Source organism: Ovis canadensis, chromosome 2 (genome assembly GCF_042477335.2).
Source record: "Ovis canadensis isolate MfBH-ARS-UI-01 breed Bighorn chromosome 2, ARS-UI_OviCan_v2, whole genome shotgun sequence".
NCBI classification, from domain to species: Eukaryota; Metazoa; Chordata; class Mammalia; order Artiodactyla; family Bovidae; genus Ovis; species Ovis canadensis.
Window position 1 is genome coordinate 52,406,391 of NC_091246.1, and position 121,896 is coordinate 52,528,286.

General features: G+C 40.3%; 1 protein-coding gene and 1 pseudogene across 1 annotated transcript; one reads left to right on the forward strand and one right to left on the reverse strand.

Moving 5' to 3' along the window:
* Window positions 1-46,896: 46,896 nt before the first annotated feature.
* MELK (maternal embryonic leucine zipper kinase) lies at window positions 46,897-118,407 on the reverse strand. The gene is made up of 18 exons (XM_069576160.1): window positions 118,248-118,407; window positions 113,434-113,529; window positions 111,788-111,873; window positions 109,946-110,062; window positions 108,921-109,064; window positions 107,949-108,017; window positions 106,136-106,228; window positions 100,642-100,740; window positions 85,542-85,610; window positions 83,918-84,016; window positions 78,291-78,377; window positions 71,237-71,365; window positions 66,796-66,918; window positions 59,027-59,258; window positions 55,730-55,826; window positions 53,436-53,604; window positions 50,154-50,257; window positions 46,897-47,412 (listed from the first exon to the last, which is right to left on the reverse strand). Exons 2-18 carry the CDS (start codon window positions 113,489-113,491, stop codon window positions 47,235-47,237), a joined length of 1,953 nt encoding a protein of 650 aa, XP_069432261.1. The 5' UTR covers window positions 113,492-113,529; window positions 118,248-118,407; the 3' UTR covers window positions 46,897-47,234.
* Window positions 118,408-120,030: 1,623 nt separating this feature from the next.
* On the forward strand, window positions 120,031-120,662 carry LOC138432350 (large ribosomal subunit protein uL30-like; annotated as a pseudogene).
* Window positions 120,663-121,896: the final 1,234 nt, after the last annotated feature.

The window sequence follows — 121,896 nt, forward strand, 5'->3', positions numbered from 1 at the left end:
TTCAATCCCTGGTCAGAGAACTAGATCCCACATGCTGCAACTAAAGATCCTGCCATGCTGCAATGCTCTCACTAAGATCTGATGCAGCCAAATAAATAAATATTGGGGGAGGGAAGAAGGGGGAAATGTTTAAAATAAAAGGATTGGGATGGATGTTTTATTTGTCAGTCATTTTTTTTTTCTACCCCAAAGGATATTAAAAACTCCCTGGACTTCAAGAGAAGAAGATCAAAGATTAGATACTGGAGGGGTCGTTGGGAAGGGCCCAGAAGTCTGCCTCTCCCCTGGCTGAGCCCATGGTTACAGGGATAACAGAACTCTCAGGTGAGTTTGGAGAGATCTGAAAGTTGGAGAGATCTGAAAGTTGGGGAGACCTGGCCTTCTTCCCCAGGGAAGACCAGGTAGGCACAAACCTGGGAGAGAACCCATGTTCATGTGTGGGCAGAAGGGACAGAGAGAGAAAGCTGTGGGTGGTGTGCCTGAGCAAAGAGGGCCTTGGGGAGCGTCAACGAGCTTCCTATTGCGGGAGAGAACAGTGGGATTTTCCCATGTCCCTTAGCATTCTCTCATGTAGCTGAGATTGCAACACTTCTGGAAAGGTCTGCCTTGGGAGGGAAGGATGGTGGAACCAAAGGCTGAGGGCATCAGCCACAAGGACCAGCAGCGCTGATTGTCTCAAGGGTTGACAGCTAGAGTGGGTGTCTCCCAGAGCACAGACAGCACTCAGATCACTTTGCAAAGACCCTAAGTGAACTCCCACCCAAAATTTAGACAGTTCAGCAGCTGAAGAGTATGGAGAGAAACCCCAAAGTAATAAGATCACTTGGAATTCACTGAGACTACCTTCTTGCTTTGCAGCTCAATGACAGCTCAAAAGAGAAAGCATGCCCTGTGAAGAAAGACAAAGTCTCCTTTCTTGAAAACCCAAGGCTGTGGCCTGAGACTGGTGAGAGGATAATAAGGTCCCACTGAGCACCATGTCCTATGGATCTGCACTTTCTCAGGAGTTCAGGTGGCCAGCAGAAAAGGCCAGGTGGACAGGAATGGAGAGATGGAGAGAACAGGCTAACCAAGACTCAGAAAAGCCATTGGCTGGAGAGGGACAAAGTGAAGCAAAGGGGTGCTGAAGGCACCACATAAGCTCGTGGCAGAGCCAGGTTTGGGACTCAGCTCTTTCTAACCCCAGGCTTTGCAAGTGGCTGCAAGACGAACAGAGCAGAATGGAGGGGATAGATGGGAACTGTAGAGCCATCCTGGGGGACATGGCTGGATGGGCAGACAGTCTCCCAGTCCAGGCAACTCTCAGAAGACAGCCCGTGACTGGAGTTTCCAGGAGCTCAGGTGCATGCTGAGCCAGCTGCCTCCAGCCATGGTGTCCTGTTAATAACTGTGCTAACTGTCCCCACACACGTCAGCGCTAATATCCCACACAGCCTTCCAGGACCTGATTTATCAGGATGGAGGGCACGCTCTTAAAGGGTCATAGCCCACTGCGGATCTCCACTCCTTTAGCGGTAAGTGGCGGAACATATTTTCTCTGCTAACATGACTATATGTTAGAGGATAGATTATTTTAAGAATCAAGACTAAATTGAAACAAGGCAGGCTTGATTTTCTTCCCCTAGAACCATAGGAGAGGGTCATCTATCAGCGTGACGTAGTGGGCACAGTACTAAAGAGTGACTGCAAAGCTCAGGGTGGAGGACTCCGCTCCAGCACTGATTTGCCAAAGTGACCTTGGGCAAGTCACTTACCCTCACTGAACCTCAGCTTCCTCATCATCAAAGTGGGGAACACTGTTCCCCATCCTGGTGCATAAAATGGTCTTACAAATATATCAGGGAGACACAAACTGGACATTTTACCAGGAAGTACATGTACACATATACGTGGCTGGTAAACATCAAAGAAATGTTCAAAATTTCTAATCAACTTAGAAATATAGATTAAACCAGCTAGAGGACATTTTTTATTATCAAATTTACAAATATTAAAATGTGATAAAACCAGCATCAGTGACTGGAGAGATACAGGCACTTTCAAACACTGTTGCTGAGAATATAAATCAGAACAACCTTTGTGGAAGGCAAACTTGGCTGTTAAAATGAGCTTACCCTCTGACGCTGTAACTTCAAACCCAGGCATTTCTCTGGAGGAAATAATAACTGTGTGAACAAAGATGTAAGAACTTTAGTGCCAGGGGCCAGCGTGAGGAACTCCGCCCATGGCAAAGGTCATGAGGAAGGAGCCTTGGCATACGCAAAGGCGTGATCAAGCCTCAGGAAACCCCCTGTTCCCGAGCATCTACCACAAAACCAGAGCGTTTTATGCTCTCACCTACACCTCTGACTTTACGGGGGGCTCTCCCCCATAAACATTTCTCTCGGAGAAGGAGTTAACATGCAGCTCCAAGGCAATAAAAATTCCTGGGCGTGACAAGAGTGTTTCAGCTTATGGACTCCTCTGAAGGTTATCTAGCCCACCTGTATAGGTTCGTCTGGCCACATGTGATTGTTTACAGCCTCCCAATCTGAGAGGCACGAGATGTTTTAGACTTACTAAAGGCAAATTCTTTTGGGGAGTTAGAAATTATTAGTATAGTGGGTTGGTTAGGAATTATATTGGTGAAGGGTTTTTCATTTGTTGTGTCAATAATTGCTGCTAATTCCCTGCTCTGGGTGGGACAAGGATGTCTCAGGTCAAACCTCTCTGCTGACAGACTAGCTTGTGTGACAGGATTATCCATACTCCTGCCACTACCACATGATTGTTTACTACCTCTCAACCATAAACAGCACAGAGTTTTAGAGTATTTTGAGAGTCTTAATTAGCATAGGGCTTTTTCTTCTTGTTGAGTCAATGATTGCCGCCAGGCCTCCATATCCTTAGGCACCTGGGAATATATTAATCAATGTATTTGGACTATAGAAAAGGAAATATAGTAGTTTTAAGGTTAGCAATACTAGACTTTTTGAGTTAATGGATTTTCTCTTTTGTAATAGATCACTGTACTTTGTTATAAATCACTGTGTCCTTGCTATGTAAAAATGTAACTTTATCACTATCTTAAGACTAAATAGATCTTAAGGGGAGCATTGGTGAAAGGATTTTCGTTTGTTGGGCTGATGTTTGCTGCTAAATCTCCATGTTCCCTACCCTTATAATGAATATAACTAACATATAGGAGAAATAAGTATTAACCTTTAAGCATATAGGAGAAATAAGCATTAACCTTTAAGAGTAATCATGTTAACCTTGGGTTAAATAAATTCCTTTCTTGATTGTAACTCACTACACCCTCACCCTATAGGAATGTAACTTTATTTGGAGGGTGGTGCCTGGTTTAAGAAAAAACACCTTTGGAAGAAATACGTTTTTTGGTTATCAGAAAGAAAGGATCATAAAATCCCTAAGACCTTTTTTATGTAAAGCACCTGATTTTGATAAAGGTCAGGACTACTGACCCCCACGTGACTCTGTATTCATCCCTATATGTAACAAAAGGTATATAAGCAAACCCAAAAATAAAGAAATCGGATTAGTTTCCAGAAAGACTGATTCCCCCATGTCGTTTCTTTCTTGCTCCTCGTTTTTCTGGCTGAATTCCCATCTGGAGCATGGATGCTATTCCACATAATCCAAGTTATTCAGCCTCTTTTTTCTACACTATCTCCTACTACACTATCCGTTTCTAATCTCTCTCTATATCTGTAATTAAATATTTTTTTTCCAAAGACACCGACGCAGTCCCCCCACCTTCGAATCACCCTGGATCCACCGGGGCTGGACCCCGGCACTTTAGGAATTTTATACCCATAATTTTATCCCAGTTATAGAAATCTGCTTATAATAGTGGGAGTTAGGGGACAAATTATCTAAATATCTTATCTTTAAGGATTGGGTTGGAGAAGGCAATGGCACCCCACTCCAGTACTCTTGCCTGGAGAATCCCATGGACAGAGGAGCCTGGGAGGCTGCAGTCCATGGGGTCACTAAGAGTCGGACATGACCGAGCAACTTCACTTTCACTTTTCACTTTCATTGTAAAAGGAAATGGCAACCCACTCCAGTGTTCTTGCCTGGAGAATCCCATGGACGGAGGAGCCTGGTGGGCTGCCATCTATGGGGTCTCACAGAGTCGGACATGAAGCGACTTAGCAGCAGCAGCAGCAGGGATTTGGGTAAAGGATGTTCCAACCATCTGATGGAACATTATGTATCCAATTTAGCTGTCAAAACAATCAGTGACACAAAATTATTCCTTGTTAAGGTGTTTTGTTTTTTTTTTTAAGCAGGCTATAAGACAGAATCTAGAGTGAAATCTATGGAGGTAAAAAATACTAGAAGAAAATACACCAAAATATGGGCAATGGCAAGTCACTGGCAATGGGCTTCTGCGATTTTTATTTTCTTCTCTTTGTTAATTTGCATTGCCTACATGTTCTACAGTGGCCTTTACACTCTTAATTTTATAGCAATAGAAGTTATTTAGTAACTATCCTTACTCTGTCTCCCAAGGGATGGAATGAGGATCAAGCTGGCTATACTAAGGAACTAGGACCACATAGAGGATCATGATTCCTCTGCTCTTCATGAAACCCTTGCACTGGGTCAGAGTTGGTCATGCCTTTCTCAGGCCTCTATTCACTTATTTGTGTTCTTCTCTTGGTACTGACCACATGCTGTCTTCTCTTAGACTATGTACACACCCATTTCTCCTTGTGACCTGAGAGGTCACTGGTGCAGAAGCCACTGTGTTTTGAGTTTGTCACCTGGTCAGGGCTTGTCCTAGAATTACTATCCAGTGAATGTCTGTTGAGTTAAATAAAATGGCCATCAGCTAGAGCTAGGTCACCTTGGATGCACATCCTGCTTGCTGCCTTCCAGAGGGTTTCAATTGCCCTTGTCTGTGCCAGCCCCAGTAAAGCCCATATGCAGCACCTTCTATCTCACCAATCTTCTTCCTGGAAGACTGTTCACAGCTTGCTGATCCAGTGAAACCTTACCCATAGCACCTCCTCTGTGGGCAGCAGGGGTACCAGGCCATCCCAGACACGATTTCCTTGGGACCTCATAACAACTCAGGAGGGAGATCAAGGGCTCTCAATCCCATTTTACAGATAAAGAAGCACAGGCTGTGAGAATTAGAATGAGTTGCTCATATAACTGTTTAGAAGAGGAGCCTATGCTTCCAGACTTGAATTCAGTGCTGCAGCCCTGTGCTCAGGGTAACAAAAACCCAGACCCAAATGGGTACTCTAAAGTCTTCACATAGTAACAGATTCAGATCCAACCCTACCCTTCACTATCTATGTAGCTTTAGGCAAGGCCCTTTCCCTCTCAGGGGCTTTTTTCTCATTTGTAAAGTGGTGCTAATAATTTCTGTCTCAGAGGGTTATTGAGGAGTTTACATCAGAGAGGGAAGCTCCTCCCACAGGATCTAGCTCAGTGTATACAAGTTGCCTCCCTGGTCAGGTGAGCTTTTGACAGAGGGCTGCCTTCAGATATGGCTGCCGAGGTGGGCTTTCTTTTGTGCTTCTCCATGGGAATGACTTTGTTCTTCATGCGCCCTGAGATCAGGAGGCACTACCCAGGAGACTGATGGCAATCTCTCCTCCTCTACCTCTCACCCAAAACAGGGCTCCACATTCCTTCTACATCTTCCTTACTGGGCGGAGGTAGGGGTGGCAATAATAAGAAAAAGAGAGTGGGAGACTGAAAGAATACATTTCTGCCACTGACTCACCATGAACACATCACTTCTGGAGTGGAATGAGTCATATCCCTCCGAAAATATCAGATCCTAATGCCAGGTGTAAATCTTACCTTACATGGCAAAGGAGACTTTGTAGACATGATTAAATTACAGACCTTGAGATGGAGAGATTACCCTCAATAATCTGTGTGGGTCCTAAATGCAGTCACAAAGATCCTTTTATGAGGGAGGCAGAGGAAACTTGACACAGATGATAAGGTAATGTGAACACGGAGGCAGAGATTGGAATCATGCGGCCACGAGCCGAGGAGTGCTAGCAGCCACCAGGAGCTGAAAGAGGCAAACGATGGATTCTCCCTTTAGAGTAGGAAGTGTGGCCTTGTGGCCGCCTTGATTTTGGCCCCATGAAACTGATTTTGGACTTCTAGTCTCAAGAACTGTGAGAGAATATATTTTTGTTTGAGGCCATCAAGTTTGTGGTTAATTTGTTACAACAAATTAACATGAAAAAACAAATGTACTTACCCTCTCTGAGCTCATGGAAAAGTTCTGTGATGACATGCTTGTATAAATAAACTCTCAGGGTTTATTTCTCAGTTCAGTTCAGTCGCTCAGTCATGTCCAACTCTTTTCGACCCCATGAATCGCAGGACGCCAGGCCTCCCTGTCTATCACCAGCTCCCGGAGTTCACTCAGACTCGCGTCCATCAATTCAGTGATGCCATCCAGCCATCTCATCCACTGTCGTCCCCTTCTCCTCCTGCCCCCAATCCCTCCCAGCATCAGAGTCTTTTCCAATGAGTCAACTCTTCTCATGAGGTGGCCAAAGTACTGGAGTTTCAGCTTCAGCATCATTCCCTCCAAAGAAATCCCAGGGCTGATCTCCTTCAGAATGGATTGGTTGGATCTCCTTGCAGTCCAAGGGACTCTCAAGAGTCTTCTCCAACACCACAGTTCAAAAGCATCAATTCTTCGGCGCTCGGCCTTCTTCACAGTCCAACTCTCACATTCATACATGACTACTGGAAAAACCATAGCCTTGACTAGACCGACCTTTGTTGGCAAAGTAATGTCTCTGCTTTCGAATATGCTCTATAGGTGGTCATAACTTTCCTTCCAAGGAGTAAGCGCCTTTTAATTTCATGGTTGCACTCACCATCTGCAGTGATTTTGGAGCCCCTCAAAATAAAGTCTGACACTGTTTCCACTGTTTCCCCATCTATTTGCCGTGAAGTGATGGGACCAGATGCCGTGATCTTTGTTTTCTGAATGTTGAGCTTTAAGCCAACTTTTTCACTCTCCTCTTTCACTTTCATCAAGAGGCTTTTTAGTTCCTCTTCACTTTCTGCCATAAGGGTGGTGTCATCTGCATATCCGAGGTTATTGATATTTCTCCCAGCAATCTTGATTCCAGCTTGTGCTTCTTCCAGCCCAGCGTTTCTCATGATGTACTCTGCATAGAAGTTAAATAAGCAGGGTGACAATATACAGCCTTGACGTACTCCTTTTCCTATTTGGAACCAGTCTGTTGTTCCATGTCCAGTTCTAACTGTTGCTTCCTGACCTGCATACAGATTTCTCAAGAGGCAGGTCAGGTGGTCTGGTATTCTCATCTCTTTCAGAATTTTCCACAGTTTATTGTGATCCACACAGTCAAAGGCTTTGACATAGTCAATAAAGCAAAAATAGATGTTTTTCTGGAACTCTCTTGCTTTTTCCGTGATCCAGCGGATGTTGGCAATTGGATCTCTGGTTCCTCTGCTTTCTCTAAAACCAGCTTGAACATCAGGAAGTTCATGGTTCACGTATTGCTGAAGCCTGGCTTGGAGAATTTTGAGCATTACTCTACTAGCATGTGAGATGAGTGCAATTGTGTGGTAGTTTGAGCATTCTTTGGCATTGCCTTTCTTTGGGATTGGAGTGAAAACTGACCTTTTCCAGTCCTGTGGCCACTGCTGAGTTTTCCAAATTTGCTGGCATATTGAGTGCAGCACTTTTAGAGCATCATCTTTCAGGATTTGAAATAGCTCAGCTGAAATTCCATCACCTCCCCTAGCTTTGTTCGTAGTGATGCTTCCTAAGGCCCACTTGACTTCACATTCCAGGATGTCTGGCTCTAGGTGAGTGACCACACCATCGTGATTATCTGGGTCGTGAAGATCTTTTTTGTACAGTTCTTCTGTGTATTCTTGCCACCTCTTCTTAATATCTTCTGCTTCTGTTAGGTCCATACCATTTCTGTCCTTTATCGAGCCCATGTTCCCTTGGTATCTCTAATTTTCTTGAAGAGATCTCTAGTCTTTCCCATTCTGTTGTTTTCCTCTATTTCTTTGCATTGATCACTGAGGAAGGCTTTCTTATCTCCTCTTGCTGTTCTTTGGAACTCTGCATTCAGATGCTTGTATCTTTCCTTTTCTCCTTTGCTTTTCACTTCTCTTCTTAGGTCAGGTCAAACAAAGCTTTCAGTTAAATAATGAAGAAAGTGACTCACTTCTGGGTGTGGTCTGCAATCATCTGATGTCAAATGTCACCCTTTTCAATGCCAGAGGCCAGTGCAGGATTGAGCACAACCTGACACTCTAGAGTGGGTCAGGAGTTCTCAGAAGTGCTCCACTCAGCCCCAAGATCCTGCAACCGGCCCAGTTATAAACTGTGTACTCTTCTATGTAAAGGGCATTATGGTTACTTTTGTTTGCGAGAAAGAGTTCTGTTTCTCAAAGAAAGAAAAAAATAAAAGAAAAAAATCTTGGCATAGTCTCTAAGAATGTAGTTTTAGGAAGTGAAACAGCAGAAGAATGAATTATTAAAACCACCAGTCTAGTCCAATCCTTCCTATACAGACCAAGAAACCCAATGCCCAGAGAGGAGACAGGGTCTCACCCAGGGTCATGCCAGCAAGCTAGGAGAGGTGGAGAAGTGGCTGTTGTTTCATTTCTAGAATTACATTGTTTAGTCTGTGCCTCCACACAGTCAGCAGCTGGACTAGGGGGACAGCTCAGCCCTTCCGGCTTCCCACACTTACACACACTCGTAACACTCACACACTACTAGATTCCTAGCACTCCACGGTGTGCCAACTTTCGTCCTCAGGAAGTCACCATTGTGCTAGTTTCCTGGGGTTGCTATAACACATCACCACAAACTGGGAGGCCTAAAACAACAGAATGCATTCTCTCGTGGTTCCGGAGGCCCAAAGCCCAGAACCAAGGTGCCGGCAGGGTCACGCTCTCTCTGAAGGCTCTAGGCTTCCAGCTTCTTCTGACGATCCCTGGCACTCCTCGGCTTGTGGCTGCATCTCCCCATCTCTGCCTTTTGTCATCACAGGGCCCTCTCCCCTCTACATCTCTGTGTCTGTTTTCTTTTCTTGTGAGGACATCAGTCATTGGATTAGGGTCCACCAGTGTGATGCCATTTTGACCTTGCCATCCCCAAGGGCCCTGTATCACATGACAGGTCTAGGCAGACATGAATCTTAGAGAGACACTACTCAACCCAGCCCAGCCATTTGGGCTCTTTATCCAAACAAATGAATAGCAGAGGCTTGACAGCCTAGCCTTAGCCAAATTCTTAAACATCTGAAGGATTTTCTCTGTACCTCTCTTTCTGCTCTGTATGGTAGTAAAAGGAGGCCCATTCTACTCTTTCTAGATTGTGCATTCAAGGGTGAAAAACAAGTTCCCAGTCCCCTCACATAGCCCTGGCACAAAGGAGGAAGCTGGGAACATTTGTTGTGCAAATGAATAAGAAATCGAGGACACAGCCTGAAGAATGCCATTCCTGGAGATGGAGCAGCAGCCACATCTCCTAGCTTGCTGGTGTCACAGCAGGCAGCTGAGTTGCTGAGAGTCCCCAAGATTCAGGGGTTCTGCCTGAAGGAGGCAGGAACAAGACTGGCATCTGGCAACAAGCCAGCAGGGGTCAGAGTGGTCTTATGGCTGCAGCCTCTGAGGATTGAGTTTGGCTCCCCTCATCCAGCAGTCTCCCAGAATCAGAACCGTTCTGATTGCAAGAGCTGAGGAAATATCTAGTCCAACTCTTCTTTGTGTAGATGGAGAAACTAGCACCCAGATAGGAAGGGCCTTGCCCAAGCTCACACACAGTTGGGATCCAGGTCTCCAGACTCCACTCCTTGGGTCAGTCTAGTGCTGCCTGCCTTATTGGTCTGCCTGGAATCAATCCTTAACAAGTTAAGTCAACAAGAAACTTTTAAAGGGATCCCTCCTTCATTGAATTTGATGTAAACAATGTACATCCTCTTTGACCTAATGATAGCTCTTCCAGAAATGGACCTCAGATATGTATAAGGATGTTCACTGTGGTGTTGTTTATAAGAGGGAAAAATTGGAAACAACATACATTTCAACAGTATAGGTCTCAGAGGAGCCTGGTGGGCTACAGTCCAAAGAGTTGCAAAGAGTCAGACACGACTGAGTGACTAAGCACACTCAGTTTAATCACTGATGGCATATTTGGTTTTGGAATATTCTGCAATCATTAAAAATAAATTTTAAGAAGACACAAAGAAAATGTTTATGATATATAAAACTGGGGAAATAATACCTATAGTTTGTTCCTGCTGCTGCTGCTGCTAAGTCGCTTCAGTTGTGTCTGACTCTGTGCAACCCCATAGGCGGCAGCGCACCAGGCTCCCCTGTCCCTGGGATTCTCCAGGCAAGAACACTGGAGTGGGTTGCCATTTCCTTCTCCAATGCGTGAAAGTGAAAAGTGAAAGTGAAGTCGTTCAGTTGTGTCCGACTCTTAGTGACCCCATGGACTGCAGCCCACCAGGCTCCTCCATCCCTGGGATTTTCCAGGCAAGAGTACTGGAGTGGGGTGCCATTGCCCTCTCCGAGTTTGTTCCTAATATCCCAAAATTATCCTGATACCTAAGCAAAGATGGTCCCTGTTTGGGGTCACAATTTAGGGCATTCTACACCCTACATTTCATAGACACACTCACACATGAATAGTTATTCCAGAAAACACGGGCATTTCTGTTGCCTGGAATCTGGTGCTTGGTGCTACAAAGCATAATCTTAAACACCAACTTGCAATTAACATCATTTATGCCCTAAGAACTACATCTCCATCTCCTGCCCTCCATTTTTAAAACAAAAACAGACTAAATCCCAGTGCCACAATACTGTGTGGGGTGAGTTGCTCCTGGCATCAGAGACGGACACTGCCTCAGAGTAGAGGCAAGATTTGAGCAGTGGATGTGCTTAAAGAAGAGACAAATTAATCTGTCAAATACTTCCTCTCAGATAGCATGAGATGCAATCTTTTCTTGCATAACAAAGTATCATCTCCCAGTAGTGCCAAGTGTCCATTTCCTTGCTCTTCTTCTTGTAATTCGTGGTTCCAGGAGTACTCACTAATTAACACATTTGCAACAGCTGCACATAACAGCTGAGGAATGTTCTACAATAGCAAATAATTCATTTTACTCTTAAATTTGTATGCATGTAAGTCTAGATATAATATGCCTGAAGCATGATGCCAATTCTTTATATTGACAACTAGATGGACCTTGGCCATTAAAAATAGCATCAAGTTTTACTATTTTGAATATTTAGTTTAATTTACTCAAACATCTGAAAATTAATGAAAGTTTTCAGCTTTATTGGAATAATTTTATCTAAATTTTCAATATTTACTAATTATAATTTGAAGTTCACCTTCTCATCTTAATAATTTTGAATATTTTAGAAGAAAAACAACTTCTTTAGGAAAATGATTTAAACATGTGGTATATGGGACTCCAATAGTATGCTTGCCCTTGTCCCTCAAGTGTACAGATTATGCCTGTGTTTAGAAAAAGATCCTGAGAAAAAAATATTTCAGAATTTTAAAGGAGGTTGAATATAGATTGCAAGACTGCCATGATTTTTATTTTATTCTTTTGTCTTTTATTTGTATTTTCCCAAATTTTCCACAATGAAAAAAATATTACTTGTCAAGTCGGAAAAGGGGCTTCCCTGGTGGCTCAACAGCCACCTGACAGTGCACGAGATGTGGGTTCGATCCCTGGGTTGGGAAGATCCCCTGGAAAACAAAATGGCAGCCTATTCCAGTATTCTTGCCTGTGAAATCCCACAGACAGAGGAGCTTGGCATGCTACAGTTCATGGGAGTCACAAAAGTGTTGAACATGACTTAGCAACTAAACAACAAAGTCGGGAAAAACGCAGTATATTTTCAAGTGATGCGTATTTACCAGACCAGCTCTCCAACCCCACCTCAACATGGAATTTCTACCCTCAACCAGGATCCTGAGAAAGGTTTCTAATTGTAACCCTCTACTCCCACGACCACCCCAGACTTCCAGCAGGAGGGACCCCAGGGTAGCTCTACCTCAGACCACTCAGCGTTTTCCCCCTCAGCCAACACCGGAGTCAGGTAATGAAATACATAAAGGAGCTCCCGAACGCCCCATGGGCCACACTCCTGGCACAGCATTCTCAGCCCAAGGTTTCTCCAGAGCAGTTAACTCAGTGCTACTTCTGGGCCCTAAGTAGAAACCAGCACCCTCCCCAGAGTTTGCAGTGACCACACCTCCCCCACAACAGGGCTAAAACCCTCACACCTGACCTTACAGAATTCTCCTCTGACCTTACAGGATTCTCCTCTGGAAGATGATCAAATGATCAAGCATACTGGGGGCGAGGGGAGATGCTATGATGGTTCTATTCTCAATTCCCCAACAGATGGAATTTCCCCATATAGGGAATTAACAGTAACGGGGGAAACATGTTTCTTCAGAGAAAACAACAGTGGGATGTTCTCCCTGGTTCCCATCCAGTCCCAGTCTCTGGCACCTGCAATTTCCCTTGCCCACTCCCAGGCACCTTCACCACCACCCCACCGCACCCCACCCCCACTCCCAGTGAACTTAAGTGAGGCTATGTTCCCTTGTCAGGCCATCTAACTTAGAGGAAATGCTTCCCAGAATTGGGAGAGGAAGTGTTTACACCTTCAGGGTCCCCAAAGGGCAAAGCTGGGAGGACCTCAGAGCTGAATCAACCCCTCTTTGCATACATGAGGCTCAGATTTCCACCAAACACTGGCCCTAGGTCACAAAGCAATCATGTCCCAGGGGGAACCCACAAATTTTCTCTTCTGGCACACTGGATGGCCTAAAACTTCCCTTCACATTGTGATGTTTGAACCCTGGGGACTTCCCTGGCTACCCAGTGGTTTAAGACTCTGTGCTCCAATGCAGAGGACATGAGTTCAATCCCTGATTGGGGAATTAAGACCTCGCATGCCACACAGCATGGCCAAGTAAATAAATAAATAAATAGAATCCCCGCCACATTCTTCAAGATGTGTTTACACTTAAGGGTTTTTTGGAAAATTATCTCGGGATGCTTGCCCTGAGCTACAAATTGAGCAAAGGCAGAGACCACAGTGCCTAATTCACCACAGTAGCCTCAGGGGTTTCCAGCGTGCTACCCGGTTCGCTGAATCTAGATGGACCTTTTCTCATATTTTCACATCTCTGAAAGAGGGTTACAATTGCAATCAACCAACCACAGGTCAAAAGTTTAATTGGCAGCACTTTTTTTTTCCTTCATAGATCCATCATTGTTCACCAGACAACTGATGCATCTTAGATTCAAAGAAATATGGTAAATACGACAATCATGGCCAAAACATATTTGTCAAATGTATAAATGTACCAAGCGCTATGCTAAGGGTCTACACATATTTCATTTACTTCTCCTCAAAACTCCTCCTATGAAGGAAGCAATATTATTCTCAGTTGACAGGTCAGAAAACTAAAACCTAGCGCAGTTAAGACACTTGCAGTGTTAAGATCTCAGTTCAGATCACACAGTAATGGTGGACCTGCAGTCACCCCAGAAGAATGCTGTTCCCTTGTCAACAAGTAGGGTAAGCAGCTGGGTTGGCCCTGGTCTGAGGGTTTGCCTGGAACATGAGAATTTCAGAGCTAAAACTAGCAAAGTCTTTGACAAACCAGGATGCTTGATCATCTTGCCACCGAGTCCAAGAGTCCTCCACCCCTCTGCCTCCATCTCCTCCAGGGCCTGACCCTAAATAGGTCCCTAGAGCCAGCAGGATTCCCACAGCTGAGTCCCCTCTGAATGAGTGGCCCCTCCACTCTTTGGTACTAGGGAAGCCACCTATGTCCCCCCTTCCCTTAGTGTCTGCTGTCAACAGGCAGAAGATCCAGATGTTCACTGGACTGGCTGGGCTGTTCCCACAGCTGATGACGGCACATCTGACTGGGTTCTTGAAGCTTCACTGAAATCAGTACCAGGCTATGTCTCCTTAATTCCCACTTCATGTTGTTATATGAATTTTGACAAGAAGCTCAATGTTTTCAGGTTCTGAGAAGGTAATAATATTAGCACATTCAGACCCAAGAAAAACAGTCCATTCCTTTGAAAAGCCTCCTAGCCTTGCTGATCAAGGTTTCTGGAATCCATGTAAGGCCCAAGTTTGTTTAGAAGGTCAAGTTGACCATGGGCAGAACTTCTCATTGGTGGGGGGGGACCCCAATCTGAGGCGCTTATTATTGAATTGGCCAAAGAGTTTGTTCGGGGTTTTCCATACACTCCTACAGAAAAACCAAAATGAACTTTTGGGCCAACCCAATAAAATGCAGACTCCAGACCTTGGCCCAGACTTGATCAATCAGCCTCCAGGGATGGAGGCCAGATATCCGCATCTGAAATAACCCCCCACCCCCTCGGTGGTTCTGATGTATGCCAAAGTTTATGAACCACACTAGAAGACAGTCTTGGAAAATCTTGTGGCCTCATGTCACCTTACTCAGATTCTCATGCAGTTGGGCCCCCATTCAGGTGGGTCCAGACACTGGTGCCCCAACCATGGGGACCCTTGACCCAACCCTTGACCCTAGATCCTACCTTCTGGGTCTGTCACTGCTATCCCCACAGCTGGACGGGAGGTATTAAACAGCTCTGTTCCCCCTCAGGGGGTGATGGCTGCAGGACCTGGGAAGACTGCAGTCACAGATCAAGTACTCATGGGCACTGCTGCGCAGAGCCGAGTGCTTCTTTGGCATCTAAGGTGCCTTCTCCCAACCAGCTTCACAGGGAACCGGGCTCCCCCTCCTCTCTGCCCCAGCCACCCCTGCTTCTGCTCACCACTTTCTCCCCTCTCCTAACCTGCTGACTCCCAGGGCTCCCCAGTGCACTTCGGGGACTCTGTTGTGGTACTGGCGGATTTTACATGAGAAATGAATATATCAATCTAGGTCATCCCACCCTGACCACAGTTCCATCCATGGGGCTACTGGGTCTGGGCTTTGCCCTTGGCTCAGCCTGGCATGTTGTAGGAACCAGTAAATAACTGGATAAATGGACTATGAATAAATCCCCACATGGCCCTATGAAGCAAGAACTATTTTTATCCCCACTTTCACAACTAAGGAACTGAGGCAGAAGTAAATGATACTGCCCAATGACTATCTGGCAGGACAGAGCTGAAACCCATTATTTGGGTCTCAGATCCCCAAGTTCTACCTCCACTTCTGAGACTGTTCAGGAGGAGACAGACCTGGGCTAGTCTGGCAACGGGTTTGCTGTCTGTCCTGAAACCTGGCAATGTCATTTAAAAATCTCCCCCCTTCTTTCTCCTAGATTTCAGTTCCTGCTTCTCTTTCTCCCCTCTCTCCCTTCTCAGACCTCACCTGCCCACGGTGTCCACAGCCTCGTAGAATCACAGACTCAGTGATCTCTTAATGAGGGCCTTCTCTTTTTTTTTTTTTTTTCATATTTCTTTATTTCTTTGGCTACATTGGGTCTTAGCTGTGACATTTGGGATCTTTTTTAGTTGTGGCACATGGGACCCCTGACCAGGGATTGAACCCAGGCCCCCTGCATTGGGAGCGCAAAGTCTGAGCCACTGGACCACCGGGGAAGTCCCTCTTAATGGGAACTTCTCAAAATGAAGTCAGAGTCATGCTGAATACTGAGAAAGCCCATCATCAGGCTCAGGTGATTCACTAGCCACAGTGAGTTGGAGAAACAGAGGTAAGTAAATATTGAAAAGAACTAGTGCTTTTTTGTTTTAAAGTCTGTCCTCAATATGAAAGAAAAAATAAATTTTAAAAAAACAGCTCCTGAAGATGAAGAAAAAGAGTGTTTGGAAAACTTAGAGAAACAGATATAATAATGATAATTGGAAACTGGCTTCCATCCTTTAAAACGAATCCTGATGAGATGCATCCTGAAGTGTAAACAGATTTGAACAATAAACTTATTGAACCATATACAATTATTTCTGGAGAGAAATGGATGAGCGGTTGGTTAGACAAATGGAAGAGGTGTGAATGATTCTTAACACTCTGATCTGGCAAAATGGTCCTTGGAAATTAATGGAACAAAAAATTATACCAGGGAAGAGAAGCATCATCAGGAGAAGGCACTAAGCATAGGAACCATGAAATGAAAATGCGTTCTTATGAATAAGAGAATTAATGAAATGAATTTAAGAAAAGGTCAAGTTGGGGAGAATATCGGATGGGCTGCAGTTCCACAAAACCCTCAAATTTACTGTGGCATTTGAAGCACAGGACTTTGGAAGTTCAAAGTCCCAGAGAAAATCATCCATTCCATGCTTTTTCTTTACATGAGGACCTCAGGTCCAGAGAGGTGAATGACTTGTCCAGAGCCACACAGCAATGAGGGCTCCAGTCCTTTATGCTACACTGACGCTACATGGATCAAGCAGTCATGCTTCTACTTACTCTAAACTGCAATTTAGCAACTGAAACTACACTTCAGGCGGTGCTGACAGGCATGAGACAGGCCTAGATGAGCCAGCTCAAGAGTCTCCATGCAGAGAACACGCTCTCTGGAGTCAGAGAAACCTGGGTTCAAATCCTGACTTTACCACCCAACAATTATGACCTTGCAAGTCACTCTACCTTTCCGAACCTCATTCTTCTCATCAGTAAAATGGGGCCAACACTGCTTACTTTGCAGAATGAAATGAAACATCCCAGGAAAAGCACCTAGTACTTGGTAGGAACTCAAGAAACAGTGCTGATGTTATAGACATGACCAGAATCCATTGTCTTAAGATTCAAAAGTTCACCAAAAAGTGTGTGTATGGGGGGTACCTTTTAATGGCAATAGAAGGAAAGTAAAGCATCATGACAGATTGTCTGATTCTGCCCCCTTCCCCAAAAAATGAGAAATGGAGTGTGTCTCAAAAGCTTGCTAACTTTCCTCAGGGAAACCAAAGGGCTCAGGATTGCAGAAAAAATACACTCAGTCAGTGTGCGCCACTTGGGGAAATGCTAGCATCTCTTTATAGTTTGGTTCTTGAGATACTCTTGAGGATTTGGACTGCCCTATCCCAGCTCACACCCTGAGGGTCCCTCTGCAGAACAGTGCCCCTATAACTAGTGGTGCCCACTCTGCAGGAAAGTAGGGTCATTTGTCAGGCCCTCTACCCCCATCACTGGGTGTGGCTCAGGGAAAAAGGCCAAGATTGGCCCTGATGAAGAGACTCCACTTACTATCACAGGAGAACACCAGGGAGTCACTATCCTCCCAGAGCTGTCTCAGGAGCAGTCAGATAGCAGGAAGGGGCTATCTGGTTAGGGCACAGGATTTCGCAGAGGTCAACTTTGAAAAATACCCACAGAGCTCCTGAGGTCTGCAGAGCCTATATGGGACTCCACTCAGCAGCCCTATTTGCAAGGGAAATGTGTGCCTGGCTAAGAACTAACTCCTGATCTATTCCCATGAGAAACCAAGGTGTATTTAGCTAGAATTATTTTCACAAAATGCTGCTATAATGAGTTTAACAGCGTATTGCCCAGTAAACTATCATGCTTTAGCTCTGTACAGATGTGAACTAAGAACTTGCAATCTGCAGGACAGACAGACTGAGGCACTCCAAGCTAAGACCATATGCCCATAGTTCTCTAGATCCTTCAGAGTAAGTTGCCTGTTGTGACTGAATTAACTCAACAGCAATGACATCCAGTTCAAATTCCGCCATATTCATAAAGCGTCCCAGATCCCCCATCAGAATCAGCTTCTTCCTCTAGATCCTGGGGCTCTGTTTTGACCACTGTCTTTCTGGAACTTAAGAAGACATGTCAAATGACAGCAACTGAGATCAGGACCATCTTTTCCTTCATCCCCAATGCCTTTAGCAGCATCTAGGTGGGTACCTGGCACATGGTCAGGCCTAAAGAAGCATTCTAAGAATTAAATTAAATTAAATAATTGTGGAAGATGTAAGGCTGGGCCAAAAGGACTCAGAAGCCAAATTTTCCAACGGTGACTTTATTGTTTTTATTTCCCTTATTCTTGGTAGGGAAATTCAGGGTACTTTATACCAAGGGACTTATAGTAAAAGGTAATGGACTCTGCATTCAGTTATGGCTGGAGAGTTGACATCCTAGCTCAGTGAGCTGCCTAAGGGAGGGCATATAAGACTGTTCTTTGGTGATGGATAGACCCAGGGTCAAATTCTGACTCTACTGCTTACTAGCTTGGGCTTCATTTTCCTCATCTGTAACTAATAGATAACAGTGTTTGCCTTGTAGGATGTAGTGAGACTTAAATGTGATAATGTGCAAAGCACTTAGCTCACAGGAGGCCATAAGCACCATAGTCCCCTTCTCTGTTCATGTTTTAAAGAGACATGGTGGGATAGAAAAGGGTGCAGTCTCAGAGCTTCACTGCCCTGGATTAGGTTTGAAACTTCCCTTCCCCACATGTACTTGTGTGACTTTGAGCAAGTTATTTACCTTATGCAAGCCTCTGTTTTCTCATATGAGAAACACAGTATGTATTTTACGGGTTTGAGGGTAGGTTAAATGAGATTACTTAAATGCTGAGACTAGTGCCTGGAACTTATTCAGTCCTAAACAAGTGGGTGCTATTATGTTCTTAGGCTGGTTCAAGGCATTTATCAGGCCCACAGTCGGAGCTGGACTTCGTGGTGGGCTCTGTGGATTTGGTGGTCCTGGCTGAGAGGGCCTCCGGAAAGGCAAAGGATCTAGTGAATGGCAGAAAGCCGCCAATCTGGTCAGGACCACGGACAGCTCCAGGCACTGCAGGCTGGACAGTGGCGGTGCCCCAGAGGTTCACAGTTCCTGACGGTATGTCTTTCCAGGGGATAACTTTAAGGGAATCTATTTCCTTGTCCTCAGCTTCCACAGGAAACATTTCCTAAAACTGGTCTGCCTGTGGTGGAAGCATCATGCCAGTTTTCGTTTTCCATCTTCCCTTTTCCGTAAAACCCCTTCTACTGTATAGACTCATGCATCTTTTCACCCTGAATCTTATTATGATGCACTGTCCACTGAGTCCCAGCTTCTGGGACATCAAATAAAGGGATAAGCCAACAAATGGTGTTCTCAATGTCACCTTTAATCAAGGCTCTACAAATATCCCTCACCGGGGCCGCCATATAGAGTTGTGCAGGTTGTCCACTGCATAATTTCTGGGGTTGCCATCTACAGCATAGTCTATGTAAATGGCTCTCCCTGGAGACACAGATTGAGTGGCTGTATGAGGTGGTCTTCCCCTCATTAAGAGAAACATTTCCAGTAAAATTTACCTGTTTAATAATTATCAAAATTTGCAGTATATTCACATTATTTTTATCATTTGTGTTACTAATACTTGAAGTGATAGTTCAGAAGAATTTTTAATTCTTAGAAGCTTATGGTCACAAAAAATAAAAGAATTCAATTTATATACATCTTTTTGTTGCAGAGAAGTATGATAGGAAAATCAATAAAAGACTTTCAAGCATAAAAATACATTACATTAGAATAAAATTCTGTGGAGGAAGTGGATTGGAAATATAATTTCCTACTGTTAAATAAGAGCTCATTCGTGTATTTTTTAAAAGGATGGTTGTGGGTCTCAAATTGCTATGATATTTGTGTTTTATTGGATACATTCAAAATTGCAATGTGAGAGTTTTATCTTACAATGTCTATATTTAAAGTATACCACACATTATATCCTTTGTAATTATTTTTAATTGTTTATTTTAAAGTATTTAAAATTGTTTCAGATATTCTAGATGTCAACTTTTAAATGTTCAAGAAGGGATATAGATTTTTAAAATTATTTTAGGGAGTATTGAGGAAAAAATGGCTAATTCCATTGATGTTAACCCTATTTTAGACACTGGCCTGTCCCAGCAAGTGGGTGCCTCCTCCGCACAGCAGAACAGGTATCCCACTTTGGAAGCACTAGCTCTTTGCTTTTCTTCAGGCCAAGCTCTGGTTCAGGGGCTGGGACACTACTATGTGAAAAGGATGGTCTTTGGCTACCAGACCAAGTTTGCCTGGATGTCTGCTATCATTTCTTTCCTCACCACAGAACTTGGGTTTTCTTCTGTGATTCCGGGCAAGTGTTCACCTTCCTTTGGGTTCCAGCAATCTGGTTGTCAGGAAGGGGTCGATCAGACTCTCAAGACTCATTTGGTTTGGGACTCTGGGTTCTCTTCCACTAACACTCCCTCACTGAGTGCCTGATACCATACCTGGTACATTGTAGGCTTACAGTTAATATGTCTACTCCTGTGACAGCCTCAAATATGGAGAGATCTGCCTTTTCCCAGTAGAAAGTTCTAAAACAAAGCTTTTATTAAAAACTTAAAAAAAAAAGTATTGGGGTATAGCCAGTTAACAATATTGTGATAGTTTCAGGTGAACAGCAGAGGGACTTCAGCCATATTTATACATATATATGAATCCATTCACCCCTAAACTCCCCTCCCATTCAAGGCTGCCGCATAGCATTGAGCAGAGTTCTATGTGCTATACAGTAGGTCCTTGCGCTTATCCATTTTAAATATAACAGTGTGTACATGTCCATCCCAAACTCCCTTACTATCCCTTCCCTGCATCCATCCCCTTACCCCAACCCACACCAACACCCCCACCACAACCATAAGTTCATTCTCTAAGTCTGTAAGTCTGTGAGTCTCTTTCTGCCAAAACAAAGCTTTTGACCTATTTGTATGTATAAACTTTTAGGAATATAGATGAGCTAGAGTGCTACTTCTTTAGTAAATTTTAAAATTTAATTTCACAAACATGTGAAGTAACTTACACAAGACATATTACTATACCAATGTATTAATTATAAATTAATATGTTAATTGAAAATTAGCACATTAATATAAAGTCTTACAAGTTACAAATATATTTAGAAATATTGTTTTTCCATGTTTACATTTAATTCATGAAACAATTATATTCATTCTCTTCACATACATCTTTGACATTGGTATCTTGGTCACCACTAGAACTACTTCCCAAATCATCTGACACAGCTTTCCAGAGAACATCATCTTCACTTCCATTCAAGTCATTTAGGATACAGGCCAGTTTGCATCTTAGGATGATGCTGTCACTGGAAATTATACTCCTAACCCCAAGTACCCATTCTCTATTCATGAGCTCTGCAAAGTAACCACTTAGAGTCTATTGTCTTTTAAAGCAATCTTTAAAAGGCTTGTTTACAACATTCAACACTTGCAATTATAAGGAAAAATGACTAAATCTACAGTTAGTGTTTTTGTCTCCATTTCTGCACAAGTGACCTTCCTAAGGTCACTGGAAGCACAGCATTGGTTGAAGTTATCAGAAGCTAATATGTCATCCCCAAATAGTGCTTTGTGGGTTAAAATTAAGTGTTTGAGAGTGAGCCCTGTAACAAAAGAGACTTACTAAGGACTTGAATAGAAGGTAAATCTCTCTTTTCTGAGAGGTAATAGGTGAGTGACTGAGTGGTGGGTGAATAACTGGGTGTTGGAGTCTTTGGCTAAGTTCAGTACCCTCTCTCCCAGGTTTGGGCTTCACAGGGGCCCAAGGTCCCTAGAGTCCCTAGAGTCCTTAATTGGAATCTTGCCCAAGACTGACCCACCAGTACAATGGTTCCAGTTTAGGCAGAGAAGCTGACAACAGCCTCATTTTAATCCAGACCCAAGCCCAAGAAAGGAAGCTATGTTTATCACATGATTCCTTGGCATAAACCTCGGCTTGGAGCCTTCTTCTCTGCTACCCTGTTAAGTCTCCCAGCCAGGGTGAGAGGTGGCTGTTTAGCCATGAGGACACTGAAGCTCTAGCCTTTTTAAATTACATGTATAGACACATGAAAACTTGGCCAATAATTAATCTCCCAAGTGGTTACAAACTTAGCCCAGTGGCTCAGAGTTAGACATCCCAGATTTAAATCCTGTTCTTCCACTGAAGAGACATATGACCAGTAATAAAACATTTAATCCTTCAAGGCTTTGCTTTTCTTACCTATAAAATGGGGATAATAATGTCTGCCTCAAAGGACTGTCATGAGGATTAAAATAATGGTACCTAGTCCAGAACCTTGTACATCTGTAAGAACCTCAAGCTTCAAGACTCAAGTTCTTAGGGCAGAGAACATAATATAAATAGAACCAGATGCTCCTTGGGACAACAGAAGTTTTCCCTGGGCAACAAGTGGCCACACTGCTTACCTTTGCATGTATGAAATGCAAAAAAGAAGATAGCAAACTGGCCACCCACCCAGACACACAGTGATTCTAGCAGGGGACTTGGTGTGTGACAACTATGTTAAAAATCATGTTTGCCACTTGATTTTCTTATGACAAAAATGATACAGTTCATTATACAATTATACAGAGGAACAAAAAGAAAATTACAATCACCTCTAATTCCCAGAGATAACATTAGGTATTATTTTGGTATCCTTACAATTCTTTCTTGTTTGTTGGTGGTTTTTTGTTTGCTTGCTTGCTTTTCCTCTCTTAATTGCAAACAGTGCATCCTACCCTCCATATTATTTTGTGACTTACTTTTCTCACTCAACACCCTGTGAACAGCTTCCTATAGGTGGCGCTAGTGGTAAAGAGCTTGCCTGCCAATGCAGGGGACACTAGAGACACAAGTTGGATCTCTGGTTTGGGAAGATTCCCTGAAGGAGGGCATGATATCCCACTTCAGATCCTTCTCTGGAGAATCCCATGGACAGAAGAGCCTGGTGGACTACCGTCCATAGGGTCACACAGAGTCGGATGCGACTTAACAGGCATGCACATCATTTTAATGTTAGAAATGGCAACCCACTCCAGTGTTCTTGCCTGGAGAATCCCAGGGACGGTGGAGCCTGGTGGGCTGCCGTCTATGGGGTCGCACAGAGTCGGACACAACTGAAGCGACTTAGCAGCAGCAGCAGCAACCCACTAACTGACATGCTTTAAAAAAGAACAAAAATTTTTTGGAGGCTTTTGAGTTGTTTGTAATTTTTCCCATCACCAAGAAGTCCTCTTAGAATTTTACAGTGCATAAAGCACTTACTCCCATCACTTTAAATCTTCTCAATAACTCGAAAAGAAAACAATGTGATCATAATTCTCTCCACTTGACAGGTGAGAAAACTGAAGCTCACAAAGAAAAAAAAAATGGCTTGCCCAAGGTCACTCAATAACTGGTAAAGCAGCGGCCAGCCTGGTTCTTCTGGATCTCCAGCCTGGCCAACCTCCTGACCCTCCTTCCTTGCCTCGCCTCCCTGTGCAGAGTAATGAATCCTCCAAAAGATGCTATGCATCTTCAGCCTCCTCCTCTCCAGGAGCAGCGGGTTTAAAGGCACCACTTCACCCAGACCAGAAACCTTGACCCCTTAATCCAAAGGAGCTCCTCAAAATACTCTCCAGCCTCTCACCCAGCTTTTTTTTTTTTTTTAATATTTATTCATTTGTCTGTCCTGAGCCTTAGTTGCAGCATGTGGCTCTACTTCCCTGACGACAAACCAAAGCCAGGTTCCCTGCACTGGGAGCGTGGAGTCTTAGGCGCTGGACCACCAGGGAAATGCTTTACCCAGTTTTATTTTGATCGTTGTATTTATCACTACTCATTATTTTCTTGTTTATTTACTTGCCTTTTATAGAGTTCAGCGATTTTCACCAGAGCAGAGCTAACCCTCAGTGTGTGCGAAACAAGACATGGGTTGTCTCACACCGTGATAGCGTCTGAACTTTAACCAGACATCCGTGTGAGTCAAAAATCACTCAGAATTATATAAATCTAGACTCAGGCTCCCTCTTACACACAAAGGCTCCTTTGTTTGGTTTAACTGATACTGACTTTCCCCATGGAAAGCAAGAGATTACCCAACTTTCTTCAACTTGGACTTTCCTCAGTTCAGAAAATCGTGTCATCAGCGGCATTCGTGGTATTTGAGTCACTGTTACTATACATGTATCAGTTTGCGTTTGTAGCTGTCACATTCAAAGCAATTCTAAGTATATTTACCAGTATCTTTTTTTAGTCCTTGTTTCAAATTGTCAAAAAGAAAATGTCAACACTCAGTTAGACATTATCCCTTTTTTTTATTCTTAAATTCAAACATTCATTATAAGTAAGTGAGCTTCATGGTGCTTTCTGGTATATCCTTATGATCAAACATTTAAATATTGAAATACATGTTAGTTTGCTTCCCTAGTGGCTCAGATGGTAAAGAATCTGCCTGCACTTCGGGAGACCTGGTTTTGATCCCTGGGTCAAGAAGATCCCCGGAGAAGGAAATGGCAATCCATTCCAGTATTCTTGCCTAGAGAATCCCATGGACAGAGGAGCCTGGCGGGCTACAGTCCATGGGGTCACAAAGAGTCGGACATGACTGAGCGACTAACACTTTCACGTTAGTTTGATTAAAATTCCTTCCCTTTTATTTTTCTATTACATTACAGTGAAGTGCTATATTGATTTTTTAAATTATGTGAATAAGTAGAATGTGTTATCTGTGAATTTAATTTCAGGATGATAAAGGAGTCCTTCAAGAGATTTGAGTTCCAAAGAAGTCTTTAGGTCTGATTGTGTTGAGAACCACTGGTGTGGTCTGTCTCCCCTACTAGAAAATCAGCTGCATGAAGGCAGGACCTGGTCTGACTGAATAGCCACACTGATTCCCGGCATTCAGAAGAGAAGTGTAGTCAATAAAGACCAGCTGAATGAACAATGGAAACATTCCAGGCATTATAAAAATTTGGGGTGGGGAAGATATTTATGGGCACAGGTCAGCCTGTGACAAGTTGATTTGGTAACATTTCTGAAATTCTTTTTCTCCAAGAATCAATCAGGGTAGGAACCCTAATCTGCCTGGATGTTGAGAAGATTCAAAGAGATCATGGATTTGCAGCCTCCTGGCAGAGGGGAGGACTGAGTAATTGATTACTGGTGTTGTTTTTGTTGTTAGATTTCCCAAACAGTAAACCGTAATTCTTTATTCTCAGCTACCTGGCATCCCTCTCTGTTCCAAATCCGGTAGTTGTTATTAATATATTTTCCTAAGAACCTCCTCTTCCTATTCATTCCCTCCCACCTCCCCCACCGCAGGCCTGCACTACCTTCAATAATCTCACTCTAATTGGAAATTGGGGCTGTCAGGATGCCCTTCCTCTCCCCTCCCCAGTTCCCACCTTGCTCACAGATGCAAAGGTCCCTATGGCTCCAAGCAGAAGCCACAGACCAGGAGGACGAGGAGAGAGCCAGACTCCCCGTGGGCGCCATGGCGGGACAGACCCGGCGCCCCAGACTTCAGCTGCCATGCCGGGCCTGGACCTGCTCCCTCTGCCGACTCTCGGTGATGAAATGCCGCCGCCCCCCGGGAGCCGTCTCCAGCCTTCCACAGTGGCTCGGCGGCAGGTTTATCACACTCGCTGAGAGAAGACATAATCAATTCCCCAGCTGGCACTTTGCGCTGAATACCCACTTTTTCAGCTTGATAGCAGGACTAAATTAGTTATTTAGCAACTAGGCCCTAATTTAGAGCGAGCGAGAGCCTTGACAAGGATCATTGTTCAAGGCCATCCCCCCTTTCCCTTCAGATAGGAGGCCCACAAATCCCCAGAAGGTGATAAATAGACAATTAGAAAATAGATATATTTGGTTAGATCTACAAGGCTCCCCGGTGCTGTCAGACTCACAATGAAGGGGGCCGGGGTAAATTGGTGGCCAGTGAACGCCAGCTGCACGGCCATCCGTCCTGCAGACACTCAGCCATATGTGGCCATTTACAGGCCGTCCTGAAGAATAGATCGGACCAATAAGACCAGAGGGAACTAAAAATACTTGACAAAGTTGGCTGCTCTTCATTTAACAAGAATAAAATATCTAATGGGGTGTAATGGAGGCCATCAATCACCTACTGCCAGACCCTGCTGTAATACCACACTTTTAACTATTAATGCTACTTTTTTTTTTTCTCTAATAAGTGGGACAGGCACAACCACTTTGTATACAGGGTGGATGTTTGGGGAGTGGAGATGAATGGAAGATGCTGGAGAGCTGTGGCAGAGGATGAATTTTGGCTGAAAAACAGAAAGAATGGTGGGACTGGAAAGTGGCGCAGCCATCGCTGAAAACAGGATGGCGGTTCCTCAGAAACGTAAACATAGAATTACCACATGACCCAGCAATTCCACTCCTAGGTTTATACCCCAAAGAAGTGAAAGCAGGGACTCTACCGTATACTTGCACACCAATGCCCACAGCACCATATTTACAATAGCCAAAAGGTGAAAGCAACCAAGGGTCCAACGACGGATGGATGGATAAATAAAATGTAGTGTATACATACAATGGAATATTATTCAGCCTTCAAAAGAATGGAAATCCTAACACCTGCTCCAACTTGGATAAACCTTGAAGACATAATAAATGAAGAAACCCAGACATGAAAGGGCAAATATTGTATGATTTCTTTTATATCAAGTACCTAGAACAAGCAAATTCACAGAGGCAGAAGGCAAACTGGTGGTCGCCAGGGGCCAGAGAGAGCAGGGAATGGGGCGTTGTTGATTGAGGTACAGAGTTTCAGTGAGCAATGACCAAAAAGCTTCTGAACTAGATAGAGGTGATCATTGTATTACTACAACATTGAATGTACTTAATATCATGAATTGTACGCCAAAATGGTTAAAATAATAAATTTTATGTTATATATATTTTACCACAATTTTTTCTAATTTCAAATAGGAAAGGCAGAGCAGGAGAAACATTCTAATTTGCTTTAAGAACAGAAAAATCATGTGAATTCAATTAACCTAGGAGTATCTTTTAAAGTCACCCTAAAAGATTGGTCTTCTCCTAGCAAATTGTGTTTTCTTGGCGGTGGGGGGGGGGGGTCTTAGTTTCCTTGTCAATAGATAATAGATAACAACCCTTGACACCTCTACTTCCCAGAGCTATTGTGACATCCAAATGAGATAAATGAGACATGAGCATTCTTTGTAAACTGTTGAGTGCTGTTGTCTAATTTGTCACCAGTAGAGCTAAGAAACACTTCAGGAAACCTACTAAGGGTACTTCATCCACAAGGACTGACCCATCAGTCTGAAAAATCCCATGGATGAGAAAGTCAGATCCCCACAGATAGAGATCAAACCCTGTCTTCAACCCACCATCCACTTGGGGAGGCTCCCCCTTGCCCACTGCTGGTTTCATGCATTATTCAGTCACCAGCGTCACCCTACAGTGGCCCTGATGGTGTCCTTCACAAAGCCTGAGAGTGTCTCCAGGCAGGGCAGACAAGTAACAAAAAGCAGAATGACTTTGAACACACCTGCAGAGAGCAGACGAGCCAGGTGCTGTGGCAGCGTGGGGCTGAGTGCTCTTTGCAGGGAAGCAGGAGAGGTCTGGGCATTAGAGGGGATGGTGACGGCTGCAGAACGGTGGCCATCAGGTATCATGGAGACGCTTGTGGTTTGGGGTTTCCATTGTCTCTTTGTCACCCTCTACCACCAGAGTGCATATTTTGGTTTTACTGAAAAGGTTCCTTCTATGTCACTTTTAAAGCACCTTTACACCTTTTAACTCATTTCATCCTTGAAACCACTGTGTGCATAAATAGACTGAATATTTATTTCTCCTGAATCTGAGCATGCTCTGCTTGTGTCCTAGTTCACCAAGTCTGAATTCAACTCAGTCTCTCTGCTCACTGTTTTATATACACTCATGAACTCAGAAGCCCTATATCCCCTTTCTTTTTACATCTGATCCATGTTCAATAATTATTAATAATTCATTTAGCAAAATACTATTAATATTTAAGATTCACAAGAAGCAGAAAATCAACTCAAACGAACTTAAACAAGGAAGAGGAAGTTAGTGTGAGGATTAAAGAGATTCTCATGAAGCCTAGGAACAGGAATGTGCCTAGGACCCAGGAAAAAAACCCAGAAGCTCATTCTTGGTCATCACACTTCTCATCTCCCTTCTCTGGTTGGTTATCTATGATTTTCTCTGTCTCTCTCTCTCAATTTCCATATCAGTTTTCTAGAATTCTCAGGTTCAAAGAGAAGGAAATATGGTTGCCAACACTTCCTGACCTTCACCTCTTCTGTGTTTAATTACTAGAAGGAAAAAATCTGGCCTTTCTTCCATCTCAAAGTGTAAAAGCCCCAGGAGGAGGCTTACTGGCTTAGGCACCCACTCCTGGACCAACTGTCAGCAGGAACCACTGTATGAATAGAATAGGGGCAGGGAGCAATCCTAGAAGAAAAGGTTGGGGGATTAGTGCTAGGAAACAAAACACAAGGTTTCCATTACCAAAGATTTCTATGGTCCACCATGTGGGAAGAATTCGTTCATCCAAAAGTAAGTACCAAGTGTCTGCTATGTGCTAGCCACTGTGGTAGGCACTGGAGACAGAGCGCTGAAAAAGAAACTACCCCTGTTCTCAGGGGTTGATCATACATAATCATACCTGGTAATTTATTGCAACTAGGGGCTTCCCTGGTGGCTCAGAGGTTAAAGCGTCTGCCTGCAATGCGGGAGACCTGGGTTCGATCCCTGGGTCTGGAAGATCCCCTGGAGAAGGAAATGGCAACTCACTCCAGTATTGTTGCCTGGAGAATCCCATGGAATGAGGAGCCTAGGGGGCTACAGTCCGCGGGGTTGCAAAGAGTTGGACAGGACTGAGCGACTTCATTTTCACTTTCACTTTCACGGGGTATAAAGGAGGAGGACAGGATATATTCCTATATATAGGACATATACCAAAATAGATTAGGAAATATAGATAGATAAAATTTTATATCTGTATACTGCTAAGTCACTTTAGTTGTGTCTGACTCTGTGCGACCCCATAGATGGCAGCCTACCAGGCTCCCCCGTCCCTGGGATTCTCCAGGCAAGAACACTGGAGTGGGTTGCCATTTCCTTCTCCAATGCATGAAAGTAAAAAGTCAAAGTGAAGTTGCTCAGTCCTGTCCGACCCTCAGTGACCCCATAGACTGCAGCCTACCAGGCTCCTCCATCCATGGGATTTTCCAGGCAAGAGTACTGGAGTGGGGTGCCATTGCCTTCTCCATTATATTATATCTGTATATTTATATACATATATCTTCCAACCTAGTTTGATGGATGAGACATCTTCCCTGAGGAAGTGAGACTGAAGCTACGAAGAATGAATGTCAGTTGTCTGGACAGTCTACTAAATACTCTGGGAAATTTAAAGATGAAGATCCTATCTTCAAGAAACTTCAGTCTAGCAGGGCAATGTTTCCTGAAGAGCCCCACAGAATACTGGCTGCATATTAACAACTATCTGATTTATAAGAAAAGGTGCTATAGTCAAACATATTTTGGAACTGCTGGGTTGGACAGTTAAACTGTTGTCTTTAGTGCAGAACTTGTTAGAGATTTTTATATGCCAAGGTACCCTGAGAGTCTCCAAAGAGATGCTCTTTTCCAATTAAGACAAACCTTTATAAGTAACATCTTCAAATTCAAGCAAAAGTGCTCTGTCAGAAAACTGCCAATTTATGGAGGGTAAGAGACCTGCCCAAGGACACACAGCTCATTAATGATAGAATGTGGATTCTACTGACCTTCCCACTGGGCCTTCTTCTCCCCTGCATGATAGAGGCTGCAAACGCAAGATAACCACTTCCTCAGCCTTCTTTTCAGCTGTGGATGGCCACATAACCCATTTCTGCTAATAAGATTATAGAAGAATTCTGCTTGAAGTCTTGTGAGAAAGATTTTGCTCCTGATGTAAGAGAAACTTAATAGGATGAGTCCTCTCACTGGCTTCCCTTCCTAATTTTGTATTCTGTTGATAGAAGACATGGTGCTCTGGGCTGCTGCAGCCATCTTGTGACGTTGAGGGGAGCTATCACCAATACCATGAGCGTAGAAAAGCATAAAGCAGGTGGGAATAGCCATAGCCTTTGACCACAATGAGTTGCTATGACCATCAACCACTCCACTTCTTGCCATGAATACCTACTTTAATGAGGGAGAATGTTATGTTACTTGCTGCCAAAAAAAAATTCTTATCAATTCAATTCTCATCCCTGCTCATCCAACTTGGACTTTTAAAATATATAATGTCTCATTGTCTAACATTATTCTGGTAGAATGCCTCTTAGAATAAAAATACCCAAATTTCATAAAACATTCATATCTTTCAATATCTTTCAGTCGGCATTCAAAAAGGAAAAAATTTAATTAAAAATTAATCACAAAAATTCATCATGACATTATTAACAAAAGGATAAATGAGAAATCTCCAGTTGTTGTTTTTTTAAATATAATTGGTAGATCATCAGAATCCCATATAAAATTTTAAAAAGCAGACCAGTAGACAACAAAAAGGAGGTGTGTCTCAGATGGAGTGGCCCTAATAGAAGCCTTGTCATTCTGCACAACTATTAACAACCTGATTTATCATATAATGTTGTAAGCATTTTTACATCCTAATACAATCATTTGTAACTTAAATTTAAACAGGCAGTTGACTGTGTTTTACTTATGTTTTAGTAAAATGTAGTTGAGAGGTTTGGGTTGCATATGGCACATTGAATTTTTTTCCCATTTAAAATGATGGAAAATTAAATCCCAGTTGGTGTTTGTGTGTAAAATGTCTGATTTTCAGGAATGAATTCCTGAAAGCACAGATGTGGTAAGAAAACTGAATTTGAATTGCTTTATAAATGCTTTCACTGAATTACAAATCAATACCCCTCTTGTATTAAAAATCAATATGATAATTGGTTGTATTAAGTGTTTCTGCATCTTCTGTCGAACAGTGATTACTCATTTGTTCTCCTTAAGTTTCTGCACCACAGAGCTCCAGCCTAGCTGTGCCTTAGATGCACCTGGGGATCTTCTAAAAAATATAGGTGCACATGTCCCACCCCAGTTAGATTAAACAGAATCTTTAGAGGCAGGGTTCATGCATCACTATTTTTTTTTAACATCCCAGATCATTATTAAGTATACTCAGTTTGAGAACCACTGCTCTAAATAACAAATTCTTCCAAGAACTTAGGAATAGGAAAACACTGATATAACAAGACTTATAAAACCTACTAGGGTCCTTTTTATCCTGGCTACCAGGAAGCTCAAACAATTATAGTAACTCTCTTGTCCCTGGTTATTACTTCAGTTAATTATCTCCTTCCTCCAGATGTTCAGAGGCTGATTCTTTTAAGTCACTTGTATTACAATAAAATCCAAAATCTTCTGTGCTCTATCATCAGAATCCACCCACTGTAACCAATCATTCTAGCATATGACCACACATGAACACACACACACAGAGCAGGGCTTAGCCTACTCCAGGAAGCCACACCTCTTGCTTTTGACTTAATCTTTTTTCCCTCTCTTGAAGTTAGATTGCCTTAAACATGTTCTACAGTGGTTAAAACCTTGACTAATCCAATTTTCTATGAATCAGGGTTATCAAATATTAATATCAACCTACTTTCTGTGGCTTAAAAAATATTTTACTTTGGGAACAAAATATATGGCCTCATTTATGCCTGAGTTCATCAACCAGTTAAAATTTTTTGTGTTGTTCTTTTCATCAGCTCTGACAAAATGATATGGAATTAGACACCCTGTGAACTGTTTCTTTGCTCTAATGTGTGAGCTGCGCTTCACTAGAGGGAATAAAATAATCCACTGTCATTTCTGTTTTTATCATATTCATTTTTTTGGCAGAGAATTTATTCACTCTTCACTATATAGTTATTTATGTGCTACAATCTCGCATTTTTGCATTCCCCAGAGAATGCACCATTAAAACTCTTAATGTGACACCTCATATTTTTAGTAGACTAGAAAATAGTTACAATTTTAATTTAAATTGAAATGACTATGTAATAGCTGGACAAATCAGTTTGAGATCCCCAGAGCTCTTAATTGTAATTCTCCATTGTTTTCTATGCATAAATTTCTTTTCCAAAGTGTTCATTTTGAAATACTCACTCATTTTTTTTTTCAGCTGTTTCATGCTCATTCCAAACTCACTTATTTAATAATTTTCTATGGTTAACAACTTCACGATTAAACTTTAATGTTAAATATAAATGGTTGAAATAATAAGCTTATTAGAGTGTTTAGAAAAGAGAGAGGATTGGACATTTAAGGAATGATGAATTTAAGTATAAAGTATAAGAATAGGAGAGAAATTCAGTCTGGCCAAGAACAAAGCAGAGACATAGATTTGTTTTTTTGGGGGGGTGTATGTATACATATATACATCATACAAATATATATGCTGCTGCTGCTAAGTCGCTTCAGTCATGTCCGACTCAGTGACCCCATGGACTGCAGCCCATCAGCCTCCTCCATCCATGGGATTTTCCAGGCAAGAGTACTGGAGTGGGGTGCCATTGCCTTCTCTGACAAATATATATACATCTTATATATATATATATATATATATATATATATATATATATATATATATATATATATATGACTCTTGCAACCCAATGGACTATAGCCTGCCCGGCTCCTCTGTCCATGTGATTCTCCAGGCAAGAATACTGGAGTGGGTTGCCATTCCCTTCTCTAGAGGATCCTCTCGACCCAGGGATTGAACCTGGGTCTCCTGCATTGCAGGCAGATTCTTTACCATCTGAGCCACTAGGGAAGGATATATATATATATGCATATATATATATGCATCTCATATATATATATGATATGAATGTCCAAGTCTGCTCCAAGGATTGAACAGAGGAGCCTTCTCTGATGGAATTCAGGGCTAGAAGCAGCTATGAGAGTATATAGCCTAACCTACCCATTTTACAAAAGAGGAACACAAAGTTGTAGAAAAGGGAATGATTTTTTTTTCGAAATCAAATGATGTCTTAGCAAGACCAGGGTAAGAGAAGAATCACAAGTGAACTAAAAAAGGGGGTAAGAATTCTACTAAAGGCAGTCAGATAACCTCTTTTCTAGAATCCCCACATCTACCAACACAAGAGTCAGAGCAATAAAGGATATCACAGCCTCCCACTTGCTGTGCTGAGGATATTTCACAGCATCTGATTCTCAGTTTAAAAACACGAACAAAAGACACCACCTGTGCTCCTGTCAGATCAGATTTTATTTTCACTTGGTCTGGCAATGTTAAGAAGGTAAAAATGTCTCCAATAGAAAACTGGTGTAATGCCTCTCAAATCAGCCTTGACAGGTCTGCTCCTTATTGGAAGTTAGAACATCTACACTTGTCCCTCCATGTGTGCATGCGTGCTTAGTCGTTTCAGTCGTGTCCGACTCTTTGCAACCCCGTGGGCTGTATGTTGCCCGCCAGGCTCCTCTGTCCACAGGATTCCCCAGAATACTAGAGTGGGTTACCATGCCCTCCTCCAGGGCATCTTCCCCACTCAGGAATCAAGCCCATGCCTCCTGCATCTCCTACACTGCAGGCAGATTTTTTGCCACTGAGCCACCAGAAAAGCCCTTGCCCCTCCATGCCACACCCCAAATCCCTAGGACATACACAGAGGACCTAATGAAGGTTGATTGCTAAGTTGTCCCTTTATTTAATGAAGAAAAATTAAACCACCTAGACAAGAGCCTTAGATAAATTCTGACAGATATGGAATCTAACACTGACCCTGTTACTAATTGGCCATGTGACTTTGGTCAAGTTCATTGACCACACTGGGCCTCAGTTTACTTATATAAAATGAGAAGACAAGTCTAAAGGCCTATCCGTTCAGGTCTAATATTCTACGGTTCCATCTGTGTTTAGTCACTCAGTCGTGTCTAACTCTCTGTGACTCCGTGGACTGTATGTAACCTGTCAGGCTCCTATGCCCCCGGAATTTTCCAGGCAAGAATACTGGAGAAGGTTGCCATTTCCTACCTACTCCAGGGGATCTTCCCAACCCAGGGGTCAAACCCAAGTCTCCTGCACCTCCTGCATTGGCAGGCAGATTCTTTACCAGTAGCAGCACCAGCTGGGAAGCCCTCATGGTCTTTACTTGACATTTATTGAGTGTGTTCTATAGGCTAGACTCTTGTTTGACACTGGGAATATCAAAGTGAAAAAGACACCATCTCTGTTCTCCAGAGTCTCAGTCTACTGGAGTGAGATGAACAATAAATAATGTGGAAATTATTACTATCTAATAATTAATATTATTAACTATTATTAATATGCTGGGACAACAGATTTAAACTGAGACTGTCCCAGGCAACCTGGGATGTATGGTCACTCTGAAGATGGGGATTATAGGAGAAAATACAGTTTGTGGAGATAATAAGTTTAGGTCCAGAAATGTTTCCTTTTAAGTGCCTATGGGACATCCAAATGGAGAACAATGGAAAGCTGGGCATGGGCTGAGGGCTGAGGGCTGAGGAAAGAGGACTGGGCCAGAGATTTAGATGTGGGAAGCATCATGAGCCACAGGACAGATGAGAACATCTAGAAAAGTGTGAAAAGCAGAAAGAGAAATGGCCAAGCCAGAAGCCTAGGATTAACATCTAAGGGACAGACAGAGGAAGAGGCTGGAAAGAAGATTGAGAAGTGGTAGGAAAACCAGAAAAGAATATAATCAAAAGCAGAAGGGGGTTCCAGATGGAGGAAGTGGGAATAAGGTAGTCATTGAATTCAGCAGTAGTGTTCAGGGGTAGTGTCCTTGGGGACTCTACCTCTGGGCAGTTTCCTCCATAGCCACACTCTAATAGCCCCTTCTGACTATAGGATTTCTCTTTAAACCTCATCCCATCTGCTTGGAGTCTATTTGTGGGTATGAAAAAATGGAGACGATATCCAAAGACTGTAGAATACTATTACTTAAAAGATCGAATTGCATCAAGAATTGCTATTTGTAAGGCACTTTGCAAACCAGAAATATCATACTGAAATTCTCTTTTTCTCCTACTCAACATCCTTTCTGCCTCCAAGATTCATTACGTGTCCTCATCTTCATTCCCCTTCCCTTGTGCCTTCAGTCTTCATCTTCATAGGTCTTACCTGTCTAGGCTCCACCCAGTTGTTCTCGCCATCAAATCCATGAGCACATAGTCTGAATTTCTTGCCTCTATTTCTCATCAGTGTTCCTGTGGCCCTGAGGTCAAGCCTCTGCTCCACCAAACTCTTGAAGCTACCCTGGTTCCTCCTTGACAAATCTAACGCCCTCTTCTCATTCCTTAGCGTCCTTGTCCTCTCTGTAGCATCAAGCACCACTGTTCTTCTCATTCCTTAGCGTCCTTGTCTTCTCTGTATCATCAAGCACCACTGTTTATCCCTCTTTCAAAGGTCTTCTCTCTTGACTTGAATGGCTTATTGTTTCTTCTCCCATCTCTTTTCAATTCCATTACCTGTTTTTCAGAGAAGTAGTTGACAGCAGCTAGATCCAGCTGCAGTTTGCCTGGGGTGAAACAATATCCCCCTGAGGTCTGGGGATATGCTGGGCCATTGAAAGGGCCATTTCTTCCTTTCTAAAGCCAGATCCCAGACTTGAACTCTCTACCAAGAAAGCCCTGGGGCTCCCATTCTGCAGCATAAATATCAGATCCTAGATTCTCCAGTCAAGAACCACATAGAATTACTGCTTCTCAGGGTTACAAGGGATTCTCAAATGATTTAGTTCAAAAGTCACCAAATGTTTATAATCCTTCCTCCATAGTCCTAGCTGAGGGCTCAGTGAATAAAGAACTTGCCTGCAATGCAGGAGATGCTGGAGAGATATGGGTTTGATTCCTGGGTTGGGAAGATCCTCTGGAGGAGGGCACAACCCACTCCGGTATTCTTGTCTGCAAAGAGTCAGACACAACTGAAGCAATTGAACACAGCACATAGTTCCAGCTGAGGGACTGTCTTGTTTCTACTGGAGCACTCCAGGGATAGGGAACTGGCCATTTCTAGGCAAGCATCTTTCCTTCCCAAATAGCTAAGGAGAAAGGCCTCCCTCATAGTAAACCTACAAGGATTCCCCTGTAGTTCAGTTGGTAAGGAATCTGCCTGCAATGCAGAAGACCCAGGTTCGATTCCTGGATCAGGAAGATACCCCTGGAGAAGGAAATGGCAGCCCACTCTAGTATTCTTGCCTGGGAAATCTCATGGATGGAGAAGCCTGGTGGTCTACAGTCCATGGAGTTGCAAAGAGTTGGATATGCCTGAGCAACTAAGCACAGCACATAGCAACTCAAGACCAGCTTCTTATTAAACCTGTGCATTTGGTAGTATTCTTCTTTATACCCAATGGGTCCATCCATAAAAGTTCAAATCTCTCTTCCATAAATCTTCAGATTTCTGAAGATGCCTGTTACATCTCATTCTTGTCTCCATGAAGCCTGGCCATTCCTTCCCCCGTTCCTCACATCACATAGCTTCAATTCCCCTCATGACCCTGACCCACTTATCTGAAAGTAACCATTTCCAATAGTAAAGTGTGTGTGTGTGTGTGTGTGTGTGTGAGTGAATAAAAGGAATTTTTTTTAGTTTTCCTTTAAGTAGTTCATTTTTGCAAACATCAGGGAACAATTTCCGAGAGGCAGCATGACATATGATGACATAGGAACAAGGTTACCCAGAGCCCAGCACATCAGACAGTCTGGAAAACCCTTAAGTGAAGAACGCTTGTCTCCATGAAACCTTGATAATTTAAAAGGGACAATGACTATCTGAAGCAGTCAAGGTCTCCATTAAATTCTGCAAAGCTAGACGACTGGAGGGGGGTGCTTCTCACGCAAGGGGACCCTTTGGTCTTTAGCGACATCATTATCTGTGGGTTATTACCATTACTACAAATACTAATACACTTTTATTAAGCACTGGCAATGACCCAGGGCAAGTGAGTTTAAGTTCATATTATATCCATTTTCATTATCGAGAGAAAAGAGGAGAATGAACAAAGGACTGTAATGTGAAATTCTAAAGTAGGAAAAATGAAAAAAGGTTAATTAAAAAAAAAACCCACAGAGTAAAGAGAAAGGCTCCAACTGTTCGTGGTCAGGAGTCATGATGGATGGTGGATCTTGTCACCCTGGACTTGTCCCCTATGATTTCTTTCCATCTCTCTCTCTCTAAAAAGAGCCTTCTCTCAGCTAAGGGCATGGCAGGGACAGGGCAAGGGTGGGGAGAAGGCAGTAGACTTATCTCAAGGATCCCTGAAATTCTACAAATCAGTGTTTCCTAATTCTAATGTCTAGCCCAAAACAGAATCAAATTTAACATTTAAAATACAGTAAAATATAAAAATAAAATGAAAAGATTAAATCCTGAGGGATACTCCCTTGCCTTTTTTTTTTTGCACCCTTGACTCAAAGTATTCCACTCTCACCTCTGAGTATTCCACTCTCTGTATGGTTTACATTTCTTAGGAAACATATCAGAAATTTCCCACTGGACTTCCCTGGTGGTCCAGCGGTTAAGACTCCAGGCTTCCACTGCAGGGGGTTCCCTGGTCAGGGAACTAAGATCCCAAATGCTGTGTGACACAGCCAAAAAAAAAAAAAAAGGAAATTTCCCATTAACCACCAAACTTTTCTCAGTCTCCTTTCTGTTCTATAACTCTATGTTTAGTAATTCAAAATACTTTCTGTGGAAGATATTTCTCTCCATCAAGCAAATGCCTGAGGCTTTTTAGAGTGTATAAGCCAGAATGGGAATTCAGAAAAATAAGCAGATCAGCAGAATGGACATCTAAATACAGAGTCAACATGTTGTCTGGGTCGGAGTATCCTTATGTTTACATCACATGTTGAGGTGTTTGTAGCCACTCTGTCAGAGCTACTTTTCCTGGCTAAATTTTAATCCATCATTCCAAATTACACATCAAACCTTGGTGTCAGCTAAGAGGGACCCTGAAAGAAGTCTGTACATCTTTGGAGTCTGTGTTTCCAGGTACATGTCATGTTTATAGAATCAAACCTGGAGACAGACAGTGACTTATCCAAGGTGACACCACTGTGTCAGGTCTGCTGAGTTCTCCCAGGGCCTGAGTCCTAGCATCCAGCGCTCCTCCTGCTAAAGCGCACAGTCTCATAGACAGTGGTACAAACGCCACAGCTGGGCTCAGAGAAGTCTTCACAATGCCTCAGATTTCAAATACTTGGTCATAGCCAGGCCCTTCTAACATGCCAAGAGAAACAGGTGCCTCCTGTAACGCTGACTTAGATGAGGACTGGGCAGGAAGGAGATACCAAAAAGCCGTTGTGAACTTCTATGCATCTGGGTGCTGCCCAGTGTATTTTTCACTGAGACCCTTAGCACCTTGATGGCAGGATAATACATGTATTCTTTCCCACATCCCACCTAGTACCAAGTTCAAATTCAATAAATGTTGACTGAGTAGCTGAACCAAATGAAGTTAAAAGTGAGTCAATATAGGGGGACCCACGTATACCTATGGCAGATTCATGCTGATGTATGACAAAAACCATCACAATATTATAAAGCAATTATCCTCCAAGTTAATTCAGTTCAGTTCAGTTCTGTTGCTCAGTCGTGTCTGACTCTTTGTGACCCAATGGACCACAGCACGCCAGGCCTCCCTGTCCATCACCAGCTCCTGGAGTTTACCCAAACTCATGTCCATTGAGTTGGTGATGCCATCCAACCATCTCATTCTCTGTCATCCCCTACTCCTCCTGCCCTCAATCTTTCCCAGCATCAGGGTCTTTTCGAATGAGTCAGCTCTTTGCACCAGGTGGCCAAAGTATTGGGGTTTCAGCTTCAACATCAGTCCTTCCAATGAACACCCAGGGCTGATGAAAAATTTCTTAGTCAAAAACGAATATTCAACAAATGGCATGAGGTTAACTGGCTAATCATTTGGGGGTGTTAAATTTGGTAGAGGAAGTACTAAGGCTCGGTGTGTGTATCAGATCTGTTTTGGCAAGGCCACTCCACAGATTCCAGTGAGGAGGACATCGTGAAGCGTGTCTGTGGACCTTTTCGGGGGACCCTGTGCTGAGTTGTACACATATTGCAATCCCTCTTCATGGAGGGCATTGTTTCTTCCGTTTTACAATTGAGTACCAGAATCTCTCAGAGGCCAAGCAGTCGCTCAGTCTCCCAGCTAGGCCATAAACATAGCTTTTATAATGGCCATTTTAAACATCTTAAATATTTTAACATTGCCAACAACTCCAATGCTTCCACTTAATGACACACCCTTATCAGTGTGGGTGTTACTGTTGGCGTTAGCACCTTCCCGCTTTCTGGCAGTAAGAGATGATCCAGACTCATCTTCCATATTTCCAGCCCCAGTCCTAGAATCGGCCAGTCCTCCAAGGAGCCCTGGTTCTTTTTATTGGAGAATAATATTAGGAGCTAAGATCTGAGCCTTAAGTCTGCTTGCTGCTACCAGGTGTCTTTGAAACTTTCTCAGCTGACAGAAGAAATACACAAACAAATATGAACTTGTGTGTTTATATATAGGTTTATATATTTCTATATGTAACCATCTGTATCTATATTAAGGTAAACACTGCATAGATCATTCTAGTTTCCTTCCCTTGTTTATCTGTAAATTCTTACTCCAGTGGTGAGAAATCTGGCTTCCACCACCCAAAATCCATTTACTTCAGTTCCAATATCAGAAGTATCAGAATATCAGAAGGATAAAAAGTGTTAACCTGTTCCCATGAGAAACAACTTTACCATTGAGAGTAGAATGCCTATGTTTGGTTCCTTTTGCACTGAATCTTACACACTTCCCTCATTTCCAAAGTTACTTAGGTCAGCACCTTTTCCTCCACTCCCTTTAAAGAGGTTGTTTCATACATCTGTAATACAGTTAGACCCTCTTGTCACAGTGTACATTTCTTCCTGGGTTATCCCAGCTTCTAAACGATTTTTTAAAAATTCATATTACAGTCATGCTATAGAATGAAGGCTTGTGTCTGTCCCTTACTCCCCAATTCATATGTTGAAACCTAATCCCCAATGCGATGCTATGTGGGGGGTGGGACCTTTAGAAGCTGATTATGTCATGAGGATGGGGCCCTTGTGAATGGAGTTAGTGCCTTTACAAAAGACCCCAGAGAATTCACTCTCTCCTTCCTTCATGTGAGGTCACAATGGGAAGACATTCGTCTCTGAACCAGGAAGCAAGCATCCACCAGCACCTTAATCCAGAACTGTGAAAAATAAATGTTTAAGCCAGCCAGTCTATGGTTCATGGCTACAGCAGCCTGAATAGATTACAACAAATATTTACTCACTGTGCTGAAAGTTCGATAGATTTTGACAAATGCATATTATGTACCCACCAGTAGCTTTACCACCCTAAAAACTCCCTGTGCTTCGCCTATTCAACACTCCTTCCCATCACATTGATCTTTTTAATGTCTCCAGTTTAGCCTTTTCCAGAACAACTGCAACCACACGTAGTCTCTTCATATTGATTTCTTTCACATAGCAATCTATGTTTAATGTTCTTCCATGTCTTTTCATGACTTGATAGTCATTTCTTTTTATTGCTGAATAATTTTCCACTGTATGGGTGTACCACAGTTTGTTTATCCAGTCAAATATTGAAGGATATTTTTGTGGTTTCCAATTTGGGGAAATTATGAATAAAGCTATTATAAACATTCACATGCAAATCTTTTTGAGAACATAAGTTTTCAAGTCAATTGGGTAAAGACTTAAGAGCACAATTACTGGGTTATATAATGAGATTGTTTAGCTTTGTAAGAAACTATCAAAACATCTTCCTGAGTGGATGTACCATTTTGCATTTTTACCAGCAATGAATAAGAGTTACTGCTGCTCCACATCTTTGTCAATATTTGATATTATCAGTTTCTGGATTTCAGCCATGCCAATAGTATCTCACTTTAATTAGAAATTCTCCAGCGATAAATGATGTTAAGCACCTTATCATGTATTTGCCATTTATCTTTGATGAAGCATCTATTCAGATATTTCATTCATTTTTTAAATTGTGTTATTTTCTTACGGTTGACTTATAAGAATTCTTTTATTTTTATTCTTTTATTTTTTCAGCTTCAGCATCATTCCCTCCAAAGAAATCCCAGGGTTGATCTCCTTGCAATCCAAGGGACTCTCAAGAGTCTTCTCCAACACCACAGTTCAAAAGCATCAATTCTTCGGCGCTCAGCCTTCTTCACAGTCCCTCTCTCACATCCATACATGACTACTGGAAAAACCATAGCCTTGACTAGACGGACCTTAGTCGGCAAAGTAATGTCCCTGCTTTTGAATATGCTATCTAGGTTGGTCATAACTTTTCTTCCAAGGAGTAAGCGTCTTTTAACTTCATGGCTGCAGTCACTATCTGCAGTGATTTTGGAGCCCCCCAAAATAAAGTCTGACAGTGTTTCCACTGTTTCCCCATCTATTTCCCATGAAGTGAGATAGTTAGATATTAATAGCATCCCCGGCTCAATGGACATGAACTGGAACAAACTCCGGGAGACGGTGGAGGACAGAGGAGCCTGGCACACTATAGTCCATGGGGTCGCAGAGAGACGGACACGACAGAACTGAACAACAACAAAACAAATCCAAGGTCATATTTAATCCTGTATTTTTAAAGCATTTTTATCATTTTAGCTTTCACATTTAAGTCACTGATACACTTTATTTCTTATATGGTGTGAGGTAGGATCCAACTTCATCTTTACATGCGAGTATCAAGTTATCTGAGCACTGTTTGTCAAAAATGCTGTCCTTTCCTCATCAAATTGTCTTGACTTCGTCAAAAATCAGTTGACCATTGTGATAGGCAGAAGAATGCCCTCCAGTCAAAGACATTGCAATCTAATTTCTAGAATATATGAAGATGATATATTACATGTCAAAGGAGAATAAAGCTTTCAGATAAAGTTGCCAAACAGCTGGCCCTATAATAGGAAAATAATCCTGCATTGTCTGGGTAGGCCCAATGTAATCATCTTTGTTTGAAGACGGAGGATGATGGCCATGAACTGAGAATTGCAAGCAGCCGCTAGAAACTGGAAAAGGAAAGGAAGTGGATTCTACTTTTAAGAAAGGCTTTTAAATATACAATTCTACAAGCCTGTATTACACAATAGTCATAATTATAAAAATAAACTCTTTAAAAATACATGAAATCACTGTGGAATCCAGAAGCTGAAAGTCATTCAATTCTTATTCCCTTAGTAGACTGCATTCTCCTTACTCGGGAAGACTTTGCACTCGTTACTTTTACTAAAGAGAATCACGTAACACACTCAACTGTAATACACTTACTACACTGTAATGAAGTCTGAAATAGTGTTTTCCTATGTCTTAACCATTTTGTGTAAAACTGCTGCTATAAGAAAGCAATATTTTAATACATAGCCTATATAATATATGCTTTTATTATATATATGTTATATATATATTTATAATATAATCATGCTTTCCTACATGGTACAATTTCAGGAGAGAGGTATTACCTCTATACTTTGGAGCCTATCATGCCTGGTTCAAATCCAACGCACTTTTAAGCTTTATACAACCTGAAAAGAGTTACTAATTTGCCTTTCTAAGCCTCAGTGTTCCCCTCTGTGAAAAGGGATACCACCTCCCTTGCAGAGTGAGTGTAAAGCTAAACGAGTTAATGTGTGTAATACATGTTACAATGATTTGAAAACACTGATCTAAATCAGGGGTCAGCAAACTTTTTCTGTAAATACTTTATGATAGTAAATACTTTCTGTTTTCTTGGCCATACATCATAAAAACCAATCAACCTGCCACTGAGAAACAAAAATAGACAATATGAGCTATTTTATATTGGCCATGCTCCCATAAAACTTTGCCAAAAAAGACTGCAGGGTAGCCCACAGCCTGTTTGCTGACCCCTGGTACAAATCATCCAGCATAGCATCTGGCACACAGTGGGCACTCAATACCTGACAGCTCTATCATCTTCACTTTGTTTCTCCCTATCAGTCAACAATCTTTTATTGCTCTTGAGATTCAGTCACCATTCTAACTTCCTAACTTCCAAAATATTCAAAGCTACCTATAATGATGCTGCAAAAGCTTCTGGGGGTCTCTCTCTGCTACCAACATCCAAACAACTGACTGATTTTCTTCCATGATGTTACTGGACCACAGATGCTAAGGTAGACAGGAACTTCAAGACTATTGGTTCAGCTCATACTTAAATCCCTTCTATGACCCATCTCACAAATAGCTGTCCAACATGTCTGAATACTTCCAATGAAAGGGCAATAGTCTAAGTGTTTTTCTCTTGTCTGGTAGCTTGGAGTTTTTCTGAAAGCTCTTGACTGTGAGTTTAAGTTCAATATGGTTCAGGGACTTCCCTGGTGGTCCAGCAGTGAAGACTCTACACTTCCACTGCACAGAGAATGGGTTCAATCTTTGGTCCAGGAACTAAGATCCCACATGCCATGCAGTGTGGCCAAAAAAAGGAGTTCAATACCGTTAAACTTGATAAGCATATATTGAGTCCCTACTATATTCCAGAGACTACCACATGCTGGAGACACAAAGATGAATAAGATATAACCTCTACCTCCAACTCTTCACTGGACTTTCTTTGCCTGTTATTCTCACTAAAACAAGACACATATTCTCTCCCCTTGTGAGTCCTCCAGTTTTCAAACTCCCAATTCCTTCAACAATCCTTTACAAATTCCCTCATTCTCCTTTACACTGCCTTCCTCTGGACATAAAATCACACAGGCCCTACAAAGAAGCCCAGCTATGGCTGGACGATGGAGAATAAAGCCAACTTACAACTACATAGATTTAGTTTCGTGTCAACAATCTAAACCATATTTGCCTCTTGAGAACTAACCCAGCCTTATTTACTTAACTATACCTATATCCCTTTAATTCTCCAAATGGCTCTACAGAATTAGAGCTAAGTGACAGATTTTTAGATGATATGGCAACTATTAACATTTTTTCTTAAAGAAAAGGAAGATTTTAGCCTAAATAGCAAACAGGGAACCTATTTTAACTTGATCTAGTCTGACGGGTAGCAGAACTAATAACAGCATTTCTAGACTGAATTGATCCCCCAAAAAAGATTTTAAATTTTTAAAAAATTTCAAAGGTAAACATACTAAAAATTCCAATTTAAGGATTGTAATTGTTAGACCAGATGTTTAAAAAAAGAAAATATAAAATATTATTTCTTATATTAAGGTTAAGCAGTGTTTTTAAAATGTGTTTATGTGCTGGATCCTAAAGCAAAATGTGCTTCTTACTATGGTTCATGGTCAGAAGTTTTTGAGAATCACTGTTCTAGACCATGCCATCTGCTATAGAAACAGAAGAGTAATCCTTCTCTTATGTCTTATAAAAATATATAAATTGGGCTTTAGAAAATTAAAACTTCTGTTCTTCAAAAGACACCATCAAGAAGCACAAAGACAACCTATACAAAAATTAAAAAATTACAAATCATGTATTTGAAAAGGGACTTCTATCTAGAACTACAGAATTCTGACAACAGTAAAAACAGCCCAATTAAAAATGGGCAAAGGATCTAAATAGATATTTCTCAAAAAAAAAAGATGTATAACTGGCCAACAGGCACATGAAAAAAATGCTCAATATCACTAGTCATTAGGGAAAAGCAAACGAAAACCACAGTGAGATACCACTTCATATTACTTTGCAGGCTAAAATAAAAAAGACAATAAGAAAGGCTAGAATATAAATGTGAAAAAATTAGAGCCCTCATACATTGCTGGTGGGATCATAAAATGATTAGCAATTTGTCAGTTTCACAAAACGCTAGATGACTCAGCAATTCCAATCCTAGGTATACACACAAGAGAACTGAACACCTATGTCCACACAAAAACTTGTACACAAATATCCAGAGCAGCATTATTTATAATAGTTATGAAGCAGAAACAACCAAAATATCCATCAACTGATAAAGGGGTAAATATAATGTGATATATCCATACAATGGAATATTTTTCAGCAGTAAAACAGAAAGAAGTCCTAAAATATGCTACAACATGATGAATCTTAAAAATACTATGCTAAGCTGAAGGAAGCTAGACCCCAAAGCCCACATATAAGATTTCATTTATATCAAATATCCATAGTAGTCAAGTCCATAGAGGCAGAAAGTGGATTAGTGGTTGCCAGCGGCTGTGGGGGTTGGGGGAGGGGTTCAGGAATTGGGAGTTACCACTACTGGTTACGAGGGTTCTCTTTCAGGTGGTGAAAACGTTCTAAAATTAGATTATGGTGATGGTTGCACAAACAGGAATATGCTAAGAACCACTGAACTGTACATTTTATTTATTTTTATTTTTTTTTAGTTTTTTATTTTTTAAATTTTAAAATCTTTAATTCTTACATGCGTTCCCAAACATGAACCCCCCTCCCACTTCCCTCCCCATAACATCTCTCTGGGTCATCTCTCTGAACTGTACATTTTAAAGGAGTAATTTTATAGGATGTGAATTGTATTTCAGTAAAGCTCCTATAAAAAAATTTTAAACTCCTTGACAGCACTCCTTTATCAAAACAGTTTAGCGGAGGCTTCAGGTTCCTTCAAGTTTTTATCACTTATTTCCAGCTGAACTTTTGAATGCTCATCTCCTGCTATCCTCCCTATAGCACCTTCCACCTGTACCTTGAACACACAAGCCATTTTATCATTCCATGCCTTTATACATACTATTCATACTGCCAAGAATGTCATACTGTTTTCTCTTTCTATTGAACTCATGTACGTTTCAAGACCAAATACAGTTTCCTTCAAGAAGTCAACCCTTATTCCTCCAGACAAAGTTGATCATGCCCTCTATACTATAAGTACTGGTAGATTTAAGTACTGGTTGATTTACGTGCATCTGCCCTTTTAATTGGAGAAGGCCATGGCACCCCACTCCAGTACTCTTGCCTGGAAAATCCCATGGACGGGGGAGCCTGGTTGGCTGCACTCCATGGGGTCGCGAAGAGTCAGACACGACTGAGCGACTTCACTTTCAGTTTTCACTTTCATGCATTGGAGAAGGAAATGGAAACCCAATCCAATGTTCTTGACTGGAGAATCCCAGGGAATGGGGAGCCTGGTGGGCTGTCATCTATGGGGTCGCACAGAGTCGGACACAACTGAAACGACTTAGCAGCAGCAGCCCTTTTAATGGGCTTCCCAGGTGGCCCTAGTGGTAAAGAACCCACCTGCCAACGCAGGGACGTAAGAGATGGGGGTTCAATCCCTGGGTCAGAAAGATCCCCTGGAGCAGGGAAGGGCAACCCACTCTAGTATTCTTGCCTAGAGAATTCCACGGACAGAGAAACCTGCAGAGCTATAGCCCATAGGGTCACAAAGAGATGGAGATGACTGAAGTGACTTACACATACACAACCTGCTAATAGACTGAACTTGAGTTTATTAGACAGTTTGATATTCAGTCCTAGAACCTAATGCTTAAAGCACTTAGCAAATGTTTACTGAACAAATGAATGATAAAACATTTCCTCACTATTGACTAGAAACTGCTATTTTTTTCTCCAACTAGTTTTAACTTGTAAATCCATACAAATATAACTTTAGTGTTGACCTTTAGAGACCAGTAAACTGGAATAAAAAGACAAATTTGAGGCCAACCTTGAGACTTATGGAAAATTACTATAAAGTAACATTTCATGGGGGTTCATAGTTCAGATACTTATCATTGTTGACTGAACACACTTACTGAAGTCAACACTCTTTTATTCAACATATTAAATGTGTTGTTTAACTCTGGTAACCACAGCTGTGACTTAGTTAACGATCTCAATAAATCCTACTTAAATCAGAGACAGGAAAAAATTATGCAAATGAATTCTTATCTGTTTTTCTGCCCAAGGCATATTTGATAACAGATAAAACATACTCCAAATAGTCTCTACTTAATAGTCAAGAAGCCATTTGAGGTTTTATTTGGATCAAAATCAAATACAAAGAAGAGGAGAAGCCTGCTATGTTCACAAATGATTTTATTTCAGAAAGAAATTACACATTAAAAAGAAGATATAGTTAAGAGCTTACATTCATGTATGGAAGTGACTCTAAGAAAGTAAACAGTTATTAAATATATAAAGCACATGATTTAAAAAGATAGTAATAGATAATAACAGATGGGCTTGCCTTAGGTTCACCCACAAAATAGTGTCTTTTGTCTAAAAACAAAGATATTGGTCTTTGAGACAGCTCTTTAGACATGAGTTTGTACTTCCAGTGGACTTGAAAAAATCAAACCAATCACACCAGGCTCCACATAGGCTGTATTATCAAGTAGGATGGAAAATGTCCATCAATTAAACCTTGCAGCTAGATAGGATGTCTTCCACTAATCTCTTGTAAACCCAGGCATCACCCTTAAGCCGCTGCCTCCTGATACCCACCACATCAGGTTTTTGAAGCTGGCACACTTCTAGTTCAAACTGCATTGTCACTTTGCCAAAATCTGACTGTGTTTGACACTTCAGTGTATAGCTGTGAAAAACAAGATAAGAAGCCAGTTAGTAGGAGAATCATGAATATTCTGTATAATACAAGAGATTTCTAAGCCTCTAGGAGGCCAGTGGGGAAAATGAACCATGATTTCATATTAAGCAAGGTAGTACTGTTTACAGTTTCCAGATGACCTAGCTATGCATTAGTGATGGAGTATGACTAGTGTTTTCCCAAAAGCTGAAACAGAATCTTAAAAAAAAAAAAAAAAAAGCTGAAAAGGCTTTATCAGAATTCTCCCTTGCTCCAAAGAAAAGTGCTTTATTCATAGCTATACAAGCCATTCATGCTTAAGAAATCTTTTGGCATCCTTTATGCGGCTCTTTCAATGGTGTAACCTGTGAACATCAGGCCATTTCCACAATGTTCACAACAAAAGAAAGCAGAAGGAAGATGAAGAATATTTTATTTTGTGCAGTTCATCAGAACTTCTGTCTTTCATACAAATTAAGCTGAAGCCACCAACCTGTTAGTAAGAAACACGTTTTTGAGGTTTTTCTAATAGTGAATGTGAAAGTTGTTCAGTTGTGTCCAACTCTTTGCAACCCCATGGACTATATAGTCTGTGGAATTCTCCAGGAGTGGGTAGCCCTTCCCTTCTTCAGTGGGTGGGTAGCCCTTCCCTTCTCCAATGGGTGGACCTTCTCAACCCAGGGATAGAACCCAGGTCTCCCACTTTGCAGGCAGGTTTTTTACCAGCTGAGCCATAAGGGAAGCCCTATTTTCTAACAGTAATAAGAGGTTATGATCATTATAACACTTTAGGGCAGAGTTATAAAATATATTGCTCTTTTTCTCACTTGTGTCCTTTGGGGCTTGATCTATTAAAAATAAGCAGTCGATACCAGAAATGCCATAAGGTATACCCTGTAGTTAAGGTTCCTGATGGGAAGATGAACCACAGAGCAATGTAGTCACATCAAAGATAAAATGTGATTCTTCTTCATTGGAAAAAGATAGTAATGGAATAAAACAGAGATTAGTGACACCACACCACTGAAAATTTCGTTATTCTGCTTTGTCACAAAGAAAGTAAAAACAGGTAAGATAAAAAGAAAAATAAGGGATCAAGGCAGACCTTTGGGTGGATCAGGAAGTTCAAGGAACAGATTATTGGTTAATAGCCAGTTAGTGATCTGACAGATTATATACTAAAGGAAAAATAACTGAAAGCTTTCTCATATAGATTCGTTCATGAGAGGTTCTGCAACTGTGAATAAACCCCAAGCATGAAGAGCAAGTCAGGGTTAGATGTGTTCTAATGACATCTGAAGAAGAAAGCAAGGATTCACATAAGGAGTGCTTGCCAACACTTAGAGATAGTGAAAAGTAAAATTACCACTGCAAAAGATTCTTTCTTAAAATCTCTCTATTGACTGTTCCATTTAAATATTTTTGTTAATTTATTAGTGGCTCTTCTTTGTCATTGTTCAGTCACTAAGTCATGTCTAACTCTTTGTGATCTCATGGACTACAGCACACCAGGCTTCCCTGTCCATCACTATCTCCCAGAGTTTGCTAAAATTCATGGCCATTGAGTCAGTGATGCTATCCAACCATCTCATCATCTGTTGCCCCCTTCTCCTTTTGCCTTCAATCTTTCCCAGCATTGGAGCCTTTTCCAATAGGTCAGCTCTTTGCATCAGGTAGCCGAAGTATTGGAGCTTCAGCACCAGTTCTTCCAATGAATATTCAAGGTTGATTTTCTTTAGGATTGACTGGTTTGATCTCCTTGCAGTCCAAGGGACTCTCAAGAGTCTTCTCTAGCACCACAATTTGAATGCATCAATTCTCTGGCACCCAGCCTTCTTTATGGTCCAACTCACATCTGTACATGACTACTGGAAAAACCATAGCTCTGTTGGCAAACTGATATCTCTGCTTTTTAATACACTGTCTAGGTTTATCATAGCTTTCCTTCCAAGGAGCAAGAGTCTTTTAATTTCATGGCTGCTGTCATGTCCGCAGTGATTCTGAGCTCAAGAAAATAAAACCTGTCACTGTTTCCATTTTTTTTTCCCCTTCTATTTGCCATGAAGTGATGGGGACTGGATGCCATGATTTTAGTACTTTGAATGCTGAGTTTTAAGTCAGTTTTTTCATTCTTCTAGTTTAGTGCTTTCATTCTTCTGTTAGTGCTTTAATAATGAAATTTTAGAGAGACATAACTAAGTGGAAATGCTTAGAAATATGAACATGTTAAGTAACCAGAAGAGTTCTGGCTGTCCAAACCATGAGATCATGACCCAGGAGGTTTTGATGGCAGTTCACTCAACAGTGGGAAAGAGAAAAAGTGACATACTTTCTAAAGTACTGAAAACCAATCCTATCACATAGACATCATAAAGAGGAGTATATATATATATATATCCTTGATTTGTTGGAGGTATCTCATAAATTTAGATTACAATTTAGAAATATTATTGTTAAGCAGAACATTAAAGAAAAATAGAAGCAGCAAAAGAAAACTGGAAGAAATTCAGATTTTTCTATTTTGAAAAGTCTAACTTTGAAAGCGGTGACAATATGGTCACTTAAAAAACTTCTAAAGCCCATATAAAACAAGAGAGAATAAATTATAAACACAGACATTATCATAAAAGCTTTTTTGGAAAAAATGAGATGGAAGAAATACATATTTTTAATAAGGGGAGAGGGGACTCAACCTATATTTTCTCAAAGTTCAAAAGACATCAAGTAATAGATACAAATATGCTTCTTACCCCTTCTGTACAAAGTCAACGTGCTTCTTTGGAAGAACAGACATTATTTCATTCAAGAGTTGATCTGGATTCACTAATCTGGTTGTAGTCACATTATAGTGAGGCTTAAAAAAGAAAAAGGAGGGGTGAGAAGTAAATCCTTACATCAACACAAAGACCATCCTATCTGATTTAGAGATCCCCAACTCCTCAATATAGTACCATTTCAAGTGGAAATATTTCAAGACAAACAGAATTTACAATCAACTCTTAGCAAGTTGGACTGAGATGGTACTGGGAGAGCCTAGAGAAATCATGTTTATTCGTAATAACCTCCATAACATCAATTTTTATACTTGCATCTTCCTCTCCTACCAGGTTTTTAAATAAGTAAATAAATATTGAATAATGTCTATTTCGCTGAGCTCTACCTATTTCCCCCTTCCTACACTGTGATAAAGATTCCTGCAGTGTAAACTGTGAGAAAACAAATGCCCTAGGGAATTTCATTTGTATATAGTTGGATGTGTTTCCTTAATTCTTTCTTGATTACTTGAGGAATTTTATAAAATCTCAGGACCTGACTCTATGACAATTCTATGAAGGAATGAATATAACAGGTTTTTCTCATTCACTCACAGCATATTTCTCAGAAATAATTTCATTCCTAATTAGTAACTGTCTATCCATGCATCCAGCAACTATTTATTGAAGGCTTACTAGGTGCCAAGTACTGTTTTAATAGGTCCCAGAGACAGACAAGAATCTCTGCCTTCCTAGTACTACCTTTATTGTCAAACAAAATTATACCTTCTATGTCTTTAAGATTTCAGTACTTTTTATAAATAACAAAATGCTGAGGTTGGAAAAGACCCCACTACCTTACTTTTCAAATGAAGAACCTATGACCCAAAGAAGAAATATAAGTTTCTTAAGATGGGGTTTCCCAAAATGTGATTTAAAAAAATTATAACTGGACTTATAACTCTAAGTGGCACACGTATACTTTTTCTGGGTCACACTGCATAGCATTCGAGATCTTAGTTCCCTGACAAGAGTTCAAGACTGTACCCCGTGCAGCAGAAGTACGGAGTCTGAACCACTAGACCACCAGGGAAGTCCCCAGATAAACATTTTTATGTATTTCTTCCAATCTGATTTAGAAAAATATTATTAGCAAAAACTAATAATATATATGATTTCCTTTTAAATAAATACAAGCTCTTAAAAAGTCATCTTGATTGTGGTGGTTTTGCAAGTGCATTCTGCATGCCAAAGTATATGAATTGTACATTTTTAATATATGCAGATTATTGCATGTCAATTATACCTCTAAATCTACTTTAATTCTGCATCACATAATGCTCACTTTGGCAGCACATATACTAAAATGCATCATATAAAGAAAGTATCAGAAAAATAACAGTGTAGATTATACACTGATATGCCGATATAAAGGTGACTGTCAAATGACTGGAGTTCAGGAACCTCAGTTTCAGGTTATAAGAGGAACAAGAGGCACAGCTATGACAAGCTCCTCTGTCTCTTGGCTTCCAACTCAGGACTTTTTCACCAAATCAACTTGGTCTTTTCAAGATAATAACAAACTGCACACTTTCAAATCACAATTCAAGTTATTCCTTTTGTAAAATAAAGAAGTGATCTTATTTTATCTATTTAAAATTCAGATTTTTAAAGACTCCTTCCTAAAAAAAAAATAAATAAAAAATAAAGACTCCTTCCTAAAAAAGGGCTTAACTACATACGGTTTGTTATCTCAAAAAACTAAGGTGTTCTTCGTACCATCTTTTATCTTTTTTTTGCCCCATCTCACAGCTTGTGGGATCTTAGTTCCCCAAGGGATCAATCCTATGTTCCCTGCAGCGGCACCACTGGACCACCAGGAAAATCCCTTTGTACCATCCTTTTAATTTTCTATAAGTTTATAATTTTTAACAACCAGGTGGAAAAATAAGGCTAATCTCCGAAAGCAAGTCCTTCAGTTCTGAAAAACTTTAAACATTAGAAAGGGTTAAAGATCCAAAGTTAGATAAAGTTTCAGATGTTCAGATGTGCTAATTAGAACTGTGGTTCTGCTACACTGGGGTTAAAATGCTCAACATTGACAAAAATAATGATACTTGACACTGGAACACCTTATATCAATAAAGCATTTCATATGCAATGTAGCATTTCATACAGTCTTATTTACATATCCCAACTCTGTGAAGCTGCCAGAGACATTCTCTCCAGTTTTTACAAATAAAGACATTGAGAAAGTCAGAGATAAAATGACTTAGCCAAGCTACACTGTATGAAGCTGAGGCTATAACCCAGGTTTCTCATTCCCATCTTGTCATTTTTCTCCTACATTCTGGAAGCACTGGAAAATACCTAGAAAGCCAATATCACAGCAGCTCCTACTGAAAAATGCATTCAAGTTCCAAACAATTTACATAGGTGAACATTTCAAGGATGTTATCCATTAGTATTTGATAACTGCTTAGCATCTCAATAATGTATATAATTGGACAAGTTTCCTTAATCTTCTTTATTTACTGTTCTCATAGAAATGACATGTGATTTTCATAATCCCAGTGTCAGGGTCTGAAATACCTCACAACTGTCTCCAACTAGAGAAATCTCAGAATAAAAGGATAAAATATGCCTAATAAACAGTCATATGAAACATAAAACTCCAGGGAATTACGTAAGTTCTACCAGGTAACAGATACTAATGGAGAAGTCCTATCTTCTCTCACTTTAAGGCAGAACATAAATGAGATCTCAACATTCTCCCCTGAAGCGCCCAGCCTCCCTTCTGGGCCTGTTGCTATTCTTCTCACACACACCACACTTAAAGTTCAAATTAACTTCCCCTGCATTCAAATATTTTGTGAGGGCCTACAAATGCACCCATGTGTCAGGGACTCTTCTGTGTACCAGAAATAGGACAGCTGAGCACAAGTTCCCACCCTTAAGACAGTTCCTCATACACGCCCCATGCTTCCTCGTCTCCATGTTGCCTCTGAGATTAATCCCCCTACCTGGACCTGAATATTTAAATTTTAGTTATTTGTCCACCCAAAAGACCAACTGTATGTAATCTACCTCTGCATTAAGCCCACTGCATAGTAACATATATACTTTAGGTGCTCAAAAAATAGGTACATATTAGCTAAACAGATGAATAAGTAAATTAAAAATACTAATCAATTCACGCATTCAGTACTTTGGAAAAAAAAATAGTACAATTAGCAGTCAGCTTCTAAAATCCATATTAAAGAATTCCAGTCCACCTACCTTTAGTCTTCTTGGCCCATCTTTGACAGAGCCTTTCCTTTTGCTCCTGGTAAGCACTGTGATAACCTTATCCAACCCCTTCTCGAGGCTCCCAAACACTTTGGTTCCTTTTCTTTTTGGAGTTTCCTCTACATGTACTTGGTTGAGATTGAGTTCTACTGAGCGACACCTACGGGGAAAAAAACCAAAAACCTCATGAGTAGGAGCTGCACTTCCACCTGTTGGCCCCTCACAGAGGTGCTTTTGTCATGCCTGATAGGTGCCAGGTATGCCCAGGCCAGGCCATCTTATTCTTCTTCAGGGAGCACGAAAGCCATCTCCCACCCAGATGCAGCCATCACCTGTTCCCCGAGCCAAATGCCAAAATTATTTTTCCCTCTACCTTTTTTTTTTTAATGTCAAATCTGTAGAAGAGTTGAGCAAAATACATAACAACCACCCACATATCCTTCTAGATTAATATTATATTAATATTTTGTCACATTTGCTTTCTTTATGTATCAGTTCAGTTCAGTTCAGCTGCTCAGTCGTGTCCAACTCTTTGCGACCCCATGAATCGCAGCACACCAGGCCTCCCTGTCCATCACCATCTCTCGGAGTTCACTCAGACTCACGTCCATCGAGTCAGTGATGCCATCCAGCCATCTCATCCTCTGTCGTCCCCTTCTCCTCCTGCCCCCAATCCCTCCCAGCATCAGAGTCTTTTCCAATGAGTCAACTCTTTGCATGAGGTGGCCAAAGTACTGGAGTTTCAGCTTTAGCATCATTCCTTCCAAAGAACACCCAGGGCTGATCTCCTTTAGAATGGACTGGTTGGATCTCCTTGCAGTCCAAGGGACTCTCAAGAGTCTTCTCCAACACCACAGTTCAAAAGCATCAGTTCTTCGGCGCTCAGCTTTCTTCACAGTCCAACTCTCACATCCATACATGACCACTGGAAAAACCATAGCCTTGACTAGACGGACCTTAGTTGGCAAAGCAATGTCTCTGCTTTTGAATATGCTATCTAGGTTGGTCATAACTTCTCTTCCAAGGAGTAAGCATCTTTTAATTTCATGGCTGCAGTCACCATCTGCAGTGATTTTGGAGCCCAAAAAGATAAAGTCTGACACTGTTTTCACTGTTTCCCCATCTATTTGCCATGAAGTGATGGGACCGGATGCCATGATCTTCGTTTTCTGAATGTTGAGCTTTAAGCCAACTTTTTCACTCTCCTCTTTCACTTTCATCAAGAGGCTTTTTAGTTCCTCTTCACTTTCTGCCATAAGGGTGGTGTCATCTACATATCTGAGGTTATTGATATTCCTCCCGGAAATCTTGATTCCAGCTTGTGCTTCCTCCAGCCCAGCGTTTCTCATGATGTACTCTGCATATAAGTTAAATAAGCAGGGTGACAATATACAGCCTTGATGTACTCCTTTTCCTATTTGGAACCAGTCTTTATGTATGTATAATAAATATATTAAAAATAAGTCATCAAAGTAACCCATCTGAAGATATCACAACCCTTTATTCTAAAACACTTCAGTACACATCAATGTGTCAATATTTCCTACATAACCACAATCTCATTATATCAGGAAAGTGAGTAATAATGCCATGCGTGCACGCTCAATCGTGTCTGACTCTTTGCTTCCGTTAGTAGACATCTATACTCCACTGGCAGAAGTGCAGGGAAAGATGGGCCTCAGCACAGGAACCCCTGCCCCAGCCTCCCAGCCGGCTGTATTTTTTTTACTTTATTTATTTATTTTTGGCTGTGCTGGGTCTGCACTGTGACACGGGCTTTTCTCTGGTTGTGGCGAGCAGGGGCTACTCTCCAGCTGCAGTGTACGATCTTCTCATTGAGGTGGCTTCTCTTGTTGGGGAGCACAGGCTCCAGGGCACACAGGCTTCAGTAGGTCCAGTTCCCAGGATTTAGAGCACAAGCTCAATAGTTGTGGTTCACAGGCTTAGCTGCTTTGCAACATGTGGGATCACCCCAGATCAGGGATCAAATCCATGTTCCCTGCACTGGCAGGGGGATGCTTTACCACTGAGTCACCAAAGAAGCGCCTGCTGTATTTTAAGTTAAGGTGTCAATCCTACTGCTGATGAGTCTCACAACTGCCCCCTGAGGAAGGCAGTGTCAACATCCTCAGTAATGACCACAGACTATGTTTATACAGACATTCCTACAGTCCCTGACAGAATTCACATGCTGGTTTACCTTAATTGGGTTTATCATATATGAAAAAAGGAAATCTGATTACTTATACTGAAGAGCAAACGAGTCTTAAAAACTGAACACTTACCGCCTCTCAGGGCTAATGACTCCTGTTATTAACTTCTCTGTTCCTGTTGAATTTACTGGCGTTTTAATTGGGGTTTCTTTCAGGAGCTGGTTTCCAGCTATTAGAAAAACAACAAATACAAACCATATGTAGTTTACATGCTATGGTTTCAAAATTTTTATCAATAATGCATGTATCACCTCATTCATTGGCTCAGAAAATATTGTAATCACTTGCCCAGTGATGTCAATACGCTAATTCTTTAAAGAAATGTTTCCATGTGATTTATAATAGAAACAAAATCATTTTGCTTCACAAGTATGACTCTGCTTTTTCTTCACTATAAAACTGAAGCCATGCTTATGATTTTGTTATAAATATCACATGAAAAATCTAAATAGAATATATAAATAACACTTCATGATTACTGATTCTCCTTTCTATAAATAAAAGTCAATCTGTATTTATACCTTTAATTGATATATTACTGAGAGGTATTAATTCATAGCCCTTTCAACTCCTGTCAGGTAAAGAGAACAGTCCCCTGTGAAAGCTGACAAGTTATTAAAGAGGTTGCAAGCTTTAGTTATTTTTATACTCCATATTCCAGAATTTGGGGTTTTATTCTAGCAGTGTATTTGTAACTGAAATAGTTTGCGACAAATCTGCATTAGCAATCTGGTTACTGTTAATTAGCTAACTTTTTGTTCATAAAAGTTGTATACTGCTTAGAAATATAAGATACCAAGGTTGTAAGAGATCAGGGGTTTTGTTTTATTTATGACTATATAGCATTACTCTCACTGGTTCCCCAAGAACAAGAAAATAAGATTAATCAACAATACCTATGAAAACAGTATTCATCTTTGAGTACTGAGGGTTTCTACTACCATACACAGTTACCCTTCAACAAACTCTCATTAAATGGATTAGACAGGATTCAGAAAAATAAAACTAATACTTAGGTCAAAAAATGACTCAGAGGGACTGCCCTTTTGATCCAGTTGCTAAGACTCCATGCTTCCAATGCAGGTGGCTCAGGTTTGATCCCTGGTCAGGGAATTAGATCCCACATGCTGCAATGAGGACCCAGAGCAGCAAAATAGTAATCAAAAATAAATATTTAAAAAATGACTCAGAGCAAAAGTAAAATGCAAAGTGCTGATGGAGGTTATCCGTTGGGGCTTTGGCCACTGCTTCTCTTGGCAGCCCTTACGTTTAAAGAAAAATGGCCAAAAATAGCTTCTAACCAATGTAATCTCTCACAGAGACAAGATAGGTAAATTAATGATACTTTAAGATTATAAATTCTAAACTACCTATATTTTCAAAACTTTCAGAATTACATAAATTTTTTATTGAAAGTCAATAATAGAAGGGACTATTTTTTTAAAATAATTTTTTTTTTAAAAGCCCTGAATGGGTTACGATGAGTTAAAGGTCCATTCTAGTTCCCTACCCAACCTCACAACTCACAAAGGCCCTTGTAGGTATATTACGAGAAATAAGAGAAGAGAAAGAGATACAATGCAACAGCAGCGATTACTATGTGCAAATATTATCTCATTAACACTCATAAATAACCACAGGCTTTCACACATCACACCAAACCAGCCTCATGATTTTAGGGAAAGTGTTGATTCAACTGGATAATGCTATCAACAGAACTTCCAGCAAATATTCTCACCAAGTGTTTCATAATATCTTTATGTACAAGAAGTAGACTCTAGAACTGGCTATCAGTTAGTCAGTTAGCAAACTGGAAACACAATGGCAGGATGTGGGCAGCCATTCACAAGACAATGTTTCCCAGTGTAGGTTCCTTAAGATTTTAACGTAACACACAAGTAGATCACAATTGCTGGAAAGAAAACTAATAAAGTTTAGGTGTCATTTCTTTAAAGTGACAAAGACTAGATCACAGTAAATAAAATCCCTTCAGGCTGTCTCTAATTTATTCATTTCTTCATTCAACAGAAATGGCCCCCATTATATACCAGGCACTAGGTTTTCCCCAGGTGGCACTAGGGGTAAAGAACCTACGTGCCAATGCAGAGACATGAAAGACACAGGTTTGATCCCTGGGTCAGGAAGATCCCCTGGAGGAGGGCATGGCAACCCACTCCAGTATTCTTGCCTGGAGAATTCCACAGACAGAGGAGCCTGGAGGGCTACAGACCAGGGGGTCGCAAAGAGTCAGGCAGACTGAAGCAACTTGGCATGCATGCAGGCACCTAGTAGGTACAAGATACCAAGTATGGCTCCAGCTAGGTACTATGCCATGTCACAGTAAAGCAAGACAGAGGCTACTCTCACGACACTGTCTCACCCTGGTGAGACCTCGTACTAGAAAACTGGATTCAGTTCTAGACACTATGTTTTAAACGGAGTGACAAAGTAGAATGTGCCCAGATAAGATCAGCTATGAAAACACTGAGATGTCACCAAGGAAACAGCTTGAATAATTGGTGATGATTAAAATGAAGAGGAAATCAAGGTAAACGAGACAGCTGTAATATGGACACAGCTCTAGGTATCCAGAAGGGCATCAGTAGTAGAACAGGCAGAACAGGATCAGACACCAGAACTGGAGCTCCGGACGAGCAAGAAAGGCTCAGCAAAGACTTGAATGGAGTCATTCCATGCAGGGGCAGAGGGGCAAGCAAGGTCTCAGCCGACATGTACAACCTTGGGCAGATCCCTTCACTCATCTGAGTCTCAGCTTCCTCCGTTGTAAAAAGGGTACTAAATTGTTTCAGTCATGTCTGACTCTGTGCGACCCCACAGACGGCAGCCTACCAGGCTCCCCCATCCCTGGGATTCTCCAGGTAAGAACACTGGAGTGGGTTGCCACTTCCTTCTCCAATGCATGAAAGGGAAAAGTGAAAGTGAAGATGCTCAGTAGTGTCCAACTCTCAGCGACCCCATGGACTGGAGCCCACCAGGCTCCTCCATCTATGGGATTTTCCAGGCAAGAGTGCTGGAGTGGGTTGCCCTTGCCTTCTCCGTGTGAAAAGGGTAGGGGGATTAAATCAGCTATAACTTGCCTTTCACCTTTGATATTCTATGATGCTATGATTCAACTCTATAAATGTGGGAAAGAGAAAAACTTAATAACATTTGAGAAAAACCTGAAGTTGATTAATATGCTTTCATTCTAGCTAATGCAAATAACATATGCTTAAAAAACAGCCTGGCTTCTCCTATAATTCCTGAGGGCAATGCTAGCCATTTCTGATCTGCTATATGTTTATTTAGCATGGTAAGAAGAAGGAATTTCGAGATATTTTGCTTCTGTTTAATCTAAACAGCAAATACCTTTTGAGGGTGTACTGTAATGATTTGGTGTAGTGAGTATTTCTCTTTTATACTGGTTCTTATTAACTGGAGTCTTTGGCTCAGGAAATACAAAGCACTCTTCATTCTTTACAGCAGACTTAGGAGTATATACATTTTCTTTGTTCTTTAATTTATTGGCAGATGCCCTGCATAATACTGGAGTTAATGATGTAGATTCCAGGCCATTTGATTCTGTCCAATGCTTGGCAAACTGGAAAAAAAAAAGTTACTGGATAAAGCACACTGAAGAAGAAAAGTCAATTTCTTTACAACATGCCTTAATCATTTGCAAATTACCTTGCACCGTTTTTATTAAAATGAAACACTATCAAGAGGATATTATTGGTGATACCAGGAAATTTGAAAATGTATATTCAGTTCTCTTTAGTTAGTACATGTAGATCACTTTAGGCTGTTCTATTGACAGGTAATTTTCAACATGTTTCAAGCTGTATTTAATCAAACACACCCAGATTCTAGGCAATTGAGGATGGCCACAAATAAATCCCTAAGAATTGCCTCCCATATCTAAACTGCCAGTTTGCTTCTAATATGTACCAAGAAATAAAAGTTTAGTCAATGACCAGCATAGAAAAACTGTTCAAATGTTCTAACAGAAATGTTGCATAGAAAATATGTCTTAATCCTTTTAAATTTATGGTTGAGCTTGCAGAAAAGATAGGAAAATCCTCAGAGGTCAAATAAAAAACAGGAGCATGAATGTAGAAATGTGATCAAGTCTGAAACTGTCTGCTGCCCTAAGGGCATCTACCCACTCTCTCGCATAATCTACTGCAGGAGATGAGACCTATGCAAGGTGCTAAGTTAGAGCCAAAGCTTCCAGGTAAAGCCAGGAGGGGCCAAAACAAAAATGAAAGGGTGAATAAATTTAAACCTGCCCTGTAAAGGAGTCGGCAAAAACACCTGTCTATCCTGGTTATGGCTCTGGTTATGTTCCTTTAACAATTGCTAAGTAACCACAGGACAGTCTTCAGACAGGTTTGGAGCTCAAATTCATATCCCAGAAATTTCAGCCTTAGAATTTGATTTAAAATAGTTCTAGTCCTAAATGGTTGTATTCCAGGAACATGACAAAAGGAAACACAATTCCTATCTGAAAGAAGAGCTTCAATCCAGCACAACCCAAGACCTCAACTCTTAATCCAATCCTCAAAGCATTCCCAAAGAGTTCCAAGAAAAATGAGCCTATTAAAAAAAAATCACAAATGATACAAACACCATGAGCAAAAGTCAGGAGAAAAAATAAACAAAAGAAACAGACCCAAAAAGATGTAAGATATTAAAATTATCAAGTACAGAACATAAATATGTTCATATGTTCGAAATAATAAAAAATTTTAAACATGAAAAGAAAAATGTTTTAACAATTTCAATTTTAGCAATTTTGAAAAAGAATAAAAATCCCTAGAAATAATGCAATGATAAAAATGAAAAATTCAATGGACATGTCAAATAGCAGATAGATAGAAATGAAAAAAGAACATGAATGTGAAATAAATCTGAAACGATCCAGAATACAGCTTAGAGAGAAAGATATGGGATATATGAAAGAGAGTTTAAAATAAATGGAAGACGAAGCTCTATGGTCTGCTGCTGCTAAGTCACTTCAGTTGTGTCCGACTCTGTGCGACTCCTTAGACGGCAGCCCACCAGGCTCCTCCGTCCCCGGGATTCTCCAGGCAAGAATACTGGAGTGGGTTGCCATTTCCTTCTATGGTCTAATATATATCTATTATATGTTCCAGAAATAGATAATAGAGGCAATGAAAAAGCAGTACTCAAGATATTTTCTAAAATTAATTAAAGGTACAAATCCTCAAATACAGGAAACATAATGAATCGCAAACAAAAAGAAATCCATATCTATATTTGCCAAGTTGTACAACTCTAGAAGACACTACTCACCCAGACAGTACACCTAACAGTGAGACTGCAGAACACCAAAAGCAAAGAGAAAATCCTAAAAAGAGCCAGGGGAAAAAGACTAACTAGAAAGCAACCTGACTGACACTGATTCAGTAGTCGCTCAGTCGTGTCCAACTCTTTGTAACCCCATGGACTGCAGTATGCCAGGCCTCCCTGTCCCTCACCAACTCCCAGAGTTTACTCAAACTCATGTGATGCCATGTGATGGCATGCCAGTCGGTGATGCCATCCAACCACCTCATCCTCTGTATTCCCCTTCTCCTCCCACTTTCAATCTTTCCCAGCATTCAGGGTCTTTTCCAATGAGTCAGTTCACATCAGGTGACCAAAGTATTGGAGTTTCAGTTTCAGCATCAGTCCTTCCAATGAATATTCAGGACTGATTTCCTTTACGATGGACTGGTTGGATCTCCTTGCAGTCCAAGGGACTCTCAAGAGTCTTCTCCAACACCACAGTTTAAAAGCATCAAGTCTTCAGCACTCAGCTTTCTTTATAGTCCAATTCTCACATCCAGACATGACTACTGGAAAATCATAGCTTTGACTAGACAGACCTTTGTTGGCAAAGTAATGTCTCTGCTTTTTAATACGCTATCTAGGTTGGTCATAGCTTTTCTTGCAAGGAGCAAGCATCTTTTAATTTCATGGCTGCAGTCACCATCTGCAGTGATTTTGGAGCCCCCCAAAATAGTCTGTCACTGTTTCCACTGTTTCCCCATCTATCTGCCATGAAGTGATGGGACCAGATGTCATGATCTCAGTTTTCTGAATGTTGTAATGAGGAGTTATAAGCCAACTTTTTCACTCTCCTCTTTCACTTTCATCAAGAGGCTCTTTAGTTCTTCACTTTCTGCCATAAGGGTGGTATCGTCTGCCTATCTGAGGTTACTGATATTTCTCCTGGCAATCTTGATTCCAGCTTGTGCTTCTTCCAGTCCAGCATTTCTCATTATGTACTCTGCATGTAAGTTAAATAAGCAGGGTGACAATATACAGCCTTGACATACTCCTTTCCCTATTTGAACCAGTCTGTTGTTCCATGTCCAGTTCTAACTGTTGCTTCTTGACCTGCATACAGATTTCTCAGAGGCAGGTCAGATGGTCTGGTATTCCCATCTCTTGAAGAATTTTCCAGTTTGTTGTGATCCACATAGTCAAAAGCTTTGGCATAGTCAATAAAGCAGAAGTTTTTCTGGAACTCTCTTGCTTTTTCTATGATCCATCGGATGTTAGCAATTTGATCTCTGGTTCCTCTGCCTTTTCTAAATCCAGCTTGAACATCTGGAAGTTCATGGTTCTCCAAGCCTGGCTTGGAGAATTTTGAGCATTACTTTGCTAGCATGTGAGATGAGTGCAATTGTGCAGTAGTTTGAGTATTCTTTGTCATTGCTCTTCTTTGGGATTGGAATGAAACTGACCTTTTCCAGTTCTGTGGCTACTGCTGAGTTTTCCAAATTCGCTGGCAAATTGCTGACACTGATTACTCAATGGTAACCACAGAAGCAAGAAGACAGTGGAGGAGAAGGAAATAGCAACCCACTCCAATATTCCTGCATGGGAAATCCCATGGACAGAGGAGCCTGGTGGGAGACAGTTCACGGGGTTGGACATGACTTAGCAACTAAACAATTCTGTATTAATTAAAAAAAAAAAACTGTCTCTAGGAGAATGGGGTTGGGGGGGGAATAATATGGGAGAGTGGAATAATATGTTCAAAATGAAGAATATAAAATAACTGATAAACTAGAAATCAATATAGAGAAACTACATTCCAAAAATGAAAGTGAAAAAAGACAATTTTAGCTGATTTAGAAAGAGTGTTTGCCATCAATTGTGACTTCCACTAAAGGAAATTTTAAAGCATACACTTCAGGAAGAAAAAAAATAATTTTAGAATGAAGGATTTGAGAGATAAGAAGGGTAAGTAAATGAAGGGAAATGTGAGTCAATCAAAACAAATATCAATAGCATTACATTCTAAAAATGTAATTTATGAAGTTGAAAATGTATAGAACCAAAAAAAATTGTACCACAGTTATGCAAAATTAACTACTGGAGGAAAATGAGTGAAAGGTCCATGGGACCATAGTATCCAGTGATTTTATGCCAAAACATTTTAAAACTTAAATGAAATGGACACTTCTAGAAAAACAAAATTCACCAAACTGACAGGAAGAAATTGAAATAATGTGTAGTCCTATAAACACAAAAGAAAACTGAATCGGTAGTTGACTAGCTTCTCACAGAAAAATTCCCGGCCCAGACAGTTACATAAGCTCCATCATACACTCAAGGAAAATATAATTAATAGCTCTTAAATACCATTTCAGGGAAAAAAAAAAGACTATGTTCCAAATCATTTTAAAAGACAAACTATAATCTTAATATCAATCAGATACAATTAATATAAGATGGGATGGGATGTAAGAACAGGGGAAGAAAGACTTTCACTCTTTATTCAAAATAGTTCCATAATGTTTGAATTTTTTTACAAGATGAATATACCCATGTATTACTTATACATAACAAAACTAAAATTTTCAAAAGAAAAAAAAAGTCATTTAAGAAAGAATTGGCCAATCTCACTTAAGAACATAGAAGCAAAAATTCTAAATGAAAATTATTAGTAAACTAAACCCAGCAACATGTAAAAAAGATAGAAATACATCATGACAAACTGGGCTTATCCAAAGGATGCAAAACTGTTCTAAAATAAAATCTATTAATATAACATGCTACATTAACAAACGGAAAGAACAAAGCCAGATGATTATCTCAACAGATGAATTCTGTCTAAGCCTTTTTTCTGCAACTGACATTCTTAATTTTTAAGCAAACCAGGATAGATGAGAAAATTTTCTTAGTCTGAAAAATATGGGGTGGGAGGCACAGAGAAGAGAGAGGGAAAAGGGGGATGAGAAGGAAAAGGGGGATAACAGGAAAAGGGAAAGAAGAACAGAGAAAGGGAGGGTGAAGGGGAATGAAAAAGAAAAAACAAGCACCATATTTAATGGTAAAATATTAGAAGCATCATTCTACAGTTGGGAAGAACACAGAATGTCTGCTATATTGTTAGGACTACTAAGTACAGTAATAAAATGACACTAAAGGCATGAGAGTCCCTTGGAGTGCAAGGAGATCCAACCAGTCCATTCTGAAGGAGATCAGCCCTGGGTGTTCTCTGCAAGGAATGATGCTGAGGCTGAAACTCCAGTACTTTGGCCACCTCATGCGAAGAGTTGACTCACTAGAAAAGACTCTGATGCTGGGAGGGATTGGGGGCAGGTGGAGAAGGGGACAACAGAGGATGAGATGGCTAAATGGCATCACTGACTCGATGGACATGAGTCTGAGTGAACTCCGGGAGTTAGTGATGGACAGGGAGGCCTGGCGTGCTGCGACTCATGGGGTCGCAAAGAGTCGGACACGACTGAGTGACTGAACTGAACTGAAAGGCATGAGAATTGGAAATAAAGTGACAAAACTATCATTCACAGCTGATTTTTCATAATATGTGAGAGAATATATAAAGTATAAGAATTTAAGAGTTTATGAAAGCTGTTGAATTTAAGATCAATACACAAAAATCAATTTATCTATACACCAGTATTAGACAGAAAATGTGACTTTAAAAAGCCTAACATTCCCAATAGCAATAAAAAATAAAAGTACTCAGGAATAAATCTAGTAAAAGATATATAAGATCTTTTGGGAGAAATTTATAAAATTTTATCGAAAGCACTTCACTAAAATCTAATAAAAAGCAAGGTATACTATGTCTACAGATGAGGGGTTTCAGAGTACAGACCTCAATTTTTTCCCAAATTGAATCTTAGAACCAATGTAATTTCAATTTTTAAGTGTATGTAAAGTTATAAATTTATCAAAATGACTCTAATATGTACATAGAAACGCAAAGGAACAAGAAATAGCCAAGATATCCCTATAGAAGCCTAAGATGGGAGGAAACGGGCCATCCAGATAAAAGAAATATTATAAAACTGAAGAGGTAAGACAGATGGTATTGGTGCAAATAAACCAATGAAACAAAATATTTCTCAGAAGCAGACATACATATAACAACTTGACATCTGACAAAAGTGCCACTGTGAATCAGTGCAGAAAGACTGCACTTTATAATGGTGCTGGCACAACTGGTTATAAGAGGAAGAATTGATTCCCGACCTCACACCATGTAAGAGAATTAATTCTCCATAGATTAAAGATTTAAATGTGAAAGGAAAAGCTTTAAAACTTGAGAAGCAATATGTGTGAATGCATTTATAACTTTTGGAGAATGATTTCTTTTAAAAGATACAAAAGTTACAAGCCATAAAGAAAAATACTGACAGCTCATTAAAATTAATGACTCCTGCCATCAAAGTAAAAAGACAAGTGACAAACTCAGATAAGATACCTGTACACCTGCAATACACAACCACCAAAGGGTCAGAATTAAACTTAGAATTGCCTCCATACCACAAGAGAAAAGAAACAATCCGAAAGAAAAACAGGCAAAAGACACAAAAAAATCATTTCATAAAACAGGAAAAAAAGATTGGCTGATCAACATATGAAAAGATATAAACGTAATCAAAAAAGTACAAATTAAAACCACACTGAGTCTGATTTTTGAAAGATTTATCCAAATATATAATCTTTTTAACATTACTCATTTATTAGAAAGATCCTTTATCCTATGATTTGCTTAAACTCTTAAATAAATTGCACTTTAAAAGACTGTAAGTAATCCATCTAAAAAAATCAAGTTATACACATCAGTGTTGGTTACTATGCAGAGAGAATGTCATTGTGTATAGTTTCATGTAATCTGTGATAAATGTTCAGCTGTATTTTTTATTAAAATAAACTGTGTCAAGGAAAAAAAAAAACCACACTGAGGTATCACTTCACATTCATCAGATTAGAAAATATTAAATACAAAAAATATCAAGTATTGATAAGTTTGTGGAACAGGGACATTTAAATTATACCTCATTCTGTATCATGCATTGAACCTGGGCTGGCGACTCGTTTCACATATGATATTATACATGTTTCAATGCCATTCTCCCAAATCATCCCACCCTCTTCCTCTCCCACAGAGTCCAAAAGACTGTTCTATACATCTGTGTCTCTTTTGCTGTCTCGCATACAGGGTTATAGTTACCATCTTTCTAAATTCCATATATATGTGTTAGTATACTGTATTGGTGTTTTTCTTTCTGGATTACTTCACTCTGTATAATAGGTTCCAGTTTCATTCACCTCATTAGAACTGACTCAAATGTATTCTTTTTAATGGCTGAGTAATACTCCATTGTGTGTATATACCACAGCTTTCTTACCCATTCATTCATCTGCTGATGGACATTTAGGTTGCTTCCATGTCCTTATGGCAAAACCAATACAATATTGTAAAGTAATGAACCTCCAATTAAAATAAATATAAATAAATAAATACATAAATAAAATACAAACAATAAAATGAAAGAAAACCAGTAAGATAATAAAAATGTCTTCTACCAGAAAAAATAAAAAAATTATACCTCATTCTGTAAACAGGAGGGGAGAGGAAGAAAGGAAAAAAAAGAGAAGTAAAGTACTCCAAAATGAAAAGAATTCAACTTGGAAATAACTGGCTTCCTTTGATTTATACCCCAACAATCTCCTGTTAATATTTTCAATGGTTTAGGAATTCATGAAATTTGCAAGCACAAATTAGATCTCATGTTATATAGCTTAGATATTTTTTATAATTGAGATAACATATTTTACTTTAAATAATAAAAATAACCAACCTGTGGTGTTTGTGGAGTAGCCACACCTCTTGATGAAATGTCTTCACACCAGTCATAGTTTATTAATCCAGCCACATAATTTTCATCACTGGTGATCATATCTTCTAGACTCAGATTCTTCAACTATTCAAAAACAGAAGAACTCAGAAAACAATGCCACCATGATTCAGTTTTTAAGGGTCTATTACAGGCACAGGGCAAGGCCCTGGAAGCAGAAACAAATGAGAGACAGTATATAGAAGGAGCTCACATCCAAAACTGAAAACAAGAAGTCAAAAGTCTTTAATTCCAATTATTAGATAGGAGAATCTCTGACTCTCAAACAAGATGCCTTGGAATGTTCTTATGTTATATGGCTAAGTAGCTTATCATTATCAGAAAATCACTACAACACCAGACAAATGACTCCTTTGCAAATCCACAAATAAGAAGCTCTCTGACAAAGTAGAAAATGGAAGGGACTCTGAAATAGAGGTTTCTTGGTTGAAAGAACATACTGAGTAGTTAGCAATTTCCACTAGGAATAAATTTGCCTTATGAAACATCTCCTGGAGATAAGATATTTGGGATCCTATGCTAATAATACCACCAGAGTCACTTATTTTCTTTCATTCTTCCTCCTCAATAAACTGTCTGTGCTCAGTTGCTCAGGCATGTCTGACTCTTTGCAACCCCATGGACTGCAGCCTGCCCGGTTCCTCTGTCCATGGCATTCCCCAGCCAAGAATAGTAAAGTGGGGATCAAACCTGCATCTCCTGCAGCGGTAGGCGGCTTCTTTACCACTGACTGAGCCACTTGGGAAGCTAAATAAACTAGGAATATACTAGATATACCCTAAATTCTAAGACTATGCAGTATAGCTGGGTTTTTTATTTTTCTTTCCTTCAACATCTATTTAGCCTGGCCAGGCAACTGTACTTGAATTTCTTACACCCCAAAAATCCCTTCTTTTCTAATTCAAGGACAAATTTTCTCATATCTAAACTATTCAGGCAGACAATACAATCCCCACCACTAGTCCTTCCACCCTCTTAACCAGGGATGACAGAGCTCTCCAGGGTTGTCAATTACCATCAACTAGACTGAGCGATTTCACTTTCACTTTTCACTTTCATGGATTGGAGAAGGAAATGGCAACCCACTCCAGTATTCTTGCCTGGAGAATCTTAGGAACGGGGAGCCTGGTAGGCTGCTGTCTATGGGGTCGCACAGAGTCGGACACAACTGAAGCGACTTAGCAGCAGTAGCAGCAGAACTAGTTACATGGAGTGCTAGGCTGAGAAAAACACTAAGTCTAGGCTCAGTGGGGAGAAGCACAGTATTGTATGAATGAGGGCTACAGTAGGGAGTAAAAGCACATACACATCCCTGACTGAATAATCCTATATACAAATGGATGAATTCTGAACATCAGTCAAGTTGGTGATTTGTCGTTGTCATAGCTTGCTCAAAAATCCAGTTTCCCATTACCTAGAGCATAAAGTCTAACCCTCTGATCTGGCCTTTCAAGGTTCTCTACAATCTAGCTTTCAGCTACCCTTCCAGATCACCCATTCTCTCTCCCTCTCTTACTTTTCGCCCTTGAACTCTATTTTAACCAAACAAATCTAATCATTGTCAAAAGAATACATCAAGCACATTTAGGAGACTGAGTTTTTGCTAATTCCATTTATTTTGCCCTAAATTCTGTGTTCCTTCTTTTCACTTTCCTAAACTTAACAATGGATCCAGTTTGAATCACCCATAGTGATCACTCCCATGCTCCATAAAGCCCCTATCACACATCTCTAGTGCCTACCTGGCACCCACCATCTGCTATGATGTTATGTTATCTATACGTGTCTTGCCTCATCTTATCTGTTAGACAGCAAGCATTCTCCTTCATACAGACTGTTTCCTAAGAGCTAGCACAGGGCCTGAAAATGCTAATGATGTTGAAAATATGTGGCCTTTTTGTGGTTCTCAGATCAGATTGTATTATCATTTCACTCAAAGTGTCATCCATTGATTAATAGTGCAGAATTACTTTTTTTATAAAGAACACTCTAGAGGAAAAAGAGTGATTCTATCAAGGAGGAGAATAGCAGAAAGACTATATAGCTTGCTTCAAGCCTTAGTGAGTTGCATAAAGATCAGGGAGAAAAAAAAAAAAAAACAAAATTTGGTTTCTACTTCATTTCTTGTCATTAAAAACTCTCTTTATTGGCTATAAAAATTGACTCAATAATATAAATGCCCAAATAATTAAATTATTGGGTAAATGCTCATTAGATGGAAGATTAAATACCTTCCCAGATCATTTTTCCTTGGATACTCTATGACTCATATAAGCACATCAATTGAGACCAGGCCAATCCAGATATAAGAAAATCTAACGGCTCAGGAAAATGTCTAAGACCTTTTAACTAGGGTGTCATAAACTCAAAAACCTAGGGAGTTCCCTGGCAGTCCAGTGTGGTTAGGATTCTGCACTTTCACTGCTGAGGGCCTGGGTTCAATCCCTGGTCAGGGAGCTAGGATCCTGCATGCCACACAGTAGAGCCAAAAAATAAAAAATAAATGAAATTAAGCTGAGGTTTATTCGAAGTATGGAGGTATCTAACATCTCTCTGCAATTACCTTGATCAGAATCAAAGTTTATGTTTTTGTGTCCTCCTGAACCCAAAGGTACCAACTTGAGTATCAGACTTTAGAGAGTTTGCTCTGTGAGCAGGATGAGGGATGGGACGGTTCATGGAGTCAGCAGGTTAAAGATCTACCTGGGCATGGGATATTCACCAACCCAGTATAACTCTCTGAGAAAAGACTAGAAAAACAGCTCACCCTTTGCTGTCCACCTGAAACTATCACAACATTGTAAATAGGCTATATTCCAATACAAAACTAAAATGTTTTTAAAAAGAAAAACAGCCCAGCAGTAAGATTATCTCACTTCAGAGATTTCTTCACACAACAGCCCCTTATACTAACACTTTTCAGTTTTTAATTTGGTCAAAAGACCAACTAGGGAGAGAAGGGAGACAAGTTAGGTCTCTCAGGGACAAAAGAACCACTATACGTGCGGTACATGATTGACAAGCGCCAAAAGAGAGATCTACATGAGTTGTTAAAGGAATTGCCAGGGCTGGGGATATGGGTGGATTCAACAAAAGATTAGGAAAGGGGTAGCATCTGAAGATTTTTAAAACACAGCTTTGATACCTAAAGAAAAAAATATCTGGGACGCAGGAGGGAGACTCAAGAGGGAGGGGACATATGTACACTTATGGCTCATTAACATTGTTGTATGGCAGAAACCAATACAACATTGTAAGGCAATTATCCTCCAATTAAAAAAAAAATCACTGCACTCACATAATCATTTGGGCTATACTAGATTCCAGGCTTCCCAGGTGGCACAGTGGTAAAGAATTTGCCTGCCAATGCAGGAGATACGAGAGATGCAGGTTCAATCCCAAAGAGAAGAAGATCCCCTGGAAGAGGAAACAGCAACCCACTCCAGTATTCTCGTCCAGGAAATCCCATGGACAGAGGAGCCTGGCAGGCTACAGTCTACAGGGTCACAAAGAGTCAAACGCAACTGAGAGGCTGAGCAAACATACTGGATTCCACAAAGAGGGCACACTACCTCTCTCTGAGAATAAAAGAAGTACAGCTTTCTAGTGCTAAAATCATTTAAACTGCAACCTGAACTAATGGAAGGAAGATTATATTACAAAGCTCCACATGCATTCAGCAAAGTATTTGGAAGGCAGAATTTTAAGCCATGGGAAATACAGAGAATCACATAGAAAACAGACTGATGTGAGCACTTAGGAATGACACAGTGCTTCCAAATAGGTAAGGCTTCTCCACCATTCTACACATTCATGACGAAGGAAAATGAGACAAAGACTACAAAATAGAAAAGAATAGTTACAAGTCATACAAGAAATTTGAGTTGCATGAGCTGTATCTAGTATTCAAAACATCCTAAACCCCTAACATAAATGAGTATCAAAATATTCACGGAAACACTTCATTTACATAAAACATATATAATTTGTCCTATAATTTGTCCTAACATAAGATATAAACAAGCATACTAAATAAAATAAAAACTATTTTATCTATAGATGGTAGTAGCTTTATAGATAAATTACATTCTCCTTTAGTTTATCTGTGGCTTAAAATTATTCTACAACAATCAGGAGTTACTTTCATGAGAAAAAAGGAGGAAGGGAGAAATTTTTCTTTTAATGCCAGGCAGACATTCAAAATTTTAGCATTCAGGCTCAGAATTTCTCATTTCCCTTAACAAAAATATTTAAATCATAAAATGCCTTGTCTCCGGGGCCTCGACATCAGCAAAGTTAACCTTCCTGGTGTGTATTCACTCATGAACAGAGGAAGCACATGGCAAGAGCGGATGGCACTCACACAAAAGGTTCTAACATTCACCTTTATGTTTGTGACTGGCGTTGAGTTGGCCTGTCCATAGGAAGAAAGAAGCCTTAAACGAACCGGTCTCCCCCGAGCCTTCTTGGCTAGGAGCAGAAGGTAAGTAGCTGTGAGGTGATCATACTGCCACTGGAGAAAAGAAAATCGAGTTGTTTAGAAGACTAAACTTGCTTTTGACATCATCTTTATTTTAAATTAATATTTTTCCCCAATGTCATGACATTCAGAGTTTAGAATATTTTTTTAAGCTTTACAAAGCATATAATGAAAAACAGCAATCCCCTACACCATACCCCATACACAATTTCCACTCCCTAAAAGGTACCACTTTTTAACTTTCAGTTATTTTCTAAGTATTTCTAAATCAACTGCTTTTATACAGCTTTCAATTTTGGTTTCATGTCAGATAGTGTCTCTAGCTTTCTTACTATGGAAAAAAGAAATTAGCTCTATTTCAATTCCTTCCTTTTCCCCCAACACATCTCCTTCCTGTATCCTACTATAATTTTATCACAGTTTTTAGTTAAATCACATTTATGTTATTATGATCATGTAACTAGTCCTTACAACTAAGTAAAGGTAATGTCCAAAATATTTAATTGGTTCCCTGACATCAATCAGAACAGAGGCCAAAAGGTGAGTAGAGTCCTGGGGAACCCCTGCCATGCCAATTATTAAACTTTTTAATTATTGGATGAATGGGAGGTAAATTTTTTGAGATTTTACATGTCTGGTAAATGACTGTATGCTGTTCACACACTTGATTCTGGTTTGGCTGAGTATGGAATTCTAGGTTGACGATAATTTTCACAGCTTCGAAGGCACTGTCCTATGGTCTTCTCACTTTTAGTACAGTTATCAAAAAATCAAGTCTTTCTGATTCCCAAACCTTTGTGTATGACTTTTTGCTTGCTGCCTCTAGAAAATCTGGATCTCCTTTTTCACCCCTAGTTTTCTGGAAGTTTACTAAAATAGGCTTTTGTGCAGATTTATTTTCATCCATTTTGCCAAGCCCTAGTTACTTATACTTGCAATATTTTTTCTCATACTGTTTCTTTGATGGTTCTGTCCCCTCCTCTGTTTCTTCATTTTCCTGCAGCTTCTATTATGTGTATGTTGGACCTTTCTTACCTTCTCTTCTCTTTGTGCATATATTTGTCTTTAGGGTCTACCTTTGAAAGATTTCACATTAACTTCATTTTGAAATATGTCTACTGAGCTTTTCATTTCTCTGGTCATATTTTAAATCTTCAAGAGCTATCTCTTAAAATGTTCTTGTTAAGTCATCTTATTCCTATTTCGAAAAAGAAATAGCTTCTCTTATCTCAAAGAATAGTAATTATTGTTTCTTAGCCATTTTCTCCCATTCCCTGCATTATCTGATTTTTTCTGAGTATCTATACTTTTCTTCACTCTCTCCCTGACCCCGTTGTTTTGATCTTTGACTTTCATGTTAGGGGCTGTCCTCAAAGGTCTGGTGGTCTCTGGCTGATGGTCTCTATTTAGAAGCAAAGAGCATACTACACAGCTAAAAGAGTATGTGTACTTTGGGGCAGTTCATTACCTTGGGGGTTTCTCTCTTTCTCCCCAGCCTTTTTCACACCAGGGACTGGTTTTGTGGAAGGCAATTTTTCCCCAGATGGGGGTGAGGGGAGGATGGTTTCTGGATGATTCAAGCACATTACATTTATTGTGCACTTTATTTCTATTATTATTACATTGTGATACATAATGAAATAATTATACAACTCACCATAATGCAGAATCAGATTATCAGGTATTAGATTCTAATAGGTACCCAACCTAGATTCCTCACATATGCAGTTCACAGTAGACTTCACACTCCCATGAGAATCTAATGCTGCTGCTGATCTGACAGGAGGAGCTCGGGCAGTAATGCAAGCGATGGGGAGCAGCTGTAAATACAGATGAAGCTCCAGCCTGCTGCTCACCTCCTGCTGTGTGGGCTGGTTGCTAACAGGCTATGGACCATACCAGTCTGTGGCCCAGGGGTTGGGAAGCCCTGCTTTAAGGTTAACAGGCAGGAAGTTGAACTCCCAACCATTGGTATAATAGGTCTTTTCTCTTAGCTTTTGCCTAGAGATGAGTCTCCCAGTATTTTCCCCAACGCCACTGCAGTTAGGATAAAATCCTGACCCCAGCATTCTCAGAGTTGACTAGGGAAGGGAGTTAGAGATGGTGGTTCACTGTTCAGTAAGGGGACTGTGTGTGTCAATGCGTCCATTTCAGAATGGCTCATCACCCCCACCTGAGCTGCATCTGGTACAAGAGCACATCTTGTTCAGTGTCTCTCCAGTCTTCTGCTGGAGTGGGGGAAACGTTATCACGCAGCACAAGGTAAAGAAAGGGACCTAGAGTCTAATTGCTCCTAATAGGGACTTCCAACCAATCTTCCTGGTTGCCAACCTGCTCACTTCCCTGACTCCAGAGGTTCCTAGGACCTCTGGTTCCTGAGCCTTTCTGGAGATCCAGGGCCCTAACAATTTGCTTACTGCCTTTTCCCACTCCATGCACTTTGCTTTCAGTTTTCTCCAAAATGCTAGGTCAGCTGCCACTTAGCTATTTTATAACTTCTAAAATTTTATCGACATTTCTTTTATCTCCTCTTTCATTGTGAAATGTTCGCCTTTTTATTCCTTTATTACTATTTTAGTGAGGTTTTAGGAGGTGTTGAATATAAACATGTCTGTTCAATCCTCATGAAAAACTCAAAGTTTCTAAATAATGTACTCAAGACTATGAGACTCTCTGCCCTGTGAAAGTGTTAAAATTTAAAACTAAATGATATTTTATGCTATGTATCTCTCAAAAAGGGGTCATGTCTCACATGTCATCTCTCACATGACCCAAAGAGGTCTACTACCACCTCTGATTTTATTAATGTTTTATCTGCTAACATTTCAGATAGCCACAACTGTAGTATATACTTTGAAATTCACATAATGGACGTATCAATCTAGTGGAAGAAGTGTAACACTGTGATAAATTATCATGGAACGATGCCTTTCATTCAGATAGGCTGGGGAGAAGAAGGATGGGAAAGGTTTCATGGAGAAGGTACTTGGAAACTGGGTGAAAACTAACTCTCTCCTCTCCAAAGGTTATGTTAAAGGTTTTATTTATTTAACTGTTTATTCATTTATTTATTTGGTCATGCGGCATAGCTTGTAGGATCTTAGTTCCCTGACCAGGTACTGAATTCTACACCCCAGCAATGAAGCACCAAGTCATAATCACTGGATCGCCAGATAATTCCCATGTTAAAGGTTTTTTTTGCACCTTCCACATCTATGGTCTCATGTGTGATAAATGCCTTTTTGAAACTGATGCCATAAACTGATTAGAAACAATGTTTCAGAAATAAGTTGCCACTTGCTTGTCAACGATGGCATAACCCAGGCATTGTAAACAACAATGGGAAAATGATGAGTTTTAGGTGGAGTTTTCTAAACATACCTCAGAGCTTAATAATCATCCTGGAAACTATTTCCCTAGGCAAAAAAAGCATCCTTTTAATAACTTTTTTGCCACAGCTATTGCATACCATTTATTATGATAATATGCACAGGGGAGTTCTGTGTTTAATAACAGATAAATCAATGCATTAGTTACGCTTTCCAGGTGATGTCAATCCTCAAGTCTAACACAACCAATGTCTCTCTTATCTTTTAAGCAGCTCCCTCTTTAGAAAGTCAAATGTCTGAGAGTAAAGCAAAAGGTTTACTTGTTATAAAGAAGGTTCTACTTCCAGGAAATGAAAAACATTTTAAAATCCCCAGTTATTGTTCAAGCAAACCAAATGTTAAAGGACTGCCTGGGCTGAAGACAGGCAGCTACTGGATCAGAGGGTTTGATAAACTGAGGAGCAGGCCAGTCTCCTTTCCCTGACCTTGCTCCTGGGGTATAGCAGTGTCGTCCTGAATTAATTCTCACAACCACACAGGATTATGAGAGACAGTGCAGGGAGAGCTCACGAAAGAGCAACTGCCCGAGAAAATCCTGAGTGCATATTTATTGAGTCTCCTTCTTGGACGAGAAAGTCATGTTGTAAGGCTTTGAAGATAAGGAAGTTTGTTCTACGTGCAGAACACCACCTGCTGAGGCTGACGTGTCAGCCAGGACATCTGTCTTAAGGGCATGAGAAAGAGCATGTAAGGAAAGGGTAAGACAGAACAGTGTCCAGAAAACAGGGTCTTGAGAAAGGAATGACATTTATATTCCTACAGTAGGGCCCTCAATCTTGAAACCTCCGTCACCAGAATACATGAGGCTTTACACCACAGGGGTGAGGGGAAAGGATCTGTCTTGGTCTGGAGGTCCTTGTGTGCACATGGGACCTTCAGTGAAGTTCCCCAACCAGATAACTGGCTGCTCCACAATCCAGAGCCACTCACAGCTGGAAGACGAGGGGGAAAGTGAGGAAAGCAATGAAGTGGAAGCTCTAGCACCACTGGAGGAAATCTCAAGAGGGTTAAAACAAGATGGCTCAAAATCATGACACATGAGAGATTCTCACTTCCAATACAAAAAACAGTTTAAGAATGCTCAGGTAGATAAGTGGTAGTTCCAAAAGTTGAATGTTTGTGAATAATATTGTTTCTCTCTCTTTACACAAAGATCAGTAGCCCCATACCCAGCATGGATCACATTAAACTGATCTCTGTCCTGTCTAGCCAGCCTGAAAAATAACAGCAGAGTGCCCAAGACACCAGAAAAAAAAAAAAAAGAAATTAACAAACCATGGCTGATCTCAAACCTGGTTTTCCCAAGGCTCTTTAAACTGGAAAGTACCTAGAACCAATGTGAATTCTATGAGACTTCCCAGACCAGGATTTCTCAACTTCAACACTATTGATAATTGACCTGGGTAATTTGTGGCCAGGGCTTACTTTGTGTACTATAGGATATATCGCAGCATCCCTGGCCTCTACCCACCAGGTGATATTGGCATATACACATACCCTAGGTGTGACAACCAAAAATGTCCCAGGAGGGGAAAAATCACTCCCAGTTGAGAACCACTGACTCAGACCAGTGCTTCACGATGAATCACATGGGTTCTACTAAGATGCAGATTCTGATTCAGCAGGTCTGAGGTGCACAAAGTGATGCTGATGCTGCTGGTCATAGATCACACTTTGAAAAGCAAGAATCTAGAGTAGTACCTCCCAACCCCCGTCCACCTACTGCAATCATCTGGGAAGCTTTTAAAAATTCTGATGCTTAGGCCACACCCCAGATCAATGAAATAATTATCTCTGGGGTTGGGATTTAGGCATCAAGATTAAAGTTCCTAGGTGATTCCAATGTTCAGCCAAGGTTTTGAAGAGCTTGCCTACTCATCCCTAGGACTGGAAAATAAGTACAAACAGGCATTTAAGAATGAAGGGAAAGTACACAAGAAGAAAACTATTACTCTTCTCACACATTCTTGACGTTTGTCATACCCAGCTTTCAAGACAACTGCGGTATTTAGAGAGATGTAATACCAGAAAACCATCTCTATCATGCTTCGTTATATTGTTTTATAATTCCTATTTCCATTTCAGCTTCAAGTTTGAAAACTATATGTAGAGACCACATAAAGGACACTATTTTAAAGACTTTTCACCCAAAGATTCTTGAAGTTTTGAGTATGTTACTTTTCAGATTCAGGTTTTAAAGTTTGTAAATCTCCTGCCAAAGTTTTTCTGCATAAAACAACATGATACATGGGATTTGCTTTGAAATGTCTTAGCTAAAAAGGGCAGACAGAGGACAGTGCTGGGATATAGATAAAACTGGCAAAATGTTAATACCTGTTAATTAAAGCTAGAAGATGAGTGCATGGAAAATCATTGTTATTATACTAGTCCCTCTACAGATATTTGAAAATTTCTATAATAACAACTGAAAAAGCAATTTCTTGAATCCAAAATAAAGCTTTCAAGATCATCCCAAAGAAAAAGCCATGTTTATATGAAACTCGTCTATGTGAAAACTTCAAATTTTCACTCTAACAGACGAAGGACCTGGGACTTCCCTGGTGGTCCAGCGGCTAGGGCTCCTGCTCCTAATACAGGGGGCTGGGGTTCAATCCCTGGTCAGGGAACTGGATCCCACATGCCACAACTAAGAGTTCGCATGCTGCAACTAAGACCTGGTGTAGCCAAATAAATAAATACTTAAAAAATAAAAAAGAAGGACCTGACATATCTAGCAGCAGTTCCCAATTCTTGCCATTTCCTTTCATTCCATTGAAAAAGTAAAGTATCACTGTTTTCCAGATATGTTCCATTTGTCTGAAATTGTCTTTCAAAAGACTTACTGTGTCATTCAAAAGAATTCTTTCGTATCTCCTCACTGAAAAAATTTGTGGCTTAGCAAAGTTTTGGTTAGTTCTTAAAAAAAAAAAATCTGCTTAAGGCCTTTACCTTTCAAGTTAGAAAAGAGAAAAAGCAAACACAATTCATAGGTGATGAAAGACATGGTACTGAACCAGGAGGTAAGCTGGGTGCGATCCCTGCCTGTCATGTCAGACTGTACTCAGAGACAGCCTCTGTTTCCAGGAGAAACTACATATAGGATCTAGTGATTAAGCATCTGAAACAGCTAAAAATGATCCAACACCAGAAATCACATGTATCTGGTTCATAAGGTTGGGGGTGATGTGATGCTAGTGGGATGCTTTCAGGTAAAATGAAAACTGCTTTGTGTTTACCTCATTGCTACAGCAGAATCACACTTCTGTGTTAAAGAATTTAAAGTTGTCAGAATTGGAACTCTGAAAATTCTCTGGATTCATTTGATCTGTTTCTTAATATTTTTTCCTCTGTAATTCTCTTTGTTCAACCTCATTTCTAAAGAGGATATCTAGCAGACATCAGAAAAGAGTTGAAAATATACACAAACATAGACTAAGTGCAATACAGTGTTTTCACCCAGGATAAAATCTTAGGCCTGAAAAATGCTATACTATTTTTAATGTACTGATGAAACAAAAAAAAAGATGAAACAAAAGATAATACTTTCAAATTCATGCTATATTTCTTACCAGTGAAATTAAATCCTCCATAGTTTGCCTGTTGTTTCTGTGATGTACAGAAAGTTCTGTTACACAATCTTCATCAAGGTGAATAAGCTAGAAAAAAATTTTATCAATTTTATTAACATTAATAAAATATTTATGGTTTTAAAACCTTTCAATTATCATAATTACCTTCTAAAATCAAACACCAACATGTAAAAACAACATGAGTTTGTCAAACTCTTAGGTAAGAATAAACATCCTCCACAATTTTTAGAGATATAAGCAGATAACAATAAGCAGTTCAAGAAGGTGATGAGCTCTCTTTCCTAGCTTTTCATGTCCCCATCATCATCTGATCGACTGCTACAATTCTGCTGGGCAGCTCAGGGACTCTATGCTCCTCCCCTACTGCAAGACAGGGACCGATATTTGCATCAAAGAGCAGTCATCTAGGCATCGAAAACTAGGAGCTGCACAAGAGACTGGGTAAACAGTGAGTCAGACTTGTAGCATACAGTCTCCCAGGTTATGTTTGGGTTTAGCACAATCCAAGGAGCCCTTCTGATGGTGCCACAGATGCTGCACAAGGCACTGGCCAAGCACAATTGTTAGAAGGAAGAAGCGATACTGCCTCCACACAAACATTATTTTGATTAAGGACAGAAGTGATCCAAGTAGTCTGACCCCTGCAGGATGAGACCTCACCAGAGATGGGACCAAAAATAGGTTCTCAGAACCAAACAAGGATCAGTGAGAATGAAAAGGCAGGTAGAGTCTGGCCTGTCCCTCCAACAGGAGTTCAGAAAATCACATACGAAGAGAATTATAAGGAATGTAATTATGAAGTCATATTTCCAATGTAAGAATTCACTTCACAATAACCCCAGTAAGTGAGGTTTCACTTTCTACTTACTCTTCATCTCCAGAACAGCTGGGATGGTTAGCTTCTTCCTCCTAAGATTTGTCTCCTGATTCCTATCCACTGTGAATAGCTACAATCCAACAGCTGACAGACTTTAGAAGTAGATGACCTTGGTTTTAACCATTATATCACAAAAGAACTGTGTGATCTTGAGCATGTTATTACACCACCCTTAGTCTCAGTTTCATCATCTGTAAAATGATGATGAGATGGCACCTGCCATGTAACATATGCAAGCTATGTGGAATACCTAAACAGAGAGGCCCTCAAAAAATGGTTAACTATTTTTACTAACAGTCTTAATTCTATTTCCTCTTTGGTATAAGAGCCTTTCATAAATTTGAATATTCCTATTATCAACAACCTTTCTTCTCCAACCATTCTCTTTTCCAGTCCCTTTAACAACTGTTTCAATGATTAACTCCTCCCACCCATTCTGGTCCTTTCTTTCGGTCACATAGTTCAGGCTGTCACTCATGCTCAAGATCCAAGAGAGGTTTGCCCGGCAGAAGGCAGAGCACTATCATGACCTTCCCTTGTTCTGTGATACCATAGTTGTCACAATAGACTCAAGGGAAAATCATGCTGCCACCATGAAACTACAGGGATGGTACAAACAATGACCTGTATGACTGGCTGGTACCTCACGGGCTATGGAATACTGATGGTTCTAGGAAAGTCAATCACAAAGGTTTATACTGATGGTTCTAGGAAAGTCAACAATGCCACAAGTAAGTTTTCCTTGTAATGGTTTGACTTTAGCAGTTCCCCTAACTGTAGATTCCCACTTAGGAAGAACTCAGAAGCCCAGACACTTTACAACTCAGTTGGGTATCTTCTTGTTGATATCACTGCTCAAGCATGAAAGACAGGATTTCTAGGGTTCCCACCATGATCTTAAGTTACTCTCATAAAAACAAAAACCTCTCCCCCACAACCTCTTGCTCTGTACTTTTACCACAGGGTACGTGGAGGAAAGGAAGGAAGAGTAGGAAGGAGATGCGATCTTCTTTGCTGGGCTCTTGAATTAGAAAGAATGAAAAGAGTGGGCCAAGACACCAAAGTCTGAAAAATACGGTTTCTCAAGTTGGGTTTTTCAAAAAGGTTCAATACTTTAAGTACTCTGAATTCTCAGCCACACACGCTCCAGTCAAATTAAGTACAAAAATGTGTACCAAAAGCTAGCCAATTATTTTGGATTATCCGTGCCTACTACATTTCCTGTTCAGTAGGGCAGAAAATGGAACTGAATATAACTTCTATTTGATATAATACTTGAGTACTACAGCTACGTGTGAAAATGATAGAACATGCATACAGTTACAGAACAACATCTCTACCTTAAATATCCAAGTAAATCTGAATTATTTTTTATAGTTCACCCTTGATGAAAGACAATATTGAGGCAGACAAGTGAATACTTCAAAAAGCAATAATCCCTTATAGCTCTTCTATATATAACTCATTTGATCCCTGCAATAGCTCAGTAAGGCAGACAAAACAGATGAATGACATTACATTCAAAGCACTCTATAAATGACAAAACATAATCCAAACATACAGAAGAGACTGACGTTAGAATACCCACATTAGAGGTGAGAAAATGAAGACTCAGAAAAATTTATGCCATTTGCCCAAGATGGGCATTTTTCACCCTAGCCTAGGGTTCTTCCTACCACACCACAATGCCACCTCTCTGAGACTCTGTTCCAATAGCTATTCCAACAGAGACCAGACAAGTAACGCTCCTCACAAAGGCTACTGCTACACAGAATACAGGACCTGAGTTTCAGCTGTTGACCTGTCAGATCCATTATGTTCTGGAGCCCTTCTGTTTGGGTTAAGATTCTGGTTCTACACTTACTAGTTATTTGACCTTGGGCAAGTTATCTTATGATTCTGTGTTCAACTGCTTCATCTGCAAATGGGGACAATAACAGTATCCACTTCAGAGGGTTTGTATGAGGGTTAAATGAATTAAAAGAGTTAAAAACATAAAGCCCTTAAGGGTAGTATCCTAAGGGCTCTATTATTATACTATAGTACTATAACAGCACACTTTTCTATTATAGTAAACATTCAATATATATGAGCAATTATTATACTAATATGTAAGGGAAATCATATACATTTTCAGAACACTGAAAACCTCAAAATTATGTATCCTACTTTATACAATGCCCCAATTTAAAATAATCTTCGTGCTGTTGAAATCAGAGATTTTCTTCATTTTGGCATCTATTCTATTGCAAACAGTAGCACATCCTCCCCTGTTAAGGATCACGGCCGAGAAGACATGCAGAGCCCTCCCACACATGGAGAAATGATGACCCCCAATGGCTGAACACAGGCATTGGCACCACACATGGTCACCATCCCACAAGGGGCACAGCATAGCTCCCTGGCCCTGCTGCCACACTGCCAGGAGAGCACACGTTCTGCTGTCTGTAGGCTCTCACTTATTAGCATTAAGCTGCTGCTCTAATTGTGTTTGCTCAGTAGATACTGAAGATGTCTTAAAGGGTGAAAGGAAAAAGGGAGAAAAGAAATTTCAGAGACTGACAATCACAGGCGAATCAGGAGGGATTTCAGATCAGGCTGTGTGGTCCTAATAGGGGACAGACTAGTGAGAAGGGGTTAAAAACAAACAGCCTATTTTTCCAAGTATTTATATTTATTGGTGTGATTCTTCCAGAAAGCAAATACCCTACAGCTGTATCAGGTCTACAATGTGGCATGTCTCCAAACTATTCTGTTGACCCATGCACAAACTCCACTTCACTGTAGACATTTTAGATTATCAAAAAATATCCCCAATTATCTGATAAAGCTATTAAAACACTTCTCCTTTAAAGCATTAAAATGTTTTTCTAACTACACACCTGTGTGAGGCTACATTTTCTTCAGATGCTTTAACCAAAACAATGTATTAAAACAGAGTGTAGAAGCAGATGAATACCCAAGTGTCTTCTATTAAGCTAGACTTTAAAGAAATTTTCAAAGACATAGAGCAGTGCCACTCTTCTCACTGTATTTATTTCTTAAATAGTTATGTTTAACTTATTGATTTCCTTGTCTATGAAAAGGGGATAAGAACTGTACCAACTCTGACGCCTACGCCTGCCATACTGGCTCTGGGTTTTGCCTTGTGGCTTGCTTTGGCCAGACATTAGTAAGTACAATGAAAGCAGAGGCTTGAGAAATGCTTGAGTGTTAGGGCTTGCCCACTTTCTTGCTTCTTTTGGAATCCAGCCACCATATCAAGAAGCCCAGAGTAGCCTGCTGGACACAGTGTGACCCAACAAATAACCAGCATAAACAGCTGGGGGGTTTTTTGGCCATGCTATGTCACATGCGGGATCTTAGTTCCTTGACCAGGGATCAAAACCATGCTTCCTGCAATAGAAGCATGGAGTCTTAACCACTGAAGCACCAGGAGAGTCCCAACAGCTGATCTTTTGAGTGAATCTTACAATCCAGCCGTTAGAGTCACCAGTTGACTGCAGCCACACGAGTGACCTCAGGTAAGACCCACACAAGAACAGCCCAGCTGAGCCTCAAATTACCGATCCACAGAAACTGTAAACTCTTATTGTTTTAAATCACTAAATTTGTTTTTGTTTAATGTAGCAATAGTTCATTAATATACAAAATGTGGCTACCCCTTACATAAAACAAACTGTAAAGATTTACTGTGTAACACAGGGAACTAGTAGTCAATATCTTATAATAACCTATAATGGAAAATAATTTGAAATATATATATATATTCATAACTGAATCACTTTGCTATACATCTAAAACTAACACAATATTTTAAATTAACTATAATTTTTTAAATTACACATATTCTTTAGTAACACATTTTTATCAAGTTCAAACTTCATTTGTTAAAAAATATTTTTATAACAGTAATATAGGAATATTTGTTACTCTAATTGCTTAAACTTGCATAGCACTCTGTGTTAAAGTTCTTTCATATATATATATATATTAAAGCAGTTCTCGGGGAGTGGTGTGGTCTGCAGACCCCGGAAGATCTCCAATCAAAACAACATAACAAAACAGACAATGCAGAAGCAAGTGAGATCCAAGTGCCTTCCTTTAAGCTAAACTTTAAAGAAACTTGCAAAGATGTACAACAATGCTATTCTTCCCACCACATTTATTTTTTAAATAGTCATTTTTCATAAAAGTATTTATTTGTGATAAACTGTAACAGGTATAGTACTGTTACTTTTAAGTGAATCAGTTAATAAATATTTTAATACATTAATATTAAGAGCATAAAGGGGGCCTCAGACTTAAAAGTATGAGAACCACCACAACCTCATAACTACTCTGGGAAGTAGACAAAGAACAGCTTTAACCTACTTTTTACAGACGAACATATAGGCTTGGAAAAGTTAAGTAACCTGCCCAAGATTCTCAGAGCACTGTTCACAATCCTGACTATGCGAGAGACGCCTGGGAGCTTTTTAAAATATCCATTAATTGTTGCGGGAGGAGGCACAGGCACTTTTTAAGGTCCTTGTGATTCTCATGTGCCGGCCTGGTTAGGCATCACTGTCCGAGAGATTGACAGGTGAATGTATAATTCAGTTACAGTCTCCCAAACAGCAATCTGACGAATAAGTCTACAAAATATATTTTCTTTTATACTTAGAACACATCACTGTACATCCTGAATCCACACAAAGTTTTTTGTTTGTTTTGTAATTCTACTCACAGGAGCCTTGCTTTGCCACTCAACAGGACAGTTGTAATCGTGCATGATCCAGGGGTGGTTCAAGAGATTTTTCATAGAAATCCGTTTCTTTGGGTCCACCTAGTGGCCATTGAGAGGTAGCTGGAGATTAACATTTCAAATAACATAGAACACATTTTTCTCCTGAGCACTCAAAATTCATCAGAACAGATGTAAACTTTTATCATCACAAAAATACTGTCAAAGACCTTAAAATGGCCTTGGAATAAATTCTTTTAAAAAGGGAATAGAAGCAAGAGAACTGTAGCAACCTACACGGCTTAGAAGATAAATGTTTAACAAACATGAACATGGTATGGACATTATTCATGAAGTTCAGTCAATCTATTGTATGATGTAATAGTCTTTTGCTGGAAAACCTATTCACAGGAAATATCCACCAATTTAATATTCAAGCAGCCACAATGCAGGGCATTCACACTGAATATGCAATCTCTACCTCCGGTGAGTTTACAATCACATAGAACAAGTTGAAAAGCATACCTTTCTTTTCCATTTGTAATTTTCAAATGTGAGGAAAGGAAAATTAATCAACACAGATTAAGTTTTGGGGAGTTTAGAAGAAAGGATGAGGTGTTTTCACTCTCATTATGGAGATTTGGTGGTCTGGCCTACTTAATCAAGGTGGGTGAGCTTGAAGTAAATTTTGAATAAAAAGTAGAGATGGCTTAATAGATGGAAAACTGAAATACATAATCATGAAAAACATACCGCACTAATAAGGTACTCGTATTTTCAAAGTGTTTCCTATTAATCTCATTTTATCCACATAACTCTATGAAGCAGTGAGGCCAAGCTCAGAATCCCCATTTTCAGGTCAGAACCAGGTTAGGTAGCATGCCTATTGATCGGTAGGGAGGATAACTAGCCTTCAGCACTCCTATCTTTCTCCTTGAGAGGTCATTACATCAAATTAGTGATTCTTAAATGTGGCCCCCCAAGACCAGCAGCATCAGTGTCATCTGGGAGCTTGTTAGAAATGCAAACTCTTAGTGCTGCTCCAGATCTATAGAATCAGACACTCTCCATTTGAAGCTCAGCAATCTGGGTTTTAATAAGCCCATCTGGCAATTCTGGTACATGCTAAAGTTTGAGAACCACAGCACTAGATCAAGGGACCACTCAGTTGTACATCAGCTCATTCAAGCATTTATTCCATATCCACTATATACCTAGCATACAAAGAGTGGGAGCAAGAACACAGAAAACAGTGGAACAAGAGCCAATTAAACTGACAATTCTCAAGAAAAGGGAAGAAAACCAAATCACCAAAGACATACATTAGCTGTCTTAAAAAAAAAAAAATGCAGGTCTTCCCTGGAGGTCCAGTGGTTAAAACTCCACACTTCTACTACAGGGGATGGGGGTTCGATCCCTGATCAGGGAAGATCTCACATGCCATGTGGTATGGCCAAAAAAAAAAATTGCATTTGCAAAGAAAGCACCAGTAGAGAGTATGTGCAGAACAGATATAATGAATAGAATTTTTTAAAGGTGATGTATAAATGTAGTAACACCACAGACATCTTAAAATCAAATAACTGCAATAGATTTCTATTATTTAAAAATAAATAACAAAGATTACCTGTAGCATTTGCTGAAGAAGTAGAACGCTACTAGGAGACAGCCACTTTGGAACATCATATTTCCCTCTCTACAAAAAACAAGAAAAGCATTAAAGAGATTTAGGTTCAATCAGCCTTAACAAAAATTTCTACAGTTAACAACATGCTAGAGATTTACTTCCAAGCTTGAAGACGTCACCCAACTTTAAGACATGGCAAACATATATCTTACAGGCCTTTGGAATCTACAGTATTATTAGTGGACAGAAGCATACAGTGTAATCAATGTTCATATTGCTAAAGCAAATTTTAGTTTATAATCCCAGAAGAACTGTCAGTTGACAAAATTAGGTCACAGAAAAGCATATTTGGTAATTGGACACAGGCCGTGGTTACAAACAGGTCACATATCATCTACGAGGCAGAACTCACTATCACCGAAAAACTGCCACTGAATAAAGCCACCCCTTTAGGGAATGGAAGAGACTCAGGAGACAAATGTTCACAACCTGTTCGACATTACAGTCACTAAGCCATCAACCAAAACAAGACTAGGGGCTCGCTAAACACTAACACATGATGGAATAGTACCTCTTCACACAACCTGTCACACACCCCTCTTTCCCAATTCAAAGGAAATGACAGAATCATTTCTCTTAGCAGAGAACAAATTGTTTAATGATGCTAGGATAACAGGTTAATTGTATGAGAAAATTAAGATTGAACTGTAATTCACAATCTACATCAAAATTAATTCTACCCAGATTAAAGAGTTAAATGCAAATACAAAACCATGAGAATACTGAAAGCATGGTGATTAGCTTTTAGAACCCGTCTAGACATGACAGCAATACCAAAAACCATAAAGATTAGCAGAGGACACAATTAGAAGCTGACATTTCTGTGTGGCAAAACACAACTAACAAAGTTAATTAACAACAAATTGAGTAGGGGAAGAGCCTTTCCACCTAAATGACAAAAAAGTAACCTGCTTTATCAAGTAAAGAGCTCTCACAGATCACCACCAATCCTCTTCTTCCAACATTTCCCCTTCACAGCAAATGGCAACTGCCTTGCCAACTCCTCAGCTCAGAAACCTTGGGTCATGGGCTTCCTTGGAGGTCCAGTGGCTAAGACTTCACACTCCCAGTGCAAGAGGCCTGGGTTCAATCCCCATCAGGGAACTAGATCCCGTATGCTGCAATTAAGAGTTTGCATGCCACTACTAAAGATCCTGCTGGCTGCAACTAAAGAACTTCAATGCCACAGTGAAGATCAAAGATCCTGAGGGTGGCAGCTAAGACCCAGCACAGCCAAATAAATAAACAAATATTTCACAAAAACAAGAAGAAACAACCTTGGACCATCTTTAGCTCCTCCTTCCTTCACACTTCACATCCAAACCATCAGCAAATCGACCGGTTCTGTGTTATATATCCAGAAACCCCTGTCACTATCTGCCCCACACCTCCAGGCTCTTTCATCTGAACTGCAAGAGGCTCCCAGCTAGTATTCCAGAGCCCTTCACTGCTCCCCACAGTCTAGTCTCTACTCATCAGCACCAATGTTCTTTCAAAACATTTGGTCAGGTCATGTCACTTCACTATCCAAAACTCTTTAAAGGCTCCCAATCTCACTCAGAATGAAATCCAAATTCCTTACTCTGGCTCCAGGCCCAACTCCTTGCTACCTCTCAAACTCACCTCCTCACTCTCTCCCTCACTCACCAAACTATGATCACGCCACAAGTCAAACACAGGCCTGCCTTAGGTGCTTTGCACACTTTGTTCCCACCACTATCATGCTTTCCTCAATATCAGCAGAGCTTGTACCTTTATCTTCTTCAGGTCTCCCCTTAAATACCAGTGGTATCAATGAGGTCTCCCCGAACCACCATTATAAATAGCATCCTTATGCACCACCATCTCTACCACCCTTTCAAGGCACCTTCTGTAGAGTCCTTATCTCCACTTGTCATACTACACATTTATTTGTTTTCTACATATTTATTTTCTATTTATTTGTTTATATGTCATACTATATATTTATTTTGTGCACAGACACACACCCAGCATATTGTTTAAATATGTCATACTACATGTTTGTTTATAAACACATATTTGTTTATAAATGTCATACTACACATTTGTTTATACATTAGAAAATATTCTAATGTATTCTATTTACATTAGAATATTAACTTTAAAAAAATCACAGGGATTCTGTCTGTACTGTTCACCTAGAACATCATCTGGCCCTAACATAAAAGGTGCTCAATTAATATTTGTTGAATAAATGAAGAAATAGGATAAAAGCATATACTCCAAAAGAAAATGGACAGAGTATTCATAATTCCCAAAACAAGAGCTTTTAAATGGTCAATAAACATGATAACATGTTCAACTAAACTAGTAATAAAAAAGTAATTAATTTAAACAAAAATATGATCTAAATTGATAAACTTTTAAAAAAATTGTCCAGTGTTAGAGTTCAGGGGCAAGAGCACTTACATATACGAGAGTATAAACGTTTCTGAAGAGTACTGTGGAAATATGTATAAAAATCCTTCATCCAGCAATTACACTTCTAGCAATTTATCCTAAGCAAATATTCTGGCATAAAAAAGTTATTATTGTTATGAATAGTAATATTTATCACACAATTGTTTGTGATAACTATGGGGACTAAGGAACATGGTCTGAGAGAATCCAGAGGGTCCCCAAAACTAATCAAAGACAAAATTACCTGAATAAGGATCCTGAGTTAGAAATCTATTACAGGTCCAGGGAGACGAGGGTGTTAGGTAGGTAGAATAGGAAAAAGTAGTCCAGAATGGCGGTGGCTAAAGGACAAAGAAGGGAAAAGCCCGGGAAAATAGAACAAAGGAAGGTTCAAGGACCAGAGAAACAAACAGGTCAAAAACAAACAGCCCTCCTGGCTAGCCCACTTTACATAGGGCACGCTCAGGGGGAGGAGAAAAAACAGAAAAAGAGGAGCCAAAACTGAGCCTCTGGCCTCTCTTCTTGCATCTTTCGGGTCGGCAAGCCCTCATGCCTCAAGGATGTATTTGCTTGCCAAATAAAACTGAGCTGTAACACTGGTCCCTCCGTTGCTTCAAATTTTTGCTGCAGTGAGACAGAACCAAGGAAATTACAAATTGCCCCAACAAGGGCAAGCACGCACATGCACGGACACACACACCCAGCAGTAACTGAACTACGCTGAACGGTAGAGGCAGGTAGGTGGGGAAGCCAGCAACTAGCAGCAGCACTGCATTCTCTGTCCTCATGAACTGTCTAGGACACAGTTCTCACAGGAACCTGTCCAGCTTCAAGGTGAGGGGAGAAACGGACAGTACAGATCACTCAGAATCTGAGACCTACATGACAGGCTGGACTTTGATTATGTTTAAGAAACAGTCAAAGTTCCAAAGAAATGTTATCAAGCAATTTATTTAAAAAGAAAAGGTGCTAATGTTAAAGCAACTCAACCTCTTACTTAGCCTCTCTGATGAGAGCAGACAGGTTGACCTACAAAGTGTTTCCTAGGAAGGGCAAGAGCTTTCATTTTACAAATGACATTTAATGTTATTAAATTTTTCGTTCTCCTTTATCTAAAGCACTCACTACACCCAGAGATCCCATGCCTATTTATGCCTTGCCAGGGCACCTAAACACATGCCAATGTCAGGTGCTGACAGTTTGTTTCTGAATTGTAATGAGAAGCCTCTAATTCACTTTTCCTTACTACCCTTTATCCACCAAGCACTGAAGGCTCAGTGCTGCCTAGGCTCAGGCTTATCCCTGGGAAGGGGGGATTTTTAGATGCTTCAGCCACCTTGCTGGGACTCAGCACCAAGTCACATGCAGGACAGGCAGTGACTTGATTGGCCCCACTCTCTTATCTCAGCTTTTCCTTATTTCCATATCTAGATGTTTCTCATGATTCAAACCCTGGGTACCTGACATGTTCTCTTTCTTGGCAAACTGATCGTGTGTCTAGTACCTCAAATACCGTAGCTTGCTCTTACCAGAGTCCTGTAGAAAACAGAGACAGCCTGGGGTTAGGACTCTACTATCTACTTACACTGATCGGAGAGTCATGATCTGAGTCTCCAGTCACAACCTGCACAGCCTCAAGTGTCCTTTGTCTTGCTCACGGTCAGAACCTCCATGTACTCCAGAGGGTCTCTGCTCATGCTGACTGGATGCAGACCCATCTACTGCTTACTCTCTGGATACCAGCCTGCACAGGGTTGAATACTGTCCCCCTAAAACTTAAGTCCACCTGAACCTGTGAATGCACCCTTATTTGAAAATAGGGCTTTTGCAGAAGTAATCAAGTTAAGATGTACTGGGTTAGGCTGGGCCCTAAATCCAAAATAACTGAGGGGTATCCTTATAAGAAGGGGGGCACTTAGACGCAGAGACACAAACACACAGGAGAGAAGGCCACACGAAAACAGAGGCAGAGACTGGAGTGACACACCTATAAACCAAGGACTGCTAAGGATTGCAGGCAAACACAAGAAGCCAGCGAGAGGCAAAAGAGGAGTTTCTCCAGATCCTTCAGAGACCATGGCCTGCTGACACCTTGGTTTTAGACTTCTAGTCTCCAGAATGGGAAGAATAAATATCTGCCATTTTAAGCCACCACCTTGTAGTACTTTGTGCCAACAACCGTAGAAAACTAACAGACCATCTTTAAGGGTTTAACTCACTTGCATTACCTCTCTCCTATCATCACCTACCCACCCAAGGAGAATTCTGGTTCCAGATTCCAGCCCTTTCTGGTCTGTTCCAACACACAAATAACAGTTCCTAACCAGAACTATGATAATAAATGTTATGCCATTAAATCCCAAAACTACCATCCAAAACACAAGTACTCTTAACTAAAAATAGCAGAATTCTACAGAAATCAGATATAAAGATGAATTTTCAGACCAAAGAACTGAATAACAAGAGCCATCAGGCTGATTCCAAGTTTCCCTTTGCCTCTTATTTCTCACCCCTTTGATCATCCTAACTTGAATTCATGAAGTCTCTTTTAATAGATCCCCTGTACTGTGCTATAAGCTAGTACTTACAGAAGCAATACTACCCACAGGTAGGCAAGGAGGACAAGTGAATGACATGTATGGTGCTTGGTGCACTGGAAACAGGCAAAGCCTGGAATCATACTCTGTATTTGAATCCCAGTCTGCCTCTTATCTGCTCTTTGAACCTGTACAAGTTATGACATTTTTCTGACCCTGTTTCCTAAGCAGTAAGTTCTGGAGACAAACTGTCTATATCCAAATGTAGGACCTACCACTTACTAGCTGTGTGGATGGGCTACGTAACCTCACTGTGCCTCAGTTTCCTCATCTGGAAAAGAAATACAATAACAGTATCAACTCTGTAAACTGCTGCTAGCATTCAATGATTTAATACATAAAAAGCACTTAGCACAGGGTTAGGCACAGAATTAAGAACTCAGTATCTGCTGGTTTGTACTATTACGGCTGCCTTCACTACTATTACCATTACTACTGTTACTGTCTGTGAAACAAGTTCAGTGATGCTACTTACAGGGCATTACTGTATGCGGGATTATTCCACTAAAAGGAATAAAAGAGAATGTATGGGAAAACACTTGGCAAAGTGGCTGGCACAAGAGGCAATAAATGTTTGTCCAATCTGAAATAAAAAGAAGTGGGAGATAGGGCTACAAAAGGCAGAGAGATAGGGCAGACCAAAGATGGCACAGCAGCCAAAGCCATACATGGCAGGGTGCTAAATATTCAGTACAATAAAAACGGCTCGAGTCATTCTGAGGATGCACCTGCCCCCTCAGTAGTGCTTTGCCCCATCACAGCTGCCTCAGGATCTCAGGACTACTTGGTAAGCACAAATCAACTAGTCAAGTCCTGCTCATATCACCCACCCACTTTCCCTACTTGGACAGAACAGCTCTGTAGAGCACCATCAACAAAGGAAGCATGAAGCCTGTGAGTCCAGAGCTGAGTTCTGCTGCCAGGCTTACCCCAACTACTTATTTGTGCACAGTACTCAAAAACACACAAAGCATTTGTATATATATTCTACCCTGTGCGGTGGGTAGGGATTACTAACCACATCACACAGGTGAGGAAACTATGTCTCAGCCAGGGAAATCAAATACCTATTCAATGTTATAAGGCCCTGGTTCTCAACTGAGAGTGATGTTGTCCCCCGGGGAACATCTGGCAGTGTCAGGAGACATTTTTGATTGTCGTGATTTGGAGGCCGCTACTGGCATCTAGTGGGTGAAGGCCAGGGATACTGCTAAACACCCCACAATGCACAGGACGTCCCCCACTACAAAGAATTATACAGTTCAAAATGTCATTGGTGCCAGAGTTGAGAAACACTGTTACAGAGCAATAAAGGGGCAGAGATAGTAAAGAAAGATATAATACTATTGTATGGTACTGTGCTCGAAAGTCTAAGGATACCTAGAAGTAGAGAGAAAGGTTCCATCTTTAAATATTGAAAGTATGTTATCTATAAACGGTCAAACAGAAAAGGCCTTAAAGAAACAATTTCGCCGGGGAAGAGCACCTCCACAAAAGGCCCTGTGTCAACCAAGCCTGCGCCCCTTAACCCTGGTTTATATCCAGTCCTTGGAGAATTCTTATTTATTTAAGAGCTGATTACCTTGCAAATGAGAGCAAGAAACAGGTAATAGAGGGTGAAACCAGTTGGGAGGAAGGAAAAAAGATCTGTGTGCTAATAAGCAAGATAATCCTGGGAATACTGGTGAGCTTGGAATTGTTCAGTTTCCATACAGTACTAAGAAAAGCAGGTGATCTCCCCAACACATAACAGTACTGGAGTCAGCTCTATAATTGTAAAGTATTATCTCATAAAGAGATAACTTGCTCATTTCCCTTAAAATTATAATCCATACTTGTTAGAAAGCAATTTTACTTTCAAGCTACTCAACTTTCATTTACTAAATTAGTTATATTTCCTTAATGTTTGTGTACCCAGAACTGGAGTACAGTCATGCTTGTCTTTGAATGAAGTGATATTGAATGAACAGAGGTGACATTAATAACATTAATACTCAGTCTATTAGTAACCATGCTGGAAACTGCAGTTTAGCATTTTGGTTAAAACAGTCAAAAAACACAAAAGCTAAACAAAGTCTGCCTTTTAAACAAGAGTTACATACAGTGTGTCAAATACTGCTGGGTTTTTCAATCAAACCAAGAACTGAGGGAGTGCTATTCCCAACTGAGGAATTTTAGAACATTCTAGTCAAAGATACATACTGCATGCAAGTGATACGACACCTTAATTAGATTCAAGCAGCAGACTGTATTACACCGTGACTCGGAACAATAGTTTTGAGCTAAGATTACAATAAATTTCAAAATCTATAATGTGTGAAATTAAATTCCACAATAATGCATAAAAGTCCTAATTTGAATCAATTTTCAACTTGCAAATATATGAAAAACTAAAAAATGAAATTCATAGTAAGAGAAACAAAGAATATACTGTATTAGTAAATAATATTAATTTAAATATTAGTATTAATTTAAGTATTAATTTAATATTAGTAAATAATATTAATTAGGAAGGCTAAATCTCTATTGAACAAGAATTAGACATTTTCTACTCATTGCATGGCAGAAATATTTGATTTACCCTAAATATCAAAACTTGGATCTAACAGATACTATTAGGATATAACACTTTTATTTTATCTTAAGGTAAGTTCTCTCCCTCAAAGGATTCACCCAGAATCCACTAGTGCTTTCAATAAATAAATAAAAGTAGAGAACACTGAAATTTGTATGTTAGTACTAAATTTGTAGGTGTTAGATCCAAGTTTTGACTGTGTGGATCACAAAAAACTATGGAAAATTCTTAAAGAGATGGGAATATCAGACCACCTGACCTGCCTCCTGTAAAACCTATATGCAGGTCAAGATGCAACAGTTAGAACTGGACATGGAACAACAGACTGGTTTCAAATTGGGAAAGGAGTACGTAAAGGCTGTATATTGTCACCTTACTTATTTAACTTACATACAGAGTACATCATGTGAAACGCCAGGCTGGATGAAGCACAAGCTGGAATCAAGATTGTAGGGAGAAATTTCAATAACCTCAGATATGCAGATGATGACGCCACACTTATGGCAGAAAGCAAAGAGGAACTAAGAGCCTCTTGATGAAGGTGAAAGAGGAGAGCAAAAACACTGGTTTAAAATAAAACTCAACCTTCAAAAAACTAAGATCATGGCATCTGGTCCCATAACTTCATGGCAAATAGATGGGGAAACAATGGAAACAGTGATGTACTTTTATTTTCTCGGGCTCCATAATCACTGTGGATGGTGACTGCAGCTATGAAATTAAAATATGCCTGCTCCTTGGAAGAAAAGCAATGACAAACCTAGACAGAGTATTAAAAACAGAGACATTACTTTGCCAACAAAGGTCTGTATAGTCAAAGCTATGGTTTTTCCAGTAGTCATGTACGGATGTGAGAGCTGGACAATAAAAAGGCTTAGCACCAAAGAACTGATACCTTCGAACTGTGGTGCTGGAGAAGACTCTTGACAGTCCCTTGGACTGCAAGGAGATTAAACCAGTCAACCCTAAAGGAAATCAACCCTGAATATTCATTGGAAGGACTGATGTTGAAGCTGAAACTGCAATAATCTGGCCACCTGATGCAAAGAGCTGACTCACTGGAAAAGACCCTGATGCTGGGAAAGATTGAGGGCAGGAGGAGAAGGGGACGACAGAGGATGAGATGGTTGGATGACATCACCGACTTCAATGGACACGAGTTTGAGCAAACTCTGGGAGTTGGTAAAGGACAGAGAAGCCTGGCATGCTGTAGTCTATGTGGTCGCAGAGTGAGACACGACTACACGACTGAGCAACTGACCCATAACCCTTTAAGGAATTTTCTTATATGCACAAGGTACAAAATGACTACTTAGAAACTACTTAAATACCCATTAACCTAGGATCGTTTAGATAAATTAAGGTACATAATTTATCTATAAAAATTTTTTAAATTTATATTTCAGATAAAGTACACAACTTAAATTAAGGTACATAAATTAAGGCTGGTTTAGATAAATTAAAGTGCAATACACTGCAATTCTATGAATATATGGAATTTAGAAATATGGTAACGATGACCCTATATGCAAGACAGCAAAAGAGACACAGATATAAAGAACAGACTTTTGGACTCTGTGGGAGAAGGCGAGGGTGGGATGATTTGAGAGAATAGCATTGGAACATGTATATTATCATATGTGAAATAGATCGCCAGCCCAGGTTCAATGCATGAGACAGGGTGCTCAGGGCTGGTGCACCAGGATGACCCTGAGGGACGGGATGGGGAGGGAGGTGGGAGGGAGTACACCCATGGTTGATTCATATGAATATATGGCAAAAACCACCACAATATTGTAAAGTAATTAGCCTCTAATTAAAATTTTTTTTTAAAGAAAAAAAAATTCTATGAAAAGTTCTGAGCTGGGTATGAAATGGTATGATTTCCAACACATACCGTTAGAAGACAAGATACAGAACAGTGTTTGTGGTATGCTACCATCTGTATGACAAAACTGGGAAAGGGGTAGCATAAAGAGATAAAATAAAAGATTCCTTATATAGATTAATCTGCAAAAAATACATAAACATCTGATATACACTTTGTAAGAGGTTAAATAAACAACATTATGCCAATAAACTAAAAAATTTAGACAAAACAGACACATTCGTTATGCTCAAAACTGAACTCCTTGTTGTCGGTGCTCTACCAGGAATCTTCTCCATCTCAGTTGATGGCAATTCCAACTTTCTAGTTGCTCAGGTTACTCCCCTCCTCCCATCCATCAGCAAATTACACTAGCAATACCTTCAAAAGACAACAGATTAGTCTAAACATATATCCTGACTATGGAGGTGGCTACATGAATCTGTGTTAAAATCTGTAAACTGTTACACACAAAATTTTTATTTTACTGTGTTCATTTTAAAATAATGAAAAAAAAAAAAAAAGACACCTAGAATGCAACCACTTCTCACTACCTCAATGGCTACCGTCTCGTCTGAAAATTACTGCCACATTCCCCTCACCCATCTCCCTGGTTCTCCTCTTTGCTCTTTATAGCCTATCTCCACACAGTAGCCACTGTGGTCTTGATAAAATCTGAACAAGACCATGTCTGTTTTCTGCTCAGAACCCTCTGGTGGTTCCCTATTTCACTTAGAGAAAAAGCCAGAATCTTTGAAAGCTACCGAGCCCAGGGCAGCTGGAGCTCCGAGCCTCTGAGACTTCATTTCTGCAGCTCTCCTACTCAACCCCACTCCGGTGGCATGGCCCCTCTGCTCTCCCTGGATTACACCAGGCACGCTTCTACCTACCAGCCTTTGCTCTGCTCTCCTGCCTGAAATATTCTCTGCCTCGATGACCACTTGACTAACATTCTCACCTCCTTCTCACCAAATCTTGCTTAAATCTCACCTCTGACTACCTTATTTAATATTTAATAATTCAACCAGGATCATGGCATCTGATCCCATCACTTCATGGCAAATAGATGGGGAAACAGTGGAAATAGTGGCTGACTCTATTTGTTTGGGTTCCAAAATCACTGCAGATGGTGATTGCAGCCATGAAAAGACGCTTACTCCTTGGAAGGAAAGTTCTGACCAACCTAGATAGCATATTAAAAAGCAGAGACATTACTTTGCCAACAAAGGTCCGTCTAGTCAAGGCTATGGTTTTTCCAGTAGTCATGGATGGATGTGAGAGTTGGACTATAAAGAAAGCTGAGCATTGAAGAATTGATGCTTTTGAACTGTGGTGTTGGAGAAGACTCTTGAGAGTCCCTTGGACTGCAAGGAGATCCAACCAATCCATCCTAAAGGAGATCAGTCCTGGGTGTTCACTGGAAGGACTGATGTTGAAGCTGAAACTCCAATATTTTGGCCACCTGATGCGAAGAGCTGACTCATTCGAAAAGACCCTGATGCTGGGAAGGATTGAGGGCAGGAGAAGAAGGGGACAACAGAGGATGAGATGGTTGGATGGCATCACCGACTCAATGGATATGGGTTTGGGTAGACTCCGGCAGTTGGTGATGGACAGGGAGGCCTGGCGTGCTGTGGTTCATGGGGTCGCAAAGAGTCGGATCCGACTGAGAGACTGAACTGAACTGAATGCAACCAGCCCTTCTTTTTCCCTTCACACTTCTCCATCTATTCTCCTGATTCCTCTTTACCCTGCTCAATTTTTTCTTTTTTCTAAAGCACGTGAAAGTGAAAGTGAAATGGCTCAGTCGTGTCTGACTCTTTGCAAACCCATGGACTGTAGCCTACCAGGCTTCTCCGTCCATGGGATTTTCCAGGCAAGAGTACTGGAGTGGGTTGCTATTTCCTTCTCCAGGGGATCTTCTCGACCCAGGGATTGAACCTGGGTCTCCCACATTATAGGCAGACGCTTTTACTGTCCAAGCCACCAGGGAAGTCGATCATCTTTTAATACAGTTTATTCATTATACCTATTACCTCTTTCTACCACTATCAGTATTTTTTTCCCTGCCACTGTAATATAAACTCCATGGGGGCAGGGACTTTCCTCTGTTTTACTCACAGATAGTGACATATCCCAAGCATCTAGAAAACTGCCTGGCACAGATAGGTGTATAGAAACTGTTTAAGATTTAAGAATTACATCCTAAGATGAGTAAGCAGTGAGGACGCTGAGATAATGGAAAGCCAGTTTACCTAGGATGATGCCTACAGCTTACACACTGGCTTGAGTAAAGTAGGAAAGAAGCCCCTGGAGAGCTTTCAGTAAAGTACTGAGATCTTACTATTTTAAAATCTTCCCATAAAGAAGTCACTGTTGGAGATGGATTTTCAAGCATATTCCATAACACCCAAAAATTTCAAGCTTAAACCGCCTCTCCACACTCACACACACATACACAAAATAAACAGTAAAAGGAAGAATAGTCTCCAATTAACCTTATGTGGCTAGTAAAATCTTGAAGCCAAAAAAAAAAACCAAAAGAATTCTAGAAAGGAAAACTACATATTCATCTCTGAACAAATTTTAAGTCCTGGACAAAATATTGGCAAACCAAATTTAGAAATGCATGTCAGTCATAATAGCTAACATTTACTGAACATTACACTAAATGAACTAACTCATTTAATCCTGACAACATGTGTTGTGAATACTATTACCTATTTTACAGATGAAGAAGCTGACATACAGAGAGGCTAAGTAATTCGCTGAAGTCCATAGGCATAAAGTAGAGATCCTAGAGTTTTAAAATATCAATGAGATTCTGATTTAACTTCTCTGGGGGCTGGACCTGATGGTTTTTAAAGCACCCCAAGTGATGCTGTTATGCTGCCAGGGTTGTAAACCAGTGCACTAAGTCCATAGCTAAGGCTTCCCCCACCCCGACAGAGATTCCATGGACACAGCCAGGGCGAGAGATGTTTTAGTGAAAATTTAAATATGACAACAAGAAGCAGAGAGGAGAACTCTAGGACCAAGTGTCCCCACACTGTCTTTCTAAACTTCTAGAAGGTTTAAGATTTCAGGCTATTAACACCTAACAGATCCATTTTTCTTCATCTTTGGAGAAATTTGTCTGTCAGTTTATTTCTTTAGCATGGAGTACCCCCAACCCCCAAAAAGAGTATGGTAAAACATACTAGCAGCTTATAATACTAAAGTTATTTTCAGAACAAAAAACAGAGTGCTACTTTACAGAAAGAGTAGCAAAAAAAGGGAACAACTCAAGAGGTCAACCATATATTTTTCAAAAGTATAACTGGAAAATTGTCCCTGAGCTGCCCAAAGACCAAGCCTCCTTCCCACTCCACATATGTTCACTAAAGCTGAAGCTACAAAGGGATCTTAGCACTGTTCTCCTTGTATCCTGCTGCTAACCAGGGGGCTGTGGCTCTGTGAGGCCAGGAACTGCTGTCCCAGGCAGCATTGCTAGTTGAGCCAAGGCAGTAACTGCTACCCCATAAAGTGTGAGGTGAGGTGAGGTGAGCTGAAGTCGCTCAGTCGTGTCCGACTCTGCAACCCTGTAGTTTAGAGGAGGCTTTGTGAGGTGGAATGGGGAGAAACACGTGCTGTCCTGGCTACCCTGGCCGGCTCCAGCCCACTGCCCCATTCATCCCCCTTTCCAGGGAGAAGCACACATGCTCACAGTTCCCCAAAATATGAGCAGCAGCTACTGCTAACACCACTTCTCTTTGATCCTGCAGAATCAGAGCTCCTTAGCCTTCAAGAAACCGGAACTACTACAACTCCATCACTTCCCAAAACTACTCTTGTAGTTTGGGCACTGATTTTTAAAGCATTTTCCAGGGTAGGATACAGGAAAAACTATTAAGTCAAATAAATAACTGCAGATTGAACTCTGTACCCTTAGCCTTGGTTGTTCTATAGAGCAGGCAATAAGCCAACTGCCTCTGCCACTTTCAACCCTGTGTGCTATTTCCCAGAAATAGGAGCTGATGTAGGCAGCCTCCCTACAAAAGGGAGTTAGAGACCTAATGGTCCAGACACAGAAAACTTCTGATTATTTCTCCCCCTGCTACTCCCATTATGCCTTTGCTGATACCGTCCACCAGACACACCCTCTCCCACATGGCTTTCTCAAGTGCTTCTTACCTTTCAAAGCCCAGCTCAAACCTCACTTCCTGCAAGATGTTCTCCCAAATCCCACATCCACTCCTGCATTAACTTCACTTATACCTGTTATAAAATGGCATCCCTCACCCTTTCCCCTTTTTATTTTCATTTTTTTGAATTTTTTATTTTGCATTGGGGTATAGCCAATTAACAATGTTTTGACAGTTTCAGGTGAACAGTGAAGGGACTCAGCCACATATACACATGTTAAGGAGTTTGGGATGGTCATGTATGTACACCCTGCTATATTTAAAATGGATAACCAACAAGGGACAGCACAGGGAATTCTGCTCAATGTTATGTGGCAGCCTGGATGGAAGGGGTTTGAAGGGAAAATGGAATACATGTATATGTATGCTGAACTACCAGGGAAGCCCTTTCCCCTTTTTAGATAGCCATATATCTGTCTCCAGCAAGAAATCTGGCCCTGGGGGAAAATGACCAAGTTTCATAGATCTTTGTTCATGCTTTTCAGTATCTCAAAGAAGACCGTCAGGAAATATTTGTTACACAGAACGGAAGTCCAGCTGCATTGAGAAGCTGCTCTGCTGGTCTGACCTTGGTTTGCTATGGACACAATGTGGTGCCCTTGCTCTTTACATGTCATCTATTGTTAGCGTGCTTTGAATATAACTCATTAAAAAGAATTCTACTACTTTCCTTCCCATGTGATTTCTTATTTTTTTAATTGAATATAGTTCATATAACATAAAATTCACTTTTAAAGTATACACTTTAGTGGTTCTTAATATATTCACCAAGTTGTATAATCATCACCACTGTCTAATTCTATAATGTTTTCTTCAACCCAAAAAGAAACCCTTTACCCTTAAGTAGTCACCCGCCACTGCCCCATAATCTCAGATCTACTATCTCTAATATATATGATTTTAACAAAACTTAACGCTCTTCATTGTGGTTGTATTATACCTTAAAGCTAATTTTACCTTCAAAAAAAAAAGCTTCTCTCGTTTCAACATAACTCAAAAGAAAAATGTGATTTAACACAGCAACTTGCTAAGGCATCATTTCAGGATACAAAATAAAAATTCTTACCAGGAAAATCAGCTTAATGCTTACTTTCCCATTTGTTTTTGTTTTGTTAAGCTTCTTATTGAAGAAGTATAATATACATATAGAAAAGGACATCTATCATAGGGTATATCTTGATAAGTTTTCAAAAACTGAATACATAAGTATAATCAGCATTCAGATCAAAAACCAAACATGTCTCTTAGTCACTACCCACCTCCAAAGAGTGACCACTATCCTTACTTCTAACAGCATAGATTACTTCTGCCTGTTTCTGTATTTTTATAAATAGAAGCATATAATTTGCAGTATAATAAACTCTCACAATGAAATTCTATGCCTTGTAATACTCACCATAATCTTTTTGTACAAAGCCATGACATTATCGTCATCAAATGGTAGAAAGCCACACATAAGTACATATAAGAGTATGCCCATGCTCCAAACATCTGCCTGAGGAGAAAAAAATCAAAAGACAAAAAATCAGAACACATTTCAAAATAGCAGTACACAGAATCTTTACAGAGCTGGAAAAGAACTCAGAGATCATCCAGTTCAACCAGCTCATTCTACAATGTGAAGCCCAAAAAGGGAAGGCTCATCCAAAGTCACCCAGCCAACGGCAGGCCACCCAGGCAGGTCTCTCGACTTCCAGTTCAGTGCACTCCCTGCCAATGCTTAATAGAAAATCTTTTCCAGTTGGCTGGATTGGGCATGATAAGGAAGAAGATGAGGCTAAGTCTCTGATTCTGAAAGAGAAAATATAGTGCTACTGAGGGTTTATTACATATGAGGATTATGTAAACATGCATGAGAAAATCAAAACAAGTTTTAAAATTTACTACTGATAATCGGCAAATGTGACTAAGCTGCACTGTAAAGTCCTCTCTATGTAGAGAAACCTTAATAAAGTTCAACAAATGACTTTTCAAGGATCAAGGCTAGAAATTAGCCTGCCAGTACAAATAGCCCTACAAATCTCAAAATCCCAGAAATGAGTTAACCTTTACGTAAGATAGCCATTTGACCACTGGCTGAGAAGTCACAGTTCCCACCCTCATTTGAGCCTTGGAAAAAACTTTAGTTTTTATGCTAAATAACACCAATCTCACACTGAATCCTGCCTACCAAATCACATCATATTATTAGGACTCAACAAGGAAACCCTGGGTGAACAGTGTACTTTCAAGTGAACAACTGATTCTTCTTTTAAGTTGCAGGAGGTCAGAAATTAACCATTTATGCCTGAAAGATGTCAAATGCTTCATCTATACATTGAGTCTTGGTGGCATGGCACTCCTGACTGGGGTGTTAAAGTTAAGGCAGAGAGGCTACACAGGAGAAGCACAGGTGGGAAAACTGTATTGGGTACCGCACTATGAGCGGAAGTGGAGAAAGTGCTGAAGCTCTACTAGGTGGGGGATGGGGAGACAGATAGCTGTTCTGCCAGGTGGTAACAGTGCTAAGGAGAAAAATCAAGCAGGCTAAGAGGACAGGAAGGAAGATTCGTGGCAGAAGGAGCAACAGGGATAGAGGTGGAACAGCAGAGGCCAGTGGGGCTGGAGCAGAGTGACCAGGAAGGAAGAAGGAGGAAAGGAAGAGATCAAGCCCTGAGGCTTTGGAGTGGGAGCACTGACCCCAAGACCCTAGACTAACAGAGAACTAACCCTAGGGAGTATCGAATAGTGAGAACGTGCACACAAAGGAAACCACTTGAATTTAAGAATACAAGACCCAGCATCACCCAACCACCGGTAGAACATCTAAACAACAAACAAAACAAAAATACAAACCCAGTCATCAGCAGACAGGACTACCACCTCACTCAGCCTTGCCCATCAGAGAAAAAAACAAAAAACCTCAGCACAAACCTCACCCTATACGAAGCTTACACAAACCAGTGGACCAGCCTTAGGAGGGCAGAAACCAAAAGGAAGAAAGAATTCAACCTTGCAGCCTGGGAAGAAGAGACCTCAAACACAGTAAGTTTAAATAAATAATGAAAAGGCAGAGAAATACTATAAAAATGAAGGAACAAACCAGAAACATCTAAGTCCAAATAAATGAAGAGGAACTAGGCAAATTCCCTGAAAAAGAATTCAGAATGATAGTAAAGATGATCAAAACCCTTGAAAACAAAATGGAGAAAATACAAGACTCAATTAACCAAGACCTAGAAGAATTAAAGAATAAACATACAGAGACAAACAAGACAATTACTGTAATTAAAAATACTCTGCTGCTGCTGCTATGTCGCTTCAGTCATGTCCGACTCTGTGCGACCCCAGAGACAGCAGCCCACCAGGCTCCCCTGTCCCTGGGATTCTCCAGGCAAGAACACTGGAGTGGATTGCCATTTCCTTCTCCAATGCATGAAAGTCAAAAGTGAAAGTGAAGTCACTCAGTTGTGTCCGACTCTTAGCGACCCCATGGACTGCAGCCCACCAGAAAAATACTCTAGAAGGAATCAACAGCAGAATATCTGAAGCATAAGAATGAATCAGTAAACTGGAAGACAAAATGGTGGAAATAACTTCTGAAGAGCAGAATAAAGTAAAAAGAATGAAAAGAACTGAGGATAGTCTCAGAGACCTCTGTGACAACATCAAACGCACCAACATTTGAATTATAGGGGTCCCAGAAGAAGAGAAAAACAAAGGGTATGAGAAATTTTTTGAATTGATTATAGTTGAAATTTTCCCCAGCATGGAAAAGGAAATAGTCGATCAAGTCCAAGAGGTGTAAAGAGTCTCATGCAGGATAAACCCAAGGAGAAACACACCAAGACACATACTAATCTAACAAAGACTAAACACAAAGAAAGTGGCTACACAGGAAAGAGTGGGCTAATATGGCCTCATCAAATGCCATAAGAAGAGGTTAACAGAGAGACTTCCTCTGAGAAATTACAAAAGGAATTAGAGATGTTTACCATGGAACAATCCATAAAGCATGATCTGAACCATGAGCAACAGAATACTCTAAATTACTTATTTAAGAAAGAAGATTCCTAGAACCCCACCTTAGAAAACAAAACTAAAATCTCTAAATATACTGCCCTGAGTTCTGCATATTTTAATAAGCGCCCCTAGACAATACCTTGGTACACTGTCCTTAAGAAATTATCCTAGAAGGATGGAAAACTGAACTAAAATGGGTAAGAAAGCAAGATCCTGTAGGAAAACCTTGATGCATTCAAACCAGCAGAGCCTCATCACCAGACATCTAGGAATCTTGTGAGCATCAGGCATGTGATTACCACTCCTTCTAGGAGACTAGAAAGAGTACAGGTGTGAGGTAGAGCCTCACTCAGTTCAAATCTTGACCCACAGTTGCTAGTTGTGATCTGCAAAGGCACTTAATTTCTGAGCCCCAGTATCTTCATCATCTTTATCTTATGAAACAGAGTAACAGTACTCACTCCAAGGGATTTTTGTGCAGATTAAATGAAAATTATAAAAAGGATCTACCATGTGGAATCCTTGTGCAGATTTTTGTGCAGATTAAATGAAAATTATAAAAAGGATCTACCATGTGGAATCCTTGTGCAGATTTTTGTGCAGATTAAATGAAAATTATAAAAAGGATCTACCATGTGGAATCCTTGTGCATCATTACAGGAATGTAAAATGCTGCTGCCACTACAGAAAACAGTATGGCAGTTCCTCAAAAAATTAAAAATAGAACTACCATATGATCTAGCAATTCCACATTCGGGTATATATCCAAAAGAACTGAAAGCAAGGTCTCAAAGAGATATTTGTGTCTACCGGCATTATTCACAATAACCAAAAGATAAAAGTAACCCTAAATGTCCATGGATAAATGCATAAATAAAATATGGTGTATACATGTAATGGTATATTACTCAGACTTAAAAAGGAGGGAAATTCTGATACATGCTCCACAATATGGATGAACCTTGAAAATATTACACTAATAAAAGCAGTCACACAAAAAAACAAATACTGTATGAGTCCATAATACAAGGTACCTAGCCTAGTCAAACTGACCCAGATAGAAAGTAAAAGGATAGCTGCCAGGGGAGCAGGGAGTGGCTAATGGAGTTATTATTTAATAGATATAGTCTCAGTTTTGCAAGATTAAAAGAGCTCTGGAGATTGACTGCACAATAATATGAATGTACCTAACACTACTGAATTGTACATTTAAACGCAGTTCAAATAGGAACTGTATCCTTATAAATGGTAAGATGGCAAATATTATGTCATATGTATTTTACCACAATTGAAAGAAAAAAAAAAAAAAGATCTACCGTGATTCCAGGACTATGATAAATATTCAGTAAAAGTTTGGCCATTTCTTATGATGCCCCAAGAAGGCCACAATATCACCTCTGTGGTATTTCTGCCAAAAGTGCATAACCCAAAACTAATCAAACAAATTCAACTTGATGGCCATTTTATAAAATAACTGGCTTCCCCCAAAATTTCAAGGTCATGAAGATGAAGAAAGCCTACGGAAGTCTTTCAGATTAAAGAACAAAGAAATGCAACGGTGCAATGCATGATCCTGAATGGAATCCTGGACTGGAGGGAAAATATAGCTGTAAAAGACATGATTGGTACAATCAACACCATCTGAATATGAATTGTGGGTTAAATAAATTGTACCAATGTTAAACTCTCTGATTTTGATAACTAAAGTGAATTTATTTTGATAACTAAAAGAGGGACATCTTGGGAATTTCCCAGCAGTCCAGTGGTTAGGATTCAGCACTTTCACCACTGCGGCCCAAGTTCAATCAATCCCTGGTGAGTGAACTAAGATCATCCCACAAGCCACACAGCATGGCCAAAAAAAAAAATAATAATAAATAAGAGAGCCCTTCTTTTAGGAAATATATACATAGCATTTAATGATAAAGGGGTATGATGTCTCCAACTTACTCTCAATTGGTTCAAAACATAATTCACATGTATATAAACATAGAGAATACTAAAACAAATAGGGAAAAATGTAAACAGTTGTAAACTTGGCAAAATATATATAGAAGTTTCTCATTCCATATTTGTACCTATTCTGTAAGTCTGAGAATATATCCAAATAAAAGGTCACCAAAAACAAGTTAGTCCTCATCTTCTCATGTTACAAATTAAGTAAACTGGCATATCTCAAAGTTTCTCCCACATAACACCAGTTCCAAAAGATGCTCCACATAAAAAGTGGATTCTGTAGGCGCATGAAACTGAGACCAGCTGCTCTCTGTGATGGTCTCCTCCCAGAGGACATTGTACAGAACATATTAAGATTCAGAAACATCCTGAACTAACGGAAACTGTTCAACCCAGTATTTCCAGAGCTTTTGACAACTAAACCTTTTCCATTTTACAACAATATCAGCAAAATCGGTACTCCAAAGGGGCTAACTAGCATGCGGTAGCCAATAGTTAAGCGGCAATGCCCAGGGCTTTCTGAGCCTAGGCCTCTTACACAGGACTGCAGGCCTCGGATAGCTGGCTGTGGATAAAGTACAGCCAGCTATCCGAGGTCTTCTCTGTGCTAAACATCATCTCTGCAAACTAAGCCTATAATCCTGACCTCATACTCTACCTGGCTGGACTAATCAGTCTAAATTACGGCACTGTTAAACACAAAACACCAGAAATATATCTTTGTTTCACAACAATATTATGCATTATTATATTTATTGTAAGCTGTTCATTTCCCTTATTACTGTACATATCTCACTCTCTGACTAGACAACTCTTTGATTAACAAGTTTCTTTCTTACCTCATTACATCCTCAACACACAGTGCCTGACTCACTGCAGATCACCAGTAAACATATATGGATCATATATTGAATTAATCACTGAACAATTACCTCTGATCCCAGATATGATTTGCCTTGTATTAATTCAGGTGCTGCATAAGCAAGACTCCCACAGCAGGTCTGCAGGTGATAATCCTTGTTACCCTGCCAGTAAGATAAAAATGAAACACTTATTAACTACAGCCCTTAAGAGAATTAAAACCCTGATACACATTCTTCCAATATAAGCAAAGAGATGCTAGATAAGAGTTACCGAAAATGATAAGAGACATTCTGCCGCCAACTCAATACTCGGCCCATGTGCGTGCATGCACATGCGGCTTCCTCTTCTCTGGATTTCCAACACCACCAAGACCTGGCATGAAAAAAATCCTTCTCCCCTTAGCTCAGTCAAACTCGTACTTCCCTAGGCATCCATTTGCAGAATAATCAGTTTAGCATACATCCAAGCACCCAAGTCCTCCCACTCCCAAGTACTCAAGAAAAAAGGATTATTTCTCTGAAGGACCCTATCTCCAATAGCAAATCTTTACCAATATATAAGTGTCTCCTCCCCAAGAGGGAAGAGAGCAAACACTACACAAAACAAACCCTTGGGAGTCTGTTTCCTAGACTTGGTTATAACACAGATCATGACCTCAGCCTCCAGATCTGTTCAAATAAGGATCCTCTGGTCTCCCACAGAAATATGGAGACATAATGCAAATGATATCACCGCCTAACACTTCTACAGAGTTCCCCAAATGGCAAATGACTTATGAAATTATAAGATTTCATTTACAACTGCAACAGCACACCCAGAAGTTAGCTCCTCAGCAGAAAGCTGAGGCCACCTTCTCCCAGTCAAGTCTTGCTTTGTGAGATGGAGTCTGTGTGGGCTGAATCCGTGGCAGCCATAAATAAAGGCTGCCAGAGTCTGTCACAAACATTCTCCACTGCCTCCTGTGATGAACATGACTTAAACCAGCTTAACGGCTCAAAGTAAGCTTTATCTTTATTGCTTGTCGATCAGAAAAACGCCTTCTTGCATTTGGTTCCCAGACACAAGACTCGACTGACAATCTCTGAAGAGCCAAGGGAAGGAGAGGAAAATCAGAAAAAATCAGACATTCAGCCAAAGGGGCAAAATCTGCCTCCCTTTGCACCCAGGTAGTTCTGATTGGGGCAGGAAATAATCATGGGACTCCAAGGGGCTGAGACAAGTCTGAAATTTCAACATTCTTAATGAGGGTAGACAGTTCATTTTAGAGACTGTAAGTACCATCATTAGAGGACTCAAGAGGAAGCCTCCAACAGCAGCCACGCAGGAGAAAGTTCAAAGTCACCTCAAAGAGAAGGTATTAACTATGGAGTGCAAATTAAGGAAATAATTCATGGTATAAATTTTAAAGTACATATGGACTTTTTCTTCTTCTTTTATAAGGAAAAGGGATTGTCTCTCAAAATGTAACTAATTGTCAGTTATATAACCATTTGGATAATAAAGAATAGATTTTCACTAGATTTCCTGAAATGCATATCTAAACAAAGAAAGGCATCATCTAACAGGAACATACTCCAACTGCAAACACATGGTCAATTCAGCATTCACACTGTGATGGCTTTCTGACACTTCAGTCCTGCAAATTCCCTCACAGCATACCCATGGGGTTTTCAGCAGGACCAACCCTGGACCTAGAGCAGTGGTTTTCAACCTTGGCTACATGTTAAAATCATCAAGAGAACTTATAAAAAGCATGAAATTAAGCATTTTTCTCAATGGATGCAACCAGGCTCACTAAATACTAAATGGAAGTTAGTGTAAGATAACAGGCAAGAGGTACACTGGCAAAGGAAATAAACTCATTTTTATCTCTGCACTTACCTTGGGTTTTGCACAGAGACCAAAGTCAATCAGCTTTAATTTATGATATTCGTCAAACAACAAATTTTCCTGAAAAAAAATAAAAAAGACATTTTCGTAACTATATAGTTTTCCTTATGTTACATCCCACCTCTAGCTATTCCTAAAAGCACTTTAAGGTTGGGTACAGAGTAAAAAAAATCAATTAAAAAAAGAAAAAGAATGAAGTGACAAGAATAGAAGGAAAGAGAAGAGGAGAGGAATGTTGATAACTATTCTGCTTCCCCTCAAGGCACATTTGCATAAACCACTTTCTCCTTGGTACTCTGAGGTTCAACTACAAGCGAACATGATAGATGCCAAAGGCAAGTTTGAACAGAAAGAGTGAACTCAAATCAAAGAGTTGGATAAAAACAAAGAGAAAAGGACAGAAACTGCCATATCTTGTGAGGGCAATTCTAGATCTCAAACCCTAGTATCAAATTACATTGAAATTCATGTTCACCAGCATGCATATTAGTCAAAGCCTACACATTTAAGGGTATCAAAGTTTTATCCTGCCCTTGAAAAGCAGAGTCTGCCCATTTTATTGAACTATTCATTTCTGAAGCATAATGGAATTAAAATTAAAGGAAGATGATGTCAGGAAAAGAGTATCAAGAGGAAGATACTCAAAGACAATATTCTCAAAGAAAATACTCAAAACTCTTCTTTCCTAGGAATAAAACCTGAGGTTTATATTCTACAGCTACTTACAAAGACATTTATAATGTCACACAAAATTGACAAAGAAATAGAATGCCAATAGTAAGTCCATCCAGAAGAGCCCAGCAGGAGTCAAAAGTCAAAAAGGAAAAAGAAAGATACATTAGGAATGGAACAAAAAAATATCAAAAGCCCAAATAAATTCTAAACAGAAAGAACATTTGGAATTTGAGTGATGACAGTCAGATGTCAAATTCTCAGGTGAGCATCTGTAATGCAGTCACTTACTGGTTTGAGGTCCCTGTGAGCATAGCCCTGGCTGTGCACGTAAGCAACTGCAGACACTATCTGACGGAAGACAACTCGGGTCTCCTCCTCTGACAGGCGATCGTGGGAAATTATATAGTCAAACAGCTCTCCTCCAGGGCAATACTGCAAGAGCAGCAGAGTCACATAAATAGCATTATTACTTGCAAAAATCAGAGGAATTTAAAATAAAAAATCATACTTAACTCAGAGATGTTGTTAATTCGATTTCTAAGCAAAGGAATGAACTAATTTAGGTATGTTCAAAAATACACTCTCAGTATTCTAGCTTTTGGAATACTTTTGGTCTTGAGCTATTTTTTTTAATTAATTTATTTATTATTTTTTAGTTGCACTGGGTCTTTGTTGCTTCACATGAGTTCTCTCCAGGAACAAATCGTAACCTATTCTGTTCACTAAAACACACCATCACATGAGGAGGGTACTACAAAGGATATATTTACAATGTGTCTCCAATTTATTATACATGTCTACTTCGTCTAAATTGTTACAGTTAGAACTTAAACAGGTAAGCCACTTAGCATTTAATCTTGCAAGTGAAATGAATTTAATACCTCTCTCATATAACTATCATAAAATGAAAGAGAATGGCCTGAATAAACGTTTGTGTCCCCAAAACATTCCTATGTGGAAACTCTAAGCCCTGAAGATGGTGATTTTAGAAGGTGGAACCTTTGAGAGGTGATTAGGACATGAGGTCGGAGTCCTCGTGAATGAAATCAGTGCTCTCATAAAAGAGGCTCCAGAGAGATCCCTAGCCTTTTCTATCATGTAAGCACAAAGCAATAAGGTACCAGCTATGAACCAGAAAGAGGACCCTCACCCAACCATGCTGGTGCCTTGATCTTGGGATTCCCAGCCTCCAGAACTGTGAGAAATAAATTGCTGTTGTTCATAAGCTACTCAGTCTGTGATACTTATTACAGCAGCCCAAACAGACTAAGACAGTGACAAATAACTTAAGGTCTCTGCAACGTACTACTGACCTCGAGAACCATGAATATTTTGTTGGCTGTCTCTATCACATGGTAGAGTTGACATATATGCTGATGTTTCAGGTTCTTCAAGGCATCAATTTCTGTTTTGACCCGAGGCAAATCACTCTGCGACAAAACATTTTATTAAATGAGCAATAAACTTATTTGGAAAATATTCCAAGCCCCAATATCAACAACTCTAATACTAAGTAGCAAAAGCAGTCAATGGCCTCAAAACAACTTGCTCAATAATAACAGAAATAGAGAAAAAAACTTATCTCTGAGTACATTTTCAAAAGGCCCTGAGGGTTTTACAAAAGAAAAGTTCAGTCTGAGGCAAGAGTACAACATGCCCCCAAAATAAAATAATCTCACTCCCTTTAGAAAGTTAGCATTCCAAACAAGGAAAATGACAGGAACACTATCCAGCGTGCAGCATGTCTAGGCTACCACTTCAGTCTCTGCATTAAGAAGCATGATGAAACCTATGGCTGATCCATGTTAATGTTTGATAGAAACCAATGCAATACTGTAAAGCAATTATCCTTCAATCAAAAATAAATTTTTTAAAAAAGAAGCCTGCTGAGCTAAAAATTGGTGAATGTAGATAAAAGGTATTCACTATTTCAGTCTTCCAACTTTTCAAGGAGCTTGAAATTTTTCAAAATAAGAAGTTGGCTGGGAGGAGGATAACCAAGTTGAAAAAATTTTTAAGTTCATAGTAAAGATAAAAATCCAGATATCCATGTAGTAAACAAGTAATATTTTATTATAAAAAGGGACTCAGTCTAATGATCAGTGGTTTAAGATCCAATTAACTTAGGGCCATGCAACCTGATATTAGATCTTAACCCAGAAGTTGTAACTTTAACTATTCTGATATGATGATCTTTTTTTCTTCTTTTTTGGGGAGATGTGGGAATCTGATGACTAAAACCCTATAAGTAATCAAAATATTTTTAAAGTCCAAGAAGTAATTAAAATAAGCATAATAACAATAGGAAATACAAAAACCAGTTTAGAATTAATGAATTAATATCATTAATTAATGAATGAATATCATCATAATGATGCTTTAGAATAAGTTTTGAGTACTAGTATGTTACATCTTATAATAACAATTCACATTTTATCTGCTATTAAGGTATTTGCTGGGTCAAGTAAATAAGGTATACTAAAGTTATAACAGAAGTTTAAATTGCTTCAGGGAATTCAATTAATCCATTTTGTAACCAATGTTTAAATGATCAGGAAAAATTATTCTTAATATCTTTTTATTAGTTTAATAAACATAATATTGAGCACTGAAAACAAAAATACTGAAGGAGAGCTGAATTATCAGTTGACAGGTTATTTAAAATAATTCTGATATAGATCACTTCGTGATTTTGGCATATATTTCAGAAGGAGTTCAGAGAATTGAGTGATACTACTGTAACAACATTCTCTTCAACTTATTTATATATGTTAATCAGCACTTACATCCTTAAAAATAAAATAACAAGTCATACTAAACTATGCCAGGCTCCTCTATCCATGGAATTTTTCAGGCAAGAGTACTGGAGTGGGTTGCCATTTCCTTCTCCAGGGGATCTTCCCAACCCAGGGATTGAACTTGCATCTCCTGGGTCTTCTGCAGATAAAGAATCTGCCTGCCAATATTCGTTATCTGAGATATTCTTTATCTCAGTGGAGCCACCAGGGAAGCCCTTTTCAAACCACAGATTTATACATAACTGGCTGTGGAAATGTTATTTTAATAAAAGAACAATAACTAGAACATTAGAGAAAATTCAGGTTGTAATTCACAAAACTGATCTATAAATATTTTTAAAATAATGTTAAACTTACCCCTAGCGCATTTTTATCCATGATTTTTATAGCTACCATTTCTCCAGTGAGGATATGGCAGGCAAGTTTGACCTTTGCAAAGCCACCTAAGTATAGGAAAATGTATTATGAAGAGATAAGCACACTAACTTAAATATCATCAGCAGAGCAAACTGAGAACTCAAGCACAAATACCTTTCCAAGTACTTTATAAAGCTCTCTTGAGCTATATTTTCCTGAACTTTGTGATCCTTTTTTTCATATTGCTTCCAAAGCATTAGCCATGATCCTAACCTCTCCTTATCCAATGACTGGCTAAAGATTCCCTTTTGCCATTATAGGATATCTTTAATTTTGCAATTAGGAAGTAGAAATTCATTTTATAATTCTTTAGAAATTTGTTTTATAATTAATGTTGCAATTAAACCTTTTAATTGACATTGTCAAAAGACAACATAAAGTTGCAGAGACAAAAGACAGATAATACGAAACTTCCATTCAATTTTAAAACTGAAAAAATAAGCAATTATGTTTCAAAATTGGCTCAAAAGCTGGGTAAATATCTACATTCAGGTATCTGAAAGAAACAAACTTAGTACCTCTAAAAAGAAGTTCCCAAAAGTCCCTCCCATGGTATTCCCCATCTCAGTAAATGGCAAACTCATCTTCCCAGATCAGGTCAAAAGCCTGGAGGCCATCTCTAGCCCTTCCCTTTTGTCTTACACCCCATACCCAACCCATCAACATAGCCCATTGGCTCTGTCTTCAAAAATTTTATCAATGTTTATCTTGGGGGAAAGGAGACAGGCACTGAATGGAAACGTTCTATGTCCTGATCTGAACATATGGGCATATGTGAGCCAAAACGCCACCAAATGTATTACACTTTGCTTATTTTACTATGTATTATGCCGCAATAAACTATATTTATATATACATATATGTGTGCCTGTATACAGAAGCCCACCGCCTTCTATACACAGAATTCCACTACCTTCAGTTCTATCACCATCCATGTCACCATCATCTCCAGTACCACTCACATAAAGTATTGCACTGACTTCCTAACATCTGTCTGCTTCTGCCTTTGCCCTCTCCCAGCCATTGTTTTCACAATCAAGTAGCCAGAGTGACCCTTAAAAGCAAAAGGTCAGATCACTCCTTGGCTCAAAACTCTCAAGTGACTTTTATCCTTAATAAAATGAACTATACGACCTTTCCTACAACTCACCTCTCTCTTGCTCCACTTTTTCTTACTAAAATAAGTTCAAAAAATTTTAAACTATATAAGTTAGGCTAAAAAGCTCATGGTTTGGCAGAAACCAACCCAATATTGTAAAGCAATTATCCTTCAACTAAAACTAAGTAAATTTTTTTTTTTCATTTTTAGAGTCTTCACTGATTTTTTTATAATATTGCTTCTTTTTTTTTTATTGAAGGATAATTGTTTTACAGAATTTTGTTGTTTGCTGGAGAGGGTGTGGAGAAAAAGAAACACTCCTGCACTGTTGGTGGGAATGTAAATTGATACAGCCACTATAGAAGATGGTATGGAGATTCCTTAAAAATAAGTAAATTCTAAAAAAAGTAAAAATAGCTCATGGCTGCCCCCATTTCACGCTACTGTCAAATGGATGACCTATTCTCTTCAGGAAAAAATTAATTACCTGTCCCAATAGTTTCATATAATTCATAGTATTTGAGAAGTTCATCATAATCTTTCATAGTCCTCCTGGAAGTTTACTCAAAACTATAAAAAGAACCTGTAAGACAAAAACAGTACACAATCAAAAAGGAAACTACGAAGAGATTATCTCCTTCGCTCTTTTAACTACAAATATAAATAAGTCTCACGCATATAAATCATATTGAGAAAACTGATTAGCCGTAGGAAAAGACAAAACAAGATTCCTCTCACTCCATACATAAAAATCAATTCCAGATCAAATAAAGAAAATATGAAAGGTAAATCTTTGAAAACTTTTAATAGAATACTGTTATTTCAGGATAGAAAAGGGTCCTTTAAATAGACAAAGAAACCATTAATCATAAAAATAATCAGACTGAGATGTTCACATCAAAACTTGAACAACGTTTCCCACAGGGCCTGTCCATAACCATGTAAGGAATGTTTCTATGTGAAGCAGTTAAAATTATTTTCTTTTAACATTAATTTTTATTTATTTATTTGGCTGCTCTGGGTCTTAGTTGCTTGCAGGATTTTAAGTTGTTGCAGCATGCCAATCCTTAGTTGCAGCATGTGGGATCTAGTTTCCTGACCAGGGATCAAACCCAGGTCCCCTGCATTGGTAGCAAAGTCTTAACCACTGGACCACCAGCAAAGTTCCTGAAGCAGTTAAAATGATGTTCTTTTATTTGACAGACTGCTGTTTTCTCACCAATGACACCCTTAGCGCTACCTCATTGCTCCCACTTCTTCCTCAGATAGACAAAAGCTGAAATGCTCCTGCTCTTTGATAGAATCCATTCCAAAAGTGGTCCTCATTTCCCCAGCACAAGCCCAAACCATATAAGCCTCTTTCAATTCACTCCTATTGAGATGCCCAAGATCCTAGGGAGCAGGGTTCCTCTTGCTGCAGCAAGCTAAGGACACCTAATGTTTTTAAATTACAGATGTGTTCCTAATGGTTTGTGGTTCATAAAGTTAGTTAGTTAAGTCACTCAGTCATGTCCAACTCTTTGCGACCCTGTGGACTGGAGTGGGTTGCCATTTCCTTCTCCAGGGGATCTTCCCGACCCAGGGATCAAACCCAGGTCTCCCGCATTGCAGGCAGACACTTCAACCTCTGAGCCACCAGGGAAGCCTACTTCTATCCATTTCCCTTGTTTTCTATAGAACCGGTCTAATTGTAAAACAGTATTATACTTAAGAAACCCTCCAACCAGCCACCGTTCGCCATCTTCCAATGGATACTGTGGCCATGCAGTATCACATAGGAAGACCATGTGTGTCTTCTTTAAGCCCTGGGGATCAAATCTATCCGTTTTTCAAGGTACAGTTCAAAGGGGTGAGGCTGGAATTGTTAGCTCCCATCTTGTCCTGAAGAATCCCGGATGAGCCCCCAAGATCAAAGGTTGTTGCTGAACCATGCAAAGACGCCGGGATTCTTGGCCTCCGGAGGAGAATTCAATCCGGGGCCAGAGACGAGGCTTGATCACTCAGAGCTTTTGTGTAATAAAATTTTATTAAAGTATAAAGGAGATAGAGAAAGCTTCTGACATAGACATCAGAAGGGGGTAGAAAAAGTACCATGAGTCATTTTACTTGGAGATAAAAGGTAGGTTATTTAGCAAGTAAAAAGCCTTCAAAAATTTGGTCAGTGAAATGAACCCTAGAGCAGAAGTTTTCGAGGGAAAAATATCAAAACTCAAGAAAACAATCAGCTTAAAAAATGGTTTTAGTAGCAATGTCAAAGTTGAAATAGCAAGAAAGATAAAGATAATGGAAAAAAGACCAAGATCCAATAAACAATATTAGTCATTTTCTAGAAAGAACTGGAGAAAGCAATGGCACCCCACTCCAGTACTCCTGCCTGGAAAATCCCAGGGACGGAGGAGCCTGGTGGGCTGCAGTCCATGGAGTCACTAAGAGTCGGACACAACTGAGCAACGTCACTTTCACTTTTCACTTTCTTGCATTGGAGAAGGAAATGGCAACCCACTCCAGTATTCTTGCCTGGAGAATCCCAGGGACGGGGGAGCCTGGTGGGCTGCCGTCTATGGGGTCACAGAGTCAGACATGACTGAAGTGACTTAGCAGCAGCAGCAGGAAGAACTGGCATAGGACCAACTTAATAAGCAGCTGAATCTAGCTGAATCTGCACGAATAATGTAGGCAAACAAAAGAAGGAAAGTCAGGTCCTGACGCTAATAGAAAGCTGGTGACATAAAATGAAATATTTCTGCTTCCATTTGAGTGGTAAAAGTTGTTCTAGGCAAGGAGACAGTACAGAAGACATATTTATTCTTCCTGGGCACCTGAGATACAGGATGAGAAATATCCTTAACAGCAGTACTAATTTAGAAACCTTTTAAACAGAATTTGTCACTGGAGCAAATTGGGAATAAAGTGGAACCACACTCCCAAAGACAGGAATTACAGGACTAAGAATTTTTTAAACAGGTAAAAACAGCAGTAAAATATAGAGGTCAATACAAGGCTAAGAAATCTTTGGGATCCTAATGAGGGAGAAGAGAGTGAGCAGGATATTGGAAATGGAGGGATATCAGGCTATAAATCTGTTCAGAAAGTTGTCTGATATAAAAGTAGGCTAACACATTCCTTAGAGAGCAGAGCCCCAACTAATGCAATATGGGGGTATTCAGAACACAGGGATTAAAGAGGAAACACAAACAGACATTATGAAGCTTAAAAACCATGAAATGGAAAAAAGTTCCCCAGTGGCCTAGTGGTAAGGATTCCAGCCTTTCACTGCTGTGGTCCAGGTTCAATCTCTGATGGGCAACTGAGATCCTGCAAGCCGCGTGGCACAGCCAAAACACAGACTAATAAAAGACCATGAGATGAAAATAGACAAAGGAAAAGAAACAGGTCTTAGGAAATATAAGACTCTAATTGCCACCATGCACATGCCTAAATTCCATACCAAAGACTGGGCTATTTTAAATTGCCACACTCAGAAAAAGAAAGCAATTGGTATGATGTTGGAATTGATTTTCCCAGATAAGGGATATAAGAGCATCTTAATCAATGTCTTGACGGATTTTTCCCAAATGAGTTTTGAACTTTCAGGCTATAACCTCCAGTCAACTAGCAGAGATCAACCTGTATCAGTGAAGACTGAATCACATACCTCCCCTTTTTTTCTTCCTTCCGTTTTCTTATCTACTCCCTTACCTCTGATCATACCACGTCTTCAGAGAAGTAAAACTAATGTGGGCCTAAATTATATCTATTTAATCCAGGTAACATTATTTTTGCTACTGTATAAGAAAACTAGTGTTTATACTGCAAACTGCTATAATGATAGCAGATTTTACTTGGCTTGTGGAAGTACAATTGGTTCTAAATATTGTTAAGTCTCCTCTCTGTTTATCCTCTAGAGTCTGGAAATATAGAATAAAGACATGCGACTGGAGTTATTCAGCTGCTGCTAAAGGAGGTATATGGTTAGTTAAATGTGGAAGGGAACCTCCCATCTGTGGATAAAGAAGAAGGAAACTAGACCCTAATCAGACACCTGATAGTCCTTCTGAATGTGACTAAATAGAACTGGGGCTGTATCAAATTGTGGTCCTGAAACAAGGAATTTCTTAGATAGTGGGAGGAAGTTTATCAGTAAATTTTATAGGATAGCAACAAATTGGGGGCATTTTCTTACCAACATAGTCTTCTTTGGGCTATGCTATTTCCTGCTGTGTAGTACATTTATGTTATCTAGTGACCTTGGTAAGACACTGATGCTGACGATATTTCAAATGAGAAGCAGAATACAGAATGTCTTACAATGTGACCTTCTAATACATTTAATTAACATCCAGTTCTGCTCCCTTGTAGAGGCTTCTGGGAGTACCAACAGAGAAACATTCATTCCCAAAGGCAGTAAGAGATTGATCTGATCATCTCCTTGGTCCACAGTAGATATACTGAAAGGATAGATCCACTGGTGAGACAAGCCCATGAAGGTGCAGTGAGGGCGTTTCTGATTTATCCCACACAGCACAGAAATAGAAACCAAGATATGAACAAAAAAGTGAGGAACTAGTGTTCCTCACTAGAGACTAGTTCTCTACGCGAAACTCCAAGCACCTGTGATGCTGCCCTGCCTTCCCCCTTTCCCTTTCCATTACCAGAGAGAAGCAGCAGTGGTGACGCTCAATAGTGACTCATCCTAGGAATGAGAGGCCGCATCACTCCCCTGGGGCGCCCTCCGTTGGAAGTCTCCCTTTCCCTCCTGGTCTTTCGGTGAGGGCCACTACTTTTACTGCTATAGCATTCGGTGTGTGTACACCCCTTTTAGTTTAAGTCTCTTAAGCCACTACTTGGGGAAAGTGAAGGAAGAGGAAGCCTTTGGACTCTGAAAGAGGAGTGATAAGACATAACACGTTTCCTTTTTCACTGAACTGCCCCAAGAAATTGAGTTGTACGAACAGAAACAACTTGAAATCCTTCTTTGAATGTCTTTCCCGGAGACCGTCAAGGTCGTGCAAACGCGGAACGGGAATTCACATTTATCCCAGCCTCTTAGGGGGCAAGCGCTTCCACTGCACACCTCATCGATAACCCGGAGGCGGGTACGATCACTCTCCCCACTTACAGCGGAGAAAAACGGGGGTCAGAAAGGCTAATATCTCATCCAGGGAACCGAACTCGTAAGGCGGGGCCTCCAGGAAGTTCCTCAAAACGCCAGTGAGCCAGCAGCACACTGGGCTCAAGCCGCTGTCCCCCGCGCTGCGCACGGCCGACACCTCGGCCCTCACCCACGCGGGACAGACTGACCTGAGGGCGGAGGGCTGGGAGGGGCTGAACCAGGCAGAAAGACAGACGCACTGGACTGCAATCCCGAAGAAAGCGACGAGTGCAGCAAGTTCCTAAGAAACTTTGGGATGGTCAGGTTCTGGCCGCTTCCGCCCGCCAAGGGAATCAAACCTCGCGCGCCGGAAGGGGCGGGGGTGCGGCGGGGGCGGGGCTCATCGGGGAGGGTGCGGTCCCTGCGAGGAGGGGATGGGGTCGCTCGCCGGCCGAGAGGGGACTTCAAGTCTCGGTAGTTAACCTGGAGTGTGACTCGGGGCACGGAAAGATTTGCCTGGTGGCGTGGACGTACAGAGTTTCCACATACTTCTTAAGTTCTCTTTCCTAAAATTAATCTGCTGAGACGTCACTAGTAGTGAAGGTTCTCATTTTCGTCCTCCTCTTGCCTTATGGCCCTTCTGTCATCCAGCGGAAAAACAAGTATACCTCTGCCCTCTCCACATCTAAAACTGTGTTGTCCGGAGGAATGAAATCCCCAGGAGCCATTAGATAACTCAAGGTACCAGAAACACTAACCTAGCATCACTGTAAAGTCCTTCTAATACGTTTTACCGTTTGGTCGTTATTTATGTGACTTTCACCCGATGTATGAATTACAATTGTAATGATAACTCGATCCTGACGTAAAAAAAAAATTATAGCAAGAGGAAAGAAAAAGTATTAAGTATAAATTTGTACACGTGTTTTTAGGGCCTTCCTTGGTGGCTCAGACAGTAAAGAATCCGTCTGCAATGCGGGAAATCCCTGGGTTGGAAAGATCCCCTGGAGGAGAGTATGGCAACCCACTCCAGTATTCTTGCTTGCCAAATCCCATGGACAGAGGAGCCTGGTGGGCTGCAGTCCACAGGGTCACAGAGTCGGACACGGAGCAACTAACAGCACAGCATATTACAGTAAAAGATTTTCAAGCAAAAAAAAAAAAAACACTAAGATAACGTGTGGAATTGAAATATGAGTTAAAGGGAAAAAAGGGAAAATAAGCAAGTTAAAAAAGAAATCACATATTTTATTTTTTTTAATAGTAGGTATCAAATCATCTGGTATTTCTAATCTTGGATATCTTCAAAGGAGTTATTGCTTCACTTTCTGAGGTTTACAGTGAACAGCTGTTCTAAAATACATAAATACAATTAATCCAAAAATTAAAATTTTTGTGGACTATGCAAAATCATGAGGAGAGCATGAGCTTTTCGGTGTTTGCAGCCTCGCCCCAGCATTATGACAATACAGTTGAAACCTAAAGGGCTAGGTTTTAAAGATGACACAGCTCTAAAAAGTTTGGAAGCCTTGTAAAGGCAGCTTTATGCAACTTTCGCCAGGAGTTAGGGTTAGCAAGATCGCAGCGATTTAGCGCTGCTAAGAAGGTACAGACGGTCCTGGTCATCCAGCCAAGAGCCAGAACAGACGTTTCTATGGTCCAATAAACATAGAGCAATGGCAACCCACTCCAGTACTCCTGCCTGGAAAATCCATGGACGGAGGAGCCTGGTAGGCTGCAGTCCATGGGGTCGCTAAGAGTCGGACACGACTGAGCGACTTCACTTTCACTTTCATGCATTGGAGAAGGAAATGGCAACCCACTCCAGTGTTCTTGCCTGGAGAATCCCAGGGACGGGGCAGCCTGGTGGGCTGCTGTCTATGGGGTCGCACAGAGTCGGACGCGACTGAAGCGACTTAGCAGCAGCAGCAAACATAGAGCGGTTCCTCGCTTCCCCACCTGCGCATGAGCAGTAGTCGCAGACTCGGAAAGATGGCAGAAGAGAAGCTAAGAGAGAAGATCCCTTTGGTTCTAGAAAACCTCCTGAAAACGTGGAAGTTTTATCAGGTCCTCAGAGTTATCCAGGCAAAGCTTTTGCAAAAGAAGGAACAGAGGAATGGGAAAGAGGTCAAGTTTTAGCGACTGAAATGGTTCCTCCATGATTCCTGGCCGAAACTGTGTGACAGGGTGCACCGACCACAGACACCTTAAAGTGAAACCTCTTGGCTTGAAAGTGCCACGTAAACATTCTTTGGCCTTTGTTGTAGTCATCTAGAGGATTAATGGGGTGAGTTTACTGGTGGAGTGGACCATTGCAAGACAGCCTGAATGAGATTTTCAGTGATGTCTTTGTGAAAGTAACCCCTCAAACCATAAAAACTCTTCCTATTGTGGAACCTCATGTGACCTGCTGCTGCTGCTAAGTCGCTTCAGTAGTGTCCGACTCCTAGCAACCCCATGGACTGCAGCCTACCAGGCTCCTCTGTCCATGGGATTTGCCAGGCAAGAGTACTGGAGTGAGTTGCCATTGCCATGTAACCTGGGGATTTCCAAATCTGAAGTCTGTTCGGAAACTCATCTATGGAAGTGAATGCATCAGTCAGCTGAACCAGCAGCTGAACTAAACCCAGAATATCTGAAAGCACAGTGCATTTGGAAGCATGTGTTTTTGTTTTCTGAAATTGTTACCCAATATCTTCAGAGTTTATTTTCTCCTCTTATCTTCAGAAACTGGAGAGGGAAAGTTCAGGGAAAAGATGGTGATATTGGCACCCCAGTTCCAAGGAAAAATTCCTGTGTGTTTTCTGAGTTGGTCACTTTCCACCTCTGAGACCAGCCAAAGACTCATGCCATGGAGGAGGGATCCTTTGTCGCATCTTCTATCCTGGGGTTAATGAATGAATACCCAAGCATGAATACAAGACAGCAGTGGACCAACCCCAGGGGGCATACTTGAACCTATTAAGAATGCCATGGTAGATTACTGAGTCCCTGTGCCATCTATGACTCAGGGAAATGCCCATCGTTTAGTTCTGCTGAGCTTCAAGATGGAATTTTCTGGTTTTCCTGATGGTTTCTTAAAACCCAAGTCAGGAAAGAGTGAGTCATTTTCTTGGTTTGGCATGGATGAAATTAGCATCATTTCGTCTTTCAGGCCCCAGTCAAGCAGCACAATTGGACCCTTTCCTTATATATTCTAGAATCCATAAGTATTGCCCTCTACCCTGCAGGTAGACCAACACTCGTGGAGATGTTAGACCTAAAAAGAGGGTCTGATGGTGCTTGTGTTTGTCACTGGTGTCCATCCCTAAATGGGCCTTGCCTCTGCTCCTGTCACTCAGTTGCTTCCACTTGCCATCTGAGTAGGTGGCGAGGCTGTGCCAGGCCAAGCTTAATAGCTAAAAACATGCTTAACTACTGTGTCCCCTGGTCCTTGAAGATTAGCTCTGCTGCAGTTTGGGTTCATGGAGCGCTCAAACGTGTTAGTCATAAGTCATACTGCTAGCTACCTGACAGGTCAATAAATAGAGAGATGAGTCATTGGGACAAGGAATGGGGACTTTATTTAGAAAGCCAATAAACCAAGAAGATGGTGAGCTTGTACCCCCCAAAAAAAACTGTCTTGCCTGAGTTCAAATTCAGGTTTCTTTTATACTGATAGGCAAGGGAGTAAAGTCAAGTATTTTTGGGTTCCCATCAGCCTCCAGAGGGGCTGTGTTAGTTGTTCACAGGTGGGCCTGGTCAGCAAACAAAGGTTTCTTAGCTTAATGCTCATTACCTGGGAGCAGATTCCCAGACATGGGCCATTATGTATAATTTAAGTTTATAGGCAACATCCCTTTAGTGACGAACTTAGAA

Excerpts from the sequence above, each read along its gene's own strand:
- MELK (XM_069576160.1), bottom strand. The coding sequence starts at position 113,491 with ATGAAAGATTATGATGAACTTCTCAAATACTATGAATTATATGAAACT. Across the intron at positions 84,017-85,541 it reads TTCTTCAGCAAATGCTACAG|GTGGACCCAAAGAAACGGAT; the intron begins GTAATCTTTGTT and ends AATGGCCACTAG. Across the intron at positions 55,827-59,026 it reads TTACAGTACACCCTCAAAAG|CTGGAAACCAGCTCCTGAAA; the intron begins GTATTTGCTGTT and ends TTTTTCTAATAG.